The 110183-nt window shown below is 42.9% G+C and overlaps 1 protein-coding gene, 1 long non-coding RNA gene and 1 pseudogene across 13 annotated transcripts in view; all 3 read right to left on the bottom strand.

The window, feature by feature from the left end:
- LOC102556219 (uncharacterized) overlaps positions 1–15726 on the bottom strand; it is a 25088-nt gene extending 9362 nt beyond the window's left edge. Inside the window, exons 1-3 of one of the 5 annotated variants that reach the window (XR_010066554.1) lie at positions 6389–15726; positions 2992–3051; positions 1–143 (exon numbers count right to left, since the gene is read on the bottom strand). The exon at positions 1–143 is cut by the window's left edge and continues 75 nt beyond it. This is a non-coding gene — a long non-coding RNA (uncharacterized LOC102556219). Of the gene's footprint in view, positions 144–2094; positions 2969–2991; positions 3052–6388 lie in introns of those variants that run through there. The other 4 variants (XR_010066553.1, XR_005504909.2, XR_010066552.1 and 1 more) reach the window with 4 other exon arrangements.
- Positions 15727–16012: 286 nt separating this feature from the next.
- Positions 16013–17565, bottom strand: LOC134479083 (cytochrome c oxidase assembly factor 3 homolog, mitochondrial-like; annotated as a pseudogene).
- A 19041-nt stretch (positions 17566–36606) lies between these two features.
- Positions 36607–109907, bottom strand: Atg4c (autophagy related 4C, cysteine peptidase). Of its 8 annotated transcripts, none has more exons than XM_039109912.2 (12): positions 104425–109907; positions 91011–103526; positions 90405–90539; positions 85033–85116; positions 82939–83172; positions 78610–78940; positions 77120–77190; positions 75766–75902; positions 63320–63398; positions 62592–62668; positions 56682–56801; positions 36607–37887 (listed from the first exon to the last, which is right to left on the bottom strand). In XM_039109912.2, the coding sequence occupies exons 3-12, from the start codon at positions 90478–90480 to the stop codon at positions 37720–37722; spliced, it is 1377 nt and encodes a 458-aa protein (XP_038965840.1). In that variant the 5' UTR covers positions 90481–90539; positions 91011–103526; positions 104425–109907; the 3' UTR covers positions 36607–37719. The 8 variants fall into 8 exon arrangements, with proteins under 8 accessions (XP_038965840.1, XP_038965839.1, XP_038965841.1 ...); XM_039109911.2 differs by having other exon boundaries at positions 103437–103526; XM_039109914.2 differs by lacking the exon at positions 91011–103526 and adding an exon at positions 44038–44113 and having other exon boundaries at positions 37772–37887.
- Positions 109908–110183: the final 276 nt, after the last annotated feature.

Genomic DNA, 110183 nt, shown 5'->3' with positions numbered 1-110183 from the left:
CAGAGGGGGATCAGTTCTTAGTACCCCATGGCAGCTCACAACCGACAACTCCAGTTCCAGGAAATTGAGTGCCCTCTTCTGGCCTCTGTAGACATCATGCATGCACATAGCACATGCACATACATGTAGGCAAACACTCACACCTATAAAAAAGTAAATAAATATTTTTTTAAAAATAGCATCAAGTACTATCACAGTAGCTAGTATATTAAAATTACATTCCAAGCCAATGTAACAAGCTTGTCATGTGTCATATACCCCAACATGCAGCCCTTTGAGGTGACACTATTATCACCCGCAATGAGGAGATATGGAAACCAGTGTTTACAGTGATTGACTGCACCATCTTTCCACAGAATTTCTAGGTGCCAGAGGCCACATCAGAACTCAGACCTGTTTCATTCTTCATATGTCCAGATGGGCCAAATTCTTGTCTTTCTCCCACAAACCTCAATATTTTAATATTTGAAAATATAATATGTCTCAGTTCCTATTTCTCCTTTATTTAATTTTAAACAGGACTTGAAATGCTATACAAAGCAATGGCCTGCATTATTTTTTTATTCTAAGTACCATATGACCGGGCCCATTATAGTCAGGGGAAGTAGGGACCAGCATTGCCTTCAGGGGTGGGAGAGGGAGGCACAGAACCTAGTGCTTGAACTTGCTGGTAATGTACCCAGGACCAGTGTCTGGGTCTCTAACTTCCAAGTTGAGTATTTTCTACATTCCCTCTTGGGAAGGGTGTGAAGAAATGCTCTGAGCCTGACCCATTAGCCAAATCGGTATACAAGGAAAAGCATATGTACTGAGCAGAAAACATCACTAAGGATTTTAGTGAAGTTTTATATTTTAACTTATTTAACAAAGTTGCTCTCAGCAAATGGCCTATGTCCATCCTTCACACACCCGGCAAGAGCTTAGTGCATAACAAGCATTCAGTATGTCTGTTCAAGGAGGTAAGCATTTATAGTTTGCAGGAGTCTCTCTTCTCTATTTTTCTAGAGAGGGGAGTGGAAAGAAGGTAGGTCGAAGGGGCAGAGAGGGAGGGAGAGGAGAGAGAGAGACAGGGACAGAGAGAAGCAGAGGAAGAGAAACAGAGACAGAGACACAGGACTGTAAACAGCCCCCAGGATGTAATGATCTGGACTGGCCCAACTTTGCTAAACTTTAAAGTTATTCCAACTGAGAAAAATGCAGCATCCTGACTTGGGATGATGCTCCCTAGTGAAATGCCCCTGTATTTCACTACTTCACCAGGTCAGGCATTGCTAATGGATCACAGCAGTTTCCCTGCTGATCCCACACAAGGCCTCCAGTGTCCTAGGGTGCCTTGCTCCCAGCAACTCCCAGGAACTTAGCAGAATTGATGCATATACTGAAATCTACTTGTCACCCCTGAAGGATTATAAAGGCATGCCTCTGTGACCCTTGTGGACCCTGAACCACTTTAAGCTGTTTGTTTACTTTTTTGACTCGAAATGTTCAAGAGGTTGTGATCTCTAAAGCTATTCTTTGGGACCATTCTGATGGAGGCCTTCCTGTGGGGTCTGAATGTTTCATTCAGAGGATGTGAACCCCCTTAGATACTTTTATGAATAGTCTTGGTACTATTGCTCAGAATTAGTTAAAACAGCCTTGCCCCTGGAAAGTTTGAAACAAAATAATCCTAAAGTTGGTCTGGGTCCTACAACTGCCTTTTCTACCCACACAGGGCTAAGAAGAAGAAGATCTCTGGCACAAACCTCTGTACATTCTAAGACTCAAAGAAACCTTGACTTCAAACTGGTAGTTGAAGAAATTGGGAAACCTCTTTGCTTACAACCAAGGCAGGCCACGTGTACACGATTAGTTAAGCATTCCTAAAGTAAACATTTATAGCGTATCAGGATATCGAAACAGAACTTTTGGTAACTATAGGTTACACCATACTTAATATGGTCACATATGCTAAACTTTTAGACAGTGCAATACCATCGACCCCTTGCACTGATTAAAATTAAAGCAAAACCTTTTTAAGAATGTTCGTAATGGAGGGAAACTGTTAAACGGGCAGCAAAAAAAAAAAAAAAAAAAAGAAAAGAAAAGAAACACCTGATGGTCAAATGTTGTCCTGGCTCCATACTGTGTCACTATAAGTGTCATTATTCAGACCAAGTGTCTACTGAGAGAAAGACGTTTAAATGATAACCGCTAAGCAGTACAAGAGCTCGTCTCTAACAGCCTGGATGGGAACGGCAACGCGGGGACTACTTGAACAAAAGGAAGAGCATCCAGATTCCCACGCACAGAGAGGTTGAAGACTTTCACCAGCCCTTAGGCCAGCCAGATGGCACAGCAAGCGGGAGAAGGTGCTCAGACCAACCCCGATGAGCTGCATTCATTCCCTGAAACCGACATGGCCGGAGGCCAGAACGGATTCCCGCGAGTTGTCCTGAGCGTCCACAGAGTGTAGCTAAGTCGGGTGAATGTCCACGTGCTGCTGCCGCTGTTCTTCAGGGAGCAGACAAGCTTACTCCGCCCAAGCCTCGGAACCCGAGGAGAACGATGGACGCTCCTAGGTACAGCCGAGCCCGCCGGCAGAGAGGAAGGAGCCGATCGTGCTTGCTTTTGCTTGTTGTTTGTCTTAGACAGGTTCTTGCTGTGTGGCACAAGTTGGCCTCGATGTTGATTTTCCCTGCCCCTCCCTCCTGAGGGCCGAGATTACAAGCATACGCCACTCTGTTGTTCCATCATTTTATTTTTCAAATGCCAAACATATTGAACAGATTTCCTAGAATCAGAGTAACCTCCATGAGCCATAAGGAAGAAAAACCTTGGACTTCAGACACGATTGCTTAAAAAATGTATGAGGTCAAATACATGTCCGTCATATTGACCATCCAGTGCATGCTTAGGTGCTGGGCACTTTTCTGAGCATTTCCCACAATAATCCCGGAAGGCTGACACTCAGGAGTGAAGAGAATGGAGCATAGCGGGTGGCACACTTACCCCAAGGTGCTCTCTGGCCTCCAGCAGCTTGCTCTACTGAACGTACATTCCCGTTTTGTTCTGTTCCAATGGGAAAAGAGAGCCATGACCTTTCTTCCTTCAGCCTGCAAACTAGGATGAGAAGGAATGTCCCCTCCCATCATCCAAAGTCAGTTAATTCTGCTTTAAAGCCAAGACAGAGCTAGGCCAACCCTGACACAGTCTTTGAAAGCTGCATTAGCAAAGCCTGTGACAACCTAAATAAAAACAATGACCTTGCCCTTCACACACTTATCCCGAGCCTGGCTCGTACAGTTCTGATGGGGGAAGAGACGTGACAGGCAAACGAAGCTGATGCAGACCATCAGGCACCGCCATCAGTGTTGGCCACCCTTCCTTCATTCCATGGAAGGTTTCTGAGGTCTGCTACCCTATGCCTCTTGATGCCGCACAGTCCCTGGATAAGTCACACCTCTGTCTAACTTGACCAGATAAAAGTCATCCTTTCGACAGGTACCGACACGTTAGCACTCACTGACTTCAGCACCGTGAAGCTTCCATGATGAAAGTTCATTTACAAGTAGGCACACACACACAGCCACACCAGATAGGACTAGACCGCCACTGTGGGAGTTCCTGTGTGGTTGGTTTGCATGTTATCAAGCCACCCATCTGATCTCTAAGGACAGCCTTGCTGACACCGTCTGACCTGGGTTGACAATCTGGATAGAAATTGTAGGGTTGGCTATTGAATGGCTGTGACTTTTACCAGCACTGCTTTTGGGCCTCAAATCAATTCTCTCTGTTTACAGACCATTTCACAGCCCTTTACCTGCAACATCACTGGTGTCAGCCTCATAAATACTTAGGTGTATATAATGCTTGAATTAGCATAATAGTCTAGGCTCGAAGCTCTTAGCCCAAAGAAGGACACGTCAACACACTCTCTTCACTTAAGCAATTAAGAGCCATTATGCTGCTTCAGTGGAAATATCATCAAGGTTAAAGACAATCCCAAACAGCCCTCTCACCTTTTTATTCCGAGTCTAATAAATGAGCCATAGAAATTGAAATGTTAGTAAACACTCCTAGTTGCAAGCTCTTTCCGGACCATGCTTAATCAGATCCTCGGTCAGCAGTCATTTGCAATAGATTTAGAAGCGTGTATATTGAATTGTTCATTTACCGCAAGAAAATTGAGTTTACTGGTTTAATTTCCAAGTCACAGTGGACACCTAATGCATCTTTTGCCAGATTTAAAATTTTCTCAGCACTAAGTTACATAAAAATATTCCTGCACTGTATTCCTGGCTACAGTAGCTATATTTCTGAATGTGATGATGATGTTGTGGCTTTTAAGTGTTTATCATTTGTGTGTGTGTGTGTGTGTGTGTGTGTGTGTGTGTGTGTGTGTATGTGGTGTGTGGGTGTATGTGTGTATATATATATATTGTGTGTAGTGTGTGTGTGTATATATATATTGTGTGTAGTGTGTGTGTATATATAGTATGTGTGTGTATATATATATTGTGTAGTGTGTGTAGTGTGTGTGTGTATATATATTGTGTGTAGTGTGTGTGTGTATATTATGTGTGTAGTGTGTGTGTATATATATATTGTGTGTAGTGTGTGTATATATATATTGTGTGTGTGTAGTGTGTGTGTGTGTATATATATATATATAGTGTGTGTGTCTGTGTGTGGTGTGTGTGTAGTGTGTGTATATTGTGTGTGTAGTGTGTGTGTATATATATATATATTGTGTGTAGTGTGTGTGTATATATATATTGTGTGTGTGTAGTGTGTGATGTGTGTGTGTGTGAATGTGTGTATGGTGTGTGTGTGTGTGTGTGTGTGTGTGTGTGTGTGTGTGTGTACTCACACATGCAGAAGCCAAGGCACAACCTTGATGAGGTAGCTCTTGCCTTTCACGTGCGTTCTGGTGATCAAGCTCAGGTCATCAGATTTGCTAGGCAAGCTCTTTGGCCCAGCAAGCCACCTCACCATTTCTGTTTTGAGTTTAGAACAGGATATTTCCCATGTCGTTCCACATTGCTTTCTTATAACATTTTTCAAATGACATTACTGAATTATAATTTGCATCTAATACTTAATGTTAGGTATACAGTTTTATAAATTTTGGTAAATGCATACAGCTGAGCAATTACCATTCTAGTCAATATCCCAGGACTCGGGGTGGGGGGCAGCTCGTATAGTGGACCCCTTCCCTACTCATGGTAGGGATCTATTGGCCTTTGATCAGTGGCTTTACTTTTTTAGTACTTCGAATAACTAGATTCACACAGCACCCAGTGTTGCATGCTTGCCTTCTGTTTCTTTATATCTTTTCTCTCCATAGTAGCCGTAGAGAGCAATGCTGTGGGAAACATGGGTTGGATGGAGTCTAGCACGGGGCTAGCTTTTGAATTCCCCTGGCTGTAATTTCCACTTCTACAGAATAGAAGACTCCACAGAGTTGATAGGAGGTCTGAATAAATCAGTGAAGCCGTCCTTAGATAAGGCTCCACGGGTGTTAGGTCCTTGCTCTGCCCAGCCTCTAACTCACCACTTGCTGCCCACCATGGCACCCACTACCATGCCTGGTTCCAGTAACTGCCAAAAGGGCACAGGGACTTCTTCAGGCTTTGACAGTAGTCTGTATCTTGTCTGTAATGGTGATTACACAACTGGATACATTTATCAAAATAAATCAACTACACACTTTCAACTGAATAAAATCTAATTACATGATACATTATATTATAATAAATTATATTATTAATTATATTGTATAATAAATAATGTTATGTTAAAAGTGGGTTTTGTAGAAATTGAAAACTACTGAGTATGGGAAGTGCTTGGGAATATCCCTGGGGACAAGTGACATGATGAGAAATAACCTTGGCCCTTGGCTTCATCAACAGAGCTTGTTGCTGCGGTCTAGAAAGGGTCAGAGTCTTCTCCTCCCACACAGTCAGCAAACGCATGCAAGCAGGGAGTGCTGCCTACACATCACTCTTTGTTGACTCTTTAAAAAGGGTTCCTTTGGGTTCTTTTTTACATTTATTTATTCAGTGGGGGGGCATGTATGTAGGTCAGGGGATAACTTTGTGGAGTCAGTTCTCTCTTTCTACCATGTGGGTTTAGGGATCAACTCATAAGTCTCGGTGTCGAGAGCCTTTGCCTGCTGAAACATCTCCCTGGCCTGCGTGTTGACTTTTTAAGATCAAAAAAGCAGTTGGGCAATGTCTGCGTAAGTAGTGTGAGAATACCCAGGTGTGGGTAAAAAAGAAAATGCAATAAACGGCCACCGAATTCGCCATTTTGAACCATCATCGGCTTCAGCATGTCCACTTACATACACAAGAAAACCTCAGTCAAAATCAATCATTCCGGTGACGGCAGTGGAGGAACGTACCTGCGATTCCAGTGCTCAGGGGGCTGGGGCTCTGGATCTCGAACTCCCAGCCAGCCAGGGATACATGTTAAATCCAAGGTGGTATTGGACTGCCAGTGAGAACCTGTCTCAAATGCAAACAAACAAACACAACAAAAACAAAACACAGGGTCTGGGGAGGTAGCTGAGCCGCCAAGCACTTGCCTGGCCTGTGCAAATTCAGACTCGGCGGCTTCATTCCCAGTTCTGGAAAAAGAAAGGTTGATTAACCTTTAACTGAAATACTATTTTCCTTGGGACACTGTCTCCAGATGTCACTGGCATTCTGTTCCCAGTCTGAGTTAGGCGTTCACTCTCCCTGGTACCACCTTCCCTGGACTTGGCTACAAACACATTTTAGTTATTGTCTGTGTATCTGTCCTCTTCAGACTGCAGTTCTTGGAGATAAAGTCCTTTTGGCTTATTTGTACTCTGATGTTCTAGTCTGACTTGAGTGCAGTCTCTGTGGTCAAACAGACAAAATCTGATTTTCAGCTCATCCCAATTCAGCGTCCCCATTGTCTGTGGGGGCTACACAGATCGCTTAGATCTTCAGGTTCTCCCCAGCAAACTCACTGCAAAAATGGTCCCCAGTCATAGGATCGTTTCAGTATTACATTAAGTAGACTCTGGCACCATGACTCGTGTATGACAGTCCCTCCAAATGCCTGCCAGTACACTGGCCTTACTATTACTGCACAAGGCCTGTCCCTCTGATCTCCAGGCGTTACGTGTTCTGCTCGCTCCTCTAACACACTATCTGTGCTACAGCTACGGGGTAGCAAAGGAGAGCAACAGTTTTGAGCCCAAGTGACATGAGTTTTAATTTCTTTTATTGAATTTTTTATTTACATTTCAAATGTTATCCCCTTTCCTGATTTCCCCTCTAGAAACCCACTATCCCATTTCCCCTCCCCCTGTTCCACCACTCACCCACTCCCTCCCACCTCTCCACCCTGACATTCCCCTACACTGGGGCATTGAGCCTTGACAGGACCAAGGGCCTCTCCTCCTATTGATGCCCAACAAGGCCGTCCTCTGCTCCCTATGCAGCTGGAGCCATAAGTCCATCACTGTGTTCTCTTGGGATGGCGGTTTAGTCCCTGGGAGCTCTGGGGGAAACATAACAACAGAAACTGAGGAAATTCAAAACATCACCAGATCCTACTTCAAAAGCCTGTGCTCAACAAAACTGGAAAATCTGGAGGAAAAGAACAATTTTCTAGACAGATACCAGGTACCAAAGTTAAATCAGGATCAGATAAACAATCTAAACAGTCCCATAACTACTAAAGAAATAGAAGCAGTCATTAAAAGTCTCCCAACCAAAAAAAAAAAAAAAAAAAAAAAAAGAAAAGAAAAAAAACCAGGATCAGATGGGTTCAGTGCAGAATTCTTTCAGACCTTCATAGAAGACCTCATACCAATATTATCCAAACTATTCCACAAAATTGAAACAGATGGATCACTACCGAATTCCTTCTATGAAGCCACAATTACTCTTATACCTAAACCACACAAAGACACAACAAAGAAAGAAAACTTCAGACTGATTTCCCTTACACAAAAATACTCAATAAAATTCTTGCAAACCGAATCCAAGAACACATCAAAACGATCATCCATCATGATCAAGTGGGCTTTAATTTCTTACCTCCATACAAGGCACTTGGGTCTCTGAATGTTTGCACCCATGACATGGAGCACCGCATGCTTCACACCCTTAGCTCGCTCTGAAGAGGACATGAGACAAGAACACCATAAGCTACTAATAAATGACAGACGCTCTACTGAGCACATTTAGGTTCAAATCCTCCCTTACTTCTCCATACAATCTGACTCACTTGCCCTTTCCTTTCCTCTCTACAGATCCAGACACCAACATACACCTAAACGTGTATATAGACACAGTTTCAAGATACTTCCCCTTAACCCCTGGCATAGACTGCGGCCTCCCTCAGTGTGACAGCTGTGGAGCTCTGAGCATCTCTTGCTGAGGCTGCAGAGGCCACAGGAATGGTCTATTGATAAGCAGAGGCAGCAGTTCCACCAAAAGATGTGAGATAAAAACCACTTATCCTCGGAGTCCCAGCATCCTTCTTCACACAACTCCATGGTCTCTCCCAGAACTGACCCTAGATGATCATGAGACCATAATGACTCATAGTCAAAACTACGAGAGTTTTCTGAAACACAAGAGATATTGTGGAATGGCCTGGGGGACAGGTTTTAACGGTAATATTAGAGTATGAGAAGTTGCCACGTCTACCACACAAAGTCGTGTATACTTAGTATATTTAATAGGGGCCAAAGAGGTGGCTCCGTGGATAACTATGGTTGTCACCAAGCCTGGTGACCTGGGTTCTATCCTCAGGGCTCACATGATAGAAGGAAACAATGTGCTGTACCATTCGCATTCACACACATAAGCGTGTGCACACACATAAATATAAAAGAATTTTAAAACGTAAGAGTAGATAGCAATGAATATAAGCCTTATTTCTTTTGCAATTCAAAAACCCAAACCTTCCCCTATTCAAAGCTACAAAAGGAAAAATCTGAGTTCTCATGCTTCTCAGGTTGTGGGTAAGCTAAAAGAAGAGAGTAGTAGTTCTAGTCAAAGTGAAATATATATCTTTTAGGTGATCTATTGTGCTCCTTCCCAGTAGCTGGATAACAAGGCTAATAAAATGAGCCGATGGCATAATAGAGGTCTTCCTTGTTATGACGAGTGCTCTGACAGAAGATTATCACCAAAACATCTCTGATCATCTAGTAGTGGAATCAAGCCTACAACGGGAACTCAGGAGCCTATGAGCAGCCAGTTTCTAATTTTATTCTGCTGCTTGGACTTATGCTAAGAGGACAAAAATGACAAATAGCCACAGAGATTTTCTTGACATTGTGCTTAACCGAAATTTCAAAATAAATCAGTCAGGCTCATTTTTTAAAGACTTACAACTAAATTATCATTGGGTCGTTTTGTTTTGTTCCTGCCTGGGTTTCCGAGGGACTCGGGGTGAGATACACGGAGATCTGAAAATGGACCACAGTGCGCAAACATTGCAGTTTGGTTTGATTTAGTCTAACTCTTGTGTAATAACTTTCTTTGAAGTGTGGGTTGAGGAGCAGGTTAGGAGCCTGAGGCCACAAGCTCATCTTGTTCTTGTTACAACTCGGATGCCCTGCAGTCCCCGCACTATATATCAGAGGCTTGGCACAGGAGTCCCTGGGCTCATCACGAGTGCAGCCCTCAGTCCCTGCACAGCAGAGCTGTTGAGAGACAAACAACATGGTTGTGTTTGCTTGGGAAATCCTGCTCCTTAAAGGAAACAGAGGGGTCTTGGAGGGGCCTGTGAGTCAGAGGAAGCCAAGGAAGCGTGGTTAAAAATAATCCACTTTAGGGGTTGGGGATTTAGCTCAGTGATAGAGCGCTTACCTAGGAAGCGCAAGGCCCTGGGTTCGGTCCCCAGCTCCGAAAAAAAAAAAAAAAAGAACCAAAAAAAAAAAAAAATCCACTTTACAGAAAGGCCAGTGGTTTCCCTGATCTTGGGAGAGGTGGGACCGGTTTTCTGAATGCTGCCTGGCTGCTCTGTGGAATGGTGACTTCCAAGCAGCTCCTCGTGTGATGAGGAAATGTGCACCCTGGCAGTCTCAGGTCTCACATCTTCCTTGGCAAAATGGAGGATTGTGCCAAGTGACCCCTCAGGCCTCATCCTGCCATGAAATTGGGCAGTTCTGGCCCTGTGATGCCTTGAACCCACCTCTGAATCTGTGAGCATCAGAGTCCTCAGGGAAAATCCTGTGTGAAGAAGCAATAGTGCAAAGGGAAGTCGCAGTGGCTGGATACTTCTAAGGTAATGACTCCTGGGCAAGGAGGGAATAAGGTTTGTTCTTCAACACTGAATGCCATAAAATGATAAACCGTGGCCAAGAGGGAAGTCATCTTAAGTAATGAAAGGCCACCAGTTTAAGACAGGAATACTGTTAGAGGTGTTGATTACCATGTGTCCACCTCCCAACAGGGCTTGCAACAATTTTATATAGCTCACATTGTCTTTTGACAAGGGCTCGAGCCATTATGAAATCAATAGGGTCTATAATAAGTAGAAGCTTACACATTCTCTGTCTCTGTCTGTCTGTGCCCCTGCCACTGTAGGATATGAATTTAGGGGAACAGAGGTTTCCTCATCTGAATACAGCACCTGCTGGTGCAAAGGAAATCAAATGATTGGCATGAAAAGCAAACAGTGAGACTGAAGTGACAAATCTAAAATATATCCAACTCGGCCAAGAGTGACATAGCAGGATCCTGACCGCAAGAGCTGAGGCTAAGGGCCATGGCCTGTGGGTCCACGTCAGCAGCTGCAGCAGAGAGCATCAGTTGGCCCACTCTACCAGCAGGAAAAGGTTAGCAAGAAGGGAGAACAAACAGATACATCAGAGCTTGACACAATAGAGTTGACACAATCACATGTTGAGTCTTGGTAAACTTCCTTAACTGATGTTCATGAACTAAAAGTACCATATATAAAAATGTTTTCAAAGATTCTAACAGTCAATTGAACAGAACAGAACTAAAGGATTAAAAAAAAAAAAAAAAAGATGTCTCGGGTTTGGTGGCCAGAGACTCTGTATCATCTAACTGCTGAGAAACAAAGCACTCTGGGATACACTGTTGAAAATGCCCATGAAAACCACGGCTACTCTGGCCAGACCTCATACACAGTATTATGATGGACCACAGGAAGGATCTTAAGAAAGACACTTGTATTTTTTTGTTTTCTATTTTGAGGCAGGGTTTCTCTGTGTACTGCTGGCTATTCTGGAACATGATCTGTAGACCAGGCTGTCCTCGAACTAACAGAGATCTGATAGCTTTTGCCTCCCAAGTGCTGGGATTAAAGGTGGGGGCCATCACTGTCTGACATTGTATTTCAAACATGTTGGAGGAGTTTGACCAAGCTGGTGAGGAATCCAGAAACCATTTCCCAAAAGGGAGAACTCAGCTGTGGTAACCTGGGAGTCACAAATGTCAACTTTAGTTCCTGAGTCAGACTCTCATGCTTTTGTAAGACAGAAGGCGGTGTGTAAAGAACTTACCACCTCCTGGGTAAGGGCAGACCAGGTGTCGAGTTCTCTATGACTGAAGGTAGATTTCAGCTGGGGCTGATCTTCCATTCAAAAACCTCCAGAGATGATTCTAATGTTGGTGGGAGCTTGGGGAAAATGACTTCCAAGATTCTCTTAAGCTGGGCTCTGTCCTGATAAACCATTCAGTTCTGGAGAAAGAGCCCTGGCCTCACTGGCCTGTGAACTGGAGAATGAAAGTCCCATCCCAGCAAATGATGAAACATCAAATTATTTAGACTTAAGAACAGGAAATGAATTTTATGAATTTTTTACAAAGTTTGTCTTCCTCATGCTCCCAGGTATCATCAATCAGATTAGTTTTGCCTAAGTCTCAAGAATGTCCCAGAAGCCCTCTCTTCATTTTCATCTCTGCATCCCTTGCCTTAATTCAGGGTACCTTCGTCTCACGCACAGACTCTTCTCACGTTTTCCTAACAGACCTGTCCACTCTGGGTTACTGTGTATAGGGCAGGCCCAGACATTGCAGAGCCACACTCCTTGTTTAATAGCTCCCTGACTGACCATGTTCAAACTACCAGCTCTCGATGCATGGAAAGTCCTAGAATCCAAGAGCCTTCTCACATATCCACCCCACACACACACACACACACACACACACACACACACACACACACACACATTGTGCTTCTACAATGCCAAATTATGAGTAGTTTTCTGTACATGGTATGCTGTGGGCTCTCTCTCTCTCTCTCTCTCTCTCTCTCTCTCTCTCTCCCTCCCTCCCTCCTTCCCTCCCTCCTGAGTGCTGGGACTAAAAGTGTACACCACTACTCCCAGCTATATCTTTTTAAATTCTCTTCTCATTGTCTGGAACGCCCTTGCCCCTTCTCCAGTCTCCACCCTAGCAAAGTAGGGTGTTGAAGGGGGAATCCTATTTGTATATTTTCAGATAATAGTTTTGTCTGGGTATAATTTTTTCTTTCTTTTTTCCCTTATTTTTCAGTTTGCTTTGAAATAAAGCAACTCTTCCACAGCCCACACCATCTTCCAGAGTTCATTGTTCCTCCCTCTGTGGCTCTCTACGTGGCTCTGTTATAGCATTTCAATTCTTCTGAAGGGCAGTTATCCATTGTCAGAAGTCCTCGATATTCCTGAGTTCCAGATGCTACCTGATATGCAATTGGGTAGCGGCTGCCGCTAGCTGGCAGTGTTGGGGAGCATCCAAGCTGGTGTTCTTAGCTTGTGAGTGGCTACTGGAAAGAAGGTTTTCACCACTGCAAGCCTGGATGAAATCACCACAGAGGATAACACAATGAGGAAAGAAAAACCTAAGCACGAAATCCAGAGCAGCTCACATTGACAGCGTGGAGGAGAAAGTGCGCCTGAGGAAGAAAGCCAAGAATCGGGGTAGCTCAAGCCAGGGAATGTAGACAAAGCAGGGATGAAGCAGGGCAACCCGGCTAGGTAGGCCAAGTGAAAAGCAAAACAACAACAACAACAACAACACCTAAGAATTGATTATTCTACACAGAGATATGAGAAGCAGGTTGATGCTGCTAAGAGCAGGGGCTCACTTAGGATTCCCAACAAGCCTCTAGGATCAATACAGACTATTTTCTAGAGATGGAAGAGAGAGGTACAAGAAGATGAGTATCAGCATAGACCACACAGCAAGGGCCTGCCTGGCAGGGTCGTGCAATTCAGAAGTGCACCTTGCCTGAGAGGATCAGAAAAACCAGAAGAAACCTTTTATAGGAAGTTGGCTGGCTGTCAGGGAAGACCCTGGGATGTTTCTAACCTATTACACCAGAACTCTATCAGTCCCTGTTCTCAGCACAGTCTTCTGTACAGCTAGCCACAAGACACACGTTCGAATCCTGCTCTTAGATGATGTTATAGATGCTTACCCAGTGTATGCTATGTGTGAGTGACTTAGTTGTGTGGACTGATTCATACCGGGATACAAGTACATTCCTCACCAAAAGCCAGCCAGAGTTAGAATGCAGCTCTGTCTTGTGGACATGTGCTAAGTGTTTTGTCCTGAACAAATATCTAACATGCAGATTCAATGTGGCCATTTATCTCCTGACAGGAAAAAAAAAATTTGTGTTCTATTACTAAGGTATTAAGTCCTCTTACCTATTCAGTAACTTTAAGCTGGGTACGATAGCTCGCACTTTAATGCCAGCATTAGGAAGCTGAAGAAAGAGAGTTCATGTCTGTGTGTCTATCACAGGCTATACAGAAAGTTCCAGACAACCCTGGTCTATAGTGAGACCATTTCTCACACCCAAGGAAAAGATACTGTTTCCTCCCTTAGTGTTGATGGGTGGTGTAGTTCAATGTGCTCACATAAGGAAACAGCATGCTCAGAAATACTTAGATTTGGGGGAGTACAGATCTTTTCTTTATAAAATGGAAGGGGGCATCAGATAAATACCAAACCTAAACAAAATATCAGCCAAGATGGAAACCCGCTACCCAGACAGAGCTGTGACTAACTTCCGGGAAAGATACTGAGAACTGTTGAAATCAACTCTATCCTTCAGGGAACATTACCATTAGTAACATAGCCAACCAGCTGATTCTAGATGTTGGAAACTTTCAGGTGAGCTATGCATGATGGCGCTCCCTTCAGTCCCAACGCTCAAGAAGCAGAAGCAGGTGAATCTCTATGAGTTCAAGACCAGCCTGGTCTGCAAAGTGAGTTCCAGGCCAGTCAAGGCTACACAAAGAGACTTTGTCTCAAAAAGAAAGCAAGTCTCAAAGCTTCTGGGTGTTAGCGATTTTACTTCCCGGGCCTCGCTCGGAACAAGCCTTCTGAAGCAGCCATGCCTGGATCTGCCTCTCTGTGGAATCTAGTGGGCAAACTCAGCTCCAGTGGAGCTACGACAGGGGATGAGAATTTATGAGCCCAGTGTTTGATAGAATGTGGGCACTTGCTTTAACTTTCGTCCTACATCTTGATTGCTGACTTATAACATTCTGAGCAAAGCTGGCAACCTGTGGTTAAATAGTTACAGTAGAGATTATGTTCTGAGTATCCTTGGCTTCCTTATGAAGCTCTGTTATTAAAAGAAAGAAAAGAAATCTTTAGCTTACTTTTTTTCAATTCTCTTAAACCCCAAGTATCCTACAATTCCCAAAGCCAAAATAACTGTTAAAAAAAAAAAAAGAGTTCTTTGCAACTTGTGGGTCCTACTCTGCTCTCCTTCTGTTCCAGGCCACAGCAAGCTCACCTCAACGTCAATACCTATGATCAAGGATGATCGGGAAATGAAAGTGGGAGTTCAGACATCAACAGTGTGCCATGTGCCCACAGGGGAACGGGTGTTAGGAGATGACACTTTTTTGCCTATCTTACACTACTGTTCCTTCAAATATCAAGAAATTATGTTTTAAGTCCTAAAATAAATATTTGTCTTTTGTTTGTCTTTTTTTTTTTTTAAGCCAGGTTTCTCTGAAACTCTGGCTTTGCTATAACTAGCTCTGTGGATCACCAGGTTGGCCTCGAATTCACAGACATTACCGACTTCTGCCTCCTGAGTGCTGGGATCAAAGGTCTATGCCACCAGTGCCAGGCAAGATCTTATTGTCTACCTGGGGCTCATCTCAACTCTGTCCGGCTCAGGGTAGTGTCACATCACACTCCCCCACACATCACATTGTACCACAAATAACATCTGCGGGATTAGTTCTCCCCACTGCTCCACTGTGCCATGGATCTGCCTGTTAGACACAGACCAACCAACTTATCACTGTGTGTCTGTATACGCAGTTTCTCCTTGTTCCTTTTTTAGCCAAAATAGATGGGCGGGAGGGGGACCTAAAAAACAAAGGCTTAGTCCTAATGATGTAATATGATTCCTCAGACCGTTTTCAAGGCCAGTTTTTTATTATTTTTTTCTCTTTTTTTTTTTTTTTTTTTTTTGGATCTGGGGACTGAACCCAGGGCCTTGTGCTTGCTAGGCAAGCGCTCTACCACTGAGCTAAATCCCCAACCCCTTTTTTTTTTACTCTTAACTTGACCCTATCTTTCCCACTTTAGGTTCTGACTCGGCAGTTGGACCACACCCTCCCCCTTAACAGTTGGGCCCTTGGGAGGCAAAGGGGTAAACCACAAAGTTTGGGGGTAGGCAAGGTCGCATACCTCTCAAACAAGGAAATACAAAGGGCTGAGTAACTATACAAACTGCATGTGAGGCGAGCAACACCCCCCGCCCCCCCCCCCCGACAGTGGCCAAATGCAGAGTCTCTGGATTCTTGGGCTCAATCACAGTCCGAAGTCAGTATGCCAGTGACGCTGCGAAACCACCGGGCATCAGTCAACATGTACAGGGTCTCCAGCAGTTTGAAGATGGTCCGTAGAGTTAGGGTCCTGATGCGCTTGCGCTGTCCTCCCTCTCCCTCTCTCCCTCTCTCCCTCCCCCTCTCTCCCTCTCCCTCCCTCCCTCATCTATCCTCTCTCCTCTCTTCTCTCTCTCCTCTCTCCTCTCCCCCCCCCCCCCCTCTCTACAGCGCTAGGGCAGATTTGGCTTCACCCTCCAGCTCATCAAGGAAACCCTCCTGGGACATTGAGTAGAAGGTGTAACCATAAATAGCTAACACCAGGGCTCCGATGCCAGGCCGGTCACGATGTTCCAGGTCTGCCGCTGTGGCAGTGTGTTCTGCCACTGGGCAAGTTGCACCTGCCGCATAAACTGCACCTGCGCAGGGGTCAATTTCTCCCGCGACGCTCGATGCGCTGAGCGAACGGAGCATTTCCATTCTTAGCAACCAGAGGGTCACCAGCTCCAGGGGCCGCCATGTTGCTGCTCCGCACCAAGCCCCTAGGCCAGGTTTTTAAAACCTGGGAAGAATGCTGATCCACAAAAGAAAGACTCCATCAGGAGGCTGTGGGCATACATGAGACTGTGTCCCACTGATGGAAAGAAAGGCTTTGGTAGTTTCCGGAACATTTCAACGTTCCATCTGATAGCCCCCTCCCCCTTTTAATCAACCTTTGAATATAACAAGTGCCCAGTCCTGGGTGGTTTATAGTCTGCCCATGGCTGGTAGGTAATGCCACATCTACCTCGAAAAGGCTGGTTTCCCCAGTACCTCCCCAGCAGTATGCAGATGGAAATAGGGATTTTTTTTTTTTTTTGTGCAGCACAGAACTGAAACATAATCATATTACTATCCTAGACACCCATTAAATATGATTGAAAGAACGCCCATTGGAAGTCCTAAAAACCTTAACCACCAGTTTTACTTCTAAAATAAAGTAAACTGCCAAAAGTTCTGATAAAAGTGACAATTGATATTTCTAAGTGGTGGAGCTGAAATTTCCCTATAGCCGGAGACAAAGGGATTCTTACCCAGGTAAGTGGAGAAGCACCAATAAATTTAAGGTAGCTTACGCAAGTTAGCGGTAATGAATGCCATCCTCTGTTTTGTCATGAGAAAAGATCTTTCTGCTGCTAAAGGAGACTGATTTAGATTATGAATAGCTGTAGTGATTTGCAAAAATGGCTCCAGAGAGAAAGAATGAGGCTCCATATACTCATGGCACTTGAGGTTTCTGCCCTTTTTGTTGAAAATTAATTTGTCCTGTGGGTTATTGGATTCTAGCTCAGCCAATGTATATTGCTCAGTCATCACAAATTTACTTAAAATTTAGTGTGGCTGAAGTTCATTCAACAAGACAAAAGTCTACAGTCGAAAGCTTCTAAAAATCTCCTTTAAAAACTGGCTAACGGTGTAATTGAAAGTGCTGGGCTCTAAGTAGACTCACATAATGTTTTGCAGGTATCAATATATACTATATTACAGTGCTCAAAATGGATTTTCCCTCTTGTTTTCCAAGGGAAAAAGCAGATAGAGAGAATTTATCATCCTTCGGTGAGGGAAAGGGGGCTTTTGGTCAAAGTGTCCACATTCCAAAAATCTATAAAACCCTGCACTGGGATTAGACTCTGGAGTACCTGTCACGATATCTCATTTGTTCACATACTTGTAAATTTTAAAACAAATGTTTTGAAGGAAAATAGACTGAGCAACTTCTACTTCTAAACCCCAAAGACGTTCTGGTGAACTCACCGACATGCTGGTCCCCTGCTCGGTCCGTTCTCTGCAGACAGCTCACGTCTGCCTCCTTATGCTGCAGGATAGGGATTCAGGACCAAGATGGCCAGGGTCCCAGGAGCCACACTTCAGATAGCACTGTGCAAAAGGACAATACCCCTCTACCTAACAAAAGCAAATGGAGAAGAAAGGCAGACATTGCTCAAGAGAGGCTTTCGTGAGAAGACGAACAGATGAGAATGTGGCATATGATGAAGAAATTGTAAGAAATAGCTTTTAGATAATTCTTCCTTTAAAGTGATTTCCCTTCCTGTTGTCTGTTTCTCGTTTTTTACACTGTTAGATATCCTTAGTACTTAAAACACACATAGATGTGTTTGGTAATCTTTTTCCCCCTTTGAAATTTTAGATAAATGTCAAAAAACTTATTCAATAGTTAAAAATCACACCGGAGAACCTCCACTGTAATGAAGGCCGTGAGGGCTGCTCCTAATTAAATTAATGAGACACAGGTGGCAACAAACATTGTTTGTTCATCTCATTTACAGATGAAAGATCACTAGGTAACAAGACTGTGTGTTCCAACAAAATGTAGTGTTAGACAGTAATTAAGAACTAAAGGACATTAGGCTGTGTACGGTCATGAAGCTAAGAAAGCAAATGCTATTCAGAGCAATCTAAACCATGGCAAGAGGAGGGGAATGAGAGCTTTGTTTCAGTTCTAAAACCTGATCTATAACAGACTACACAGCGGATCCACTCTCAAGAGAGCAGCTCATGGCTTGAGGCACAGTTGGGCAAAATGAGATCGAGTGCTACACTGATTGCAACACTGTGGACCGGAAGTGTTATGTGAAAGGACAACCCCCCTTCCGGATCTGAAGACCTTCGCACTTTTATCTAGGACCCCTTGTTCCTCTGAAGATTTATGGGCCTTGAAACAGATATGCATCTTATCTCTTACTTTCTGGATTCAAGAGAGTCGATCCTGAACACGCTCCTGATTGGCGTAATGTGGAATTGCAGATGATCTCAATTTTTTTTTAAGTGCTAAAAGCGAACTCTCGGGAGAAAGGAAAATGACTGTGCATGCAGGGGCATTCGGGGGAGCATCTGCAGATAGCCCGGCCACCTAATCAGGGGCTGATACCGATCCCTTCGTCCTAACCTGTATGGGTCAGGTGTGATCTGTACACCTTTAACCAGGAATTAAAACTCTACGCTGCTGCTACTTTAATTGATTGATGCTAAAAGTTTAGAAAATACAGCCTAACCCTCGATCACAGAGCGCCTTTAACCAAGCCTTCTCTTTCAAAGCAGCACCCTCAATTGAAACTGGCAGGGCACATTTTTAGCTTTCGAGCAGCTCTGTCATTCTACAAGGAATGTGTCTGCCACTTCACAGGACAGCTTGAGTTGAAAGACATGTACTTTGAATCAGAGAATCAATAGAACGCTTAATGGACAATTAGGAGACCAGCTGTAGGACTGTCAGAGCCCCATCTGTACACAGCTCCAACAGCCTGGACAGGGCGGGGAGACAACGTACACTGCTCCAGGGCACTGGCCCTGGGACAAAGCCTCCCTCTCAGCTCTCATTTAATGTGAATATAGTGTTCTTTTTTCATTACAAATTTTAACACGTGTAGAAAATTATGGAAATTGCTTAAGCCATTTGTCAACTTATATCATGTGAATTGATCAATAAATTTCACGACTTTGTTGTTAATGTAGATAAATTTTGGCATTTAATTAAGCACTAGTGAAAATGTGGCCACTTTTCATTTCAGCAGATGCATTTGTAATACAGAACTACAGGGGTAAATACAACCCAATCAGGGGTTATCGCTAAATATTTATAGACAATGTAGCAATTCCCAAAAAAAACCACAAAAGATCTCTACAATGAAACAATTGCTGTGTGCAAAATCCAACCTGAGTCCTGATGGAGTCTACAGGAACTGTGAGCAGAATCTCAACCTTGTAACTCCGCTGAAGAACTGCTTGTGGTTTTCCTTCATAATTCTGCCTGTACAGTACATTTATACTCCGTAGAAATAATTTCAAATTATCTTCGCAGAATGAATCTAAATATTAAAAGACGTTTCTCTAAGTTTGTAGACATGTATTAAAATTTCCATGTTAAAATAAGCCAATCCTTTTTATATTTCTGTTAGAGCTGGAGTCTTCTCTGACTGAAGAGAAGGGAAGTCTCAGGGTGCTAATTTCTTGAACATAAACATGATTTTGTTTGCAAGGCTGGTCAAGAGGCCACTGGGGTGGTGGAGACAAGACGCCGGACAATAGAAATGGCAGGGGGAACTTTTTAGGCTTCCTCTCTATGACCTGAGGGGCCCCAAGATGAAATCCTTGTTCCCGACTGCCAGAAGCCCCATAGCCTTAACCCTCCGTGTCGGAGTCTGACATGATGAACTGCTGTATCTCATTTGGGGGGGCGGGGGGACAGACGTCTCTTGGTGATTCTGCTGCTGCCTTCAGGGAAAGGGGGATTGAGAATCACATGGCTGTCTTTCCAGCAATCCACCCCATAACGCAGTTCCCACCATTGTCTGCAGGCTTTCGGCAGGAGGCTTGGTTGGCTGGGCAATGACTGCGGTTGCAGAGAGAAGCCGGCATGGTGCCTGTGTGTAAATCCTTTGTAAGTATTTACAAAAAAAGTTTAGGGAATTCAAAGCGGAGCTCTCAGTCCTGTTTTTACAATGCCTCCATGTCAAATTGGCCATCATGGCTCCGGCAGCTTGGCACTTTCTGTTGTTTTGGCAGAGCAGGACCTAGTCAGAGATGACTCTCTAAATCCAGACTCTAATAGAGAAATGAGAATGAAGCAGCCAAGGAGAAAATGGATAGGGTCTTTTTTGCAGAACAAAATTACCCATCTAAAGTCCCAGCCAAAATTCTTTTTCTGGAGCAATCATGTGCTCGCGTTTCTTTTTATACTGAAATTTAAATTTCCTGGGACTCGAAACTCATTTTTACACACCTGAAAGAAAAAGAGGCGGGAACCTGCACCCCAGCTCTGACACAGGCAATTAGGAATCCTCTGTAATCTCCGAAATGAAGGATTCGTGAAGTCATAATACAAGCAGTTTTCCTGAGTAATGTACCTCTGAGACTTTGAGGGAAACTGAGGGAAAACACTCTTGCTTACGTTGTACTAAAGAGACCCTGTCATTTGTTGAGTATCTTATGGGGACACTGAAGAGTCAACAAAGTTAAGGCATTGTTGTAAAAGAAACATTAAGATTCCCCTAAACTCTAGGTTTCAGAAGATTAAAGATGGCCGCTTCTCCCAACAGTGAGTGCCATCCCTTCCCTTACACCTGAGTCTGGCCTTTAGAATTGTTTTCCCAAACTGTTTTACAGCAAAAGAGGCATTATGCTTATCCTAGTCCAAACCTTTAAAGTCCTGGAAGCTACTGTTTTGGCATTTTTCAGAGCCAACTGTTAAGCTGGAGAAACATCTAGGTAGACTATCACCTGAAGAGAGATCACTTGGAAACGCTCCTGAATGATGAGACCACTTTGCAAGTCCAAGCACCCACACTTCCCAAAGAAGACAGCTGGATGAGTAACCACAGCACAGCAGCAAAGCCTCATAACTGAGCCCACCCAGCCCACAGGATCGTGAAGAGGAGCAACTTGTATAGTTAATAGAGTGCATTTGTAAGAAGGCACAGGGCTGGTGAGTTACAGACTTTTACATTCCTCACGCAATCCCTCAGATGTTGACAGGGAATAACTAATGTGTTCAGAAATTATGCAATATGTTATACTTCATTTTGATTTATTCTACAAATACAGATGTCCTAACACTGTCATGGGTATTAAAAGGAAAAAAAAAAAAAAGACAGAAGAAGTTTAGGGGAGTTTTGTTTCACACAATCAATAACTGAAACTTCCATTCTTTCTCAAATTCCATGTTCCTTTTGAAAGTGTGGTGGCTGGAAACCGACACCCAAACTCCTGTGCCTCTTGAAATAGGAACCCAACAAGAACCGGAAGTCAAGATGTAAACTGGCGGGGAGGAGGGCAGGGATGCTTTTGAAAAGATACTTAATTCTCTCTTCTATGGGCTCACTCTCCTCCACGCTCAATTCCCCAACTCAATGCTCCAACTGGATACCAAAGAGAAGCAGTTTCTGAAACAAGAATACCATCTGCTCTCAGGAGTGTGGGCTTGAAAATCAACCAACGACCCAATTTACTTAAAAAGAATAGCCTTTTTCTGAGATGCTAGCAAATAGGTGGCTATTTGTGCTGGTAATATTAAAATTGCCAAACAAGAACTAAATTGTTCTTCTTGCTATTATTGTCTTGAAAGGTTCTGCATTTTATTTCTGGGCAAACCACATACCCAACTGAAACGTGACCAAGTCTCCAGGTTAAAAATGTTGAACTCCATCCCATAGGATTGATCAATGACCATGATTAACTATAAACCTTCAGACTTGCAGAGTGAATCCTTCCAGACCCAACTTTGTTCTCCTCCAGAGTCTTCACAGGGACTTGTACCTGATTTTGTTAACAGTTTTCATTCAAATCCATTGACGAATAGGACAGGTTTGCCTTTGTTTCTTGGCCTGGAATCACTGGATTCTGAAAGTCTTGTGAGAAGCAGAGTCAGGTGTATGGTGTGCGGTGGTAGAGGAAAGGAGAAGAGGAAAACTAATCCCTTTTTAAAAGATTTTTTTGTTGTATTTCTATTGGTGTTTTGGGACACGTATGCATGCATGTCAGTGGCATACCTGATGCCCACAGAAGCTAGGAGATGGTACTGGATTCCCTGGCAATAGTTACAGATGGTTGTGAGTCACAATGCAAGTGGCTGGGAACCAAACCTGTGTCCTCTGCAAGAATAGCAAAAGTTCTTAACTGCTGGGCCGTCTCTCCAGCTCCAGAAACTACTCATTAAAATAAATTTTCTGTGAGCTACATGGACAACATAGACCAACAGAGCAGCCCTGTCATAAACAGGTGCATAACTTAAACAAGAATAATTTTACCATTGGGGACTAATCGGGTTGAATAATTTTTAAAATTCCTTTAAAACTCTGCCACTCTCAAAGGCATGCCATTGTGTTTCCAGCTGCCCTAATTAGTCCCTTATTGCAATCACCTTGGTACTAATCCAAAATTCCTTCTCTATTGCCCAAAGGCAGAAATGAATATATCCTTAATCTAATATTTTAGCTCTAATAATCTAATATTCAAAAACCAAGATGATTGTGTGAGACTCTTCCTGCGAGGAAGTATAATCGTGACCCTTTTCACTCCTCTGTGCCACAAGAGGCTACAAGAACTATGACCATTTGTCTTTACCGTGAGGTCTCCAAGAGTTCATGGCAAGTTAGTCCACACTTTGCTCGTGGGAAAGACCCCGAGAGGAACTGAGAAAAGGTGATGGCTGCAAACCCACTTGTTCCATGTTGTGTCTGATACTGAAAATGCTGGCGCTGGAAGTGATTCTGAACTTCTGGGTGTCTCGGCAAAACACTGAAAATATCCACTTGTGTCTAGGAAAGGAACAATGTGGTTCACTGATTCCAGAAAACCCCAATGTGGTCATTTCAGCCACAGGTGGAGTCACCAGATGTGGGACTGAACCCTGCATGTGTTGTTCCCCAGCCAAGTATTCTTGGGCAATCTTCTTCTTTTCTTTAAAGATTGGTTTATTTATTAAGCATGCAGCTTTTTGCCTGCATGTATGTCTGCAGGCCAGAAGAAGGCACTAGATCTCATTACAGATGGTTATGAGCCACCATGTGGTTGCTGGGAGTTGAACTCAAGACCCCTGGAAATGCAGCCAGTGCTCTTAGCCTCTGAGCCATCTCTCCAGCCCATTCGGTAATCTTCTTAACCTCAGGCTCCATGTTCTTCCTTAGAAAGCACAGATAGTGTAACATGACAAAGTGCCTAGGTTAAACACTCAGTATGGAGCCCAGATCAGCAAGAACAGAACAGATTATACACTATGTAATTAACTGTACAATTAAATAATTAGGATATGAGCATCAGCAGAGCAGGAGCCCTGTCTGATTCATTTTTTTTCCTCAAGCACACAGACATGATATCTAAAGAAAGATTCTTACTCTAGCCAATGTCTCTACATTATTTTAACAGTGTTACACTGTTTATCTCACAGAAATCACTTGGTTTGAGCTTTATATCTTTTTACCTCATCTGCTCATACTAATAGGCAATAAGTCACCTAAAAGAGGGGTGGGGATGTACACGGGCTGACAGTAAGTTAAATCCTATGAGCATGAACTAATGGGACAGGAGACTTAGAAAGAAGGCAGTTTTGGAAGCTGGGCTTGTCAAAGCTACTACCTTGGCAACAGACTTCGTAAAAGCTTTCTTATAGAACCAAAGACCTTGTGTTTTAAGAGACCTGTGGAGTTGTTATAACTCAGTTTGGTAAGGAGAAAAACTAAGAGAGGTTCTGGTCTACTTACGACAGGTCAGTCAGTGACAAATAAACAAAACAAAACAAACAATAACAAAAACCAAGCCCCTCAGAATTCACACTTCTACAGTTCTTCATTCATTGTTCCATTATTTACCATACATTCCATTATTACACACATTCGCCACTCACATTAAGAAAAAAATGTAGTCAGTAGTATAAAGCATTATTAGAAAACAAGGTTTATAACACATCATTTCATGCATTCTTCAAGGAATTCAAATTGATTTTGGAATATACCAGAAGATCCATGATCAAAGGCCGTTAACCTTGGCCAGCAAAACACTGCAGCCTATGTTGAACACTTAAGTCAGGTTCACTTCCATAGGATTGCACCTGTGGTGCTGTGGACATCTGCTAAGGGTGATCCTACTCCAGCTCTAATTGTATCTGACAAGTCCTCACCAGCCAAGTCAGCCAATTCAGTTGGTCTCCTCATACAATAACACAAAACCAAACAAAAACACCCGTGCTCCAAAATAAGACTACTGTAGAGCAGACTTTATCTAATTGTAATTGCTATCACCATCACCGTAGTCACCATGGCTATTAGCAGAGCTAATGCCAAGTAAGATACAAGTAAGACGATCGGGGCTTGGGGAAGGGGCGGGAGCCGTATTGAGAAAAGTTACATAGAAGAGGCTGAACCACACACGAAACTGCTATGAAGGACATTTTCTCAGGAGCTAAGAACACGCACGTGACATGACCGCATCGGAGCCGTGCTGTCTTTGTCATCTTTTCCCACTCCTACTTCTGCAAGCAGCAAGATAAGAAGTGCACAGAGGCCATCCACTAGCACTGTCACAGGCTAGTCTGGGCTGAAACTTGAGTGTCTTGCTCTTGTTCTGAGGTTAGATGGACTGAGTGACCTAAGAGCTTCCACAGTTCTAAATCTTCGCCTTTGGTGAGCTTGTGGCTTTAATGAGTTTTTTGAGATTCTAAAAGACACTCTGCCAAGATGCAAACAATTATAACAGCTTCAGTGCCTTTTCCTTGTAAGATAAACACATTAAGAATGTATCCTTGAGGGCTGGAGAGATGGCTCAGTGGTTAAGAGCACTGACTGCTCTTCCTGAGGTCCTGAGTTCAATTCCCAGCAACCACATGGTGGCTCACAACCATCTGTAATGAGATCTGATGTCCTCTTCTGGTGTCTGTAGACAGCTACAGTGTACTTATATATAATAAATAAATCTTTAAAAAAAATAATGTATCCTTGATTTTGTGATGAGCAGGGTCACCAGAGCCATCAAGGTCTGTCTGTAGCTTGGAAAAAAAGCTGATTTGAGTAAGAGATATGAGTTTGGTTCCATTTTCATTGCATATCAAACAATTTTAATAGATCACAGAGAGCCAAATGCTAGTTCTTCAGAACTTGATCTGTGTACAGGCATTAAAGTGTATATTAGAAGTATATTAATACAACTCTAATTCAACACATTTAATTCTTAAATGCTACATATACTTGTTTAATCTCCCATTTTAAAAGTAGAAAAGGTTAGATTATAACATCAGGTTAGCTCTCTTTGAAGCAGGTAATAATTAAGTTGATTCACTGTTGCAATTACTGTCAAATCCCCCTTAATTACCAGAGACTTTATAGCGGCTTCATTACACGTCTGCCATAATGCATTGTGGCCCTAAGGAGAGGTGTCACAGGAAATTCTGCATAGCATGGATAATTCTAACCCGAGGTTACAGCTTCCAGCCAAAGCTCCCACACTGAATTTATCTTTTTTTGACATTTCTCTCTGTTACTTGAGCAGTTAAACTGAGGTAACATCACTAAAACACCTACCAAACTTTAAAAGTTACAATTGATTTCTCCACAGCCATTTAAAACAAAACAAAAAGAGAGGGGGAGGGAGAGCGTGAAGGATGGAGAAAGGATAAATTAGCCATCAATTACTGCCCCCACAATCATTCCCTTCTTTTAATGATGTGGCGTTCAAATAGACATCGAATCTACATACGTAAATCAGACCTGTGCCTCCTCATACTCCCCCTTCTTGTGGATATCTTTTAAAAGATGAAGACAAAATTTTAACCGAACTCTAATAGATAATTCCAAAGAGAAAAATTTTTTTAATTTATTAGTGATTTTTTACAACTAATTTCTGGGAAAAGTAATCATAAAATACCGAAATCATTTAGAAGTTTTCCCAGCACTGCTTGTATTCACTGGAAAAATCTTTACAAACCTTAGCCTGTGAATTGAACAAAGTTCAAAACAGATACCAGAATGCCTCTCAAAGATTCTTTTCTTTAAGGGGAGGAATTCGCCCCACAGAATATGTTCGGTTCAGAAGGGGCCTCAGTGTTGATGACACTATCGGCATCTGTGTTAACAGCTAAGGGCCTGGCTTTGTACAGCAATACAGTTATTAAATTTCTCCAGAGACCATGACTCATTAATCAAATATTCATACATCTCTGTAAATACAAGCTGAAACAGAGAATACCCTCAGAGCCGGGCATCCCAACACAAGTGCGCTTTCATGTAACTCTGACAAAACCCTGAGAACATGTGGTCATGTTTTGCATTTCTAATGTACTATGTACTCTTCAATACTTCATTTCCTAAAAACAGAACACAAGCGATCTTACTCATTGCAAGTGTTAGACGACCACAATTAAAATGACTCTGCTATTGCTTCATAGCATCTTTTTTTAACCGAGGACGGTGAATTGGTTCTTCTGTTCTTTGTTTACCATCAAACAAGTAATTTTTTCCCAGGCGGATGAAGAAACCCAGGGCCATGCTCCTATTAATACAAGAATTTGTATTAGCATAGAAAACAACAAATTGCTACTTAGACAAGGAAGGCCAAATGGCTTAACGTATTAGCAGACATGAACTTGCTAAATTTTGCAAAGCTCTGGGTCTGTTTGTGACACCGGGTATTTCCTCACTTTGTATAGTAACAAAAGGTTTTCCCTTTAACAGTGTCTGGAAAACTGGGGTCCGAGAGCCAGCCACAGACGAGAAAGCACAAATGTTTCTTCCTAAGGCTGTTAGAATCAGACCCTTACCTCAGGGTGGGCAAAATGGGCTATGGAAAAGGGGAGAAAGGAACATGCAATGTAAACCCCACCCCTTAGCACACAGCTTGCTTTCCCAAAACAGGGGTTGGGTTCTCAGTGTTGCCCAGAGAGAAACAATCCTCTCAAGAGCACCTCATCCAGTCCATCCATCCCTGCCAACTGCTCACACTGCCTGCTCTTTAACTCAGGATCCCCCTAGCTTAGGCCCAAGACTATTCTCCACCACCAAGTTCTTTACCCCATCTGGTGTAGTCCTCCTCCACCACCCACGTGCCAACTCGCTCTCTCTAGATTGCCCCTCCATCCTTCGGAACGTCTAACTCACTATGGTGTGGGTGAAAGATCCCACGCAGAGAGAGACCCTTACTCAAGTCTTGGGAAATCGTGGACCCCAGACACAGAGAGACCATTTTGGATGTAATAAGCAAAGGCGAGGTTTATTACGGAGATCTATTACGGGGATCTCCGGGTCAACACGTATCCTGCGCAGGAGACAGAGGTGTTGACCCCGAAGCTCAAAAGTCAGGGGTTTACATAGGGAAGGCTAGGGGGTATGGCATGGTTACACACAATTGGCTAATTTCTGGCGTGGCTATAAGTGATTGACTCATTTAAACATGGCAGTGAGATTACAGCACAGCAGGAGAGTACGTATTGACTGGAGCATACAGGATTTTAGGAGCTGGGGCGTATCAGGGTTTGAAGGACATCTGGTTAAGGTGTGACTCTGAGTAAGCTGGGGGAGGTCCCTTTCTGCCAGATGGTTTGGGTCAGTCCTGATAACTCGGGCTGGTTCCTGCATTCCTTTTCTTTATCTTTATGGTCTGTTAGTCCTAGCGGCAGGGCGGGGCTGCCTGGACTTGCTTTTCACAGTGTTTAGCCCTGAGTCTGTGAATTTTGAAACTTACTCTTTTAACTTCATATTTTTACATCTTAAATCTGTATAATTTTCCTTTCATGGGGACACCTAGACTCAGCGGTGGAATCAGGAGGATTTAAATCCCAGGTCTGCAAAGGAACAGGCATTTGAAGGCATTCCACTTTTTTATCTATAAGAGTGAAGATGATGAAGTGATCTGCGTTTATGAAGAACAAAGTGGGTTTTATAACATGCAGTGCACGGCAAATCGTGCGCCAGGGCCGGAGTTCTTCACTTCATACTCTATCTCTTCAGGCTGATTCCAATGTTTCCTTTCTCTGAGGATACTAAGTCCTTCCCAAACTTACCCAACAGATTCCTCCTAGCATTAAGTCCCTCTGGTGAGCATGGCTTTGCATATCCATCTCCAGAGGCTGCAGGCTCCACCAGCACTCCGTGCCTTTTCCTGTGGAGCTCCTGACACCCTACTCTTGCGGTTTGCCCTGGAGTCATCTGCATTTTGATGCTAATTCCACTGCCCCAAGGACAGCTGCCTAGTCACGTGCTCAGAACTCAGGTGACTTTACAAGAACCTTCTCCCCATTGAATTTGTAAAATACAGGTGAGGGGCAGGGTACAGGATAGGAGGCCTGTCATTGGATGAGAGGAAGGATGTGGGGGGAGAGAAGTTTGAAGGAAGAGGAGGAGACTGGAATGGAAAGAAGGAAGAGACAGGAGGGAGAGGGAGGGAAGCCGCAGGACAACAATGGAGGCTGACGTTAAGATTCTGCTCTGTGTATTTACAGGTTGTTATTAATCTTCTTAAGGGATGGATGGTACCAGGCTTTGTATGTTTAAATGGGCAATTATATTTTATCAATTGGATCTAAGGTTATTGTGTTGTGTGTTCTTTTATGTGACAGTTTGAGTGTAGGAAAGTGTGCAGTGGCTGGAAACACTGGGCCACCGCCGCGGAGTTGGGATGTGTTTCCGCCAAGATATCTAGGAGATACCTGGGGCACTGTGGTGCTGGACCTAGTGGGGGATAAAAGACAACCATACATTTTTTATTTTTTATATTTTTACAACACCCTACCATCTACCACACCCTACCTCTGCCCACCAGCCTCAATTCTGCTCTTCCAGGAGGACACTTTCAATGGCTTCCACTTCTCAAAACTTCCTATGGGATGCCCCCAGAAAACATTAAAGTTCAAATGAAAATAAATGTATGGTTAAAGCAAGCTGCTCAGTACTTTAAAAGTGTGATATATAGTAAAATATCTGCTTCTTTACTAACACATCAACAAATCCAAGCAACAGCTCTATCTTAATTTCAAAGATATCAATTATTTCATGCATGAACTATCACATGAAAACATCGGATTCCCATCCGTGACAAGGTTAGAGTTACAGCTGATGACACTGTACTTTGCTTCTGACATTCCTAATAAGGAAATTTGCAAAATAAAATAAATTCTATGTCTCAAGTGCATGTTAATGGAAATATAGATGCAGATCCCTGGGGACTATTTGGAGGTTCATCGCGTTAAGAATGAAATGCATTTAGTGACCTGTATACGTTCAGTAAGAGAGCCCACAGAATCTGTAGACTTACACCTAGGTAAAACCATAGAGAAGGGCTTGAGGACTCTTCCAGTTTTCAGTTTTCTGGGTTAATGTGTGGAGACTAAACCTTAGTTCTGATTTCCATCCGTTGTTTCTTCACAGTACCCTTCCTTCTGTGTCTTCTTCCTTCTCTGCCCATACTGCAGCCTGAGCCTCACAGCCCCAGTTGTCTGGCCTCCCTCACTTCACATAACTGCCTGCCTCATCACTTACTGACGCCACAGCAGTTCCCTGTAACTGTCCACTCCCAGCCAGTGTCACAGCAGCCACACACACCTCCAAAGATCCTATGGGATGACTCTTCCCAGCCTCACTGTCATTTAGGAAGCATGCCTATGGACCATGAGTCTGGGTATTTATACTACTTTTTAAAAAAGATTTTTATTTTTATTTGACTGTCTGTATATATGAGTGGGAGGGGCTTGTGCACATGAATGCAGTGACCGTGGAGGCCAAAAGAGGGCATCAGATCCCACAGCCAGACTTATAAGCTGTTGGGAGCTACCTGTCAGTGTGGGGGCAGGAGCCAAACTCTAGTCCTGTGTAAGAGTATTGGGCATTCTTAACCACAGAGCCATCTTCTCCAGCCCCTGTGCTAACAATTAACCCATTTCTGCCTACATACAGCCATATTTGATTTTTTTTTCTATTTATATCAAAGGTCACTCCTTCCATGAAGGTTTTTCTAATCCTATAACATATGTTAGCTCTATTTTGGGACAAACCATCGTCTTACCTTATAGAATTTCTAATATGCCTGTTTTGGGGGTCCAGTTCCGTGTGTCTAGTGTCCACCCTTAAGTACATTTCTAATGCCTGTATCCTGACACCAATTCAAAATAAATCACTTCAGTCCTTTCAAAACTGAAGTCAGACATTAACGAAGGTGGATCACATGTTTAGCACTCAGCTTGGCCAGGCATTTTCCCCACTGAAACTTCACACACCCCTGGCTGTGACTGTGCCTGCTTCTGCAGCTGTTAATATTCCAGCTAATACACGTTAAACAGCTGGCTCGCGGCCATGTTTCTAAGTGTCAAAGAGACAGCTGAATGAGCCAGTGTGTCACAGGCCACTCTGCCATCTCTTCTGTGGAATGCTGAAAGCTTAGCAAAAATGAATGAATGAATGAATGAATGAATGAATGAATAACAAATAAGTAAATATTCCTTTTTTTAAAAAAAAATCATACTAACAGCACTAAGTCAATTAAGAAAGCAACACTTGTGAAGCTTGGTTCTAAGCAAATGCTCTCTGACAGTGTAATCTACCAGACTGTGATGTCCTTGTGCAATACATTTTACTTTCTAAGCATCTGCCTTTAGTGTTTGGGATCACTTTTATATAATGAAAAAGCTCGACAATATTCTGTTTTTAAAATAGATATTGGCAAAATGAGGAAATTTTGGCAGAAATCGGCAAACTCCTAAACTAGGAAAATATAAGGATTAAGAATTGTCAAGGCAGCTGGGTGTGGTGGGCGTGTCTATAATCACAGACTCAGCCTGAGCAGAGATGGAGCCTGGGTAACATTAGCATGCCCTAGGCCAGCATAAGTTACGTAGTGAGACAAGAGACAGGAGGAGTAGGGGTTGGGGTGGGGACGGGGAGAGGAAGGAAGGGGAGAGGGTGAAGAGACTAAAACAATAAAGGAAGGAAGAAAGAACATGGACAATCTTGAAGAGTCCTTTCAACAGTGGGGCTCACACAAGCCACAGTCAGAGGCCAAGGATGAATCCAGATGTCTACTTCATAGCATACAAAAATCAGCTCAAAATGAATACAATGTAATAAAATTATAAAACCACTCTTTTTGCCACAGGTTAAGAAAGGGCTTCTCAAATAGGACCCCAATAGCACAGATGGAGGGTTAGACAGAACACAGAGAAATGAGACTTGGATTAGAACTGGAAATATTTTGTGTTCTTCCTCTGCTATGCACTCCCTCTATTCGGTCAAGGGACCCAAAGCAACAGGGCCAACTGACCATGGACAGAAACTTTTATCAGGAAAATAAGACAATCGTAGATTGAGAGGAGAAGTCCAGAAATCATACAACTGGTAAATAACTTAGACCCAGGACATGGAAAGAGCCCTTACCACTCAATAACACAGTTACAAATGACCTAGCTTAGAAATGAGCAATCAACATGGATTTCCTCTGTGGCGTAGGAGAACTGAAAAGCATACAGCAAGATGCCCAACGCTGTCACTATCTGGGAAAATCCAGGAGGGCAAGGTAGGGGAAAGCTGGAAGGCCCCTACCTCAAACATCGCTGTACCTACCCCGGAAAGCATTTTGGTAATTCTTCAAATAGTTAAGCACACATTATTAGCAATTTCAACTCCTAAGCATATGCCCAGAAGAATCAAACTATACGTCCACATAAAATCATGGGCGTGGCTGGTTGTTGCGCCGTATTGATAGAGGCCAAGAAGTATAAATAATACAAACAGCAGTCAGTCCGTGAATAAGCAAAATGTGATTTATCGGTCTACAGGAATATTATCCAATCACAAAAGGAAGGCAGTGCATGAGCATGTATAAAAAAAGAAAAAAAAGTCGGGCTAAACGAAGAAATCAGAAGAAATACCCAGAAGAGGTAAATTCATATAAATCGGCAGCTGTCTGGCTGGGCATGAGGAGCAGGGACGGAGAATGGAGTAAGAGCAGGCCCAGAGCTCCTTCTCAGGATAATGAGCACGAGCTGGCGTCCACACTGCTGATCATCGCAGCTCTGTGACTACATTAAAAAAAAACAAACCAGGTGGCCGGTGAGATGGCTCAGTGGCCACCAAGGTGACTGCCTGGGTTTGATCCCTAGAGCTCACAAGATAGAAGAAACAAACCAACTCCTGTAAGTTGTCCTCTGACATCCACACATGTACAGTGGGCCTCATGTAATCACACACACACAAATGCACACAGAGATAACGCTAACAAAAACTTTAAACCCATAGAACTGTGCATTTAAAAAAAAATTAGTGTCAACACACAAGTTAAACACAACAAAGCTGTGGTTTAAACCCACACCTTTAATCCCAGTACTTAGGAGGCAAGACCAGGCAGATCTGTGAGTGTGTGAGTGTTCCAAGCCAGCCTGCTCCACACAGCTGGTTCTAGGTCAGCCAGGGCAACAGAGTGAGAACCTGTCTATAAAAAAAAAAAAAGAAAAAAAGAAAAAAAAAGAGGTGTGGGGCGGGTGGAGGGGGCTGTTGTTTAAAAAAGAAAACCACCTGTGAGCCCCGAGATGGCATCTCACGTCACTGTGATGACACTCTGGTTGGGGAACTAGCCCCATAGGCCAAGTGTCCACGTGGTCCCAGCCACTATTGGGAGGTACTGCAATCTTTAGGAGGCGGGGTCCAGCGGAAAGAAATTACTTTGAAGAGGATATTATGGCGTGACCCTCCTCCCTTCTCTTTGCCCCCACCATGCACCCCTGCCCTGATACGTTTACCTGATCACTGGTCTAAAAGCAATAGGGGCAGCTGACTGTGAATAGAAACCTCCCCAACTATGAGCTAAAATAGGCCTTTCCACTTTTTAAGTTGATTGTCCCGGGTATTTTGTAACTGCAATGAACTTCGAACTCAAATGAGTTCAATGAAAACTCTTACCTGGGACTTAGATGCACTTTGGCTATATGTTGCCAGCTGCACCGCCCCCCACCGTCTCCACCCCCGTAACCACCTTAAATCACAGACTACACGATTTCTGGATTTTATTACCAGTTATTTTGTAACTATGTCATGAAGACAGAAAAATAGGAGTGATAAAACTACTGGTAAGAAATGCAGATCTCACAAATCTAATTAATGCACAGAAAGAAATAATCGTCCTCTGTGAAATGCTCAGGCGAATGTATATCTACCTTAAAGCAGACAAGTGTACGTGCCCCTGTGCAAAAGAATGAGAAGAGAATGAGTTACCGCTGTATCAAGATCGTGTCAAGCCTATATGATTAAAAATAATTTGAGTTTCAAATATTTTTTAAATATTGTAAATTCCCTTTTACAATATTTTAAATCTTCTTAAACTATTATTTTAAAACATCTATTACTCAGGCCCTTCAGATTCAACCGTCTCAAGTCTTTATGGGAACAAATTTTATGCAAAAATAGGAGTGTCTCTGAGTGTAGACATGGGCTAGCAGCCAGAAGGGCTGTGGCTAGAAAGCAGTCACAGGTCACAGGTTACAGGAATGAACAGCATGCAAGCCGAAGGTTAAAATAACGCTACCAAGGAAATAAACACGAGAGGTTGAGCACATGGTGGCCCCTTCACCAAGAACAAACAGATTAATCGAATAAAAAGCCAAGTTCAAGCAACTGGACATGCTTCCTTAATACAGTGAATGTGGCATACGAAGGTGGAAGGAACATGTTTAGGCAGCCAGGGGTGGGTGTGTTTTATCTTGCACTATCTATTAAATACAGTAAATGAATGCACATGTGCAGTCGCTCCCCACTGAAACCGCTGTGCGAATTCCTCTCCACAGCAGGCTTTCCCGCCCAGCCCTGATCCCTGCATCCGTTTGCTGTATTCTAGTGCAAGCAAACTGGTCTCAACATTGCCAAGAGAAAAGCAGGCCCTGTGTAAGCACAGTGCTCACGCCAGGGAGCAGGGGTCCTCTAATCCTAACGCCTCTGCCCAACATGGCCTTGGGGGGAAGAGGTATGCTTTTACTCTCATGGAAAACAAGAATCCCTTATCTTTCCAAGGAACTGCTCTTCTTGTGTATTCTCTGTTGTCGGGGAGGGAGCCAGCCTTACAGGTCACCTATGCCCTTGCATACGCATGCAAAGACCAAAAGACACTAGGTGCCCTGCTCTCCCTGTCTCTCTCAGCCAGTCTCGAGACAGGGTTTCTCACTAAACCTGAAGCCTGCCCTCTTAGTGCTAGCCAGCAAGTCTCAGCAATCCTGTCTCCAGTTCCATCTAGCACGTGGGATTTGGGGATGCAAACTCAGCTACTAGGGACTGTACAGCAAGCCCTCCTGCCCTGAGCCAGCTCCCGCCCCTGCTGCCTTGAAGTCTCTTGCCTAGTTTCTATCCTATCTGTTCTTTAAATGTAGTTTCTGCCTCAGCGTGTGTCTGCTTTAATAACAACACATTTAGTGATTCTATTTTTACAAACTGTTTCTTCATTATCCATCCTTCCTCTTGTTTCCTGGTTGTGGAAAATCCTTTATAGTTTTTTTTTCATTTCTTTTAAAGCTTCCACATGAAAACATCTCTATGTCAAACCCAAGCTATTCTTGGTGATCTGTAATAAACCATGGCAGTGAAACTTCTCTGAGGTAGAAGGGGGAAACTGCGGTTCTGAGTTTTGACTGGAATAAAGTGCTTTCTGGCACGGAATAATAGAGGTTAACTAGAGATCACTAAAAAGCAGGTTTCTGACCCAAAATTGGATGGATTGCACAGGTAAGTCATTTTGTTGCTTTCTGTTTTAACATCAACCACTCTAGAGTCAGAGTTCGCATGCAAGGTTGTGTTTGCCACACACAATAGTGGCAAATCCCAAGGTTAACACACTCCAAAGTGATCTGAGTTTCAATCTTCTGAGATTACCTTCTCACTAATACAGATTTAATGGGATTGGTTTAATGCAACACAAGGAAAAAGAACACCTTGGGGAAAATTTTTGGAAATATATTGTAAAAGATCTTTTCATTAACTTATTCATTCATTCATTCATTCATTCTGTAAAGGATGACTTTCAAAATTGCCTGCTGGTAGTTAACACACTGGCAAAAATAAAAATAAAAAATAAAAAAATAAATCAATTCATAACATCAACCCTTTAAAAAAAAAAGGAAACCTTTGTTAAACATTGTATCAAAATTTGGCTTTGTAGGAAGTCCTCTCTGAAATGCGACTGGTGAGGTCAGTATCTTTAACAGGAGACTCTCTCCCATCAGGACTCTAACTTAGAATCTTAGAATGTTCCTTGGAGGAGAGCACTCCCAAGCCTCCCTGCTAGGTTGTGCTTCCTGTCTTACGGAACTTTAAGTCTGTGTTCAATGCAAAGTGTGAGGCCAGGATGCACAGGGCTTCCGTCCTGACCCTAACGGTTCAGCTGCTTCCATGGTGAAAGTGTAACCTAGCTTCAGCTGGCCCTCAGATGAGGGCAAATCAGTACTGCTCTTACCTCCCACCCACACATCTACTCACCCCCACACACCACTGAATACACTGTAGATGCATAACATTACCTCAAAGTTTCTGAGTCTAGACACTTAGTCCCTGCCAGATAGATGACTGTGTTGTAAGATGTGTTTCTTTTGACTACACAATCCTGAAACAGTATTTTAAAACAGAATTCAATGTCAAAAGAGTGCTATCCCCTCTCTCCTTACCATTCTCCAGGTAGAATTTTGTCTCATTCCAATATTCTACTTTGATATTATCTTTTAAAAAGCTAGGAAAGTGTTGAGCTTCAACTGTAACACGTTTTTATTAGAGTTCTTACACGGGAACACTCACAGCCAGTACTGATCCACATGAAGGTCTGAGTCTACATCCTCCTGTGGCTGCTGGGAGCAGTGGCCTATCTCAGGAGAGTGGAGCACACTAAACCCAGCAAACTCGAGGCTTCTCCTTCTTCTGCTGCTTTGACATTCTAGGAAAATTAGTATTGAACTTAATTTGTCCAGATTTATCTAGGGCAAAGGGAAAAATTTAGATTTTTAGACTGCCTCAATTCAATAAACCATCGTCAATGGGAACTGTCAAACCTGTTTTCATTCTTCAGGCTTACTGAAGCCTCTGTTGTGGCTTTGTTTGCATCTGAGAACAAAGGGATTCTCTGGTAAAGGAGGTCAATGTCTACACATGACACAAACTTCTGTGTCTTTGTAAGTCATCATTCACAGAAACACAGAGCTTCATAAACAGTTAGAGCCTGCATCCTGAGCAACAGCTTCATTTCCACTCATCAGAAATAAACAGAATCCATCCAAGATAACAATTTCTCAATGAATTAAAATTATCCCAACATTAAAACAAGAGTGTCTTATATTCTCATGTTTTTAATTAAAGTATTTTTTTATAATCCTGACGTGCTAATAACTCTTATACTCTTATATCACAAGTTTGTCTTTAAAGTAAACTCACAGCACACTTAAGGCAGATTTAACCTGTACATAGTCTCAGCTCCAAAATGCCATGACATCATTTTATACAAACAGTAAAATCAGAAAGCATCCATATTTCTCTTGCATTCATCATTAGATTAAAAATTACGTAGTACATTGGATTTCCATAAAACTTCACTTCTAAGATAGGAAACAAATGCTACAATTCTGTAATTTCCTTTACCTAATTAAAATAAATATAGATACAACCGAAAACTTTTAAATATGTGGAGAAAAATCAAAGATAGAACACTTGCCTCTCATATACAAGGCCCTGGGTTCAATCCTGAGTCCCAATCTTGAAAGAAAGAGGAAAGGAAAAGGGAAGGAAGGAAAGAAGGAAGGAAGGAAGGATGGATGGATAGAAGGAAGGAAAGAAGGAAAGGGAGAAGTGAAAGGAAAACAAATGCTTTATATTTGTTCCTCATGGAAGACTCTGTGAAACACATAAAGAGTAGTTGCTATAAAATCACATTGTTAAGTACTGCCTTAAAATCCTGCTTATATAATTTTATGTGTCCATTTTATTATCCAGATACATAAACCCAAAACATCCTCTGGTTACAGTGAGAGCAGGAGGTTGGGTAGCGCTGAAGATCCAGTCTCCTGTCATCAATACAAAGTGAGGCTTTTAAAAGTAACTTGGTGATCTGAATCTTGGAGGAAACATATATCATAAAACCTTCAGGGGATCAATGGGCTCAGGTAGAAAATGCTGGGGACCGAAAGGCTTGCAGTTTATGTAGTGTTCCATTAGCACATCTTTGGGAAACAGGAATGCAACCAGAATAGCTTGTTATTTATCACTGGAAAGCAAGAGCCATCAAGTCGTTTAGAAAAGGTATTCAGAAAAATACCTTTAAAGTCTAGGTGTGTTCGAATGTGCACTGTTAAAGGGACGTGCTTAGTGAGGATCTCCAGCTCGCTCGTTGCTCTTTTCGACTCCACTGTGCTCAAGCACTTCTCAGAAGCACAAATGTCTTCACCTTTAAAGGAGGACAAACTCTTCTGTGCTAAATCTTTTGAAATTCTTCTTTTCATCTTCTAAGAAAAGGTCTTCCTCACTGGCTGCAGTGGACGTAAAATCAAAGTCTCTGGAATGGCCATTTACAAAAGTAAATAATGGATATTTCTCCTTAGAGGAAATTTTCAACATCTGTAAGAGACAGCACAATGAATCATTCACCAGACGCAAATGCGCATAGTAGGGCTGAATGACACAGCTAGGCTACACGTTTCAGCCCTGACCTTGCCCTGTTCCTTTCTCATCCTGTGCCGCTGTTTTAACCGTCCTGCCTACAGGCCTAAAGCTGATCGGCACCACAGTTTACCCAGAAACATACAAGCTGGATTATCAGTCCCCTTCACCCCGAGGTATCCCACAGTCTTCAAGTCAGACCAAAGAACTAACTCATATTTATCTTCCTTTTGCAAGTAACTAGAATGTGACAAAATGGCGGTGAAATGTTGGGAAAGATTGGATGGTAAGATAACACAAATAAAAGCAATGTAATACCGAGTCAGAAGGCCCAGTCCTATCTCGTCTGCAACTACCTCCAAGTGACTTTGGGCAATGACTCTCCCTTATTCTCTATGACACAGCCTAAATCAGCCAATTTCCCTACCTCAGAGACTTGTTTTTAAAAGATGAGAAGCAGGGGTTGGGTATTTAGCTCAGTGGTAGAGCACTTGCCTAGCAAGCGCAAGGCCCTAGGTTCGGTCCCCAGCTCCGAAAAAAAGAAAAAAAAAAAAAAAAAGATGAGAAGCAGCAATATAAAGCTCTTTTAAATATTCAGTTTGAGGGCCACTGAGATGGCTCAGTGGGTAAAGATGCCTGCCACCAAGCCTGGCAAACTGAGTTCAATACCTGGCACCAGTGTGGTGGAGAGAGAATTAATTCTTACTAGTTGTCCTCTGATTTCCACATGTATACAATGGCATGTATACATGTATACAATGAATACTCACAATTTTTAAAATGTATAAAAATTTAAAACATAGGCTGTCTTTTCAAAGATTTCTATACTAAACTTTTTGTCTGAAGCACCTCTTCATGAAAGTCAACATGAAAGAGTGATCTCCTGTCCAGTGATGACAAATTGTCTCCTTACAAAAAAAAGCAGCCCCTAAAATCTTGTGGGAGACCTGCGACTATTATGTAATATACATGTTTGTAATTTGCTGATCCAAGTGTACTTGAACGTTTTTAACTCCTTCTGTTAAATAAGTTCCATTAAAATGTAAACCATGTTCATAAAAATGAAAACTCTCTTTAGAATTTTTGGCCCAAAATTTGTTGCTCTTTTGTTTTTAAGACAAGATATAACTATGTCCCCAGACTTGCCACAGTCTCACTACCTCTGCCTCCCAAAAGTTGGGGTTATGTTGTGTGTGGCCTGTACCAAGAGGCCAAGCAGAAACCAAAATTTTGTTGTAAATAAGGACAGTAAAACTCAGCGAAGTTCAAGCTACAGAGCAAAGGCTGCGAGAATATCAACTACAACATACCACTGATCATCAGTTAAACATGGCTTTCATCACCTGGAAATTTATAACACACACGCGCCTGCGCACACACACAAGCACACACACGCACACACAAGCACACATACACACAAGCACACACACACACACAAGCATGCACACACACACACAAGCACACATACACACACAAGCACACACACTCACGCACACAAGCACACACACAAGCACACACACGCACACACACACATGCACATACACACAAGCACACACACACGCACACACACATGCACATACACACAAGCACACACACACATGCACACATACACACAAGCACACACACACATGCACACATACACACATGCACACACATGAACACACAAACAAGCACACACACACACACAAGCACACACAAGCACACACACACAAGCACACACAAGCACACATACACACATGCACACACACACAGCACACACACACAAACACACACACACAAACACACACACAAGCACACACACACACAAGCACACATGCACGCATACATTACATTTGTAGATTCTCTTGAAACGTGGCTTAAATAAGTAGCTCTTGCAAAAGAAACAATGTTTAAAACATTTCAATGAGACATTTAACATAATTCACATTTTTTTCTTTGTGGTTAAGAGGAAACAAACCATTTTTAAAACAACCAAGTACTAAAAACATTAGTTGATAAAACCAGTTCTTATAACTTGTTTCAGGCATTTTTTTTCATTGCTCTAATTTATTTGACTTGCATTCTACAAAAAAGAGGAGATGGGCAAAAAAAATTAAAATAAAGAACAAGAGGCAGAAAGGACTGCATCTGAGGAATCATCCTCCACAAGCCACCAGCTGGGATACGCGCCAGACACGCCTGTCACTTCACACCCATCTCCTGTCACTTGTAGAGTCCAGAGTCCCATAGGCAAGTGTCCATATCATAGTGCCGTCAGAGCAACACAGCACAGAATCTTCCAACTTCCCTTTCAAGATTAGAAAGGAGTCATTCGGGTTTGTTAGCTATGACTGAGATGCTCATCAACTATCAGAGTTAAATCTGCTTCCCAGGGGAAGCGTCAGAAAGAAAACCTTTACCCTTTATAAAATGCACCGCCCCTCCTGAATCTAAGGCCTCCTTTATAAAACCTGTTGATTCCAGCTTTGAGAACTATAAGTGGCGAAACTTCCTGAGTTTATTTAAAATAACACTAAAGACTCAAATGAGAACAGGACATCTCAAAAGAAGACAGAGGTTTATCCAGGGGGCTGGAGAAGTCTCGGCAGTTAAGAACACTGGCCCACATGGCAGCTCAGAACCATCCATAACTCTAGTTCCAGATCTGATGCCCCCTTTCTGCCTTCCACTGGGCACACGTGTGGGGAAACACCCATACACATTGAAATTAAAAATGAAGGTTTATCCAAATTAGTTGAAATTCAATGTCTACATAAAGCCTGCATCGTATGACTGGAGCGGTGTCTCAGCAGTTAAGGGCACTGGCTGCTCTGGTAGAAGACTCGAGTTTAGTTCCCAGTACCCACAAAGCATCTTCAACCACAGGTAACTCAAGTTTCACAGGCTCCTACACCCTTTCACTTCCACAGGCACCAGGAACACATGTCCGGCACAAACATCCATGCAGAGAAGCACTCATGGACAGAAATAAATGCACTTCTTTAAAAGCCCTGCACACATGTTTATAGCAGGTTCTTTCTGACAGTGTCAAAGCTTGAAGGTAATCAAGATGCTGCTGTTGTTTCTCAGTGAGAGAACAAACAAACTGTGCTGACCCAGAAAATGGAACACTAAAAGAAGTGAGCTATGAAAGCACATGTAAAAACTTCAAATGCATGCATGCTCCCATGTGGAAAAGGCCAGTCTAAAGAGACGGCACACTGGATGGCCTCCTATAAGGCGTTTTGGAAAAGGCAAAATGATGGGCACCGTACAAAGATCAGTGTCCAAGAGGACAGAGGATGGACGGGCATAGCTGAGAGGATGTTCTGACACTTACACTATTGTTTATGATGTCATAATGACATGTGTCCCAATATGTCTGTCAAAAGCCACAGAATATACAGTGTACAGAGTCGATCTTAAAACTCCAGAACTGGGACAATAGCAACTGTCAATCTGAGCAGCCTGGTAACAAATGCACTCCCGGAGAGGGGAGACTGATAGTTGGGGGGTGAGGCGTGTGGAAGGTCCCTGGTCGGTTTTGATGTGAAGCTAAAGCTAACTGTTAAAGATTATTCAACACACGATAATGGACAGCTGACTAGAAGATGAAGCCAAGGGAAAACTTCCCAGCACAGCCACGTGCTAGAGCAGCTAAGATGTCATTTCAAGACAAATAAAAGCTGGATGCCAAAGGGGGCTCTGTAAATTGTCTAGCTCACTCTTTTCTAAATCAACAAATTCAGGACTCAAACGATTACAACCACAGAAGGCATCAACAATTATGTTATTACAATTACATCGACAATTCATGATGGGTACGTGCTTCTCCAACGGCCTGTCAACAGACTTTCCAGACACTTCCCAGAGCGAGGAGCACCACGGCAAGACATCTTTAAGAATATGAGGAACTCTAACTTGAAAACTTGGGGCTGGACAGATGGCTCAGTGGTTAAAAGCACTTGCTTGTCTTCCAGGGGACCCAGGCTTGGTTCCCAGCACTCACATCAGGTGGCTCACAACCACCTATACACCCAAGTCCAGGGGTGCCCTCTTGTCCTCTGTGGGCACCCACGCAGACAAACACAGGTACATAAATATACAAATACAGTTTTTAAAAGAAAATCAATCCTGAATTTTTTTCAAAAAAAAGAACATCTGGCATTCTAATTAGAACAATGGCAATGTCAAAATTCTCGGAATTTTCCTAAGCGGATAATACAAAACCTACATTTAAAAGTTCCAAATTAGGGGTTGGGGATTTAGCTCAGTGGTAGAGCGCTTGCCTAGGAAGCGCAAGGCCCTGGGTTCAGTCCCCAGCTCTGGAAAAAAAAAACAAAAAACAAACAAAAGTTCCAAATTAGAGACAAAGTATCACTGACTTAACACCATTCAAGGTAAAATACATGCCAATTGAATGATGATTTAGGGAAATGTTTATTCTATTAATATTTCTTAGATTTGCTTTTATATGTATGTTATGTGTGTGTATATGTTGTGTGTGTTGAGTGTATATATCTTACATGTGTACACATGTGTATGCTGTGTGGGGTATGCCATGTGTGTGCATGTATATGCCATGTGTGCACAGTGCAAGTAAGGGACAGAAGAGGGCACTGGATTCCTGAAGCTGGAGTTACTAGTGGTTGCGAACAGCAAGAACTCAGGTTCTCTGGAAGAGCAGCAAGCATCCTAACCGCTGAGCCATCTCTCCAGGACCCACAGGTTTATTATACAACCTTTTACAAACTTTTATCATACGTATGTGTGTGTGCACCTATGTCGGTCAGAAGAAAACTAGCAGGATGGATCCTTTCCTCCAGCTATGTGGATACTAAAGATGGAATTCAAATCATCAGGGTCTCTTGAAGACACCTTCACCTGCTGGGCCATCTCCCTGCCCTATCCTATATCTTTAAAGACAAGATATAAATCTATTTATAAAACTGTAGAAGCAAATGTAATGAAAACACTAACACGTCTGTGGATGGGAAAATTAACAATGAGTTTTTCTTCGTTGATGTGCGTGTGCATGTGTGTGTGTGTGTGTGTGTGTGTGAGAGAGAGAGAGAGAGAGAGAGAGAGACTTTCTAAACTTTTAATCATGTACTTTGTCCATAAATTAAGAAAAATTTCATTTTTAAACTTTTAAGATAACTTAGCTTACAAAAGCATAATTTCAAAATGGGACTTGAGTGCTCTAAACTCTATTCCGTTTTCACAGCATAGCTAAATGCATGCTGGCACTGCTTTATTACCTGAAAAGCAAGTCATAGATTTCTTTACAGGAAAGAAATACAATCATACTTTATCTGTGCACTGGGGTGACGGGTAAGGACAGAATTTAGACAGGGAAAGCCTAAGGACAAAGCTGAGTAGCTTATGTCATCATAAAGCTAGTTAGGAGGACGTAAGTAAAACAGGGGAATGATCCCTTTCCCCACGCCAAAGCCCGCTATTACAGCTGCCACCAAACACGTAAAACCGTGCTAGTCCACAGCACTTGGGTGATACTCTCCATGGTCACTGTATGTGCTACGGCATATGCATTGGTCACACTCCAAAGCTAGCCAAAACCATGAAAAATAAAATGTCAAAATCACCTTGAAAAGCCTTTCAATTGTTTAAAGTATGTCGGTCTTAATACTATATGCATGCCCTTTTCAGTGACACTTGTAAATTTACAACACGGACTACCATATACTGTGAACTAGAAATGGTGACACCAATCCGTAAGTGTGGCACACTTCCTAGTACCTGAGGGCCAGGAGCTGGATGCTAGCCTGGACTAAATACATCAGGATACTGCCTTAAAATGCCACAACTAAAACTACATACATGTACCTATGAACACACATGTACAGGTATAGACAGGCAGACAGACAGACAGATGAACAGGTGGTAGAAAATAGATGGTAAATAATAGATGAATAAATAATAACAATAGATGGAAGATAGACAGATGGATATAGATAGATAATAGATGAATTCATAAAAAATAATAGATGGTAGATAGATGAATTAATAAATAATAATAGATGGAAGAGAGATAGACAGACAGACAGACAGACATGAAACACTAGCTGGAGAGATGGTTCAGTGGTTAGAAGCACTGGCTGCACTTACAGAAGGCCAGGGATTAATCCCCAGCATCCACAGAGTGGCTCACTATCATCTGCAACTCCTGATACCTCTCTGGCTTCTCCAGGCAGCAAGCACACATGATACACAGTTATATGCAGGTGGAACGCCCACACACATAAAAGAAAACAAACAGATACATATGTAACATGAATTCTTAGAGCCTCCTGGTTGAACTGCATTAACGCTGCAGGTGCTGTTAACTCCCCTACTGTCTCCTCCATACTCAATCTTAAGTCCCACCCATTCTTCTAGATCTCAGAGGAAAACCCTGTTACTAGCTCCTAGTCTCACCTTGTTTCCATGACAATGAACACCTAGGGCTTTTCTTTCTGAAGCACCACTTCCTTCGGTCCTGCAGCATCTCATTTAACATTTAGAACAACTCTTTATTCACTTATTGTCTCTATCTGGTTCCAAATCCCAAAACACAGATAGAAAATCGATCCTTCATCTCCCCTATATATTAAGTCATTCTACATTCACCCCCTTAAAATTATTACCTGCAGGCTGGGGGGCGGGGGTGTGGCTCAGAGGTTAAGAACACCCGATGAGTGCTGAGTTCAATTCTCAGCAACTACACGGTGGCTTACAACCATCTATAATGAAATGTGGTGTCTTGTCTGGTGTGCAGGCATGCAGGCAGGCAGAACACTATATACATAATAAATAAATCTTTAAAAATATATATTATCTGTCCTCAGCTTCAGCTATTTCTCTGTCAAGCATTCTTGCCATTCACTGTGTGCAGATGAGGTGGTGAACACTGGAGGATCAGATGACGTCTCTGTGGTTTCAAGGCTATGGGGAGTTGATAAAGCCAGGTTTTGACCATGGCAGCTTAATTCTAATATAGCTAATATTCTATACAGCCTTCAACAGCAAATGAAGGCTCATCAGAGCAACATCAGATCCAATCAATCATAATAGAGTAGAACAATTTCTTTCTCCCCAAATTAGTTCTCGTCAAGAATTTCTATCAATAGTGATATCTTTTATATTAATTAGTAGTGGAGTTGTTGCAAATGGCAAATTAAAGAAAACAATTAACAAAGGTTTTAAATTATAGGAACTGTTTTATCTACAAGAAGTCTTTAAAGAAAACTTGGATTGTTCAGTTTACATTAAAAGACAGTCTCTATAATTCCCTGGCCTCCCTCTCCTAATTACAGTGAGATTACTAATGTCCCATTTTAGTTTGCCTTCAGGATGGGGGAAGTGGACAGGAGAGAAACAACATTGCATCTATATCCCATTTCCTCAGTGAAACATCCTAGAAAGTCCTAGTCCACACCCCCTGGCTTCACCACTCAAAGTGTATCTGCATGACTGAGACCCCAAGATCCTGAGGGCACATTAACACCATAAATACAATCCGGCTCCTTCTTATAAAAGAAAAAAGAAGAGATGGGAATTAAACAAGTGTGCCATTCACGGATAAATCAAGCAAGGCCATGTGCTAAGGACATCTTCAGGTCTGTGGTCAGAAAGGGCTAGGCTGAGACCCGAAGGACACTAAGGTAATAAGCACTGTCAGCGGATGGATCGGAGACTACATTCTTAGTACATTCTTACCACATCTGGACAGACAGACAACAGAACAGAGAACATGGTCCTCGAGAGCAGATCTCACAGGTCCTGCTAAGTCAGATGAGAAGGTGGTTTGGGTGTCATTGTTTGCTTAAACACTCAACTCATAACCACTCTAGCACAAATTTCTCACAATGCTCTTCCTAGGGTTTCTCCCCACAGTGTCTTCTGATTCTTCTTCACACTTCTTTCCTGACCGCACGCCAACCAGTCCTTCCAGCTCCCTCGGATTCTCCTATCTCAGCCTACACTGACGGCTCCTCCAAGGCCCCACAGACAGTCAGTAGAGCATAAAGATGACTAACATTGGCCGTGGCGGGGCAGACTCAGCTCAAAACCAGATACCTAAGAAGTATGTGGCTGGTTGTGGTGGCGCACACCGGTAGGATTTGCTGAAGGAGGCAGAGGCAGGAGGATCACGAGTTCGAGGCCAGCCTGGGCTACACATTTTGGGGCTGGAGAGATGGCTCAGTGGTTAAGAGCACTGACTGCTCTTCCAGGGGTCCTGAGTTCAAATCCCAGCAACCACATGGTGGCTCACAACCATCTGTACTGGGATCCCATACCCTCTTCTGGTGTGGCTGAAGTCATCGAAAGTGTACTCATATAGACATAATTTTAAAAAATTAAAAAAAAAAAAGTGTGTGGGCCTGAGTGAGCTGCCTGACCAGACTGTCTCGCCTTACTCAGATGTAAATGCCAGCGCTGCCAGCATCGACCCACAGAGTTCCTGTGCGGACTGAATCTGCCACCTTGCAAGACTGGTGCCTGATGTGGTCACTCTATACTGTTATTGCCATTATTATCACAAATTAGTCTGCTGGCATTTATTAAACATATAGTCATTTGTTGTTAATGTCCATTCTTGTCTTTTTAATGAAACTATAAACCCCTGAAGATTACACAAGAAATCAAGGGTTCTCATCACCAGATCCAGAAGGGAAAAGGATGCAGTTGGAGAGCACGGAGCTAAAGAAAGGAGCATCTCTGGGAAATAACAATTGTAAACATGCGCCTGAAACACAAGAGTGATTTCACAAAGGCATTTTCCCAGACAGCGATGGGTGAGGGAATGGCGGAGGGAAGGAAACAGAGCTGCTGGAGGAGGCCAGATGCTGACCTGAGAAGAGAAAGCAGATTAACTCTCTCACTCTGACTCTGAGGACACACAGAGGTGGGTTCCAACCCAATATAAAACAAGCAACCAAAAGCAAACAACAGGATCTACCTGAAAATTGAAAAGACTTTCAAGAATGTGCCTTCTGCTACTGGAAATAAGACCACCCCAGGCAAGGTGGGTTCTCAGGACAACAGGAGACCGGACAGAGACGGTGAGCAGTCTTCGGCGGCTGCAAGGGGCTTTGCTCAGCACTACCACTCAGTAGCTATCACCATCTTTTCTAAAGACTTATTTATGTGTATGAGTGTTTTGCCTGTGTATAAGGCTGTGCACCACACACATGCCTGGTGCTCACAGAGGACAGAGGTCAGCCCCTGAATCTGGAGTTACAGACAGACGCTAGCCATCACGTGGGTTCTGGGAATCGAACTGGGGTCCTCTGCAAGCCAGCTCTCGGCCCCAGTAATTATGATTTTGTGAAAGTTGCTGAGTTTCCTAGAACTTCCCTAGCTGTATAAGGGTTGTAACACTATCTACCTCAGAAAGTTCAATTACAGTGAGATATGTAGGGTGCTTAGCAAAAGACCCAACAAACACTAGATAGATATGCATTGAACTGCCCCTCTGATCTCAAAAGTTTATGAATGTAACCTTCTTCTACAGCCAGAGGATAACTAGACATAGAATTTTTTGTTAACCCCTATTCTATAATGAAATAATTTCTTTTTTATTTTTTACTGATTTATCATTTATTTGTGTGTATGTGTGCGTGTGCTTCTTTGAGTTCTATGTCTTCTGATCCCTTGGAGCAGAAGAGGGTGCCAGATCCCCTGGAGCTGTAAGTTGCCATGTGAGTGCTGGGAATTGAACCCAGGTCCCGTGGAAGCACAGCCAGTGTTCTTAAGTACTAAGCCATCTCTCCAGCCACAGTGATTAGTTTCTTAATATTCTTGTTTTTTGTGTGATTTCTGCCCTCAAACAGAAGCACTATCAGGTAATATGCTTGCCAACAAAAGGAAACTCTTACTTCATTTTGTCTTGCTTGTCCTGCTTGTTTGTTCTCTGAAGACAACACAAAAAAGCAGAAGAAACAAAATGAAAACAAAGTATGTTCTCAATCTCAAGATAAATTCCTTCAACAGAGAGAAACTGGACACCCAATGAACAGGATCCCAAATGAGGGTGTGTGAAGCCATCGCAGTTGCCAACTTAGAGTAAAATGGTAAACCAGGCCGTGCACACTTCACAAACCTCACTGACTCAGTCCCAGTCTTCAGAATGCACCAACGAGAGAGAAACACAGCACATCAGAGAGGCAAAGAGTGTGGTCACAGATGCACAGCATATCAGATCTTAGGTTGTAGCAGTTAAGAGTTCAAACCTGAGAACTTCCAAAGAAAGATGCTCTCATTGGGGGAACAATAGTTTGCAACAACATCAAACTTGTTAGCAGCCAATTCCCTCCAGGAAACAGGAGTGCAGACCCCCAGAGCAGAAGAGGAGAGGAAAGACAGATAATTTGAAGTTGGGCTCATCATTCCCGGGAAAGACCTGGAGACTCAGAAGGGGAGGGAGGAGCCCCAGGGAAACAGGAGTGGGAAGGCCAGAGTCAGCCAAGCTTGGTTTTTACCCCACTCTGGTCATCACTTTGTTCCTGAATGGAGAAGCTTGGGCACAATCAACAGATTTTTAAGATATATGTACATATTACCTTCACAAACACACATATATAATTACAGAGAGAAATTAGCTTTTTGAAAAGTGTACCTTAAGTTATACATATCAATAGTACTAAACCAATAGAGTACTGTAAATTTTAAGATAAGGCCACAGCAATTTAAGGAAAATAACCCTGAATAGGTGAACGCATCCTGAAGACTCACTATGTACCTCAATCGTTGAGCTCTTTGATGACTTACAAGAAAGTCTTTGTGCAGAGCCTCTTTAATTCAGTCTTTCATTCAACAAATACTGACTGACCCCTAGAATGTGACATCACTCCGTAGCACTGGCAATTCAACCACAAACTCGACCACTTTCCTTAACTCTGCCAAGGTAACGTTGCAGTGGAAAGGACATGGGCATGCCTGAAGTGGCAGAATGCACAAGACAAGTTACACGCGTGTAAAATGAACGGCTGGCAGAAAGGAGACAAACCAGGAAGGAGGCAGCTGCACACAGCCAGCCAGAGATCTAAGCAGAGAGTATGAATAAAGACCTGGACGAAGCAAAGGAAGGAACATGAGTGCATCTATCGGGAGGGAATTCTATGCACAGAGCAAAGCAGGAACATGGCCGGTCAACCGTGGTTGGACAAGAGAGCTGGGAGAAGAGGGCAGAAGGAGAGGTCCAGGGCTGGTGGGGGAGGAAGCAGGGATCCCTCTTGGGCCTGTAAAACCTTATGAGTTAGTAGAGGTTTGAGTGTTGACTCTGAAAGGTTGGAAAGAAACTATAAAGGTAGAAAGAGAAGTTCCTAGTACAATCTTAACCTCATTTTTAATTCATTTCATTAATTTATAGGAATGGGTTTTCACCTGTATGTCTGTCTGTGCATTGCATGCACACAGTGGCTATGGAAGCCGAAAGATGACATAAGATCCCTTGGAACTGGAGTTGCAAAGGGCTCTGGGCCACCTCATGGGTGCTGGACTCAGACCTGGCTCCTCTAGAAGAGCAGCCAGAGTTCTCCACCATGGAGCTGCCTCGCCAGCCCCCTCCACATGTTAAACAAAACCACTGTGGTGGCTGTGCTGGCAACAGACTGTAGCAAGTGACTGTTAAGTGACTGGAACAGACCTGTCTAGGTGTCGTGATGGGCCAGCGTGATGAGAAAGGTCAGCAGGCACCAATCACGCTGGGTGGGAGATGATGGGAGACTGTCTGTTCGGCACACACGGGGTGAGGGGAGAAGGGCCCAGTTTGAGGGCAGGGCCCATGAAAACGCATTACTGACGTACAGAGCAACCAAATCCCCTGTGGATTGCTCTGCTTCTCTTTAGCACTTTTTTCTTTTCTTTTTTTTTCTTTTTTCTTTTTTTCGGAGCTGGGGACCGAACCCAGGGCCTTGCGCTTGCTAGGCAAGCACTCTACCACTGAGCTAAATCCCCAGCCCTCTTTAGCACTTTTTATCACTGACTTTAGCACCCACATTCCTTTGGATGGGTAGCAGATAAAAGGTAACAGGTCTCCTTCTATACATGACACCTGTGGCCGAATTCTAGTGAAATAAAAACATAAAAATAATTTTACGATTTTTAAAATGGATCTTTTTATTTTATAGTCAAGTCTTACCGCTTTAAAAAAAAATAGCTAAAAGCCACCTTATAAATATGCTTGTTGGGAGAGTGGATAAAACAGCGTGTGTCAAGATAAGTCCATCACCAAGAGCAACCTTAAGCACGGATAGAATAGATAAAAGTCCCATTCAAACGCTTCTGGAAGGAAGTGAGCAGAGTGCACTGTGTGGAGGGAGAGCCTGGGAGGACAGAGTGGAGCAGGAGACACCAGAGGCCGAAACTTAGAGCCCTGGGTCCCATGAAGATGCCTTCACTTCCAAAGCCAGTAGGCGGGGCTGGGCAAAGCAGGTTTCCAACAGTCAGGAGCAGTGTGTCTCTGGCACTAAGTGCACTGAGGCGATGGAAGCTAGGTATCAGCAAGGGGACAGACTGAAATCACGTGCCAGCCACTAAAAGTCAGTAGGAAGACAGTGTTCTGCGTCACCTGCTGTAAGACACCTGACCTGGAAGGTGTACGACCTGAAAGGGAACCTGAGAATCATGAGGAAACAGGTGAACCCACCATTAGGGACAAGCCATAGAATTACCAAACATGTAATTGGTTTTTGGTTGGTTGGTTTTGGTTTTCTTTTTGTTTTTTAAGAAAATCTGGTCATCTTTAAAAGTACAAGATAAAGTGAGACTTGTGGACTACGTGGCACCTTCTGAAGCTAACGTGATGAACAGTGTCACGTCCCTGACGGGAACAGCTGAACTGAGCATGTGCAGAAGAGCCTCATCTGTAAGCAGTGCGCACTCAGTTCTCCAAGCAGAATGGGCCACAGGCTAGCAATGACTCTCACCTGGGTCTAGAGCAAAGCTAACTGTTATTACAGTCTCAACTCTTCTTTAAGACTTCTAACTTTAAGATTTCTTCTAAATGGATGTGAAACAAATAACAGTATTTGTTCATCAACAAAAAGCACTACGAGAAGTAGCCAGGGAAACAATTAAGAGCCACACAAAATGACCCGGACAGAAGCAGCGTGAGAAAGGAGGAACAGAGGCGTCAGGAAGGCACCCCTCACGACAACACAAGGAATTCAGAATCCTACAAGACTCAGATTCTGGACATCGAAGTCACAGAAACACAATGTAAGGCAGGAAATGCCACCAGAGATAGAGGAAGCTACTGTAATTACATAACTGTAAAGGATTCAGTTGGGCCAGGCGAGGTGGGGCAGGCCTGTAATCCCAACACTTGTGATGCAGAAGCCAGAGAATCAGAGACTTGGGCCTTCGAAATGGCTCAGTGGGGTAAGGGGCCTGCGGCCAAGTCTGATGGTTGTGGGAATCCATATGGGAGAAGGGAAGAGTGATCCCTACACACAGATGTGTGCACGCGCACACACACACACACACACACACACACACACACACACCACACACACACACACGCACACACACACAAATAATAAATCTCACACGAATAGTAAATACGACAATTTTGAGAGAGAGAGAATAACACCAAGCTAGCCTCAGCTACACAGTTTTCAGGGCCAGCTGGAGCTGTACTAGGGTCTGTCTAAAAAGAAAACAAACAAACTAACAAACCAATCCAGGGCTAAAGAAATGGCCCAGTGGTTTAGAGCACCCGTTGCTCTTCCAGGAGCCAGGTTTGGTGTCCAGTACCCATATGGGGCTCACAACCATCTGTGACTTCAGTTCCGGGGCATCTGATGCCCTCTTCTGACCTTCTCAGGCACCAAACATGTCCAGGGGAAACAGACATCATGCATCATGCTGGCAAAAGAGTCACACATAAGATAAAGTAAATAAATCTAATAAAAAACTGTAATCAATCAATAGAAAAAAACTTAATCAGTAGGCTCAATTGGAGAGTAAGACCTAATAATCATAATTGTACATAATGATTCTGCCACAAAATATATAAAACTAAGTGGAAGAAAATATAAAGAAGAAAGAGAATTCTATCCCCGCAGGTGGGAACTTATCCCACAATCGGGGCTGTCAGACGTGGCAGCAGCCCCCTTGTCTCCTGAGCCATTGTGATGGCCCAGTGTCCTGATCCTCTTGCACAGCTCATGGCTGTCACAAACAGCTGGCAAAAGCACTGTGTGGCGGTTTGAATGTGCTTGGCCCAGGGATGGCACTATCAGGGGGTGTGGCCTTCTTGGAGTGGGTGTGGCCTTATTGGAGGAAGTGTGTCACTGTGGGGCTGGGCAATGAGACACTCCCCCTAACCGTGTGAGAGTCAGTCTTCTCCTAGTGACCTTCAGATGAAGATGTAGAACTCTCAGCTCCTCCTGCACCATGCCTGCCTGGATGCTGCCATGCTCCAGTCTTGATGATAATGGACTGACCCTCTGAACCTGTAAGCCAGCCCCAATTAAATGTTGTCCTTGTAAGAGTTGCTTTGGTCATCGTGTCTCTTCACAGCAATGCAAACATTAGGTAAAACACACTGTAAGACTGACTTGGGTTTGTTTCAGTTCATCATGGTGGGAAGGCATGGAGGTATCAACAGCTCTGCCCCTGGTGACCCCTCCCCACACGCCAGGGCTCATCTCCTAAAGCTCACCAGCTGAGGATCAGGTGCACGTGCACGCGAGCCTGTGAGGAACACCTCAGATTTGAACCACGGCAGTCACTTAGCCCTCAATACTAAGCTAAAAAGCATGTAGGGGAATAAAGGACATACAAAATGTGAAGGAGGAAAGGAAGGAGGGACTGTGGATGACAGAAAGACAAGGGACAGGGCTGAAGAGAGCTACTCCTTCAAGTCTTGAGAAGTCAGCAGCCACTGCGAATTCATCCTCCGCAAACCTGGCTGTGCAAAGGAAACCGGGTGTTAAATTCCTGTCAGGACATGAAGAGGAAAAACAGGGCTAGATCAGTGGGTGTGGCTACAAGCGATCACAGCCTTTGAGGAGTTCTGTAGAACGAGAGGCGTAAAGCATTCGAATGATTCTTGACTACATGGATTTACCATCATCCAGGTGGTCAGTGTCACCTTCAGTCAGAGAAATACAGATTAAAATACAAACATACTAACTCTATCTAGTAGACTGTTTATAAGTTTTAAGTCAGGCAGTCTCAAGTGCCAGCGCATGAGGTGTTGGGAATTCTTGCATACTGCTTTTAGGATCACTCTGGCCAGCATCCAACAACAGGAGGCAAATAGAACGTCACAGCCCTGTGCCCAGCATTTCTACTCCAATGTACAGAGAATGTCTAACACAATTGTGAAGAATTAGGTATGCATAGGAATATTCTTTAAAACACTATTTGTAGGGCTCAACAAATGGCTCAGTGATTAAAGCACTTACACAGAACCTGGGTTCAATCCCTAGCACCCACAGGGGAGCTCCATCTCTAACTCCACTCCCAGGGGATCTGCCGCCCTCTTCTGGTCTTCATAGGAACTGCAGTACATGTGATATGCTTAATGGTTGCAGATAAAACACCCATACACACAAAAATAAATAACTCTAGCCAGGAGGTGGTGGTGCACGCCCTTAATCCCAGCACTCAGGAGGCAGAGGCAGGTAGATCTCTGTGAGGTCAAGGCCAGCCTGGTCTACAGAGCTAGTTCCAGGACTGCCAGGGCTACACAAAAGAAACCCTATCCTGAAAAAAGATGAACAAATAAATAAATAACTTTTAAAAAGAAAATACAATAGGATGTTATTTGTAACTAAAACTTGAAATAAACAATTTTAGGTTTTAGAAACAAGTTAAATGACCATCAACAAAAGAAAGACTGAGAACTTAGGTAACAAAGTAGCGTATGATGTTTATAGATGTATCAAAATGGGTGTGATGGACTGACCCAGTATGTAAGTTACCAGAAACAAGTAAGGAAAGGAAGGCAGCTGGGGAAAGAGCCACTTACACGGGGTTTATGACCAATTATAGTATATGTGTAATTTTTCATAAGCTCAGTGCTAGAATACAGGCAGTTTTTTCATGTCTATATGCCTGAAATTTAAATTTTAATGGCATAAAATACATTATTAATGTGCTGCTCCAGCCTGACATTCATGCCTCTCTACAATATTATGTCAGCGTACGTCCCTAGTGTCACTCAGGCTGTGCTACTTCCTAGCGCAGTGTTTCCTAAGCCACAGACATTCCTACAGGGTCTTCACTGCTTCTTCCCACACGTGTGACCGCTGCACCATTAATGAACACGTTTCTTTTCATCACTTATAACTTAAACAATTTTGTACAAATAAATGAAAGGGGAAATCACGATCACTATACCCACAATGTTTTCTAGTATGAAGGGAGATTTTGTGTGTGTGTGTGTGTGTGTGTGTGTTTGTCTTTAGTGCCACATGAAAATATAAGGTGACACACCCTGGATTAATTTACAAGTAGTTTTTCAAGGCTGATGTAAAAGATCGCTTTGGTAGAACTGAACTCTCCAGAGCACACCCTTCAGGGTTCTGCTCAGATAGTCAGAGGACAGAGACCCTGTCCCATATATACACAGGACTTCCGTCAAAGTGAACCCTGCCCAGCTGTGCCCCTGCCTGGGTGTGGCCCCAGTGGCCCTTCTCTTGGCCTTCTCCTGGATCATTCCCTTGGCTTTAAGTACATTCCCTTCTTACTAAGCAATGGAAATTATGCGTACACTTTCAGGCTCGGCTTAAATATCACCAGCACAATAAAATACTTTGACTTGGATATGCTGTCTCTCTGGGTTCAACTCACTTCCTTCCTCGTCAATTTATTTCTAGATTCCAAAGGATGCTTATCAGATTCGCTGTAATATATGTCTGCTTGCCGGATTCCCTCCTTCAGCGTGTTACTCCGGTCTAGAGGCTCCATGTCTTATTCGAAGCAGGAACTGCATCCCAGTCATTTTACGCTCTGTGTGCACTGGTTATGTACATACCTGGAGACTAGGCTCCATCCGATTATTACCTTAATAATTTTTATTAACACTTTTCAATCACACAGCATAGAACATTACAACTAAACAGGGCACTCTAGACTGCCTGGCTTCATTTTCAACATAAGAAAACAAAAGATAAATCCTATTAGAAAAAAAAGAGAGAAAACGGTTGGGCTGACTGAAAATGCCGAGTTCTGGTGTTGGGGGTGTGTGCTTCACTCAGAACTGCCCAAGCAACAGTGAGTGACAAAGCTGGGCTTCGATGCTACTCCACGGCCACTGGCTTAAGACAACGGTTTACTGGTTCTTAAAAATTCTCGGTACTTCCAGAACACATCTCGGCAGTTTCTTCTCCAGTTCTAATTGCATTTCTGGTGAAGAAGCCATGGTGACTATTTTTGATCAGAAAGTCACATGCAACTCCTCGGTAAATGCTTCGGTTGACCTCGGCCACAGTATTGCACTCCTGTTACAAACACACTTATTCTAATCCAAATAGAAAGTAAGCCAAAGGGGTTGGGGATTTAGCTCAGTGGTAGAGCGCTTGCCTAGGAAGCGCAAGGCCCTGGGTTCGGTCCCCAGCTCCGAAAAAAAAAAAAAAAAAAAAAAAAAAAAAAAAAAAAAAAAAAGAAAGTAAGCCAAAGAAAACAGAGAAATTTGCCTTTCTGTGGGAAATATTTATCAATATCAGCATCTATCACTAGATTGCCTGGATTTATTTATTTTAGGACATACATGGTATTTTACGAAGACAAAGGAGTATCAACCCAGAATACACACTGTCAACCATGATTTCAGGAAAGGAAGCAATGAGAGCCCCGTGCTCTGCTCTGCTCGCTGGCCTCCCTGTGGCCAGGGAAGGAGAGGAGGTGAGGTCTGTGGTAGACAGAGGAGGGGGTCTCCTTGCTCATTTTTTCTGTCACAATCCTGTTAAATTTCCCTTTTTCTCTTGGCAGGTCAAGTAAACTAAAATTCCCACTCGAGACACTGTATTTAGCATTTTCATACTATGTTTACATTGTTGAAGTAAAATGTTAACCTATGTCTACCTTCCTGAATGAATAAAAGTAACTGGATGCCAAACAGTTCTGAAATTCCTATGACTTCTGCGTGCCAGCTCCGAATGCCTCACAGTGATTCTAGTCTGTTCTGACTTGCCATGAAAGGGCAGCCTATGTAACCCCTGGCCCCGATAAAGACAGCCATCCAGTTACTTGTACTGAATACAGGAGGCATTAAAGCTCTGTGTGTGGCTCAGCAGTACCCGTGTACCAAAAGCATGCTTAAATGTAGCGAGGGGCTGGCTGAGTAACTACTTCAACGAGCCCTTAAGTAAACCAGACCAGACAAGACACAGTGACTGCAAGGGTTTATTAAAGCAGTTCTAAGAAACCCAAAAAGATCACTTCTCTTTTAAAAAAAATAAATAAAAGAACCACTTGGACTAAAAAGAAATGAAATTTGACTTGATCAAATACTTCATTAATTTTTTTTCTACCTCTAAGGGAGTGCCCTTTAAAATCCTCTTCAAATAGGATGGAACCTAATTGCTTGCCCAGGGCCACAGATGACAGGATTTTTATTTCAACACTGCCACCTAGTGGACAACACTTTTAACAAGTCGCTGGCTCCATCAGACGGAAATGCTGGCTCCCCAAAGTTGGTAACATTCAAGGAGGAATGTACATGTATGTACACGTAACAGTTTACACACTTATTGTCATGGAATAGAAATCATATAATTTACGAACATTATTACGCAGTGCTTTTAATTAGGTACCTTAGTGATTTCTTCAGATGCTCGTTCAAAGTCCTGGACATTTCGACAGTAAAATCCTATCGTGCAACTAGGATCCATTTTTCGAAATGACATCTTCTTAGGAGATGGACAGTGGAATGTCTGCAATTTTTAAAATAGTCTGGAATTAATTTTCCCTTACTTGATGGACTTTTTCTAAAAATATAATAAACACATTTCCTAAGGAGCATTTTAGCCCTTACCATTCTCTATAAAGATGCAAAACACAAGAACCAGCTTTGTGTATTTTTTTTTTTTTTTGGTTCTTTTTTTCGGAGCTGGGGACTGAACCCAGGGCCTTGCGCTTCCTAGGCAAGCGCTCTACCACTGAGCTAAATCCCCAACCCAGCCTTGTGTATTTTTAACCAAACCTTCAGCCTCATGACACTATACTGTTCAGCAAAACAAAGCCAGTTCACCAAACACGGGACACATTTCTGATACTCGAAGAAAGGAAGAAACACAGACCACCAGAGTCAGCATGTATGGTCCAGTCCAGAACCAGCCATGTTAGCCAGCCATCTCTGAGAGGCTGAGTTCAGTCTGTTTTATTAGAGATTCTTCATTGTTTATGAATTCATAGCAGTTTTATCATATAGCTAAAGGTGAGAAATGAACCAAATACCTACGGGTTGCTGAATTAAAACTGTTATGTTCAGGGGCGGGAAAGACAACTTGGTGGTTAAGAGTACTGGCTACTGTTGCAGAGGACCCAACCCCCCCCACACACCAAAGTGGTTCCCAACTGCCAGTAACTCCAGTGCCAAGGGATCCAATGCCCCCTTCTGGCCTCCGTGGGCACTGCACACACGAAAGGCACATATCACACACCTAATATAAAATAAATAAGTCTTTTTTAAAATGTAAAGATTCAAGTCGTACCATAGTTGTTTGGAATTAAAGTGGAACAAATACCTTTCATGCGCATGTGGATGAGGGTTCACTTTAGTCTTGTGTGTGCATGTGGATATATGAAGGTTCCTCCTAATGCTTAACTCTTTTAATAAGACTAGTCTATAACACCCAAACCACAGGCTTGTGCAAATGCCCTGCACTGACACAGACAGCTTCAGGGTTCTGTTTGTTTGATTTTGTCATTCTTGTGGTTTTGTTCGTCTATTCTTTGATACAGTCTGTCACTGTGTAGCCCTGGCTAGCATAGACTTGGCAATGTAGACCAGGCTGGCCTCCAACTCACAGGAACCCACCAGCCTCGGCCTCCTGAGTGTAAAATTATTGTCCCATAATTGAATTTCTCCTAATTTTCTTTTCTAATATTCATTCCCATGAAGAGCATGAGATGAGGCAGGCGAAACTCGCCCATGGGGGCTCTGCAAAGGGCATACGTTCTGAGCAGGCCAACTCTGTGTCTGAGTCAACAGCACGCAGTAAACATGCACCAACCCTGACCTGTACAAAGTGCCTAGCTAATGCCTTCTTCAATTAGTGGGGTCCACGCTAGCTAACGTAGATCTCTCCGGCACTACCCAATACAAGCGCTGTTTCACTGGACTTTCCCTACTACGGTTTCAATTATTTTATTTTAAAGAGACTAAGAAACAGATCTGAAGCACAGAATAGCTAAGAAAACTGTACGTTGCAATATGGAGGAGTGTGTTGGGGTACAAGGCACAGTTCTAGGTCATATTTATAAGAAAATAAATTATTTTACATAGAGCATATCTAAAAATAGCCAAATTTGTTGAAACCCGGTAACAAGAACTGATTCTTCAGTTCTTACTACCTGGTAAGGAAGGCAGTCAGAAAGTCTGTACAAGGTCCAGTGGCACAGATTTATCTCACCTGTAACTGTGTCCTTCTCGCCACAAAGCACTGACTAGAGCCTTTCCTACAATCAGTAACTAGACTAGCATGTGCCTGCTCCACCACAGTGTCCATAGAAAAGAGCCACAAACACTGACCTGTAACTTGTGCTTTCCTCGATGTCTAAAACGAACTTGTTCATTACCCACAAAGCACAGCTACAAGTCCCTGATTTTACTCAACAGTGAAGCTGCTCCTGGCTGTCCCTGCATGAGGAGGAGGACTCAGAAGGGCACCTCAGGTCCATCTCTGTTTAAGTCACATTGTTTTGTATTTACCTAAGATTCTGAAGTCAAAACAATATTAATTTAAATTCCGAATCATTTCGAATCATTTTTACTCATTGTGAAATAAGTCCGCCTTTTAAATATACTCCAAAGTGGTGCTGCTGGTCTAGGTTCATTTTATGATAACTCTTTAAGCTATGCGTGTATAATTTTAAAATTCTGATGTCTGGTAATAGCAGCCTCTACCTACATACACAATTTAGGGAGTAATAACTATGTATACTTCCTTCTGTAACAATGAAATATATTTCTGGAAAAAGAAGAATCAACTCCTATTTATTTCGTTTTAATGCATCATTTATTCATTGCCTGAACAAATAATTATTAGGCACCTATTAAATTCCAGACATGATTACGTGTTTAATTAAGATTTCATTTCTAAAAGAGATATGGTGGATCCATACTCTTTATATATGCTCTAAGAATAATAATTATTGGCATAATGGATTTTATTACCTAAACATATGAACGATACCAGAACAATTATATTTAGGTATGCCTATGCTATTGTGGAGCTTGGGATGAAGCTTCCTAAGTAGTAAAGAACATGCCTGCTAACTGCAGTTCACATGTGAGAGAACATGCCTGCTAACTGCAGTTCACATGTGAGAGAACATGCCTGCTAACTGCAGTTCACATGTGAGAGTACATGCCTTCTAACTGCAGTTCACATGTGAGAGAACACGCCTGCGCCTGCTAACTGTAGTTCACATGTGAGAGAACACGCCTGCACCTGCTAACTGCAGTTCACATGTGAGAACAGGCCTGCTGACTGCAGTTCACATGTGAGAGAACATGCCTGCTAACTGTAGTTCACATGTGAGGGAACACGCCTGCTAACTGCAGTTCACATGTGAGAGAACACGCCTGCGCCTGCTAACTGTAGTTCACATGTGAGAGAACACGCCTGCGCCTGCTAACTATAGTTCACATGTGAGAGAACATGCCTTCTAACTGCAGTTCACATGTGAGAGAACATGCCTGCTAACTGTAGTTCACATGTGTGAGTCATAAAGAATGTATCTCTGCCTGACAAATTCACCTTCCTCACCTGTCTGTCTGTCTGTCTAATAACTTCAATGCCACTATTTCTCTTAATTTATTGGTGGTGATTGATCCTTCCAGGGTCTGGAAGTTGGAATAGGGGACCTAGGAATTGGAACAGATAAACATGCCCATTAACAGGACTTTTCTTTCCCTTAAGAACTTAGCATTTGTCCGCAGTGTTGGCACATGCCAGTAATCTCAGCACTTGGAAGGCCATGGGTCTCTGTGAGTTCAAGGCCAGCTTGGTCTACAAAGTGAGTTCTAGGCCAGCCAGGGTGACACAGTGAGACCCCCATCTCAAAACATAATAATAAAAAATTAAAATATCATCTTAAAGAACACAGTCTATGATTCTGGAAGCACATGAAATAAGAACTCGCAGTGTCTGGTTTAGGAAGCCTTACTTCACTAATAATATTTATGTAATATTGCCCTAGTCTGGGTTCTGTTGCCTGATAGCAGCAGGGCCAAATGTAACTTGGAAAGAAGTTTATTTCAGCTTTTGGGTCACAGTCCACAAATGAGGGGTGTCAGGGTAGAACTCAAGGCAGGAGCTCACAGCAGAAACCATGGAGGAGTGCTGCTCACTGCCCCACAGCCTAGCTTCAGCTCAGCCAACTTTCTTACAGCCCAGGACCTCCTGCCTAAGGGTGACACCAGCCACAGCCTTCCTATGCCAACTAGCAATCAAGAAAATGCCCCACAGACGTGCCGGCAGGCCAGGCTGGTGGAAGCAATCCCCCAACCCTGAGCTGAAGCTGAGTAGGAAAAACATTGCATATACATTTCGTGTGAGTACACAAAAACATGTGCACGTAAATTATATTTGTAAGCTATACACATGCCCACACATGAATGCACACATGTGTGTCCTCCTCCCACTCCAACAACTAAGACTCTGTCTTATTCTGGTCACTGACAATGAAAACCTGCAACTCAGTCTGCACTCGCTGCTAAGGCCCCACGTTACCCTCATTCTCTTCTGCTTTTTCACCGTCTTTTCACGGCGTTTTCTCTAAGTTTGTTAAACAGCTCCTCTGAACCCCACTGTCTCCTCGGAAAATCGCATATGTGGTTTACACACTAACAGCTGCCTCAGACGGACGTGGTGATGCACACCTTTAATCCCTGCGCTGATTGGGGCAGAGGCAAGCAAGTCCCCATGAGTCTAAGCCCAACCTGAGCTACATAGCAAGTTCTAGGCCAGCCAGGGCTAGAGAGAGAGAAACCTTGTCTTAAAAAACAAACAAAAACCCTCAATGAAGATAACTAAAGATGGGGAAGACTCTACTCAATTACACGAGCTAAATCAACAACATATCCTAACGTATTTGAGGCAGTGTCACAAAGATGAAAATTAAATAAAGACATAACAAAAGCACTTGGCGATACACGGAAGAGTTCAAGAGAGGTCTACAGACTTTCATCTAGAATATTTAATAAATGACAGCTCAGAAAGAAGTTGGCCTAACTTAATTTCAAAATGTTAAAAGTTCAACTGTAAAAATGTAAGAAATCAACAAGGAAGAATAATAGCAAGAATATATTTAAACACATTCTCTAGCTTAAATCTCGTGGTTCAGATTTCACAACCCTGTTAGGTCACTCATTTAAAACATCAGGATTGCAAGTAATTATTTACATGGAATTGGATAAAAAGGTTTGCAATTTAAATTTCTTCATCCACTAAAAAAATCTACAAAACTGATTTTTGGCATTAAAGTATAAAAGAGTTTTTAGAGTATGAATATTATTCATCTGTGCAAGGCTTCAGTAGTGTGTGCACAGATCACAGCAAGGCTGCTTGGGATGTACAGCGGTTTGACATCCTCACGTGGTATGAGTGAAGCAGAGGTGAGATGTGAGGTTTGGGGCCCTGTGGCAGTGCTCTGACCTAGACAGCTAGGGCACGGCTGCCCAGTGGACCTCCTAAGGTGTGTTAAGGCTCACATGCGGCATTCTACGAACTGAGGAACACATAACTTACAGAAGAGGCTAGGCTGTTCTATAATACATCTTCCTAAACCAGACTTTAATCTTGCAGTTCGTTTTCATATTGACTCCCTTGAATACTAGTGTTAATATCAGCTCAAAAGTCATTTCTGAAGCAGAATGTTTAACATACTTCGCACCAGCACCTCCCTTTATAACCACTGCCCTTGCCAATCCTGACCAAAATCGTCCTGGTCTGACAGAATAGTTACCTGTCTCCCTTTCAAACTCAAACTCCTCTGATATAACACTGGATGATAAATGACAGGGACAGAAGAGTCTATGAAATGAGGATCAGTGACTGCTAGAAGTCCACATAAACCCGAGGATGTACGCAGAGGCAGGGCTCCAAGATCTCACCCCGCCACTCTATACCAAGCGGTCCACTTTTTTTTGGGAAACTGTCCTTTTGTCTCCTCTCCTTCCGGGACAGACCTAACCCTCTAAAGTCTTCTCAGCTTAGACAGCTGGCTACACAAGTACTCAGAGCCTTGATCATTTATTTCACATCAAGGTCTCTAAGGAGTGAGGGACGGACATGAATGAAGAAGATAGCAGATCACAAATGAAACTTCAGCAGCCAAGCTCGCAGCCTGTGACCAGCGTTGACTACGGTTTTACAGACTAGCGAAATAGTAACTTGTGGTTGTAATACTGCAAAAGCATGGCTGCCTAGCACACCTCTAGATAACAGTCTGCCTCGTACAGTCAGAGAACAATACCAGCTCTCCACGTACAGTACCTCGAGAGGGAAATCCTTTATGCTGACATCTACAAAAGACTGGCAGTAATGAGGATCCATGTAAATCAAACTGTCATCTGCAAGGACAAAACAGAAGACAAGTAATTCACAAAACACCTTATTATGACACTGCTTACAATCCAATTTCTATGTAGAGCAGCTGAAAAAAAGGGCTAGGTGTAACAGCCTGCCGGCCTGAGGCTCGCCAACAGAAACGCAGGTCTGCGCGGCATAGATTAACTTTGCATAATCAAACATGCTTGTATAAGCAGAATTTTATAAAGCGATGAGACTGTCATTTAATTTTTGGTGATGAAATTACTTTCACAAACACACAATTATACTCTACAGTTTGCATATGAAAAATGCATTGGCTTCTCTGTGCTGACAGCAAGAACATATTGCTTGTCATTTAATCAACTAACACCGCTAAAGACCGGGGGAAAAGGAAGTATGTAAATATCAGCTGCAGAATGCAGCGGGGGTCTTCTGCAATTCATGGAAACCAATAGATTGTGCTTTGTTTGGGCACTAACAGAAATTAAGCACGAATTTTAAGGAATCCAATTACGCTGTGGACCAAATGACCAGCCCGAGTGGCTGACAGGATGGCCCACAGAATGAGGGACGCGTTGGTCTCCGTTAACCAGCTTGTCTCCAAAAATCTCATAATTACTTTCCACTTTTAAAAGAAAATAATTAAAAAATAATCATACTTAGTCACTGACCTTGAAATCCAGCAAAGTAGTATGACTGTTTCGGTTTGCCGCCAATGATACCAACACAATACTCAAGGCTTAAAACACCCTGTCAAAGGCAATCCACAGATTTAGATCAGGGGACAGGTGGAGAGGACCTGAAACAGCCGAGCCCGCACTGCTGATTTTACAGGTGCCCCCACTTCCTGCCAACAGTTACTACTGTTTTTACGTTTGCTTGGTGTCCTGGAATCCTTGTCTTCCAAACTACCTCCCTTCTTCTTATCACCACTCAGTATTAATTCACATCAAATATTTTTATCAGGATGTTGCTCGACAACATGGACAGGCCACGGTGTGTCAGAAAAACTAGCATCACGAAGCACAAGAAGTTCAAGCAAAGCAAAGCTCTTGTCCTTCTCCTAATGAGAACATTCTCTACCATCTAGAACAGCGGTTCTCAACCCGTGGGTCACAACCCCTTTGGGGGTCAAATGACCCCATTCATGGGGTCGCCTAAGGCCATCCTGCATATTAGATATTTATACTGTGCTTTGTAATAGTAGCAAAATTAACGTTATGGAAGCAGCAACGAAAATAATTTTAGGGTTGGGGGGTCACAACATGAGGAACTGTATTAAAGGGTCGCTGCATTAAGTTAAGATCCACTGATCTTGAGGATCAAATAAAGGCTCAGATGGCCCCCACCTCTCCACCTTAACACCATCCAGCTCTCGACTGTTTATTACAATGCAAAAGCGTTGTACATTCATCAGAGGGCGTACTTGGAGGTGAACGGTATGGATGCAACATTCTCGGATTCGAGAGACTGAAGCAGGCAGAAGGTAGTAGTTCAAAGCTAGCCTGGGCCACGAAGCAAAACTTGTCTCAAAAAAAACAAAACAAAACAAAAAAAAAAAAAAAAACCTCTGAAACTTGGATTTTGATTTTTCCTAAGCTAATAATGTACAAATGTGGAGTCGTCTTTTGAGGTAGGCAGTGGTGGTGAGTGATGTGCAGGTTCCCACCAGGCAAGCAATCAGGAGGGTAAGCAACAGATACTCTGTAGCTGTACGATTCTATCCCCTGCTATGACACAGGCCTGCCATCTTTAAATCAGACTAGCGGTGATCGCTTGAATGGGTCCCACACAAACAGCCTCAGAACATTCCCTAGCTGAGGTCAGGGATTCCAGGTGCTTGTTCCTTCCGGTTCCGTCCTCCCCCACCTCCCAGCCCCGCTTCCTGTATCCCAGCTGTTAGAGTGCACAGGAGGTGAAAAGCTGACAGGAAATTGACTCTGTTAGAGTGCACAGGAGGTGAAAGGCTGACAGGAAATTGACTCTATTAGCGTGCACAGGAGGTGAAAGGCTGACAGGAAATAGACTCTGGCAGCACAGCTATTGTAAGTCACCACATGCTAGGGTAAGGATTTGCAGTGACAGTCACCCAACTCAACCATGTTCCTGTGAGGAACCCAGGTGACCCCATGGGCTCACCAAGCTGCTCTTAACTAGAGTAAGTTCTTTGGTCTGCTGGTGTCCTATCTGGGGTGAATAGGCGTTATCGCACATCTTCCTAGGGAAAGTGTGTTAACGATTGCTAAGCTACAATGCTTGACAGGTTAGCGTGCTCAGGCAGGCGGCCACTGCCGTGCTGTCCTCACTAAGGGAGCCCTGGAAACTCAGGGGCCACTGAGCCACACCACCTCATTAGGAAGCACAAGACGTAGTCAAGAGGCCAGGGGAGTGCTGGAGGCATGCATCTGCACAGGATTAACTTCCACAGATACCATGAGGTGAGTCTGGGAGGGTCGAAATGAGGTATTATCACTTAGAGAAGAACCAGAGCTTCTGCCCAACCGTCAACCCAGATAAACTGTGGACACTGGTCAGTGAGCAGACACGGGTCATTGCTGAAAAAAACAACAGGAGCTGCTCCCATCCCTGAGGTGCTGTGGCGGGACTACTATAGAGTTCTGAGGGAGGAAAAAAATTCCTAAACAGCCTATCATCGTGATTGCCAAATTCTTCAGCAGGACCAAAGAGACTAAGGGTGTTGGAGGCCTGTGTCCTGTGTCCCTTGTGTTCTGACTGCAGGTTGTTTGGTGACATTCCTATACGTTCTCGTCTGTCAGTTGGGAGCCTGCCTATCAGGTCCTGGGAAGATGTGAAGAACGCTCTGATGCAGTCAGTCAGTCTGTCAGGGTGTGGTAGGTTGACATAGATGCAGTCAGTCAGTCGGTCAGGGTGTGGTAGCTTGACAAAGATGCAGTCAGTCAGTCGGTCAGGGTGTGGTAGGTTGACATATTCCACTCATAATCTCAACCTCTTCACGATGTGTACAGACCCTATGAGGATTGGATTCCACAAACTCATAGGTCTCTATAAGTATCCTATGAGTCTTGATATTTGAAGAACTGAGAATAACATCTTACTTTTAGCCCAAAACATATCTCATATTGTTGTTGTAAAAATATAAAAAATAAAAAAAAGTATGGTTGTCTTTTACCTCGCTAGGTTCAGCACCGCAGTGCTCCAAGATGTCTGCTGGATGTCTTAATTCTCAGTCAGCAAAGCGTCTCACCCGCTCTGCTCCATCCCATATCACACTGCCGAAGGCCTCTCTCTGAGCTGGCAGCAATCTCTCTACCTAACTAGTTCCCAAGGCAGGTTTCCATGTCAGAAACACACATCCCAGCTCCATGGCGGCCCAGACCAGCCACCCCACACTCCATTACACTTAAATCTACACATGGAAGAACACACAACACAATAACCTTTGACCCAATTGATAAGATATAATTGCCCACCTAAACATACAAAGCCCAGTACCATCCATCCCTTAAGAACATTAACAACCTGTAAATACACAGAGTGGAATCTTAACGTCACCTGCCATGGCTTCTCGCCCTTTCCCTCCTGTCTCTTCTTCCTTTCTGTTCCAGTCTCCTCCTCTTCCTTCAAACTTCTCTCCCCCCCATCCTTCCTTCTCCTCCAATGACAGGCCTCCTTCTATCCTGTACCTGACCCTCACCTGTATTTTACAAATTAAATGGGGAGAAAGTTTGGGTGAGGTCACATGAGTCTTGCGTACATGACTAGACAGCTGTCCTTGAGGCAGCGGAATTAGCATCAAAATACAGGTAACTCCAGGGCAAACCACAACATCATATAAAGAAGAAGAGGAGGAGGAAGAGGAAGAGGGGGAGAGGAGGGGGGAGAAGGAAGAGGGGGAAGGGGGAGGAGGGGGGAGGAAGAGGGGGAGGAGGAGGGGGAGAAGGAAGAGGGGGGAGGGGGGAGAAGGAAGAGGGGGGAGGGGGAGGAGGGGGAGGAGGTATTTGAACCAACAATAACTTGCAATGGGTTACCAGACCACTGACATTGTCTGGATCAGTGGCGTTTGGGATAGCTAATCGATTAGCGTCCTGGTTGGGGTTTGTTTGCTTGGTTTTTGTTTTATCAACTTGACACAAGCTAGAAGGTTTTGGGGAAAGGGAGCTCAGTTGAGAAGATGCCTCCAGCAGACGGCCAGTAGGCAAGTCTGTAGTGTATTTTCTTCATTAATGACTGATGAAGGGGCTTCTGGCCCTCTGTGGGGGTGCCACCCTGGGCAGGTGGTCCTGTGCGGTGTAAGAAAGCAGGCTGAGCAAGCCAGTAAGCAGCACAGTTCTTCAGCCTCTGCATGACTCTGTCTCCCTTGAGACTGTGACCCAGGAGATATAAAACATTAACCCTTTCCTCCCCAGGCTGCTTTAAGTCACGGTGCTTTATCACAGCAACAGAAATCCTAAGACAACTGTCAACTTGACAGAACTTGAATAACCTAAGAAACACAGCTCTGGGCATAGCTGTGAGGATGTCACCAGGGAGGCTTAACTGAATATGGGTGGCACCATCCTGTCGGTTAGGGTCCTGGCCTGAATACAGAGGAGCCAACAAGTAGATTACCAGAATTCATCTCTCTCTGCCCCTTCCTGACCAGCCACTTCACACCCCAGCCACCTCACATCCCTGTCACTTCACACCCCAGCCACCTCACACCCCAGTCACATCACACCCTAGCCACTTCACACCCCAGACACCTCACATCCCTGTCACTTCACACCCCAGCCACTTCACACCCCAGCCACCTCACATCCCTGTCACTTCACACCCCAGCCACCTCACACCCCAGCCACCTCACATCCCTGTCACTTCACACCCCAGCCACTTCACACCCCAGCCACCTCACACCCCAGTCACATCACACCTCGGCCACCTCACACCCCAGCCACCTCACACCCCAGCCACCTCACATCCCTGTCACTTCACACCCCAGCCACTTCACACCCCAGCCACCTCACATCCCTGTCACTTCACACCCCAGCCACCTCACACCCCAGCCACCTCACACCCCAGCCACCTCACATCCCGGCCACCTCACACCCCTGTCACTTCACACCCCAGCCACCTCACACCCCAGCCACCTCACACCCCAGCCACCTCACACCCCAGCCACCTCACACCCCAGCCACCTCACACCCCAGCCACCTCACACCCCAGCCACCTCACACCCCTGCTGGGATAAGCAGCAGGCACTTTGTCACAGCACTGAGGTAGGTAACTAACACATCAACACAACTGTGTATACATGATGTTCTTCCTTTAGCAAATAAACCGGCTCAGAGAAAGTTGGGTTTTTTGTTGTTGTTTTTGTTTGTTTGTTCCCAGAGCTAAGGACCAAACCTTGAGCTTGCTAGGCAAGTGCTACCCTGAGAAAGTGGTTTCTTTCTTTTTTTCCCCATTGAGCACTTACATAAATGTGCTGAGTTTATTCACCATACAGTCTTCAAATTACCTCATGGAGAAAGTATTTTCTAATTTAACTTGTTTTCTTAAAAATAATATATGGTCACTTAAAATATATTTATCTATTTATACATAAAATATGTGGTACGCAACACAAAAAAAATTAGAATAACCAAAGGACCATTGTTTTTTCATTTTTGAAACAGTGTCTCCTGTTATCCAGAACAACCACAAGCTTACTACATAGCTGAGAATGACCCTGAACTAACTAACCTCCCTCCCTCCCTCCACTTTCCCAGATGCTGGTATTACAGGTGTGTGCCACCACACCTAGCTTAGAGCTCATTATTATTAAAATTTGGGGGAATATCTCCTTGACATCTGCCAGTGTTACATATCCAGATTTACTAGTACAATATTATGTGGCTAAATACTGTATGTGCTACTTTCTTTCTTTGGATTTAAAAAAAACTACATGTATATGTATGCCTGTGTAAGTTTATATCCACTTTATCCATGTAAGTGCCTACAAAAGCTGAAGGGCATTAGACTCCATGGGAGATACAGAAAAGTGTGAGCCCCTTGATGTGAGTGCTGGGCTGAGTTCCCTGCTAGAGCAGTAAGTGTTCTTAACCACTACACCAGCTCTCCAGCCCCATGCTACTCCACATTTTTGGCACTCATTACGCCACGACCAATTTTCATATCAACAAATACATAAATCTCTTTGATAACTAATAGTTATAGTCTATGCTTATAAACCCTCATAATATTTTAATTGGTCTAGGCACTTCCTATTATAACTATTCCTTTGCAATAGTTCAAATATTTTTATTTCCTCTAAAATTCACATGCTAGAAACTTAATTCATAGCAAAACAATGGTAAGAGGCTAGCCCTTGGGGGATATTCGGATCCTGATGGCTCCGCCCTTCTGAATGGATTTAACCATGCTCTAAAATAGGCCTGAGGGATAGGTGCCTCTGTCTTGCTTGTTTGCATCAGAAGCCAGGCCCTTGACCCTGGGTCAGGATCATCCGGAACACAAGAGAATGGATCTCTGGTCTTTATAAATTGCCCAAACTCAAGTACTCTGTTACAGGAGCACGAAACACACTATATCAGGCTCTAAAGAACAGCCTCATGACGCTGGAGAGATGGCTCAGTGGTTTGGGGCATTTGTTACCCCTGCAGAGGACCCAGGTTCAGTCCCCAGCACCCAACTGGAGGCTCACGACTGTCTGTAACTGCAGTCCCAGTGATCTGCCGCCCTCCTCAGGCACCACACACACATACAGTGTGCAGATAAAACAGACATAAATCTTTAAAAAGAAGTCCTTAAATAATCACAATCTTACAAAAAAATCAGAGGCAGTTTATTAAAAAAGCAGCAACTGATAAACGATAAGTAAAACACACATGAAAATCTTCACTAACCTTAGGAGCCCTGAATCAACTAACAAATAAAAGTAATCTTTATCCTATAAAAGAGAAGCATTTAACAGCAATGGGGTTTTGTTTGTTTTTGGTTTTTTTTTTTTTTAAACAGTGAGATTTCTATTTCTTTCTCTTTAAATGAAAGCTGTCTTAGTTTCACAAGGAAACCGAACCAGCTGGTTGAAATGTTTATGTCCTAGGGACAAATGAAGTGAAGATTCTAAGTGTCTCATAGCTGAGTGTGATGGTTTGTATATGCTTGGCCCAGGGAGCGGTACAATTAGGAGGTGTGGCCCTGTTGGAGTAGGTGTGTCACTGTGGGTGTGGGCTTTACTACCCTAGTCCTAGCTGTCTGGAATTGAGTCTTCCACTAGCAGCCTTCAGAAGAAGATGTAGAACTCTCAGCTCCTCCTGCACTGTGCCTGCCTGGATGCTGCCACGCTCCCGCCTTGATGATAATGGACTGAACCTCTGAACCTGTAAGCTGGCCGTTTAAATGTTGTCTTTATAGGAGTTGCCTTGGTCATGATGTCTGTTCACAGAAGTAAAACCCTAACTTTTACTTAAAACCTAACACTGAGAAAAGAAAGAGACCTATCTGTACCAGGAATCATTATCTACTCTTCTCAGAAAAAGAGTGTGGCCCTGAAAGGGAGAGCCTTCCATCCTGACATCTGTTTTTCCTCCGCTTCAGCCTAGAGTAGACCCTGCAATGCACACTTAGTGACTAGGAGCTTGAACCCCACAGTGTGTAAGAGGCTGTATTTTTAGAGACTTCAGCTCCTTTCAGCTCCTCACGGTGCTGCTCCACCATTAGCCAGTGTGAGGATTTACTGAGCTGAATCCACAAAGCAATAGCTAAAACTGAAGCTAACCCATCAAAAACCAAAGTCCTAATTTGTCTTGTGGAAGAAAGAACTTTGAGTTCTCCTCGCTGTAACTCCTTACAAATATAAAACTAATTAAATGAGCTTCTTGTGGCAAGGGACGATGACACTGCAGATGTCCCTTTCATGCAGTAGGGCTCTGAGGATGGTACTCTCTCTAGGATGGTGTAGAACAGCCTCAGATAATACATCTAAATCACAAAACTGCACCGTGCATGTTAGACCATGCCCTACACTGATTGGGGGTGGGGATAAAACTGCTGATCACACACACAAAAGGGTGAGCAGAGAGAGAACAGGAGGGGGAGGGGAGGGAGGTTCCAGGGGTGCCTTTCTCTCAGGGCTTCCAGGCACCCTGCCTTTTCACTCTAGGTGGGCAGCCCTTTACAAACTCCCTCTGGCCAATCCATATAATCCTCACACAACCACTTCAGGAGTTTTTATCTGATAATGTTTCAACCCACAAAAGTGCTCTCGTTTTAGTGAACTAGTGTCAAGCCGACTAGCTTGGTCAAGGAGATGAACATTCTTTATTGGGGAGGGATTTTAAAATAAAAAAGTGATGGTTTTATCCTCAGCTCAATATTTGAACTTGAACCTATCACTTGATTTCTCTGGACCTTTCCTAGTTTATGAAGGCAATGTACTTGGCTACCGTGAGTGCAAAGAGGATAAATTATATTGGGAAGCACAACAAAAATGCGTTAAAGACTGATCGTGCACCTCCCGCATGAGGGTAGAGCCTGTCACACTAACAGCTCTTGTTTCGCTCGTTCAGGCTCCGGGGTATCGCTTAGGAGCATCAGAATGGCATTGGCAGTGCTAACAAATAACAGAACTGACTGCCAAATCAAACACACATAGAAGGCCCGGGCAACTTCCTCCACAAAGAAAAGGCTGTGACTCAGGACCCTGTATTGTTGGCATGTGATGTGTCCTCCACGGGCTCACTTGGTTCTCAGCCAGACACGTTGGGTGAGGGGAATGACTGCTAGAAGTTGGGGGCCTAGCAACAGGCCTCTGAAGGTTACAGCCTGGCCTCCTTTCCACTTTGAACAGTATGTTTCCTGATGCTCCAAGATGTGGGCAAGCCTCTTTATGCTCCCACCACCACAGGCAGGAGCCAATCTTGACGGCATGCCTTCCTTGCCTTAACCTCCACACCAGGGGAACCCAACGGGTTAGCTTCTCTGATGAAGGAGAACAGCCACGGGTCACACATTCAATACACAAGCACTAGCAAATGTTGATGCACCAAAGGAGGCCTGCGTGTCACTTCCATGCCATCTGCCAGCAAATGCAAAGTCCCCGCGCTATAACCCTGCTTATGCAACACTCCACTGAGATGGCCTCTAAAAATCCCTGGGCAGCTGCTAAGTGTGAATCAAGAAAATGAAGATATCTAAGAAACAAGGATTTATGAATATTTTAAAAGTAGTTTTATTATATAACATAAAACTAGCAGGGTCTTTGGCATCATGCTTGAGAAAGTAACACGTCAGTAGCTGGTTGGTGGAAGGGATGGGATTCTCAATGGGTCACCCAGGTGTACCTGGGTTGTGCTGGCCCTAGTTGTTCCTCTGGTGGCTCATGAATATGGGCGCTGCAAAAGGCAAAAGGGCAGTGGTGTGAGTAAGGTGTGAGGGGAAGCCATCAGTGTTTGTCTCTGGAAGACTGAGGCCCCTGGAAGTCTAGTAAGAGACATCAGCTTCTTTAAGATGAATGCCAGAGTGCAGTGCTAGTCATTGTGTGGATATTGGCAGGTAATAAATTTATGGCAACTAAAACTGGAATCACAAATATTATTTACCCAAAGTTCTTGAAACCTGTTTTCAAGTTCTGTCACTATTTCTCGGTCTCCTTGGGACTGTGTTTAGCTGGTGTGATGAAATGTATAGAACTGTTTGAAGAGCCTGAATTTAAGCCACCACAATTTTTTTTTTTTTTTTTGGTTCTTTTTTTCAGAGCTGGGGACCGAACCCAGGGCCTTGCGCTTCCTAGGTAAGCACTCTACCACTGAGCTAAATCCCCAGCCCCAAAGCCACCACAATTTTAGCTTCGCTTAAAATGAGGTGATTTGAAAAGTGGTGTTGATCAATTGGTTTTAACCTTGAAGACACATTGTCCAACCATTAAAAGGGATGGTTAAATGCTGTTAGCCAGTTTTCACTGTCAAGTTCTGAAACAAATTTTGGTTTTGCTATCAGAAAGGACTTGATAATGTTTGCAAATGGTAAAATCTCAACATCTGGCCCAGACTTAGCCTCTCAATTCCAAAAACGTTACTGATGTAGCCACAGTCTGCATGACATTCTTAAGGAATTCCTGGAATTGGTGAGGGTTAAATCCTTGGTCCTTAAAACTTCAGTCCTAGTGAGGACTTTCCTGTCGTTTCCAGTCTTAATGCACAAATATTTTCGTGCTATATTATGCGATACCTCACTCAATACAAGTTCTGGGCAGTGGTGAAATTGTCTTCCGTGTACTGTACAAGGCCTTTCTTTTCCCCCACCATGACCAGTAACTACTACAAGCACAGTGACAGATGCCTTTGTTTCTTACTCCTGTATAGAAAACCCTTGACTTAGGTGTGTCTTTTAATGGCACTAAGGAAGCCATAGCTTCAGACTCGCCGTCCATACCTTCACTAAAGGTGGCCAGCTGAGCTGTATCTATCTGTGGTCCAGCTGTGACCTAGAGTCCGACCAGGAATCTTACAGTTCATGGCTCTGCTCTGCAACCTCCTTTCAATAGATTCTCTGATTTCTTCAGATTCTGTGGCTGTGGTCAGGTGAAACAAACTGACTTTAGACATTATGTCCCCTTTCTCAAAGCATGTAACATTACACCTGCCTCACTCTACATACAACAGTGAATAAATTCACCACCAGTAAGTGGTTTTGATTTTTGGCTATTAAACATGCTGCTAGGGCTGGAGAGGATGGCTCAGTGGTTAAGAGCACTGACTGCTCTTCCAGAGGTCCTGAGTTCAAGTCCCAGCAACCACATGGTGGCTCACAACCATCTGGAATGGGATCTGGTGCCCTCTTCTGGTGTGTTTGAAGGCAGCTACAGTGTACTCACATACATAAAATAAATAAATCTTATTTAAAATGCTGCTATGTAACAAGCTTTTACAACAGAATCTATCCATATCATAACTTTCAAAAGCCAATTTTGTTGAGAACAGTCTTTTGTTTGACTCCACTATTTTGTTCTTATTACAAACAACCCTGATGCACATCGAATTTGACAAATGTATCACATGTGACAACTTTGCAAATTACAGTCTTTGACAACTTACGTAAATTCCAAACAAGCTAGGCAGACGCCTTTACTATTTACCTCACCTAGAAAACTCGTCATCTGACCATTGAACATTCTTTCTCTATCCTTAATGTCTCTTCTTGTGGGCTTCCTTTCTCCTCCCCCATCCAGGAATGTATGAGTGTGCACATGTGTCCGTCTGGGTATGCACATAGAAGCCAAAGGATGACATGAAGATCCTTCCTCAGTTGCTCTCCACCTTATTTCCTGAAACAGAGTCTCTCACTAGACCTTACTCACTGACTGGCTAGGCTGCCTGGCCATCAAGTCCAAGTCCACATCCCTGGTACTGGGACTTCAGGAACACACCACCATGCCCAACTTTCTGTGGGCATGTGGGGTTCAAACTCAGGTCCTCATGGGACGTGACTAGCTAAGCTGTCTGTCTTCTTAGCCCCAGTTCTGTTTTCCTTTGAGACACTGTAAAAGCAGTGCTAAGACTAAAACACAGTAACACGTAGGGGATTATATTTACTTTAACCATAAAAAGTAACTGGTGGGAAAGTAAAAAGCAAGGTCGGGGTCCTTCTGTATCCCAGCTGCTGCTGTAGTGCACAGGGAAGCTAGCTGTGAGGCGTGGTGGGCAGTGCAGGAGACAGAGCTGAGGAGTGGAAGCAACCTTCATCATCAGATATGAACCCTACGCTGTCTTCTAAGGAACACTAAATGCCTGTTATCTGCGGTGGCTGTTTAAAGCTTTAGTGGTGACTTGGGCTGCACTCTTCCAGTCACCATGAGCACACACATTGTCTAGTGTTGTAACCGGACTGTCTGCACTTGGAAGACACACAGACATGCAAGTAGAAGGTCATGTGCACCCACATCTGTTCTGTGTGACACTGCAACACAACATTGTCATCACCAAAGTTCACACTAAAGGACCACGAAATGCAGTTACCAAAGCAGAGAGGAAAGGGAAAAAAAAAAAATCTCATGCTGTCTTAAGTATGCTTCCAATCTTGTGTAGGTTAGCAGTCACAGCTATCCTGGGCTACATGTCACCTGCAGGTTAAGGACTGAAAATCTCTGCACTGGGAGTCAAAACAAACTTCAACTCCCTAAAGTTTATTCTGCCAAGTGTTTCATCACAGCAAGGAGAAAAGTCATTTATTAAAACTGAAATAGTAAGGGTACAAACTTAACCAAATAACTTTAAAGGCATTGCAATGCATATCCTAGTAAGAGCACCAGTGGAAGGGGAAGCCCTGGGTCCTGCTAAGACTGAACCCCCAGTGAACTAGACTGGTGGGGGGAGGGCGGCAATGGGGGGAGGGTTGGGAGGGGAACACCCATAAGGAAGGGGAGGGGGGAGGGGGATGTTTGCCCGGATACCGGGAAAGGGAATAACACTTGAAATGTATATAAGAAATACTCAAGTTAATAAAATATATATATATATATATATATATATATATATATATATATAAATAAACAAAAAAAAAAGGCATTGCTTTAAAACTGAATGTCTAGTGCCTATCGCAACACAGTGGGTGTGAACAGACAGGCTCTTTTGGTTCAGGAAGCACACCTATATGCAATGGGACTGGAGAGACTTTAGACTGGTTCAGAAGAGAGGGAGGCTGGCTCTCCATACTCTCTCACTTCTGCTTATATAATCAATATCTCACTGGCACCATAGTGTCACAATAGCAAATTATAAGATACAGTAGCAATTTTAAAAGTTTTTTAACAGTTAGGTTGACATGGGTTAATGTTAGTTTTAAGAATAACAAAGATAAATATATTTTTAATCAGAAAAGGATACTAATGTAGGAGCCATATTGCAAACCTCACTTCTGCATCCTATCAATTAGCACAAAGACTGAAAGGCTTTTCACTCTTCGTAGAAGGATGCTCTTCGGACTCACACAGGATCTCTCAACGCTGACATTAAAAATACCTGATGCCAAACTTCACAATGTATAACTGTAGGGTCACGACTCACTTGTGGAAAAGGAGACTGCAACTCTTCTCTGTTTTTTATATTCGGTGCTACTGCTTTGAACATAAAAACAAAAAGAACTGAGCACTTCTTACCTTCACAAACTCCAGATAGTCAATGTTGGTTCTTTCTCCACCAAGCCTAACAGGAACTAAAATAATAACAGCCTTGTCACGAGCATCTCCAGCCGTCACAGAATCAGTCTGCTTATCAATTACATCAGAATTGTAAACTGGGAGAAACATAATGAATATGTATGCATTAAATGTTATGAAGGTGGCTGTATACACATTCTTACTCTAATTCCACCCCTCCGCTGGTTGGTCATCTGTCTCTGGTTTCACCATCAAAGTATCAACAAGTTTAAATTTCCATACTCATGGCCCCTGGAAACTCAACAGTAGTAAAACAAAGTCTTGGTCTCCCCAAGCATATGCTCTGGCCAGGAAGCTATGGCAGGAACAAGCGTAGGATAAGTCAGAGAGTGTTTAGCTTGGTTAGATGACAAACACTGGCTAAGCAGGGAGGCGCTAGTCCCCAAGCCTGACACCCTGAGCTCCACCGCCAGATGCCAGAAGGGAGATCAGATTCCCCTGCAGTTGTCCTCTGCCTTGTGCATGCTCGCGACTCCCACACCCAGTAAATACGTGTTTTAGGAAATACAAAATGCCAAGCAGACCAGTCTTTCCACAGTCTGAGCCCTCGATGGTTGCCCGGTTTGTAGATATATTCATATTAAACCCGACAGACATATTTCTTACTCTCCTAAAACATTAATTTTTGTCTTAACAGCTTTTCTACAAAAAATTAACTTACAGCATGGGATGGCTATATTTCAGGAAGCAAATAGAGGCTCTATTTCTGTTCTCTGGTTTCAAGATGACTGTAGATACTGGGTATCAACAGAAGACCCCAAACAATCATGAGATGATTTACTGGCACACTAGGGGGAACCATGCTTCTAAGGGAAATTATCTACCCTCAGATGTCTGACCTTCCTGCCCTGGCTTCCCTGGACCAGGCTTACAAGCAAGAGTCATCTTAACCAGCTTAAACTGGCTAACCAAAAGGGAAGGTTAGACCAGGTGTGTTGATACACTCTCATCCCTGCCTGCAGGGGTGATGGGGGTAGATTGAACTAGAATTATAAAGTCAAGACCTGACCAGCCTACATAGTGATGGCCTCTCTCAGGGTAAAAATAATAGCAAAATAATCGTTTTAAATGCTCAAAAATTTTCTGGCAAATATATTTAAATTAGCAATTAAGGCATTTTTTCAAAATATACTAATTCCTATGACATGAGGGATGTTATATAGGAACAATAATGAATTAGCTAAGACTATCATCTTCAAAACCATTTGCAATATAACCAGGAAGAGATAAGCTCTGTACACATAAAGGGTCTGAGCCAATACAATACATGGCTAGAATGTCACATACTCCATACCTGTACAGTCCTGGGCAACATAAATTGTTAGCCCTTGCAAATCCGGATGCCTTGCTTCTTCAACTGCTTTTCTAGGAAAATAATAAACATCCTTAAAATCCTACCTACAATTTCCTGTTGTCACCTAAGGACTTAGCTTTAAAAGGAGGGCAATCCTTAGCTGCCCTGCCTGCCCTACGTACCCTGGATGCCTGCTGTCAAATCCATCACCTGAAGAGTGTCGGGAATCAGCTGCACTTTGCAAAGCTGAACATGACACTAAGTTACCCGAAGGCTCTAAACGAAGCCACAAAATATACCTTAGAATCCCTGGGTATAAACTAATCTCGCAGCCCTCAAAGGACTTCCCTTCTTCATCAGCTCCCTGGCTGCACAGAATGCTTTCTGAGCAGTGAGTCACAGAGCTTCAAGGTTTGCTTCATAGTAAGACATCCACTGCAAAGGATGTATTACGGGGCTTGTCCCCAACTACACTTGGCAACTCGCCCTTCCCCCTCTGAACAACAGTTAGTTCACACTTACAAAAATCAGTATGAAGGGTGAGAGCAGAGCTCAGTGGTAGAACACTTGCCTAGCAACTGGAGACCCTGGGTTTGATCCTAGCATCACAGGACAGGGGAGGAACGAGACAACTATTCGACCTGAGCAAATGACTTTCCTAATTTAACGAGTCGGAATTCTGTAAGCAAAGTTGCAAACTAAAAGGCCCTTCTCAGCAAGAGCGTTCTCAGTGACATGTGCTGTGACAAAGCCCAGTGTCTGAAAAGGGACTTATGCGGATGTGGCAACTAAAATATTTAATCTGCCTATATCTTTACCATGTATGCTCCTATATATTAGTTTAGAAGAAACACTAGATAATAACTATGTCTAAATATACAGCCTGTGGCCTGTTCTTGTAGAACTGTTCTGACAGGTTCAAATATTCAATGGGAAAAAGAATAACAACAGAAACGTGTCGATCTGCAAAGTCCCAAGTGTTTGCCATCTCCCTACAGGAAAGCACACGGAGCCTAGGGACATCTCGGAGGTTAGGAACTACACTTTTGTGATTATGCTTCTATAAATGTTTGCTTCATGACCTGCCACTCATAGGAACGTGAAGTGTGCATGAAAATGCTGAAACGATGATGTTAGCCCCTGACATCTCATTAGACATCAATAAATTGGTTAAAAAACAAAAAACAAAAAAAAACCTACTATGGCCTGCCTTCCAGTCTCCAGGCTGAAAGAGATGGCAGCTCTCAGAACATACAACAGTACAATCTAAGGAGAACCTACCTACGAAGAAACCCTGGATGTCCTGTAACCAAGAGCAGGAACCTGTCTGTAGGTAAAGGCAACTGTAGCCCCTCTGTCTTGACCCCGCCCCCCATTAGCTAAGAAAAGCAGGCTTCCTTGTCGCTGCTTGTAAGAGCTTCGGCTGTGAACCCTCCCTGTCAAAGTTGGTATTTCCAAGCACAGAACAGAGGGTTTGAGAACAACCATACCTTAAAATGTGAGCAACCACTGCTGGTCCATACCAGTCACCAGCTTTCTTCCCAGACTTCTTCCCGAACTCTATCAGGCGATGTAAGCCAAAGACAGCCACAGGGGAGTCTCCAAACCAAGAGATGATCTGCCTGTGGTAAATCTCACTCTGTACTGCATGGTCGTCGGGATGCTTCCCGGACGTTTCCTTCAGAGAGACTGCTGGGGTCCGGAGTTCTCTCTCCCCTGAAAGGGAGGCTTCAAAGGACGCAGTGAACTTGTGGATGGTGTTGGAGGTCCATGAGTCGGAGTCCGAACTCTCAATGTGCAGTGCGTCGGGCCAGGTCCAGGCTGCGGCAGATCCAAGCAAGACTCAGACTTTCCAGACACAGACCTTGGCGACCGCGCTAAACTGTATGCGGCATGTAAACAGTATGCGGCATGGAAAGCCAACCAGGTTACTGAACCAAAACAGACACTCAAGGCTGTGCAGAGGCAGAAACTATAGTGACGGTTGCTAACGGTAGCAAGCATGGTAGGATGGCTGCCAAAGGGTTCTCTGTGCGATAATTAAAAACTCTAAAATTGGTTATTCTGACAGCTACAGAGTACTCAGTAAGAATACTAAGAACCACTGAACTGGTCACTTTAAATGAGTACATTTATTTAATAAAAGTAATTTAAATGAAATAAGTTATATCCCAATAAAGCTGCTTTAATAATTTTTTGAAATTAAAATATAATTACATAATTACCTCCTTTCCCCTTCCTCCCTCCAGCTACTCTCTTGTACCCAGTTCTTGGCTCTCTCTCAAATTCATGGCCTCTTTTTTTTTTTAATTGTTGTTTTGTGTGTGTGTGTGTGTGTGTGTGTGTGTGTGTGTGTGTGCTTTTAAAGATCTAAGTATAACCTGTTCATTACATGTAGTATCACTTGTATGTGTATGATTTCAGGGCTGAACACTTGTAAAAAGCAGTTTTGAAAGAAGAAAAAAAAAATGTCGGCCAGGCATGGAGGCACACTCCTTCAGTCCCAGGATTTGGGAAACTGAGGAAGGCTGATCTCTGGAGTTCAAGGCCAGCCTGATATGCAGTGAGACCCTGTTTCAAAAACAAAACAAAGAAAAGGAAACAAATCTAGCAAGCCCAGCATGTGACTCAAGGCCCTAAGCCCAGCACATGCAAGGCTAAGGTACTGAGGCCAGCCTAGCCTACACAGGGAGAGCCTGCCTCAAGAAAAAGGCAAAGGCAGTGGGATGGGGGCATAGATTAGTGTTTGTCTAACAATTCAAAGCCCTGCAACCTATCCCTGTACTGAAAGGGGAAGAAAAACAGAAGGGAAAATAGAGGAAAGAGGAACAAAAGAGGAAGTAAGGGTTGGGGGAGGGGGAGGGGCAGGAGCAGTGCTCAGGAGACCCAGGCAGGGGTTGGGGTAGGGGCAGGACCAGACTGGGACAAAGATGAGATGTGCTTATAAAATAAAACAATAAACATATAAGCAAACCAATATAATAAATTGATGATACGCTTAGATTTGACTGTCTCAGAACTACTCTATGATTTCTAACTTTTCCAAACTGGTAATGTACTACACATAATTAAGGGAAAATCACAAAAAAATAAAAATAAAAGCTGCTAAACTCTAGTACAAATGGACAGTCCTTCAATATAGTTTCCTTCCTTCCTTCCTTCCTTCCTTTTCTTTCTTTTCCTTTCTTCTTGTTAATCTTCAGTTGAAATAAAGACTCCTATACTCTACTCCTAGTCTGTCAGACCTCTAGGCTTCCCAAAGGCACAATAAAAATTAAATAAATAGAAAGTATTTATTAACATTTATAGTACTCTGAGTAGATGACTTTAGGGAGAAGGTTCATTTTGATTACATGTTTTAAAAGGAAAAAGAAGGGCTGGAGAGATGGCTCAGCGGTTAAGAGCACTGACTGCTCTTCCAGAGGTCCTCAGTTCAATTCCCAGCAACCACATGGTGGCTCACAACCATCTGTAATGGGATCCGATGCCCTCTCCTGGTGTGCCTGAAGACAGCTACAGTGTACTCATACACATAAAATAAATAAAAGAAAAAAGGAAGAGAAAAAGAAGCAAAACTGCTGAGATTTTAACTTTCAGTAGTTTTTAAAAATATTTTTAAATGTTTTAAAAAATATTTTTTTTTAAAGATTTATTTTATTATATATAAGTACACTGTAGCTGTCTTCAGATACACCAGAAGAGGGCATCGGATCTCTTTACAGATGGTTGTGAGCCACCATGTGGTTGCTGGGAATTGAACTCATGACCTCTGGAAGAACAGTCGGGTGTTCTTAACCACTGAGCCATCTCTCCAGCCCAAAATATTTTTTAAATATCTTTTGTTCAAGATATTTTTCCAGATATCTTCCTTCAGAATACTATGATGGTTTGTTAGAGAATAATAGTAGCGGTTCTCTAGCAAATTAAAACCTAATGAATACAGTCGGGAAAGAGATCAGACCTAAACGCAGCAAACAGAACCATTATTTACTGTTTAATTATGCCGCAATCTTCAAACGGCACTTATAAGTCATTTATAAGTCAATGAAGCGAATCATCTTCCAGTTAGATTAAGTCCTGGGTTCAGATCTGCTCAGGAATCAAATTCCCATCCCTGTCCATGAGTGCACAGGACTACAGATCACCCCCAGAAAACCTGTGTAAGCTGAGTTTAGTGGTTAGAACACTTTTCTGGCATACAGCCAAGGCCCTGAGATTAATATCCAATGTATAAAACTTTTAGAAATTAAAGAAAAACCCACCTTTTTCTTTGTATTAGTCACTCTACTCACACACTTCCTTGCTAAATGATGCTATAGAAGTCTCTAGAGTACAGGATGCTGTCTAGCACTTTAGAGAAATCTGATAATATTTAGTAGTATCTAAGACGACAGCCTGAAAATGGTAAGACAAAACTCTCTTACAAATGTATACATTATTAAAAAACTGACTGATAGGGAAATGACATGAGAAAGTAAATACAAGTAAGTTGACTATCGATGAGATTTCTGAGGGTTTACACTTGATCTTAGCCAAAAAGCCGAGAAGCAATTTTCTGAGGGTTTAAAAGTCTAAGCACAAGTCCTTTAATCCCAGGACTCAGGAGGCAGAGACAAGCAGATATCCGAGTTTGAGCCACCTGGACTCTAGAGTTTTCCAGGACAGCCAGAGAACTCCTGTCTCAAACAGATAAATGGATGGATGGATGGACAGACAGATGGATGGACAGACAGACAGATAAGTAAATATATGTCTAAGCACTGGGGTTGGGGACATGGATCAATAGCACCCATGTTGGGGAGCTTATAACTTCCTCTAACTCCAGCCCCAGATGATCTGACATCGTCTGGCCTTCACACAGATACACACACACTTATTTATTTTAATAAATCTTTTTAGGGGTTGGGGATTTAGCTCAGTGGTAGAGCGCTTGCCTAGGAAGCGCAAGGCCCTGGGTTCGATCCCCAACTCCGAAAAAAAAGAACCAAAAAAAAAAAAAAATCTTTTTAAAACTCTAAACATAATATTCTCATTAATTAGACTAAAATTTTAATATAAAGAATTATAGCCAGGTGTGGTTATAATCCTAACACGCAAGAGACAAGTAGGTGGGCCTCTGTGAACTCAAGGCCAGCCTAGTCTATTGTGAGTTCTAGGCCAGTTAAGGCTACATAGTGAGACCTTGTCTCTAAAAATAAAATAATAATTTAATTAATAGAGAATTATAGATCATTTATGATGATTATGTATGATAATATAGAGATAATATAATTTATAAATATAATGATATAATTATATACTTATATTGTTTATTAAATATATAATTTTATTATATAACATATAATTTCTATGTAATATATTACTATATCATATATAAAATAATTAATCTATAATTATGTGACATAATTAACATATGCCATAATATATAATATATAATTCATATATACTGTTAAGTGGTATAATATATAAATATAATATGAAATAATTATGATAATATTATTTATGATGAAAATTTCAAAATACTACTGACATGTACAAAGGAAAAACAGAGTAAAAATTCTTCTGCCCAGGGCTTAATGAACTTAATGGGGTATGCTAGAGAATTCAACCACAACAATAAAACGTGAAGGAAACTCGCTGTGGTGAGCATGCTGAGTCTACAGTTTTCAGAGAATGAGAAGAATGTAAGACATTCAGCTCAGCTCGTACAGGGGGAACAGATGCTCTTAGGTCAGTGGAACACCTTGACCTGAGCAAGGTGGATACAAACTGACACTAAGAGTAAAACAGCAGCAGCCAGAAACAGAGACTTGATTTACCTCTACCGAGAAAATGTAGTATGAGTCCCTGAGCCAGCAGCATCTGGCCGGTCCGCAGTGTACAGCCCCAGCCACAGTCTGTCGTCAAGGCTGAAGCTTCTATTTGAGGAAATTCTTCCCTGTAGGTCAGCCATATTCTAGAAATGAAATCCTTACGGAACTCTTCCACATTGCCTGCAATTACATGATCTTCAATGGCACATCCTGATCTTGCGGGCAACACCTTGCTTTCATCTACAAAATGTTTAAAACGTAAGTTATATAGGATAAAGGTAGGTAACCAAGTGTGCATAATGGTAAGTATGTGTGTCTGTCATTACTGTGTCGTCTCACTTAGGAGGACTGTAAGCCCTCTGCTGTCTTATCAAATGAGAAGGAACCCCGAGATGGTTTGGACCCTGGAGAAAAACACTGCTTTTCACAGTGACATCTGCACCTCTGTGAATCACTTCTTGGACAAGAGGGTAATATACACCTTCTTTTTACCTCCATTGGCTCAGGACACACACATTCCAGCTCTGTGAAAAGTGTCAAGCAAATAAGATGTCATGGCTTGTCATAATGTATGCAGTCACATGAAGTACACATTGTATTGTTGTGGATATTTATACTCAAATTTTAAAGTCAAAACTAATAAGCTACAGAGTAAAATATAAAAAGTTTAAAACATAAATGTCCTTTATGTTCAAATACCATTTCTTCAGAATTTGTTGCTGTGCACACAAATCATTTTAAAGGCCTTTGCAAACTGATTATCTCTAACATGGTTACTATGAAAAAGCCATTGTTTGCCAAATAATTCACGGAACACTATTCTCAGTGACCTGCCATTCCTCACTTATTCCCAGAGAAAGCACTTCACCTTTCCCTGCAGCCAGAGACACTGCTCTGCATTAGGAGAGTCTTGTGAGCATCATCAGTGCTGGCTGGCCCGGATGTGTGGGCACACAAGTGTGGAAACGCATCTAGCTACAGCCCTCAACTGCACGAGGTGCAGCATCTGAACAAAGCCTTTCTGTGGGATGTGAAAGGCTGAGCTTTACAATGCGGTCTGTCTTCATTCTTCCTTCACCCATCCCTTCTGCTCCTTCTGAAAAGTTCCCATCATTCAACCTTCACCTATATTCAGCAGATGGTAATAAATGAATTCCAAGCCTCCGTTGGCATGACTTCCTCTCAATATTATATGGTACTTAAAGTGAGTCACAAATAAAAGTGACTGGAAATCAAACATGGCACTACAATATGTCTAAATAGGCCCCTCTGACATGCGTATTTGTTTTAAATGTGCTACGATAGTTCCTGACTCTCATGCCGCATCCTACACACGCAGAGCTTCAATCTCCTCTCGGGAAGTCAAGTCATTTAACCTCTTCAGACCCAGACAACACTAAATCCTATGGGGAAATCGTCAGTACTGAGTGAACTTTGTTCCAAGAGCTTTAAGAAAAATAAGAAATATTTCAAGAACCCACATAATAAAAAGTGGGGGGAAGGAAGCAAACAAACATAGAAAAGAAAGAAAATCATTGATTACTGGAGGCTGAGTCGAGGCTGACTACACAATACTAAGAAATACCAAGAACTACAAAACCTATAAAAATAGGTGGAAAATGAACAAGAAACTTTTTGAAGACAGAGGGCTGTTCCACTGGATGGAAGGAGTTTTCAGAACTCCTAGATCCAAATGAAAACGAAAACACAACAGCTCAGAGCCTCTGGGATGTACTGACACCATTTACGAGAAGGACGTGGGGTATGTGCGCCATGAAAGCAGTGTGTGAAGCCTGACAGCAAGGGGGGAAATGGAGGATGGGGAAGGGAAGGTGAAGAGAAAGTTCTGGAAAGTCCGCACCCACAGAGCCTGCTTGACTGATAGGAGTTCAGTGGAGAGGCTGGAATGTGACCACTGGGCGGATGCTTGGTGATGTCACTGGGGAGACCCTTTCCTTTACCATCACACACTCGAGTTCCCAGGGAACTTAACAAAGAACGGGAGCACATGTGTGGGTGGTTAACGTGTCACGGCAGTTTAATATGGAAATAAAGTAACAAAAACGTTTAGCAATGGAAGTCTTCAAAGACTTTGCTTACCTTCATATTTAAAATGATAACATTTTCCAAGCAATAAAACAGGTGAGTTTCTACTAAAATATGTCTTTGTTTTCAACACCCAACCTGCATGGAGAGAAAGAGGGTTCTGGAGTTAAAATTTCAAAGTAACAGCCCTGCAGTATCTCTTTCCTTGTAGCTGACTGCAAGGTATGAATATGCACGTTTGGAAGTTACAAACCGGGCTGGAGAGATGGCTCAGGGGTTAAGAGCACTGATTGTTCTTCCAGAGGTCCTGAGTTCAATTCCCAGTAACCCCACGGTGGCTCACAACCATCTGTAATGGGATCTGATGCCCTCTTCTGGTGTGTCTGAGGACAGCTACACTGTACATGAATACATAAATAAATTCTTTAAAAATGTTTTAAATAAATAAATAAACTTTGTTAGTTTAAATAAATTCCAGTCTCTTAACCATAATCTCCTCCTTATTAAACATGGAAGAGGAAAAAGTGATTCTGAGATATTTTGGCAGGTCACAATGCTCTCCTGACACAAACTAGAAAGGCTGGAACTCTGATTATCAACTGTTTGAATTATCTTCCATCTCGGGCATTTTAAAGGTGCAAAGTAGTTGAAAAGCCCTGGAGAGGAACTTGAGGAAAGCACAAAATAGGCTGGCCCACCTGGTAATATCAGCCTCTGATGTAACTGTCTGATGTACACAGGCACTCAGTTATCCCTTCTGGGCTTTCAATCCCCTGTCCTAAGCCCCAGCTGAAGTCACAAACTCTAATTATCAAAATGGAAGAGAGAGGTGGTGTTCTCCTTGGCATCCATGATGGCAGGGACCCTTCTGAATCTTTGGTGAAGAGCAGTGGTGCCCTATAGTGCTGAACACTGACTGCCAAGCCTATGGAAACCCTGACTGCTAAGTGTGGGGTTGAGTATGTCACAGTGGCATGTGTCAGTAAGGCCTGGACTCGGGAGCCTGAGGCAGGAGAATCACAAATTCAAGGCCATCTTGGTCTACACAGAGAGACTCTAGAAAAAAAGGAGAGTAGATGGTTTTCTAAACACAAGGTCATGTACAGACAGAATTAAAGTTGACAGACATAGGTCTAACAGACTATTTGCCTCTACATTATACAGAGTTACTAACAAAAGTTTAAAACTCAGTTTTTATATTCCCTAAAGCACTTATACAAATAAAGAAAAATATGAACTAAAAGTTACAATGATTCAAGAAGAGTTCTCTGCTAGACAAGGAGACAGACAGGAAGTCAGACACTGTTCAGCCTTCGTTGGGCTTCACTGGATTTACGGTAAGATGCTAAAAAAAGTTTCCCTGCTCACAGTCTTTCCCCTTCCCCTATCACTACCAAGTTAAACTCCAGTGGCTCAGCCTTAACTAGACACATTTTCTGTTCAGAAGCATGTGATTGGACCAGCGAGACAGCTCAATGAAAAGCCTACTGCCAAGCCTGACCTCTGCCCAGAACCCACACGGTGAAAGGAGGAAACAAGGCCCACGGCCATCCTCTGACTTCCTTATGTGTGCACGGCACGCACACATGCACACACACACACACACACACACATGTACACACACACACACACACACACACACACACTAAAAACGCTAAAGGGACAGAGAAACAGCTGGAGGTTAGGAGCAGTTGCTACTCTTCCAGAGGGCTCAAGTTCAGTTTCCCACTCCCATGTCAAATGCTCCCGACTCCCAACTCCAGGGCATCTGTTGCCCTCTTCTGGCCTTCAGGTTCACAAAACCACACTCAGACATACATGCATACTTATCATTAAAATATAAAAGAATTTAAAAATAAATAAAAGCGTTAAAACCATCCTGTTACTATGTATCAGGCTTAGCATAGACTTCTTAGTCTCAGTGAAGACTGGGGTACAAATTAGATCTCTATTCTCCATCCCTACTGTGTGTGCCTCACTACTTGATAAAAATGTCTCCCAGAATGTCAGTCCATCTAAGTTCTACTCCTCTCAGAGTCGTCACTGGGGACGACCTCCCCCCTTTCCACTTAGATCTGGTTCTCTTCTAAACTCACTGACACGGGTATGTACCTGCTGTGTGTATACCAGGAACCAGGCTTGGGTTTTCCATGTATTATCTTTTATAAATATTAGATCAAAGCCCCACCACAGCAGCCATCTTTTCTCTCAAAAAGCAACAGGTTTCTGAGAATTCAGTAAAGACACGCTCAAGAACCAACCTTTAAAAAGAAACTTCTTACCGTCTCCCTCCCTGTGGTTTACTGTTCACCTCCATCTTCTGACTGACCGCTCTCCAATCTTTCCTCAGAAGAGGAAGAAAATTCGATCTGAGGCACTGCATGAGCTCACATCTAACAAGAACTTAGGGTCACAGCGTTTCACTGTCCCACATCAATCACGGGACACACATTATCCCCTGCCCTTCTCTTCCCTGTGAGACCTCACAGCTGACTGATTTGCTCTATGCTCGGTACAGAAGACAGTTCAGTGCTTCTCAAAGGCATTTTCTCTTTTCCTATAAGCTCATGAGAACTTGCATAGTTGAACACACCAAAAGATTAAGCCGTACACTGGACTTTCTCTTTTAACTATTTAGTTTTGGTTGACCATTTTCCACTCATCTTCATAAATGCGTTCACTGTGTGAAACTCCTTGCCTATCTTTGCTTCAGCTTACTGATGCTAAATCAGGATACTATGGGGTGGACAGTAAAAAACTGAAGATACAAAATACAGAGCCATGGGGAAGCCGGGAGGCTTGGAGGAGGAACAGGAATTACACTAACACATGTTTGAAAAAGCCATATGGAAACCTCTAATATGTTATAAATTTTCATCACACACACACACACACACACACACACACACACACACGCACACACACGCACACCTCCCCCTTAACACCCAGGAATCATCACTAAAGAAGGAGCAGAAAGATAGTAAGAGAAGTCGGGAAGGACTGGGAAGGACTAGGGCAAGACAGTATCTTTTAAACATGGCAGAATCACTGCACTCGTGACCTCTCACAAGATCACAGCAGTCCTCACTCCAGCATGGAGGGGCTCACAAGCCCTCACCCCTAGCTAAGCAGTTTACAGCTGATAGGCAAAGGTTGTTTTGGGTTTGTTTGTTTGTTTGTTTGTTTGTTTGTTTGTTTCAGAGCTATGATTCCTCATAGGCTGGCCATGCTCCAGTGGATGCACATCTGTGCATACAGAGGCAGCACAACACTAACTGGACTCCATGGATCATTTAACAAAACCTGGGAGTGGGATGGAGAGATAAGTAACCAGAGAGTTGGAGAGGTGAACCAGATCAAAATATATTATACACGTGTATGAAATTCTCAAAGAAGAAATAAAAACATCATGTTCAGAAAAATTATACAACCAGGTGTGTGGGCTCATACACCTTTAATCCCAGCACTTGGGAGGCAGAGGTAGGCAGATGTCTGTGAGTTTGAGGCCAGGGTGGTCTACACGGTGAGTTCCAGGGCTGCACAGACAGACCAGACCCTATATCAAAAAAAAACAAACAAAAACAAAAGCAGGGAGCCAAGGGATAAGAGCCATAAATAACAATCTCTTACTTAATGCCTTACTATTAATTATTAATAATTAATTAGTATTTGTGTGTGGATATATGAGTGGAACACACATGCCACGGCACCTGTAGAAGACAGAGGACTCTTGGTAGAGTCGGTTTTCTCAATAAATCACATAGAAACTATTACCAATGGATTGGATGGAGCAGAAGAAAAACTATCAAATTGATATGGAAGCACAAATGTTCTAGAATAAGCAAAGCAACCTTGAAAAAGAAAAATAAAGTTGGAAAACTGAGCCTCCAGTTCTACACTTGATGATAAAACCTACAAAAATGGCAACTCTGAGACGCCAGCAATACAGTGAAACCGGACAGAGAGGGGCAGAGATAAACCATGCAGATCAGCTGACAAGGACCTCGGAAAACTCAGACCTTAGACATGTTGGCGGGGCTGTGAAATGACGCAGCTATTCTGGAAAGCAGTCTGGCAATTATTCGAAAAGTTACATTCACTGCCCGGCACGACTCAGCATTAACGTTTCCTCAGCTGGTCCTGACTCAGCCTTAGAGATGTGGTCACACAAAATGTGGATGCTTCACTCCTTCTTTAAAAGGGGAACAAGAATACCCTTGGGAGGGAACACGGAGGCAAACTTTAGAACAGAGGCAGAAGGAACACCCATTCAGAGCCTGCCCCACATGTGGCCCATACATATACAGCCATCAAACTAGATAAGATGGATGAAGCAAAGAAGTGCAGGCCGACAGGAACCACATGTAGATCTCTCCTGAGAGACACAGCCAGAATACAGCAAATACATAGGTGAATGCCAGCAGCAAACCACTGAACTGAGAATAGGACCCCCGCTGAAGGAATCAGAGAAAGAACTGGAAGAGCTTGAAGGAGCTCGAGACCCCATATGTACAACAATGCCAAGCAACCAGAGCTTCCAGGGACTAAGCCACTACCCAAAGACTATACATGGACTGACCCTGGACTCTGACCTCATAGGTAGCAATGAATATCCTAGTAAGAGCACCAGTGGAAGGGGAAGCCCTGGGTCCTGCCAAGACTGAACCCCCAGTGAACTAGACTGTTGGGGGGAGGGCGGCAATGGGGGGAGGATGGGGAGAGGAGCACCCATACAGAAGGGGAGGGGGAGGGGTTAGGGGGATGTTGGCTTGGAAACCGGGAAAGGGAATAACAATTGAAATGTAAGTAAGAAATACCCAATTTAATAAAGATGGAGAAGAAAAAAAAAGATGTAGTCACACAAAATCTGTACAAGACCATCCACAGCAACACTGTTCACAGAAACTCAACATTAACTGATGAAAACAGCATCAAAATGTCAGGTACAGACACCGATGGAAGACTACATCCATATAAAAAGGAACCTTACATGGAACCTTAGTGCTCAGCTGCCTGAGGAAGGTCATGAGTTCAAAACTAACCCGAGCCAGATTGTTAGGGACACTAAAGTTAAATGAGACCTTATCTCAAAAGGGGAAAGACCTGGGACTGAAGGGGTCTCTTAGGAGTACATACAGTATTTGTTTACTTAGATAACTCACTAGGCAGACCAGGCCAGCCTGGAACTCCTATCTCCACCTCCAGAATGTTGGGTGTACGGGTAGATCCTGCCATGCCCACATTTCAATATAGAATATTTGAGTCTCTGATCTCATGATTAGAATATAATCTTGTGAATATATCCCACTGTCTTCAAGAGATTCTCATCAGCCCTGCTTACATGTCCCTAGTCCATGACTATTCCAGACATAATAAACTATTCCGTCTCAGGTAAGTTTGCAGAACACCTAAATCACAATACTTACTATATTTCATGTTGTTCCAAGCAGATATAAATTTAGTTTTTAGCTTGTCAACTTCATCTGTTCCTGACGCCTCCATATTCAAATTCTAAAGAAAAAGCCATCACTTGATTCCATTCTTTTAGAAAATCCAATGTACTGAAAGAAAAAATAAGCAAATAAGTAATCAACACACATTAGATGGCACCACACTGCTGAAGATACTTATCAAATATAATTTAAACTGAAATAAGCAAAACCAGCTGAGGCTATAGCTCCGTGGGTTGAATATTTGCTAGAATGCACAAAATGTGGATCTAATTCCAAGCACCACATAAATACAGTGGTGCATATCTGAAATCCCAGAATTCTGGAGGGAAAGAGTAAAAGATCAGAAGTTCAAGTTTGTCCTTAGCTGTGTAGTAAGTTTGAATCTGAGCTACAATGGTCTCATCAAAAAAGGAAGGAAGAAAGAAAGAAAGGGAAGGGGGGAGGGAGGGAGGATTTTTTCCTTTCATATTTTTTCTAGAATATGACAGTTTACAAATATTTTAACTACAGAAAGTATATAAGTAACATATGTAAATTAGGATTAACATAAAGCCAAACAATAGGGCCCCAATAGCTCACCAGTGAATGTATTCATTCAGGCGCTCACAAAGTGCAGAAGAGCAGAGCTCCGCTCTAAAGCTTGCAAAAGCACCCAAGCCTTCGCTGTAATTACAGAAGCTGCTTGGGATCCTACCGAGGCTGGCTGCCTTCAGTAACTTCCACTTACGCTGACTAAGTAGTCCTTGCTTCCATGTAATGATGTCTAATTGTTTTGCTTTTGAAATTGTTACTTTTTTTAGGTAACAATTCTTCCTGTGTCAATACTGAAGCCTTTAAAAGGAAGAAGAATGGCTTAAAGTGACAACAGAAAGTGCTTTTGGTTTTAAGTAAGAATGAATGGAACCTGAAAGGAAAGTTGAGACTGGGGATACGATCTGAGAGGTGAGCAAATTACAACAGGAAATGTTTGTGTTTATCCACAATAGCTCGCATTTTTGCTTTCAAGGAAAGCCTGCTTCACACCTCATTGTGCTTTGGGGATCCTAAGTATCTTCTCAAAAACACTGGCAATCATTCTTCATTGCCATCCTATTTCACTGTATCAATTAAAAGCTACTAACTACACACCCTAAGGTACAAGGAACATGCTAAAAACAAATGTGTCAACAGAACAAGAAATATAAAACTGTGACTCTGGAGTGAAGTTAAAGGGTTAAAGGGGCGGGCGGGTATGAAGGCCCTGAGGCCCAGGAGCAGCTGAGTCAGGGGAGTCAGATTCTGTGGGGGTTTGTTTGCTTAACTATAGCAGCACGGCAGCCTGAAGGAGATATCGGAAAGAGCTGAGTTACAACTTCTCAAAAAGAAGGAAAAGAATCAGTAATAACTATATATTCAAACAGTGGAAGTCAACCATATACAAAATGCCGGTAATATTTTATGTGAAATCTCTACGAAATAAAAACTCTACCTTTGTAATTTATTTTTATTATTTAAGTTGTTGACACCCAGATGACTTTAAAAAAAAATTTTCATAATCTTCTTTCAGTTTCATCCGGGATTGTAGGCATAAGGCGAAATGCTTAGCTGAGTCTCTTTCAAAATAATAAAATTAGTGAGCCGTTCAGCAGGTAAAAGGAGTTTGCTACCGATCCCAACAACCTCAACTTGACTCCCAGAATACACCTCGTTGATGAACAAAAATCATCTGAGAATTTTCCTGTGACCTCTACACATGTACTATACACACATAAGCAAAATAAATAAACAAATGAAAAACCAAATTCAAACACAAACTGCTGACACGAAAAGTTAATATATGAAATACAAGAACGACCCCTGGTTCAGTATTAAACTTTAAGAAGACGACCAAAACTGCCCCCACTGAAGTAGCTCGGAGTGAAACCATGACATGGGTAGCCTCGCTCACCACGTGCTCTACCGTGTTCTGCCACATGTTATCACCCAAATTAATAAGGTCTGAGGCCTCTGAAAGTGGTAATGCTAGAAAATGCTTCGAGAAACCTGGCCTGAGACAGGTGGTATCAATGCGGTAAAACCTCACAATGGAGAGCTGCTGGCTGCTCTCGCAGGGGACCTGGTGCGCATCCCAGCACCCGTGTGGTGGTTCGCAAGCATCTCTAACTCTAAACCCAGGGGACCAGACATCCTCTTCTGGCTCTGCCGCAGCTACACACTTGTGGTGGAGGCAAAACTCCCACATGCATAAGTTTTTTTCAAAAACTAAAAATTCACAGCTGCTTCTCTATTAATAAAACCCTTACTTATGAAGAGTCTGTCCGGAAGAAGAGGTCCAGGGCTGGCTGACAGAGGTTCAGTTGCTTTGAAAAGCAAGTTACAAATCCCGGTGGTGGGCAATTCCAAAGGACACCTACTGGAAGCTACAATGTCAGACTGAGGTTGCTCCTACCGGCTCTGTGAGTTAGAGTCAAAGAAACCTGTCTTTGAGCAACTGAAAAGACACTTAAAGGGAAAATGAAGAAACCCTGAGGTCAGGATACAGCCCTGTTGGGGGTTTAGCTTGAGCTAGGGTAGTGAGCTGCAAGCCATCCTGCAGACTGTGAATAGGGCAAAAGATTGATAAGAAACCCAACTAAAAACACAAGCATAAACGTACGCATGTGTGCAGGCACGCGCGCACACACACACACACACACACACACACACACACACACACCCCTGTCTCATGGCTCAGGTACACACCTGTGCTGTGCTGTACACACACACACACACACACACACACACACACACACACACCTGTCTCATGGCTCAGGCACACACCTGTGCTGCACTGTGTGCACACACACACACCTGTCTCATGGCTCAGGTACACACCTGTGCTGCACTGTGCACACACACACACACACCTGTCTCATGGCTCAGGTATACACCTGTGCTGCGCTGTGCACACACACACACACACACACACACACACACCTGTCTCATGGCTCAGGTGCACACCTGTGCTGCACTATCCACGTCATGCTCACAGACTGTGCAAAGTCTTCATCATAACCACCCTGCGTGGTACACATAGGCTGAAATGAACCTAATGGTTTACTTGAAGGCGGTTGTAAGAACATTAATAGGAAGCTGAAGAGATGGCTCAGAGCACTTGTTGCTCTTGCTCCCAGCACCCACACTGGACAGCTCCAGACCGTCTGTAACTCAAGTCCCTGGGACTATGACACACTCTTCTGGCTTCTACAGCTATGTGCATGTGGTACACATACAGAAAAGACACACACATACACGTAAAATACAAATAACTTTGTAAAGGGTTCTTAGGGGTTAGAGAGATGCCTCAGCAGTTAAGAACACTCACTGCTCTTGCAAAGGACCTGGGTTGGAATCCTAGCACCTACATGACAGCTCACAGGCATCTATAACTCAAGGTCCAGGGGATCCAGTGCTCTCTTTTTGCCTTTGAGAGAACTAGGCGCGCGCGCGCGCGCACACACACACACACACACACACACACACACACAGTAAACATACATACATATAGGCAAACACTCATATATGTAAAATGAAAATAACAGAAACCCTAAAAAGGAAAAGAATAAGTAGTCGTCTTTCCTTCAAAACATTCAAAAGACACCCAAGGCTACGCAGAGAAACCCTGCCTCAAAAAGAAGTTATTAATATCTGGACTATCTGAAGATAGCCTTATTGTCTTGATTTTATCTCCAATATATACTTAGTATTTGCTACACTTTGATTAATAAATGTTATGTCAGGATCTCAGTAACTTCTGATCGATTCGAGTCAACTACAAACACTTGAAGACTTTATACTTAAAATGCAGCTTTGCGAGCTGTTAAATATTTAGTCTGTACATAAAAATCAACACTGTAAGAACTGAGGCTTACACAAATATCCAGACTCAAAAGGAACTTACAGAATAGCTAATAACCAGACAGCGTTGAAATCATGAGTAGCTCTCAATCACTGGTCCTTGTGTGATACACTCCAGCCCATCAGTGACTTCTCTTAACCAATGATGCTTGGTAGAAAGGAGTAGCAAAAGAGAAAATGTGGAAGTCTAAAAGGCTTTAAATGGATCCCGTTCAAATTGCAAAGCCCCTCAATCTGCTTTCTGGTTCACACTCACCTATCACAAATCATTATCCTAATCAAGAACCCAGCATTAACCCACAGAAATGAGCCCTCCTTTGCAACACCCTTGCCAGCCACATCTCCTTAGCCTCTGACTGAACTTCCAGATCAAGGTACTTCATGAGTACAAAACCCAATATACAGTTATAACCGTAAAGGCCCAACGCTGTTTTAAACTATTCATTCTCCTGTGAACTGTTCCAGAGAATTCATTTTAACTTCAGGATATTTGCTCATGTTTAACAACTACATTTCCTTGAAAGATAGTATATGGTAGGCTAGGGTGATGACTCCATTCATAAATTGCTTGTCTGACAAGTATAAGAACAAAAATTCAGTCTCCAGAAACCATGTAATATGGAACCAGAATTCTCCCCTATGATTTCTAATAACTGGTCATGCTTCGGCCCTTAGAAACTAATTCTTCTTCAACTTGAAATCCCAGCTAGTGTGGGTTGGTTATTTGTTTTGTTGTTTTGTCGTCTTGTGGGTGGTGGTGGGTTTTCTGTCTTTGAGGCAGGGTCTATGTAATCCTGGCTGCCCTGGAAACTTGCTATGTAGACCAGGCTGGCCTCTTACTCACAAGGATCCCCACCTGCTTCTGCCCCCACATGCAGTCTCCAGCTGATTATTTTAAAACGCCCTACCTAATCCCATCCAATCTTCTCTTTTCCACAGGGATGAGCCCCAGTTCCTTCAACAGATCAGAAGGCTGTAAATAATGAAGGCCTGACCAAAGTACTGATGAAGGGTTAGAAACAGGATGCTAGCAGAAAGCTGAAATGGTGGAACTGACCATACAGCTAGAATGGGTCACACAGAGTCCTAAATAATGCAAAGATCTGACATCTAGGAGGACAATGGTCACACTAACAGAAACAAGAAACCAAATGGAGGAGGCTAAGTTTAAATTAAAACAAGATATAGTAAGGAGCTGGGGACAGAGCTCAATGGTTAGGAGCACTGGCTGCTCTTGCAGAGGACCCACATGGCAGCTCACGACATCTATAATTCTAATCCCAGGAATCCAACATCATATTCTGGCCTCCGAAGTCACCAACCATGTATGTAGTGCACAGATTAGCATGCAGGCAAAACACTCATTCATTCATAGATAGATAGATAGATAGATAGATAGATAGATAGATAGATAGATAGATAGATAGATAGATGATAGATAAAATTTTAATGAAATAAGACACTGAGTTTGAAATTTGTAAGAAATATGGATATACTCTTTCCCAAATTATCTTTCATTGGTCACTTTTACCCAGAAAAGCTTCACAGGTGTTGAGGGCAGTAACTATATACCATTTAAACACAAAATATCTCACTCATTCACAAATTAATTTGAGAAACAAAGCACTAAGGAAATAATTCAAGCCATGAAATTCAGCTCCTGCCTTCATCTACCTTAGATGCTAATATACTAAATGGTCATGCATCACACAGGGATACAAAGAGTGACAGGACAGAAATATTTCCCCTTCTCAGTGAGAGCATCACACACAAACAGTATCACAGGACAAACACAGTTACAACTGCACTGTTCAGATACAAAAACCAAAGACATACAAATGCATCTTTCTATTCTGAACATAATGCAGGAAAACACATAACACTCAGGAATGTGTTAGTATTCTCAACAATTGTGTCCATTGTTAAAGAATGTTGCCTGAATTGTGTCATCTCTCCAAAGAAGAACATTGTTTCAATCGCTTTGCCTTTCAAATAGAAACTGCTGGGTTTTTTAATGATTCTTAATTTTAAATAATATTGCAGCAATTGTGAAAGATACCCACAATTTTGAATCCTTACAAAGGTAAAAACAACTATAAGCTATATGTTCTTAGTGGATATAACTGCTCCTGAATTCTCTATAACTACATACTATGATAAAGTTTACATTATAACGTCTACTTTAGTAGTTTTGTAAATGACTGATTTTATAATCTATTAAAAAGTAGTTTACTAGGGAGTTGGGGATTTAGCTCAGTGGTAGAGCGCTTGCCTAGCAAACGCAAGGCCCTGGGTTCGGTCCCCAGCTCTGAAAAAAAAAAAAAAAAAGTAGTTTACTAGATACCTATTTTAAATTGAGAATATAACTTTGAAGACAATAGTCTAGGGTCATAAAATGGCAAAGTAACCTTTATTATTTCCTAGATGTGTTGTTGGGCACAATGATGAGCTAGTAATCTTAAATGTGTGTGTTACAGAATAGAATGGATAAGCAAATATGTTGATGCGGTTGAGAAGCCCAATTCTCCCTAACACACATACACACACACACACACACACACACACACACACACACACACACAAACATATGGGAGAGATGGATGAACTGAAGAAGTGAAGAAAACTCTTCTATGCTGAACTTGAACAGACACTATTCTATGAACTCATGGTTTCTTTTTAAAAGAGTACAGATGAGTGGCTGTTTAAAAGGTTTAGAAACAAAAATACCAGTGGCATATTCAACGCCCAGATCTTGGTTTCTTAAGTATCAACTTGCAGTAAATGATCCAGGACTTTATGGTTAAATAGCTGATTCCAGATCTCCAGCAGAAACTGGACCAGATGAGCACAGAACATCTTACAGTGTAAAAGATAAGAAAATGCTCAACACCTGATGAGAACATATCCACAGGAAATGGGAACAAGCTTGGAGGCTGCCACTGACCAAATCAGAGATAATTTATCACCAAAACAAACAAAAAGGGGTGGGGCTGGAGAGATGGCTCAGTGGTTAAGAGAGCACTGACTGCTCTTCCAGAGGAGCCAGGTTCCCAGCATCCACATGATGGCTCTCAACCATCTGTAACTCCAGTGTCAGGAATGACACCTGAAGGTGTTGGGGATTTAGCTCAGTGGTAGAGCGCTTGCCTAGCAAGCGCAAGGCCCTGGGTTCGGTCCCCAGCTCCGGGGGGAAAAAAAAAAAAAAAAAGAATGACACCTGATACTGGATCTGACACCCTGTCCTGGCCTCAGAAGACACTGCATGCACATGTGCACAGACATCCATGCAAATAAGCACTCATTTTAAAAATCTAAAAAAAAAATAAAAACAAAAACAGAATGACGGTAACAGATTATACTGCACTGCAAAAATGTTTTTAAGAATTCTTAAATCATGGAGGGAGGTCAAATCAGCAGCTAAGGGCAGGTGGGAGCGAAACCTGGAGGTGGGAACTAAAGCAGAAATCATGAAGGAACAGTGAGTACTGGCTTGCTTCTCTACACAACACACAAATACCCGCCCACAGTAGCACTGCCTCCCACATCAGTCATCAATCAAAGATATACCTCCTACACGCGCCCATAGGGCAGTCTGTTGACGGCAACTCCTCAACTGAGGTTCCTCTTCCCAGGCCACAATAAAACTAACCAGGGCACCCAGAACCTAATTGATTGGAGGGGATCAGATCTATTGATTCTGTGAGGTACTCTGCAAAAATAATTGGTTTTTATTCAAAAAATATCAATTGCCTTTTAAGGTAAGGACAGAGGGAAGGCGGGAGGGAGCAGGAGAGGAGGAGAAGATGTTCTCTGCAAAAGAAAAAAAGAAGAGAAGGGTGGGGAGAAGCTAATGGAAGAACAACTGCCCACACGAGCAGGCCAGATGCCCTAGGTCTGAGTTCTAGCACTGCAAAAGTAAAGGACAAAGAGAAAAGAAAACAGAAATATGACAACTCAATATATTCCATGAAGTATAACTAGATTATGGTAATATTGTTGTCCTGTTTGGGAAAAGTCGGGGTTTTGAATATTGATGATACGATAGATAACATGAAGGTTAAGGTGCTGTGGTGTATTAATGGTGGCTTGGTCATACGAAAATGACCTCATTATCAAATCTGCCTGAGGAAACATTTAGAAGGGATGTGTCATAATGGTGTCATCTTACTTCCGAACAGCCCAGTAAGAAAGAAGCATCTGTGAATGTGGAAATACTGAAAGCGAATCCACAATAACAAAGCTCCAGTGAGGGCTAGTGCTCAAGCTAGCAACCTAAGCCTGGGCTTCCAGGAAAAGGTAGACGTTAGGTTGACCTTACAGCGGCTTAACTGCTTCCTCCACTACCCATGAGGACTTACGGGAATGACACATTCTAACAATTGATAAATAATCACAAACCAATCCGACACTTGTCTGAGAACCCTGCGCTAAGTCATCTCAGGACCATAATGAATAGAAAAGGCTAAATTAGATAATGTTTTCTCCAAAGCCAAATACCAACTACCAAGCAATACAGCTGAAGAAGCACTGTCACCAAAGTGACATGATCTCAGAATATGCATGCTAATAACAATCACCAAAACTGCACCAGGGACGCTGGGGAGCCTGGGTGGACAGCAGCTCTCCTGACCCTTATGACAAGGATAAGGCCAGCTCTACTAGTCTCAGTGTCTAAGCTCTTCTGCACAACTCTGTATGGCTGTACTCTGGTACGTAACAAGAGACGCTCAATTCAACTATACTGACTCCAAGCCCAATTACTCTGTCATATACTCCACACTACCCCTCTACATTACCACGATGCGAAATATGAACTCAAAACTGACTGTACTGACTCAGGACCCATCAAAAAGCACACACTTGAGAGGTCCTGAAGGAAAAAGGTTCTATGTACATGTGTATTCATATAAGAACCAAGTAAGTGAAGTCAGAATTTAGCCAGATGCCCTATTTACTGCCAAATCTCAAGACAAAAAAGTAAAAAGGTTATTTAATAAGGTACCACTCAATGTCTTAGTTAGGATTTTATTGTTGGGAAGAGACACCATGACCACAGCAACTTTTATAAACACAAACAGTTAATTGGGGATGGCCTATGTTTTCAGAGGTTTGAGCCATTATTTTCATGTGGGAAGCATGGCAACACACAGGCAGACATGGTACTGAGAGGTAGCTGAGAGTTCTACATCTGAATCCTCAGGCAGAGAGAGAAACACCAGGCCAGGCTTGAGCATTAGGAACCTCAAAGCCTACCCTCAGGGACACAAATCCTCTAATGAGGCCACACCTACTTTAACAAGGCCTTGTGTCTAATCCTTTCAAATGATGCACTCCCTATAAGCCTTGGCGGGGAGGGGAGTGCTGAGGGAGGGGATTTACATTCAAACCACCACGCTCAAACTATCGTAAATGGTTTTACTATGTCACTCGCAAATTCAAAACAGGTGCCAACGTATTTCCAGATTCTTTCACCTATAGCTCCCCCCTTTCGCCTTCAAAGATAAAAGAGACCAAAAGAATCTGACATTCCATTATTCTAATATACTAAATTCAGGAAGCAGAAGCAGGTCGCTCTGTTGTAAATTCCAGGCTACATAGTGAGACATTGTCTTACACACACACACACACACACACACACACACACACACAAAAGCAATGGCATACAAGAAAAACATTTAAGTAAAACATTAATCTATAACATCACTGTCACAATAAAAATACCAATAGCAAAGGTTTATTCCTAGAAACCAGATCTTTCACTGATCTCTATCTCAAAGAATCCACCACTGCCCAGCGGACACAAGGCCTTTGTCTTAAAGCTAACTGCCAAGGGGTAATCACTGACGTCACCGTCTCCCTCACCTCTCACATCCATTGGATTCTGCCCTGACTACCCTTCTCCAGGTTGTCTCATCCACAAGTAGGCTATCCTAACTCTCTCCTTACTGGGCTCTCCCACCTTCAGTCTTCCCCTCTAAACTACATTCTTCCTCAGGATAAAGAGCATCAACTCCTTTTGTAAGAGCACTTGACATAGGTGTAACTTCAAATATGACTCTCTGGTGTACGCCTGCCTTCTCTATTACACATTTTGATTGTGATAGACTATTTTACTCACTGTGCTGACTAGTTTTATGTCAACTTGACACAAGCTGGAGTTATCTGAAGGGAGGGAACCTCAATTGAGAAGATGCCGCTATAAGATCCGGCTACGAGGCATTTTCTTAATTAGTAACTGATGGGGGAGGTCCCAGTCCACCTTGGTTAGGGGTCCTTGGTTCTACAAGGAAGCTGACTGAACAAGGCATGATGAGCATCGCAGAAAGCAGCACTCCTTCATGGCCTCTGCATCATTTCCTGCCTCCAGATTCTGTTAAAGATAGACAACAATGTAGAACTGTAAGTCAAGTAAGCCCTTTCCTCTCCAACTTGCTTCTGGTCATGGTGTTTGGTTTTTTTTGTTTGTTTGTTTTTTGTTTTTTCTTTTTTTCAGAGTTGGGGTCCGAACCCAGGGCCTTGTGCTTGCTAGGTGCTCTACCACTGAGCTAAATCCCCAACCCCTGGTCATGGTGTTTTATCACAGCAATAGAAACTAGGCGCTCGCTACACTGTGACCTAGAAGAATGCCTAGTTAATATATAAAAGTTATATGTGAGATAAAGACTACAAATGGATTCATAAATAGTCCTAAAAATAAAAATAAAGTGGTTATAAGGCTCACTTTCCGACATAAGAAATACCTAATGACATAAATTCTGGTAACAATCTTGCAACTTAACTCTGAAACCAAAACATATCATATAGTTGACAATCATAGCCTGTTTAATTGACGGTAACTCATAAAATAGTAAATTCTGAAAATTATGTAAATCCTATGATTTGATCAGAAACAGGTGAATCCCCAAGCCACCTTCCTGGTCTACGTCTTCAAAGCTGCCAACCAGCCATCCTGGTCTGTAGGCTGCTAGCCCATCCCCCCAACTCAACGGCAAACACATGGTGCAGGTCCTTTCACCAACAGCTCTCGGATTCCTTCCGTTCTCGATGTGATCCTTGGGAAGTGTGCAGCTCAGCACTTCACATCTGAGTCTTGTCTCTCACTCACTGAGAAGTGTTTTCTTTGAATGCAGACATTGTGTACCTGGTACGTGCATGACAGCTGACGACACAAGGCGGTCCACTGGTGTCTTTCGAATCTCTAGCCTCCACAATTCAGCTAAAATCTCTAAAGATTTGTTCACTTAATGCTTCCACCTGAAATCACTCTCCTCATAACTTAAGCAATCTCTGCCCACTACTTAAGATAGATGAAATCCTGTCACAGGATGGTAGATGGTAGCCACATGGATGGAAGGATACATGGAGTTAAACATGGATGAAGAGATATATGACAGGTAAATGAATATACAAACAGAAAGATAGAAATGGATAGATATAGAATGACCACTGAGCACATATTTGCTGAACCAATGCTCTTTGTGCATCCCAAGACAACGAACAAGTCTTTGCAGCTTTGGTGCATTGAGAAGCATCAAAAAGAACTGGACTTGGGGCTGGAGAGATGGCTCAGAGGTTAAAAGCACTGACTGTTCTTCCAAAGGTCCTGAGTTCAAATCCCAGCAACTACACTGTGGCTTACAACCATCTGTAATGGGATCTGATGCCCTCTTTTGGTGTGTCTGAAGACAGCTACAGTGTACACATACATATTTAAAAAATAAAAAATAAAAATAAAAAGAATTGGACTTTGAGCTTTAGTTTCTCCATTTGCAAAACATCAATAATGACAGCTCACTGAGCTCACAGAATGTGGAGATAATGCTTTGAAATCATACAGTACAAAGATGAGCCATGGAGGCGAGGCGATCTGACCAATAAATGTCATCATTTCATTAAATAGTAAGAACCCAATAACTACCTAGGAAATGACTGAAGTCTCAGGAAAACGTCAACTTGAAACTCAAAACTCTCAGAAAAATATATTTTTAAAATTATGTAGTTGTGTAGCTTCTTACCTTTTTTCCAATAAAGAATTTTATGAATAGATGAATTCTGAAAATGAATTTTGTTGGGTTTTGGTTTTCTGTGGAGGTCATTTTTTTTTTCTCTTTTGGTTTGGTGGTTTAGGGTTTATTTGTTTTGTTATGTTCAGAGGCAGAGTTTCACTCTATGGCCCAAGCTGACCAAGAACAAACTATGTATCCCAGCCTGGCCTCAAATCCATGGAACCCCTCTTTCCTCAGCCTCCTGAGAGCTGGAGTTACAGGCATGCACCGGTTCTAAAATAATATACATTTATAATCGTAAACATAACTGAAAGTATTTCAGATTGATTAGAAATAATCCCAACTCAGGAGTATATGTTTTAATCTTTTTGATAATTATAAATTGTATCTCTTAAAGAAGAATGACACTGGATACAGGCCTATAAACTCAGCACTCTGGACACTGAGGAGGGAAGACAGTTGGGGTCAGCCCAGGTTGCAGTTAGACAGTTGTTTTTTTTTTTTCTTTTTTCTTTTTTTCGGAGCTGGGGACCGAACCCAGGGCCTTGAGCTTGCTAGGCAAGCCCTCTACCACTGAGCTAAATCCCCAACCCCGCAGTTAGACAGTTTTAAAGCAAAGCAAAACAGCATTCGAAACACTGTAACACCGTAATTAGAAGGGAAGCTGTAAAAGTCACTTAAATTACTTAAATTACAGGGTTCCCAGAAAATAAGACACAAAATATCTCTGTGTATAATATTAGTAAATAGTAATATAAAAATGTTTACCAATGCTATCAAACTATTAAGAACAAAGCTTCAAAAAAAAGAGTTTCACAAAACATTTTTCAATATATCAGCATTGGGGCTGAAGAGTTGGCTCAGGGATTACCAGCATTGGCTAATTTTGTATTTTTATAGATGACCTTGGTTCAATTCCCAGCACCCACATGGTGGCTCACAATCTGCAACTCCAGTTCCCAGGATCAGGTGCCCTCTTCTGACTTCAGGGGGCACCAGGCACACAAACAATGAACAGACATATGTGTAGAAAAACACTCGCATAGCAAAACATTCTTTTAAAAACATATATGCATTCCATTTTATAGATTAATTAAGTGACCTCTAAACTCATTTTACTCACAATGCCCGGTTGGTAACTTCAGTTGTCAAATTCTTACGGCAGGTGAACCAGTCAATTAGCTTATGACACTACACTAATTTGGACTCTTCCCTGTTTGGAAAAATAAAAGCTTTATAATTTGAAACTCAGAAAATACATTTCAAAGCCTTTCCAATCCCTCTGGGCACTTCAAAAGACTCATAATCTAATTAAAAACCACAAAAATCGGGCAGGAAAGATCTCTCCTTTGTGTCTATCTGCTATCAGCTGACACGAAATCAATTCCCAACTCCTGAGGGAATGTAAGGTCAGGAAAGGTAAACAAATAGAAGGAAATCTTCACCTAAGTAATTCAAATATTAAAAAGCCATAACACAATACTTAGCTCCGAGGTCGCGACGAACCCCATGTGGTAAAGTAATCAATAAAAAACAAAAATATAAGACAAAAACCCTGAGAAATATAAACTCAAGCAGAGTCACGCTTAGCTGACCCCAGTGACGTCGGGTCATCGCACAGAAGATTGAATTCTGAGTTTCCAATTTCAAAATCCCTCAGATGTGGGTGTGAGAATGAGCAAAAGCCAGACTATGAAGTCAGCAGCATTAGTACAGCCACGGTATCTAGTGCTACAGATTGCGGTTACAAACAACCAAAGGGGCAATGGGGCTGCAAATGAACAGATTGAGATCTAACATTTCCCACACACACACACTTTTTGTTTTAAATGATGAGAAACTGAGCAGTGAAGATCAGTGGCACAGGAAGAGTCAATGGGATAAGGCAGCTTGGGAGAAACCTCTCCTGGTCAAGGACAGAACAGCTGGCCACTGAAAGGCTTAACAGTTCAAAGGGCGAGGAGGAGTCAGAAGATAACCCGCTGGAGGAAGCAGAATCAAAAGAAGCTCCAAAACCCTCCAGGAACCCAGACGGTTGGCCAAGAGTCTGCACCTAGGGCAGGGCCCCCCCAGAACCGGCCATTCGGAGACTACAAACACCAAGCTCCAACCTTCTCCACTCCGCCAGCCTCAAGCGATCCCCTCGGCGACACAGGACTGAATAACTGTACTGCTGCGCAGGAGTCCGCACACCAGCACACGCTCAGGCTCCAGCAGCCGCTCGGAACAGCGCGTACGCACCGCGGGACGTGCGGCACGCGGCCCTGCGCGGCCACCGTAGCACAGGACTCCGAAGCCTCCGTAGGCCGCGGTCCTGAAGATAGCCCTGTCCGAGACCCTAAGCTCCCAGGCTGCAAGCTCAGAGCCTAGCGCCGTGTATTTGTGAGCGGTAGGCCTGTGTTAGGATTACAGCTGTCCCTCGTAGCTGTAACTACTGCACTTCAGCTACCAGCCGCCACGCACCGTGAGCTCCTGCGGTCTCGGACTACAAGATCCAGCATGCACAGAGCTCTGGGTCCTTAGGACCAAACCCACATCTACTCCGAGGCAAGCTGTGGTAGGGGTATTAATTACATCCAGGTGGAGCATCTAGGGACGTGTGCATTCAGTTTTCACATTCAAATTTTTGTCAAGAATTGTAGTACAGGACCTGCCTTTTAAGAAATGGGGAGAGAAAGAGCAAATGGTAACAAAATGTAATTCTACTAATATATTGTTTTCAGTAATGCAGACTGTTGGAGCAATGCATAAGAAATAAGAGCAGAAACTACAAGGAAAAAGATCAACAATCTCTGTTAGCCGACAGTTAAACAGCGAGAGAATGAAAGCCTTCTGGAATACAAAATATGTTCTTTGAATTTTAACTGTGCTTCACGACAAGAATTGAGTGGTGTTTTGTTTTAAGATAGGATCTTGCAATATGGCCAGGCTGGCTCAGAACTCTATCTTTTCTCAACCACCTAGTGTCGGAAAAGGAGATCTGTGCTATGACACTAGGAAAATTATTTTTACCGTTATTCTCATGAAAACAGTTGCCTATAATTACTAGAGCAAGTTATTCACCAGCCACGTGAGACAGTCTAAATAATCAATAGAGGGGTATGACAAGACAAGACCGGCATTTATTAGCAAGATAACAACTTATCTGCTCCTTTGTCTGCTTGAATAGTTTGTTTTATATTTTGAAATGCAGAACACTTTCTGATGACTTAAACGAGATAACACAAATCTCACAAGCTGTGCCGAGCCTTTTCATAACTTCTATAAGGACTTGTATGAGGGTTCTCTAAAGGAACAGAACTGATAGAATGAGTATATATTAGAAGGGTATTTATTAGACTTGCTTACAGGATGTCGTCCAAGTCATTCAACAATGGCTGTCTCATATTGGAAAGGCCGAGACTCTAGTAGTTACTTGGTCCATGAGGCTAGAGGTCTCAGAAGTCCCAGTCTAGCACTGGGATCCTAGAAGATTGCTGGAGTGCTGTCTTCCTTTCAGTTCCAAAGAAGCTGGATTTAGTATTGGCAGCTACAGGATAAATGAACTTGCCGGCAAACAGAGTGGGGTGGGAGGGATGGACATAGAACAGCTTCCTTCCTTTTTATTTGGGCTGCGACCAAAATAATTGTGGTCTAAATTTAGGGTGGGTCTTTCTACTTCAAATAATCTGATTAAGAAAAGCCCTCACAGGCTGGAGAGGTAGATGGCTCAGTTGTTAAGAGCACTAACTGCTCTTCCAAAGGTTGTGAGTTCAATTCCCAGCAACCACATGGTGGCTCACAACCATCTGTAATGAGATCTGATGCCCTCTTCTGGTGTGTCTGAAGACAGCTACAGTGTACTCATATATAATTAATAAATAAATAAATATAAAAAGAAAACTCACCACAGTGCCCAGCAATTTTAGTCGGAAGTAATTCCAGATGTAGACAAATTGACCACCAAGGTTTACCATCACAGGTGTACTACCAGAATGGCTGTATTTTAATTTTTGGCATACTATATTAACGAACCATGAGAACCAGGGCTTGGATTTCTATGGTAACCACAGAAAATTATGGTATATTATATGTACACCACAAGCAGAGACTTTCTGTAGATTTGTGGTAAAACAAACTTAAATTGAAAAGGAAATGAGAATGCCTTACATCTTTACAACTTCACACAGGAGCCACAGAGGGACTTTCTATTCTCTAACACTGGCAAGGAGTCAGCTACCATATAAACCGCTTTCCAACTCCAGCGTGCTAAATTATGCAGTACAAGCAAGTAAATATTTAAAATCTATGATCATGGAAAAGAGTCTGCTGCTTTTCAGACTCGTGCACCAAATGGGAACTGCAGTGGGGGGCGGGAGGCATTTCCAGGAGCGACTGGGTGGGAATGCTGATGTGCTAGAGTTAGGAGGAATGGGACTCACTGGTGTTTGTGGCTAAATAAACATGAAGTTACAGTGATATTAAGGAAGCTTTTGAAAGATGCTGCATTTCTGGTAGACTTATTTCTAAAGCAGTTTGAATGTTATTTTGTGTAAATGGACACAGAGGAAAGGTTAAAAAGAGCATAACTTAATTAGCAGACTGCTTTTTAAGAGGTTCTTAGAGCTGCGGCTCCCAGCAGTAGTCTCTCCTGTAGATGTGTCCTTGTCTACTTCAGCCAGTTGCCATATACACAAGAGTCAAAACTGGACAGACAGACAGACAGGTTAGGGACAAAGCACTTATTAGCTATCCCCAGGGCAGGGGTGGATTTGATAATTGGGAGATGATTAGGAGAAATGTCAAGGGGAAAGGACAGAGACGAGAGCTTCAGCTTTTATAAAGTAAAAAAAAAAAAAAAAATTACTGCACAATCACTTAAACATTTGTTAAATTGTAACTTTCTATTAACTGATCTACCTTCTAAAAGGCAAAAAATGCCTTTTGAACCTGTGTGTTCCTCAGACTCCAAACACTATATTTGGTGCAAACCAAAAAGCGTCACAGGGTTTCTTCGTTTGCACAGTGATGCCAGAGGTTCTCCAGCATCCTTCTCATTAATATGATTGACCCTTGTTAATGTGTGGGTTTTATTGTTGTTTTGTTTAGGGGCAGGGTTTTCTGTAGTACAGGATAGTCCTCTGTTTTAGTGTTTCATTGCTGTGAAGAGACACCATGACCAAGGCAGTGCTTATAAAAGATTTGTTTAGGGATGGCTTACAGTTTCAGACGTTCAGTCCATTATCATCATGGCCAGAAGCACAGCAGCAGTCAGGCACACATGGTGCAGGAGTGGCTGAGTTCTACATCTTGATCCAAAGGCAGACAGAGGGGAGTCTTCTCTGCAGGCAGCCAGGAGGAGGGTCCCTTCTGCACTGGACTGAGATTCACAGCTTCCCAGGGGCCAAGCATGTCTCCAACTCACAGAGCGGCAGAGAATGACCTTAAACTCCTTGTCCTCCTGCCTCTAAATTCCAAGTACTTTTAATGTATGGTATTTCATTTAAACTATATACCTAGACACATATTTGGGGTTTTTTGTTTGTTTTTATATAGGTCTTACTGGGTTCCTCAGGCCTTGAACTTAACTCTGTAGCCTAGGCAGGCCTGCTGCTTGCAATCGGCCAGCCTCAGGTGCCCGAGTATCTGATTACAGCCCTATGTTACCAGGTCTAACTTTAAAGTAGCATTAGTTTTTTTGGTTTTGTTTTGAGGAATGTTGTTGTGTTGGTTTATTTGTTTATTTGTTTAATTATTTGAGACAAGGTCTTACTGTGTAGTCCTGGCTGACCTGATACTCACAGAAATCCACCTGCCCTCTGCCTCCTAAATGCTTGGCTTAAAGGTGTGTGCCACCACACCTGGCTAATATAGGTTATTTCTAATGCTCAGGCATTTCTTCTCATTAGTAATCCAAGTTGTATAATGAAATAATGATTCTAACTAGAATACGTTATTAATGAGAATGCCACCTTTGATAGCCATGAAAGAGCAATTTACTGGGGCTGGGATTGCTCATTTGGTAAAGTACCCGCCATGCAACGTGGGGACCTGAATCCTGTCCCCAGCATCCACATAAAAGCCAAAATGGCACTGCATGTCTCCTCCTGTGCTGGAGCAGTGAAGAGCAGACAGGAAGCCCCCAGGAGCTCACTGGCCAGCAGACCTCGCTGAATTCATGAGCTCAGGGAGAGCCTTCCACCTCAGAAAACAGTAAGGTGTTAAACAATGAGGAAAAAAGGTAACCTCTGGCCTCCACATTCGTGTATGCCCACACACACACCCATATGGATACATACATGCGCACAAACACAAAAATATTCGAACAACTGCAAAATACACATTTTTCCCAGCAGATATGAAAACAGTCTGTGGAACTACAGGAAATATGCAAACACATGGAGATTGAACAAAACGCTTTTGAATGCTTCGTGGGTCATTGGATCAATCAATAAGGGCAATGAGAAGCTCTTAGAGTCAAAGGGAAAGGAAGAGATCATTTGGTAAAACCTTTGGGATACAGATACGGAAGTTCTAAGACGTCTGACAGTTAGGCCCATATTTGGAATCATGAACCAGGCATGGTGGCACCACCTGCCATGCCAGCCTGCAGTGCCAGCCTGCAGTGCCAGCACTCGGCAGGCTGAAGCAGAAGGATCCCATGTGTACAGGCTGCCTAGGCTGCATAAGGAGACCCTGTCCCAGTGTAAACAACAATAGCAAGGAGACCTCAAATAAATAACCTCATGCTGCACCTCAAGGCTCTAGAGAATAAGCCAGACACAAAATTAGGGGAAAGTAATAAAAAAAAAAAATCAGGGTCGAAATAAATAAAGTAGGGGCAAAAAGGGCAAAAGATTTATGAAAAGAGGATTTATTTTAGAAGATAAGTGAACTTAATTAAACTGAAATAATGAAAGACATAAATCCACAAAAGTAGGGCTGGGGAGATGGCTCAGCGGTTAAGAGCACTGACTGCTCTTCCAGAGGTCCTGAGTTCAAATCCCAGCAACCACATGGTGGCTCACAACCATCTGTAATGAGATCTGATGCCCTCTTCTGGTGTGTCTGAAGACAGCTACAGTGTACTTATATATAATAAATAAATAAATCTTTAAAAAAAAAATCCACAAAAGTAAAGAAAAGGGTTTAAGTCTTCAATAAGAGTGAAGCAAAACCCCACAAACAAAACTGTAGGATTAGGTGGATTTTTAAATATTGTTGCTTTAAGTTTATTTGTGTGCCCAAGATCAGATAAACTTACTGTTGGGCTCTACTGTACCTTTAAAGATCTATTTCCAATGCCCATAAAAACTGTTCTATAAAATAGAGACAAAAGAAATGCTTCTAAACTATTTCTATGAAACCAAAATTTTCTTGATACCAAAACCACAGAGAGAAAAAAACAGAGAGAGACTAATTTTCCTAATGAATGGAAATCTTCAACAAAACACAAAGCAAATTCAATAAAACAGTGAAGAATCGTACACCATGATTAAGTTGCTTTTATTCCCGGGTAACGAAGACTAAACACAGGCAGATCAGGAGATGTGATGTAGCACAAAAGTAGAACCAAGAACAAATCACGTGACCATCTCAATCAATGCAGAAAAGGCCTTTCTGAAAATCCTGATAAAAACCCTCAAGAAACTAAAATTAGGGCTTAGTGAATCACGTGCTGGTACGGAGAGTGGAGTTTGGATCCACAGGGGGAGAAGCCAGCCAGGTGTGGCTGTCACATAGAATCTTGACCTTCATGAGGCTCCCCAGGGCATGCTGGCTTGCTAGACTAGTCTTAACTGGAAAGTTCTGGGTTCAGTGAAGGTCCCTACCAAAATAAATAAAACAGAGAACTATTGAGAAGACAGTAGATGTCACTTTCAAGCCTCCA

Source organism: Rattus norvegicus, chromosome 5 (genome assembly GCF_036323735.1).
Source record: "Rattus norvegicus strain BN/NHsdMcwi chromosome 5, GRCr8, whole genome shotgun sequence".
Lineage (NCBI taxonomy): Eukaryota > Metazoa > Chordata > Mammalia > Rodentia > Muridae > Rattus > Rattus norvegicus.
This window is presented reverse-complemented; position numbering and strand designations above follow the sequence as displayed.

What these genes read in the sequence shown, in the direction of transcription:
- Atg4c (XM_039109912.2), bottom strand. Translation starts at nt 90,480, where the DNA reads ATGGAGGCGTCAGGAACAGATGAAGTTGACAAGCTAAAAACTAAATTT. An exon ending in TGTTGCCCAGGACTGTACAG is followed by an intron (nt 75,903 to 77,119) that starts GTATGGAGTATG and finishes TGTTTCTCCCAG; the next exon opens with TTTACAATTCTGATGTAATT. An exon ending in TAAAGGATTTCCCTCTCGAG is followed by an intron (nt 56,802 to 62,591) that starts GTACTGTACGTG and finishes TAAAAATTGCAG; the next exon opens with ACATTCCACTGTCCATCTCC.